Source organism: Drosophila simulans, chromosome 2L (genome assembly GCF_016746395.2).
Source record: "Drosophila simulans strain w501 chromosome 2L, Prin_Dsim_3.1, whole genome shotgun sequence".
NCBI classification, from domain to species: domain Eukaryota; kingdom Metazoa; phylum Arthropoda; class Insecta; order Diptera; family Drosophilidae; genus Drosophila; species Drosophila simulans.
Window position 1 is genome coordinate 21,070,451 of NC_052520.2, and position 129,979 is coordinate 21,200,429.

The 129,979-nt window shown below is 40.4% G+C and overlaps 53 protein-coding genes and 7 pseudogenes across 56 annotated transcripts; 31 read left to right on the plus strand and 29 right to left on the minus strand.

Annotated features, from left to right (window-relative positions):
* The first annotated feature begins 19,002 nt into the window (after positions 1–19,002).
* Positions 19,003–19,404, plus strand: LOC27208095 (histone H2A-beta, sperm). The gene has a single exon (XM_016183723.3). The coding sequence runs from the start codon at positions 19,006–19,008 to the stop codon at positions 19,402–19,404; it is 399 nt and encodes a 132-aa protein (XP_016025859.1). The 5' UTR covers positions 19,003–19,005.
* Positions 19,405–20,153: 749 nt separating this feature from the next.
* On the minus strand, positions 20,154–20,527 carry LOC123327104 (annotated as a pseudogene).
* Positions 20,528–25,917: 5,390 nt separating this feature from the next.
* On the plus strand, positions 25,918–26,798 carry LOC6740700 (histone H1). Its single transcript, XM_002077463.4, has one exon. The coding sequence runs from the start codon at positions 25,933–25,935 to the stop codon at positions 26,701–26,703; it is 771 nt and encodes a 256-aa protein (XP_002077499.4). The 5' UTR covers positions 25,918–25,932; the 3' UTR covers positions 26,704–26,798.
* A 293-nt stretch (positions 26,799–27,091) lies between these two features.
* Positions 27,092–27,563, minus strand: LOC120285276 (histone H2B). Its single transcript, XM_039296745.2, has one exon. The coding sequence runs from the start codon at positions 27,507–27,509 to the stop codon at positions 27,138–27,140; it is 372 nt and encodes a 123-aa protein (XP_039152679.1). The 5' UTR covers positions 27,510–27,563; the 3' UTR covers positions 27,092–27,137.
* A 90-nt stretch (positions 27,564–27,653) lies between these two features.
* On the plus strand, positions 27,654–28,171 carry LOC120285260 (histone H2A). Its single transcript, XM_039296686.2, has one exon. The coding sequence runs from the start codon at positions 27,736–27,738 to the stop codon at positions 28,108–28,110; it is 375 nt and encodes a 124-aa protein (XP_039152620.1). The 5' UTR covers positions 27,654–27,735; the 3' UTR covers positions 28,111–28,171.
* Positions 28,172–28,529: 358 nt separating this feature from the next.
* On the minus strand, positions 28,530–28,980 carry LOC120285286 (histone H4). The gene has a single exon (XM_039296777.2). It carries the CDS (start codon positions 28,888–28,890, stop codon positions 28,579–28,581), a length of 312 nt encoding a protein of 103 aa, XP_039152711.1. The 5' UTR covers positions 28,891–28,980; the 3' UTR covers positions 28,530–28,578.
* A 100-nt stretch (positions 28,981–29,080) lies between these two features.
* On the plus strand, positions 29,081–41,892 carry LOC120285010. Its single transcript, XM_039295138.2, has 5 exons — positions 29,081–29,580; positions 30,802–30,940; positions 31,040–31,216; positions 40,105–40,293; positions 41,359–41,892. The coding sequence occupies exons 1-5, from the start codon at positions 29,171–29,173 to the stop codon at positions 41,839–41,841; spliced, it is 1,398 nt and encodes a 465-aa protein (XP_039151072.1). The 5' UTR covers positions 29,081–29,170; the 3' UTR covers positions 41,842–41,892.
* LOC120285271 (histone H2B) lies at positions 39,359–39,845 on the minus strand. The gene has a single exon (XM_039296730.2). The coding sequence runs from the start codon at positions 39,774–39,776 to the stop codon at positions 39,405–39,407; it is 372 nt and encodes a 123-aa protein (XP_039152664.1). The 5' UTR covers positions 39,777–39,845; the 3' UTR covers positions 39,359–39,404.
* LOC120285262 (histone H2A) lies at positions 39,981–40,432 on the plus strand. The gene has a single exon (XM_039296696.2). It carries the CDS (start codon positions 39,997–39,999, stop codon positions 40,369–40,371), a length of 375 nt encoding a protein of 124 aa, XP_039152630.1. The 5' UTR covers positions 39,981–39,996; the 3' UTR covers positions 40,372–40,432.
* On the minus strand, positions 40,790–41,240 carry LOC120285281 (histone H4). Its single transcript, XM_039296764.2, has one exon. It carries the CDS (start codon positions 41,148–41,150, stop codon positions 40,839–40,841), a length of 312 nt encoding a protein of 103 aa, XP_039152698.1. The 5' UTR covers positions 41,151–41,240; the 3' UTR covers positions 40,790–40,838.
* A 1,240-nt stretch (positions 41,893–43,132) lies between the features above and the next one.
* On the plus strand, positions 43,133–44,062 carry LOC120285258 (annotated as a pseudogene).
* A 293-nt stretch (positions 44,063–44,355) lies between these two features.
* LOC120285268 (histone H2B) lies at positions 44,356–44,827 on the minus strand. Its single transcript, XM_039296727.2, has one exon. The coding sequence runs from the start codon at positions 44,771–44,773 to the stop codon at positions 44,402–44,404; it is 372 nt and encodes a 123-aa protein (XP_039152661.1). The 5' UTR covers positions 44,774–44,827; the 3' UTR covers positions 44,356–44,401.
* A 90-nt stretch (positions 44,828–44,917) lies between these two features.
* On the plus strand, positions 44,918–45,435 carry LOC120285261 (histone H2A). The gene has a single exon (XM_039296692.2). The coding sequence runs from the start codon at positions 45,000–45,002 to the stop codon at positions 45,372–45,374; it is 375 nt and encodes a 124-aa protein (XP_039152626.1). The 5' UTR covers positions 44,918–44,999; the 3' UTR covers positions 45,375–45,435.
* A 359-nt stretch (positions 45,436–45,794) lies between these two features.
* On the minus strand, positions 45,795–46,245 carry LOC120285285 (histone H4). The gene has a single exon (XM_039296772.2). It carries the CDS (start codon positions 46,153–46,155, stop codon positions 45,844–45,846), a length of 312 nt encoding a protein of 103 aa, XP_039152706.1. The 5' UTR covers positions 46,156–46,245; the 3' UTR covers positions 45,795–45,843.
* A 1,897-nt stretch (positions 46,246–48,142) lies between these two features.
* Positions 48,143–49,020, plus strand: LOC27206793 (histone H1-like). The gene has a single exon (XM_016182602.3). It carries the CDS (start codon positions 48,205–48,207, stop codon positions 48,874–48,876), a length of 672 nt encoding a protein of 223 aa, XP_016022768.3. The 5' UTR covers positions 48,143–48,204; the 3' UTR covers positions 48,877–49,020.
* A 308-nt stretch (positions 49,021–49,328) lies between these two features.
* Positions 49,329–49,815, minus strand: LOC120285275 (histone H2B). Its single transcript, XM_039296735.2, has one exon. The coding sequence runs from the start codon at positions 49,744–49,746 to the stop codon at positions 49,375–49,377; it is 372 nt and encodes a 123-aa protein (XP_039152669.1). The 5' UTR covers positions 49,747–49,815; the 3' UTR covers positions 49,329–49,374.
* A 74-nt stretch (positions 49,816–49,889) lies between these two features.
* Positions 49,890–50,407, plus strand: LOC120285263 (histone H2A). Its single transcript, XM_039296698.2, has one exon. The coding sequence runs from the start codon at positions 49,972–49,974 to the stop codon at positions 50,344–50,346; it is 375 nt and encodes a 124-aa protein (XP_039152632.1). The 5' UTR covers positions 49,890–49,971; the 3' UTR covers positions 50,347–50,407.
* A 725-nt stretch (positions 50,408–51,132) lies between these two features.
* On the minus strand, positions 51,133–51,581 carry LOC120285280 (histone H4-like). The gene has a single exon (XM_039296762.2). The coding sequence runs from the start codon at positions 51,489–51,491 to the stop codon at positions 51,171–51,173; it is 321 nt and encodes a 106-aa protein (XP_039152696.1). The 5' UTR covers positions 51,492–51,581; the 3' UTR covers positions 51,133–51,170.
* Positions 51,582–53,444: 1,863 nt separating this feature from the next.
* On the plus strand, positions 53,445–54,422 carry LOC120284220 (annotated as a pseudogene).
* Positions 54,423–54,897: 475 nt separating this feature from the next.
* LOC120285279 (histone H2B) lies at positions 54,898–55,315 on the minus strand. Its single transcript, XM_039296759.2, has one exon. The coding sequence runs from the start codon at positions 55,313–55,315 to the stop codon at positions 54,944–54,946; it is 372 nt and encodes a 123-aa protein (XP_039152693.1). The 3' UTR covers positions 54,898–54,943.
* Positions 55,316–56,818: 1,503 nt separating this feature from the next.
* Positions 56,819–57,253, plus strand: LOC120285266 (histone H2A). The gene has a single exon (XM_039296718.2). The coding sequence runs from the start codon at positions 56,819–56,821 to the stop codon at positions 57,191–57,193; it is 375 nt and encodes a 124-aa protein (XP_039152652.1). The 3' UTR covers positions 57,194–57,253.
* Positions 57,254–57,611: 358 nt separating this feature from the next.
* On the minus strand, positions 57,612–58,061 carry LOC120285287 (histone H4). The gene has a single exon (XM_039296788.2). It carries the CDS (start codon positions 57,969–57,971, stop codon positions 57,660–57,662), a length of 312 nt encoding a protein of 103 aa, XP_039152722.1. The 5' UTR covers positions 57,972–58,061; the 3' UTR covers positions 57,612–57,659.
* A 101-nt stretch (positions 58,062–58,162) lies between these two features.
* On the plus strand, positions 58,163–66,641 carry LOC120285012 (histone H3-like centromeric protein CSE4). The gene is made up of 2 exons (XM_039295148.2): positions 58,163–58,659; positions 66,108–66,641. Exons 1-2 carry the CDS (start codon positions 58,252–58,254, stop codon positions 66,588–66,590), a joined length of 891 nt encoding a protein of 296 aa, XP_039151082.1. The 5' UTR covers positions 58,163–58,251; the 3' UTR covers positions 66,591–66,641.
* LOC120285288 lies at positions 65,539–65,976 on the minus strand (annotated as a pseudogene).
* A 1,287-nt stretch (positions 66,642–67,928) lies between the features above and the next one.
* LOC120285256 (histone H1-like) lies at positions 67,929–68,823 on the plus strand. The gene has a single exon (XM_039296666.2). The coding sequence runs from the start codon at positions 67,958–67,960 to the stop codon at positions 68,726–68,728; it is 771 nt and encodes a 256-aa protein (XP_039152600.1). The 5' UTR covers positions 67,929–67,957; the 3' UTR covers positions 68,729–68,823.
* A 293-nt stretch (positions 68,824–69,116) lies between these two features.
* On the minus strand, positions 69,117–69,587 carry LOC120285278 (annotated as a pseudogene). Its single transcript, XR_005544532.2, has one exon. The product of XR_005544532.2 is annotated as a histone H2B-like (transcript).
* A 90-nt stretch (positions 69,588–69,677) lies between these two features.
* On the plus strand, positions 69,678–70,195 carry LOC120285265 (histone H2A). The gene has a single exon (XM_039296716.2). It carries the CDS (start codon positions 69,760–69,762, stop codon positions 70,132–70,134), a length of 375 nt encoding a protein of 124 aa, XP_039152650.1. The 5' UTR covers positions 69,678–69,759; the 3' UTR covers positions 70,135–70,195.
* A 359-nt stretch (positions 70,196–70,554) lies between these two features.
* Positions 70,555–71,005, minus strand: LOC120285282 (histone H4). Its single transcript, XM_039296765.2, has one exon. It carries the CDS (start codon positions 70,913–70,915, stop codon positions 70,604–70,606), a length of 312 nt encoding a protein of 103 aa, XP_039152699.1. The 5' UTR covers positions 70,916–71,005; the 3' UTR covers positions 70,555–70,603.
* A 1,903-nt stretch (positions 71,006–72,908) lies between these two features.
* Positions 72,909–73,836, plus strand: LOC120285257 (histone H1-like). The gene has a single exon (XM_039296674.2). The coding sequence runs from the start codon at positions 72,971–72,973 to the stop codon at positions 73,739–73,741; it is 771 nt and encodes a 256-aa protein (XP_039152608.1). The 5' UTR covers positions 72,909–72,970; the 3' UTR covers positions 73,742–73,836.
* Positions 73,837–74,129: 293 nt separating this feature from the next.
* LOC120285267 (histone H2B) lies at positions 74,130–74,601 on the minus strand. Its single transcript, XM_039296722.2, has one exon. The coding sequence runs from the start codon at positions 74,545–74,547 to the stop codon at positions 74,176–74,178; it is 372 nt and encodes a 123-aa protein (XP_039152656.1). The 5' UTR covers positions 74,548–74,601; the 3' UTR covers positions 74,130–74,175.
* A 90-nt stretch (positions 74,602–74,691) lies between these two features.
* LOC120285264 (histone H2A) lies at positions 74,692–75,209 on the plus strand. The gene has a single exon (XM_039296706.2). The coding sequence runs from the start codon at positions 74,774–74,776 to the stop codon at positions 75,146–75,148; it is 375 nt and encodes a 124-aa protein (XP_039152640.1). The 5' UTR covers positions 74,692–74,773; the 3' UTR covers positions 75,149–75,209.
* Positions 75,210–75,568: 359 nt separating this feature from the next.
* On the minus strand, positions 75,569–76,019 carry LOC120285283 (histone H4). Its single transcript, XM_039296770.2, has one exon. The coding sequence runs from the start codon at positions 75,927–75,929 to the stop codon at positions 75,618–75,620; it is 312 nt and encodes a 103-aa protein (XP_039152704.1). The 5' UTR covers positions 75,930–76,019; the 3' UTR covers positions 75,569–75,617.
* A 1,904-nt stretch (positions 76,020–77,923) lies between these two features.
* On the plus strand, positions 77,924–78,851 carry LOC120285792 (histone H1-like). The gene has a single exon (XM_039298407.2). It carries the CDS (start codon positions 77,986–77,988, stop codon positions 78,754–78,756), a length of 771 nt encoding a protein of 256 aa, XP_039154341.1. The 5' UTR covers positions 77,924–77,985; the 3' UTR covers positions 78,757–78,851.
* Positions 78,852–79,144: 293 nt separating this feature from the next.
* LOC120285805 (histone H2B) lies at positions 79,145–79,616 on the minus strand. Its single transcript, XM_039298421.2, has one exon. It carries the CDS (start codon positions 79,560–79,562, stop codon positions 79,191–79,193), a length of 372 nt encoding a protein of 123 aa, XP_039154355.1. The 5' UTR covers positions 79,563–79,616; the 3' UTR covers positions 79,145–79,190.
* Positions 79,617–79,706: 90 nt separating this feature from the next.
* Positions 79,707–80,224, plus strand: LOC120285799 (histone H2A). The gene has a single exon (XM_039298415.2). It carries the CDS (start codon positions 79,789–79,791, stop codon positions 80,161–80,163), a length of 375 nt encoding a protein of 124 aa, XP_039154349.1. The 5' UTR covers positions 79,707–79,788; the 3' UTR covers positions 80,164–80,224.
* A 358-nt stretch (positions 80,225–80,582) lies between these two features.
* LOC120285811 (histone H4) lies at positions 80,583–81,021 on the minus strand. Its single transcript, XM_039298426.2, has one exon. It carries the CDS (start codon positions 80,941–80,943, stop codon positions 80,632–80,634), a length of 312 nt encoding a protein of 103 aa, XP_039154360.1. The 5' UTR covers positions 80,944–81,021; the 3' UTR covers positions 80,583–80,631.
* A 1,943-nt stretch (positions 81,022–82,964) lies between these two features.
* LOC120285791 (histone H1-like) lies at positions 82,965–83,867 on the plus strand. Its single transcript, XM_039298406.2, has one exon. The coding sequence runs from the start codon at positions 83,002–83,004 to the stop codon at positions 83,770–83,772; it is 771 nt and encodes a 256-aa protein (XP_039154340.1). The 5' UTR covers positions 82,965–83,001; the 3' UTR covers positions 83,773–83,867.
* Positions 83,868–84,160: 293 nt separating this feature from the next.
* On the minus strand, positions 84,161–84,632 carry LOC120285806 (histone H2B). Its single transcript, XM_039298422.2, has one exon. The coding sequence runs from the start codon at positions 84,576–84,578 to the stop codon at positions 84,207–84,209; it is 372 nt and encodes a 123-aa protein (XP_039154356.1). The 5' UTR covers positions 84,579–84,632; the 3' UTR covers positions 84,161–84,206.
* A 90-nt stretch (positions 84,633–84,722) lies between these two features.
* LOC120285800 (histone H2A) lies at positions 84,723–85,240 on the plus strand. The gene has a single exon (XM_039298416.2). It carries the CDS (start codon positions 84,805–84,807, stop codon positions 85,177–85,179), a length of 375 nt encoding a protein of 124 aa, XP_039154350.1. The 5' UTR covers positions 84,723–84,804; the 3' UTR covers positions 85,180–85,240.
* A 359-nt stretch (positions 85,241–85,599) lies between these two features.
* LOC6740547 (histone H4) lies at positions 85,600–85,983 on the minus strand. Its single transcript, XM_039298428.2, has one exon. It carries the CDS (start codon positions 85,958–85,960, stop codon positions 85,649–85,651), a length of 312 nt encoding a protein of 103 aa, XP_039154362.1. The 5' UTR covers positions 85,961–85,983; the 3' UTR covers positions 85,600–85,648.
* A 1,972-nt stretch (positions 85,984–87,955) lies between these two features.
* Positions 87,956–88,883, plus strand: LOC120285793 (histone H1-like). Its single transcript, XM_039298408.2, has one exon. It carries the CDS (start codon positions 88,018–88,020, stop codon positions 88,786–88,788), a length of 771 nt encoding a protein of 256 aa, XP_039154342.2. The 5' UTR covers positions 87,956–88,017; the 3' UTR covers positions 88,789–88,883.
* A 293-nt stretch (positions 88,884–89,176) lies between these two features.
* On the minus strand, positions 89,177–89,647 carry LOC120285809 (annotated as a pseudogene). Its single transcript, XR_005545073.2, has one exon. The product of XR_005545073.2 is annotated as a histone H2B-like (transcript).
* Positions 89,648–89,737: 90 nt separating this feature from the next.
* On the plus strand, positions 89,738–90,255 carry LOC120285801 (histone H2A). Its single transcript, XM_039298417.2, has one exon. It carries the CDS (start codon positions 89,820–89,822, stop codon positions 90,192–90,194), a length of 375 nt encoding a protein of 124 aa, XP_039154351.1. The 5' UTR covers positions 89,738–89,819; the 3' UTR covers positions 90,195–90,255.
* Positions 90,256–90,614: 359 nt separating this feature from the next.
* LOC120285813 (histone H4) lies at positions 90,615–90,998 on the minus strand. The gene has a single exon (XM_039298429.2). The coding sequence runs from the start codon at positions 90,973–90,975 to the stop codon at positions 90,664–90,666; it is 312 nt and encodes a 103-aa protein (XP_039154363.1). The 5' UTR covers positions 90,976–90,998; the 3' UTR covers positions 90,615–90,663.
* Positions 90,999–92,968: 1,970 nt separating this feature from the next.
* Positions 92,969–93,897, plus strand: LOC120285794 (histone H1-like). The gene has a single exon (XM_039298409.2). The coding sequence runs from the start codon at positions 93,032–93,034 to the stop codon at positions 93,800–93,802; it is 771 nt and encodes a 256-aa protein (XP_039154343.1). The 5' UTR covers positions 92,969–93,031; the 3' UTR covers positions 93,803–93,897.
* Positions 93,898–94,184: 287 nt separating this feature from the next.
* Positions 94,185–94,656, minus strand: LOC120285807 (histone H2B). The gene has a single exon (XM_039298423.2). It carries the CDS (start codon positions 94,600–94,602, stop codon positions 94,231–94,233), a length of 372 nt encoding a protein of 123 aa, XP_039154357.1. The 5' UTR covers positions 94,603–94,656; the 3' UTR covers positions 94,185–94,230.
* A 90-nt stretch (positions 94,657–94,746) lies between these two features.
* LOC120285803 (histone H2A) lies at positions 94,747–95,264 on the plus strand. The gene has a single exon (XM_039298419.2). The coding sequence runs from the start codon at positions 94,829–94,831 to the stop codon at positions 95,201–95,203; it is 375 nt and encodes a 124-aa protein (XP_039154353.1). The 5' UTR covers positions 94,747–94,828; the 3' UTR covers positions 95,204–95,264.
* Positions 95,265–95,623: 359 nt separating this feature from the next.
* On the minus strand, positions 95,624–96,065 carry LOC120285812 (histone H4). The gene has a single exon (XM_039298427.2). It carries the CDS (start codon positions 95,982–95,984, stop codon positions 95,673–95,675), a length of 312 nt encoding a protein of 103 aa, XP_039154361.1. The 5' UTR covers positions 95,985–96,065; the 3' UTR covers positions 95,624–95,672.
* Positions 96,066–98,005: 1,940 nt separating this feature from the next.
* On the plus strand, positions 98,006–98,908 carry LOC120285796 (histone H1-like). The gene has a single exon (XM_039298411.2). The coding sequence runs from the start codon at positions 98,043–98,045 to the stop codon at positions 98,811–98,813; it is 771 nt and encodes a 256-aa protein (XP_039154345.1). The 5' UTR covers positions 98,006–98,042; the 3' UTR covers positions 98,814–98,908.
* A 293-nt stretch (positions 98,909–99,201) lies between these two features.
* LOC120285804 (histone H2B) lies at positions 99,202–99,673 on the minus strand. The gene has a single exon (XM_039298420.2). The coding sequence runs from the start codon at positions 99,617–99,619 to the stop codon at positions 99,248–99,250; it is 372 nt and encodes a 123-aa protein (XP_039154354.1). The 5' UTR covers positions 99,620–99,673; the 3' UTR covers positions 99,202–99,247.
* Positions 99,674–99,763: 90 nt separating this feature from the next.
* LOC120285802 (histone H2A) lies at positions 99,764–100,281 on the plus strand. The gene has a single exon (XM_039298418.2). It carries the CDS (start codon positions 99,846–99,848, stop codon positions 100,218–100,220), a length of 375 nt encoding a protein of 124 aa, XP_039154352.1. The 5' UTR covers positions 99,764–99,845; the 3' UTR covers positions 100,221–100,281.
* Positions 100,282–100,640: 359 nt separating this feature from the next.
* LOC27207587 lies at positions 100,641–106,011 on the minus strand. The gene is made up of 3 exons (XM_039295162.2): positions 105,677–106,011; positions 104,283–104,618; positions 100,641–101,002 (listed from the first exon to the last, which is right to left on the minus strand). The coding sequence occupies exons 1-3, from the start codon at positions 105,985–105,987 to the stop codon at positions 100,690–100,692; spliced, it is 960 nt and encodes a 319-aa protein (XP_039151096.1). The 5' UTR covers positions 105,988–106,011; the 3' UTR covers positions 100,641–100,689.
* On the plus strand, positions 101,228–106,805 carry LOC120285797 (histone H3). 2 transcript variants are annotated; one of them, XM_039298413.2, is made up of 2 exons: positions 101,228–101,696; positions 106,731–106,805. In XM_039298413.2, the coding sequence occupies exon 1, from the start codon at positions 101,282–101,284 to the stop codon at positions 101,690–101,692; it is 411 nt and encodes a 136-aa protein (XP_039154347.1). In that variant the 5' UTR covers positions 101,228–101,281; the 3' UTR covers positions 101,693–101,696; positions 106,731–106,805. The 2 variants fall into 2 exon arrangements, with proteins under 2 accessions (XP_039154347.1, XP_044779422.1); XM_044923487.1 differs by lacking the exon at positions 106,731–106,805 and adding an exon at positions 101,745–101,819 and having other exon boundaries at positions 101,229–101,696.
* LOC120285795 (histone H1-like) lies at positions 102,997–103,924 on the plus strand. The gene has a single exon (XM_039298410.2). The coding sequence runs from the start codon at positions 103,059–103,061 to the stop codon at positions 103,827–103,829; it is 771 nt and encodes a 256-aa protein (XP_039154344.2). The 5' UTR covers positions 102,997–103,058; the 3' UTR covers positions 103,830–103,924.
* On the minus strand, positions 104,218–104,708 carry LOC120285808 (histone H2B). Its single transcript, XM_039298424.2, has one exon. The coding sequence runs from the start codon at positions 104,633–104,635 to the stop codon at positions 104,264–104,266; it is 372 nt and encodes a 123-aa protein (XP_039154358.1). The 5' UTR covers positions 104,636–104,708; the 3' UTR covers positions 104,218–104,263.
* LOC120285810 lies at positions 104,776–105,268 on the plus strand (annotated as a pseudogene).
* On the plus strand, positions 106,179–106,739 carry LOC120285798 (histone H3-like). The gene has a single exon (XM_039298414.2). It carries the CDS (start codon positions 106,268–106,270, stop codon positions 106,667–106,669), a length of 402 nt encoding a protein of 133 aa, XP_039154348.1. The 5' UTR covers positions 106,179–106,267; the 3' UTR covers positions 106,670–106,739.
* Positions 106,806–108,005: 1,200 nt separating the features above from the next.
* LOC6733079 (histone H1) lies at positions 108,006–108,629 on the plus strand. Its single transcript, XM_002080120.4, has one exon. The coding sequence runs from the start codon at positions 108,045–108,047 to the stop codon at positions 108,612–108,614; it is 570 nt and encodes a 189-aa protein (XP_002080156.4). The 5' UTR covers positions 108,006–108,044; the 3' UTR covers positions 108,615–108,629.
* Positions 108,630–108,779: 150 nt separating this feature from the next.
* On the minus strand, positions 108,780–109,593 carry LOC123327107. Its single transcript, XM_044922578.1, has 2 exons — positions 108,902–109,593; positions 108,780–108,846 (listed from the first exon to the last, which is right to left on the minus strand). The coding sequence occupies exons 1-2, from the start codon at positions 109,591–109,593 to the stop codon at positions 108,780–108,782; spliced, it is 759 nt and encodes a 252-aa protein (XP_044778513.1).
* A 2,325-nt stretch (positions 109,594–111,918) lies between these two features.
* LOC123327108 lies at positions 111,919–113,273 on the minus strand. The gene is made up of 2 exons (XM_044922579.1): positions 112,679–113,273; positions 111,919–111,938 (listed from the first exon to the last, which is right to left on the minus strand). Exons 1-2 carry the CDS (start codon positions 113,271–113,273, stop codon positions 111,919–111,921), a joined length of 615 nt encoding a protein of 204 aa, XP_044778514.1.
* Between the last annotated feature and the right edge of the window lie 16,706 nt (positions 113,274–129,979).

Sequence of the window (129,979 nt, forward strand, 5' to 3'; positions counted from 1 at the left end):
ATTAGTCTTCTACCCGCCCTAGGGAAAATGTTGGAAAGGGTAATACTAGAACGCATCCTAAAAATTCCAAGCGTGAGCCAAGCTATTCCAAAGTGGCAGTTCGGTTTCCGAAAAAGTCATGGCACTCCAGAACAGCTACACCGAGTGACAAACGTTGCTTTGGAGGGAATGGAGGACAAAATGTATACAACAGCTGCATTCATGGATATACAACAAGCCTTTGATAGAGTTTGGAATGATGGTCTTTTAAGTAAGCTTAAGACCATTTTGACGCCACAGCTATTTTTTCTTATCAAAAGCTTTCTATCGAACAGATAGTTCAGTGTGGTTGTCGATGGCGACAAATCGTCTACGCGTACAATCTCAGCAGGCGTACCCCAAGGCAGTGTTTTAGGCCCGACTCTTTAATCGCTGTATACTTCTGATATGCCGGATTTCTGGTGCTGTACATAAGTTGAAGACGAAAACGTTCTTATTGCAACCTACGCGGATGACACCGCAGTAATGGTCAGGAGTACAAGCATAAGTTATGCAACCAGGGGCCTACAGGAATATGTGACAGCCTTCGAGAAGTGGGCAACGGAATGAACCCAAACAGACAGACAGAGACGGAGCTTTCTCCAGTTTAGCTTTGAAGCGATGGCTTGAAGAAGAAGAAGTCGAATTACAGCTCAAGACAGCAAAAAACGGGGTAGCAGTCGTCGAAAGATTACACAAAACAATAAATGAAAAAACACGTATAATCAATTCATCTGATGTTGAAGAAGTAAAATTAAGCAAAATAGAAACAATCCTCTACACATACAACCATAAAATTAAACATGACACTACTGGACAGACACCTGCTCAAATTTTCTTATACGCTGGGCATCCAATATTAGACACTCAAAAAATTAAAGAGAAGAAAATAGACAAAATAAATGAAGACAGACAGGAATTTAATATTGACACAAATTACAGAAAAGGTCCACTACAGAAAGGCAAATTAGAAAACCCATTTAAACCAACCAAAAATGTAGAACAGACAGACCCTGACCATTACAAAATCACTATTAGAAATAGAGTTACGCACTACTACAAAACACAATTCAAAAAACAAAAGAAAAATAATAAACTCTCAATTTCACAGGGGAGTCTGTGAAAAGGTTCATGTCTAACAATAAGCACCTGACAAAGTGGATAAAGTGAAATTAGTTTTCGAGGTAATAAACTTATGGACAAGTCCAGAATGCTGGCACATATCGCAAATAGTGACCCCCCAAGTCACTAACAGTGAAATAATAGTGAAAATAAAACATTATACAAAGTTATACAAAGTAAAAGTTAAATAAATTACAAAGTTAAGTTACTCGAACTGGGGCTCCGCTGCCCAGCTGCCACGCAATCGCACAAACAGCTGTTTGCGAGCTTAAAGCTTTTCTATCCCAGGGTTCAAGTTTTGGCTAGAACCCTGGTGATTTGGTGCACACTTCTGTATGAACTCTTTAAATGAAACCGCTGCGGCTGATGAATCATTGGATACGCAGTATCTCTCGAGCCCCCAATGTGCTGCCCCGCAGCGCTTTCAAAAAATAAAGCGAAAGTCTTGTGTTTCTCCGGAGACTGAAAGGAAAAAATCCAAATCAAGCATCGGCAAACAAGGGAAAAACCCTTCGTCTACAGAACCTAGATATGGCGGCAACTCAAACCGATTTGGTTTACTTGCGCATCTCACAGCCGCCAAACAAGTAGGCAATGAAATTGGCGATCTGTATGACCAGCCCAGTACCAGTCATCAAGCTGCTATTGCTGCCGCTAAGCGGGATGCAGCCTCCGCTGGTACAACTAGCTCAGTTAAAAAGGCGCAGTCCAAACCACCTCCTATAGTAATGGAGGGAGTGGACGACGTATGCCTGATGATGCAGAGCATCGAAAGTATAGTGGACCTAGAAAAGGTTGAGGCTAGGGCGTCAATGAGCGGTGTCCTAAGGCTTTACGCGGCTTACGCTAATACATTTCGCACCATAGTGAACTGGCTCGAGATCGAAGAGTATGAGTTCCACTGCTACCAGCTTAAAGAGAACAGGCCTTACAGGGTATGCGTGAAAGGCCTGCACCACAGTACGCTACATCACCAAATCAAGGATGAGCTGGAAAAAAACGGGCACAAGGTTCTCGATATACATACACCGCTAAGGCGAAACGAACCAGGTACCTCAAAAGCGTCGCCAGTCAACATGTTCTTCCTAAACATTGCTGCTGCGACAAACAATAAGGAGATCCTGGCGGTAAATGCACTATGTCGTATGAGAGTACTTATTGAGCCTTTCCGCAAGCGTAACGCTATTGTCCAGTGCCATCGTTGTCAGCAGTTTGGCCACACAGCCAAATACTGCCGTAAGGCCCACATTTGTGTGAAATGTGCCGGCGAACACCCAGCCAAGGAGTGTACTAGGCCACGCATCGAGATGTGCACTTGCCACCACTGTGGCTGTCAGCATCCTGCAAACTTTAAAGGTTGCAGTAAGCTACAAGCCTTCCTGCAGCGATCCAGACCCAGAAGTGGAGTGGCTGGAAGAACAGAGGTAAGCGAGCGACCAACTTCACGGGGCTTAGCTGGAGGTAAGGAGATCCCCTCTTCTCGAGGCGGAATATCTAATGCAGATGTGGCTAGAGGGTCCGTTCACCACAAGCAACCACTAAGCCTGACGCACCAACAACAGAAGCAACAGCAACAGCCCAATGATGGAAGTCCCAGTCGTCAAAGGAGCCGCAGCCGCACAAGGGCGTCTAGGGGTACACTTCAGCGCTCGACGGATGCTAGCAGCAGCATTGAAGCCATCCTGCAGACGCTAAATGAAAACATTAATTCTTTGCGCTCGATTCAAGAGAAGCAGGTGGAATTAATGATGATGATGATGAAGCAACAGCAACAACAGTCACAGCAGCAGCTATTCGGCTTTGTAGCTTACATTGCCAATGATCCGAGTGGTGGCAACGCCAAAGGCGGGGCAGCTATCTTAATCAAATCTAGCCTTGCCCACTTCCCGCTAACACCAATAGCCACTGCCAAGGTGCAACTTGCGCCGGCGGTTATTGAAACGGGACTTGGTCCTATAAGCTTTGGAGCGGTCTACTGCCCACCGAGATTTGCATGGACTACGGACGAGTTTAAGGACATTTTGGAAGAGTTCCAGACGAAGTTCATTGTTGCAGGCTATTGGAACGCGTCCCACCGGCTCTGGGGTGCGGGAGCAACCAAAGAGGCATTGCAATAGCGAATCTCGTCCTAAATTCGGAGGTGGAGCAACAGGAGGACCAACCAAGATACCCGTACGGCAGTAGAGGCTCACCAGGGTACATCGATTTTTCACTGACAAAGGGTGTGCTGGGCATCCACGCTAACATAAGTGCGGTGGTTGAGCTTAGCTCTGACCACCTGCCTCTGGTAATTACGCTGGATGCGGGGGCAATATCCTACCCTAAGATGGAGCGGCTTATCACCAGGCGTACTAACCTGGAGGTATTCCGATCGCAACTGGAGTCCACACTGCCCCTCAACACTGCCTTAAACTCTGGACATGACGTTGATGATGCCATCGAACTGCTCACCAACAATATCAAGTCAGGAGCTAGATTGGCAACTCGCAGAATATCTCGGCAGCCCGCGGCAGATCGAATCCCAATACCCAGGGAGATCCTGCTGCTTATAGCTTAGAAGAGGCGCTTACGCACTAGGTGGATGAGGTCTCGTCACCCGTTGGACAAGACGGAATGGAATCGAGCGCTGAGTAGGCTCCGATGCGCGTTGGTGCTGCACAAAGCCGCATGGTTCGACGAAAGGCTTGCCAATACTGGAGTCGAAAGCGAAGCGACGCATTCGCTGTGGAAGGCCACGCGCGCAATCAAAAGGCGTTGCACGAGGAAGGCGCCTCTAGTCGATAGCAACGGGACATGGTGTCGGACCGACTTGGGACAAGCGGAGGTATTCGCTGCGCACCTCGCCGAGCGATTTCAACCATTCAAGCTTGCCAGTCAGGACCAGCTGAACCAAGCGCTTCAAATGGATCTGCCAATCACGCCGTTTGAACCCTGCGAGGTAGCCGAAGTCATTGCGCGCCAGAGCAACAACAAAGCACCAGGACATGACGTCATCTGCAACGCCACATTGAAGGCCCTGCCCAGACAAGCGATCCTCTACATAACGTTGGTTTTCAACGCTATTGTGAGGTTGCAATACTTCCCTTATCAGTGGAAGCTCGGGATAATCTCCATGATCCACAAACCTGGCAAGCCGGAAAGGGAGCCCGCCTCCTACCGGCCGATCAGTCTCCTCCCTTCAATTTCGAAGAGAGACTGATTGCTGCCCGGATTGTAAGGATTATGGAAGCCCAGGGGATTACCACTGAGCACCAGTTCGGTTTTCGTGCTGGCCACTGTACTGTCGAGCAGCTCCATCGAGTCGTTGAGCAAATTCTGCCTGCCTACGACAGTAAGGAATATTGTAACAGCCTCTTCTTGGACATTCGAGAAGCGTTTGATCGAGTGTGGCACATTGGACTTCAACTGAAAATCAATTGGGTTGCTAAAATCGTACCTGGAAGGAAGGAGGTTCGCTGTGCGCTTTCATTCAGCAATTTCCACCGAGCACAACGTGGTAGCTGGTGTGCCACAAGGTAGTGTCCTCGGCCCCCTGCTCTACTGCCTGTATAGACACGACATGCCGCAGCCGGATGTAAGCCTTTACGGGAAATCTATGTTGGCCACATTTGCCGATGACGTGTGCGTCATCTTTGGAGTACCTTGGAGTGCTTCTAAATCGCAGACTCACATTTTCCAAGCATGTGACCGACATCAGAACGCGCCTACGTGCCAAGGTGGCAAAGCACTACTGGCTACTTTGTTCGCGCAGTAAATTGTCGCTATCGCAACAAGCTGACAATTTACAAACAGATCTTAGCACCAAACTGGAGGTATGGGTGCCAAATCTGGGGCTTGGTATGCGACAGCCAAATCAAAAGGATCCAGGCTATTCAAAATAAGGTAGCAAGACTTATCACCGGCTGCGAGTGGTTTGTTCGAAACACCACCCTGCACAGAGACCTGAAACTAGCAACGGTATTTGACGAAATAAACCAGCACTCGAGCTGATACCATGACAGGCTGGAGCGCCACATAAATCGGCTGGCCAGCGCTCTAAACAGATCTCGCCCACCAAGGAGGATCAATAGAAGGCAACCGAGGGATCTTACCCGATCTCCTTTGACAAGGGTCAGCAGAAGCTGACGCTTATCTTAAATCCTATTTGTTATATGTGATTGTTATGTAATTGTAGTAAAATTACTGTAAATTTGAAAAAGCTAACTATAGTTAGCCGGCGAGCCCAAATGGGCTGAATTAATAGATAAGAAGGACACAAAGGGGCTTCAAGACTTCCCCGTATGCCTTAATAAATAAATTATTAAAAAAAAAAATTTCATAGGCACCTGGTACCCGATAACACTATTGTTTATACTGATCACAGCTGTTCATGGACAACAAATTCAAATTAATAATATTGACACCAACCACGTATATCTTCTTTTTTCTGATAAGCCAGTCCAGATACCATCCTCCTTTGAACATCATTCCTTAAAGATCAATTTAACTGAAAGAGACATCGTGGTTGACTATTTTGAGCAAAGACTACGAACCGATTACCATGCACCCCAGATCAAATTTTTATACAATAAAATAAAAAGAGAACTAGCCGGAATAACCCTGAAACATAGAAACAAACGGGGTCTTATTAACATTGTGGGTTCAGGTTTTAAATACCTATTTGGAACACTAGATGCAAATGATCGAGTCGAAGTACAGGAAAAACTTGAAATCAACGCCCATAACTCAGTAAAATTACATGAACTTAACGACGCCATACGATTGATAAATGACGGAATGCGAAAGATACAGAATTATGAAAATAACCACACCATCATTGACAGTCTTTTGTTCGAACTAATGCAGTTTACGGAATACGTAGAAGATTTGGAAATGGCTATGCAGATTTCCGGACTTCGACTGTTTAACCCCAAATTACTAAACTACTACAAACTTGAAAATGTGAACAGCCAAAACATTTTAAACATTAAAACATCCACTTGGATTAACTACAATGATAACCAAGTATTAATCATATCCCACATACCCATTTACCTTTCACTAATAAACACAATTAAAATAATCCCTTACCCAGACTCCAACGGCTATCAGCTAAATTACACAGACACACAATCATATTCTGAAAAACAAAATAAAGTTTATAATACCGAAAATAAAGAAGTAAAAAATGAATGTGTCACCAATATTATTAAACACTTAAATCCAATTTGTAATTTTAAGCCAAGCCAAGTTTTCCTAACGCCTGACTGGATAAAGACTTCTTAATCCCGATTTACTCTTCACGATTTTTATTAGTCCACCATATAAGATTCAGTACTGCACTTATTTTCCTTATTAATTTTAGGGTATAGCTGAGGTAGAAAAAACACACGCCAATTCCAACGAGCTTAGCGCAGAGTATCGCCATAAGTGCACGACGTCTACATGCAAAATACCAAGTGGCATCCTGAAATCCTTTCAGGCGATGTTGAACGCTAAAAAAATAATAAAAGGCATTTAATAAAGAATGGGGCCCAACGTGGGGCCCGATCTTGTTTATCGGCGGATATAGACAAAAGTCCCCCGAAATTTGCTCTTGAATATCAGCCAAAGAAATTAATGTTAGTTTTTTAGTAAAATAAAGATTCCTTACGCAACGTCTTAGAAAGGAAAGCGAATTTCGCCTATGGAGTAATCGAATTAAAATCAAACTTATACATTTGAACGACCTAGGAGGAAGTTTTACCGAAATAGGAACACGCTGTGTAAAGAAGGAATATACATATGCTGAACGTGTCAGTAGGATATTGGATTTACTTTCCTGGAATCGTAGAGATGTTCGGTATTTCACGGACTACCTAACCAGAAAGAACCAACCAGCTACAGACCTAGTGGGATATGTCCAGTGCGGAAATTCGTGAAGCAATGGAAACAGCAATCTCTAGGGTTATTTGGAGATTGACCGGCTGCCGAAACCGCAAAGTTAGTTTTCAATTAGTCCAATTAGCAAATCACATACCAGTCAGAGAAAAGAATTAACCATTAAACGTGTTGTTGTAACGGTGGCGATCCAGATATAAACTATTATCTAATTATAAACCTAGTAGAATCAGCCCTCAGTGGAGAGGCTACGTTTTGTAATATCTGTAATGAACCTATGAATGCATCAGGCGTTCAAACCGTCGCTCCTTGCTCTCACAAATTTCACAGTCGTTGCATTGTGGAACCCCTTCAAGATAGTAATCTATGTCCAACGTGCAGAACTCAGTGTGAGCTGCAAGCACCAAAATCACCAAGAAATAACGTACAATCTGAAATAAGAGCAGCAGAACAATTAAGTAACACCGATGATCAGCAATTCGTCAAACCAACTGGGTCTAGGCCGAAGAGGGGCCGCGGAAGTGGACAGGTTTGGTAACCAGATCTCAAAGAATAGAGGGTTTAACCCAGCCAGAACATAACCTTTCTAGTAGTACAAACTCAAACTTAAACGTTTCAAGTCACAGAGAGGATATCGCTTGCGCAGAACGTGCTGAAATGCAGATTTGGCAGCGTCAGCTAATGCAAGACTTGACCTCTGCAATTCGAAGGCAGTTTGCTTCAATACAGTTAGAAATGAACTCAGGATCCAATGTTGAAAATAATAATGAATCGATCCCAACGAACAGACCGCCAAACATAATCCTGAGTTGGCGAATTAAATTCGACGGCGGATTGATGGCCTTCAGACCGAAGAATTCCTTTACCGTGTGTTCAAAGACACTAGAATAACAAGATGCGTAACGCCATACGATTTTTTGGCACGCGATTTTTTGTCGTGGCTCTAGAGGTGGCTCCAGGCTCTCTCGAATTTTTGTTCGAGAGAGAAAGAGCGGAGAGCGCTACAGCAAACAGCTCTTTTCTACGCTTACAGTGATAGCAGACAACTGTATGTGTGCACACGTATGCTCATGCATTGTATACATCACAAAATAAATTTCGAAAATGACTTTATATTAGAATACTTGTCATTAGGGTATTCAGCTTGCGACGTGAGAAAAATTAATAAGGCAGTGATTGTTGAGTGCTTGTTTCCGCACTTCATGCCTCCAGATATGACTTTTGCAATAAACAGTTTTCATATTTTTATTTATTTTATTAATTTTTATTTTCTACTACGTATTATTTTTATGAAATATTTATTTCTCAATGTAATGTCTTCTTTTTGGAAAATTTATGTTTCTATTTGTAAATGGTGGAGTAAAACGCGAGGCGATTTAGTTAAAGTTTAATAACTGTTTTATTTGACATAAGCGTGACATCGTTGTGAGTCGTTTGGAAATTAACACAAGAAGAAGGAAGTTTCCAGAAAAACAAAAAGAACTTATTCAGATCTGTGTGACCAACCTTCAATATATAGTATATATATTCAGTATATATATTGTTGCCAAATTAACATACATAATTTTTTAGTATTTCAATACTCCTTCTCAACAACATATTCAGAAACAATTCATTTCAGTTATACATTTTAAGTGCTTGTTTTTCTGTAGGTTTTTTGTTACAATATCTGATAACATGTCGTTTGTACATATATATCTTACATCAATTTACTTTTTGGAATAAAGTTCCCTAACATAGTGGTACTTTATGTCGATATGCTTACTTCTATTATGCAATACTTGATTCTTAGCTAAACATAAAGCACTCTGATTATCGCAAAAAATTAATATTGAGTGATCTATCAAAAAACCCATTTCCTTCAGAAACTTTTTTATAAATACTGCTTTCTTGCTGCAATGGACAATGCAACATATTCGGCCTCCGTGCTGGATAATGCCACCAGACTTTGCTTCTTGGACTCCCAGGGTATTGGACCAGCTGCGTTTATGAAGACATATCCACTGTAGGATTTACGATCCGATGTGTCATTTGCCCAATCTGCCATAAATCGGTTTACCTGTTGCGTGATAATGAAGCTTTAAGTTTGAGGTGCCCTTCAAATACCTTAGTATACGCTTGGCAGCGACTTCATGCTCCTTATGTGGGTTCACATTTCTTTGAGCCAGTTTTGCAACTGAATGTGTTATATCTGGCCTGGTTGTAATTGCCAAATACATTAGTGATCCTATAAGTGACTGGTAGTCCTTTTCGTTAATAGGCTTGCAGTTAGGTTAAGTACACTTAACTTGGAAATTTGCCTCCAAAGGCGTTGCTACCGATTTGCAATCTAACACGCCCCAGGTGTGTAGCATACTCTCGATATATGTCTTGTGACCTATGGATATGACTCCCAGTTTCACCTTCTCGCTCAACTTCGATGCCCAAGAAATGATTAGGCTGTCCGCTATCTACTACTTTAAACTCTTTGGCAATTGACTCTTTTTATACCAATCAAATCATCTTTACATGAGCTTGCAATAAGAAGATCGTCGACATATACTGCAATTATATTAATATTGTCCTTCTCATTGCGTGTGTACACACACGTCTCGCTGGCACAGGGAACAAAATGCAGTTTTTGCAAGACTTCATTGAGCTTGCCGTTCCACTCTCTACCGCTCTGTTTTAGTCCGTAAAGTGGCTTCTTTAATCTCAAAACTTTTCCATAATGTTTATTATCAAATCCATCGGGTTGCTTCATATAGACTTCTTCGCTCAATTCGCTATTTAAGTAAGCTGTCGATACATCCATCTGATGTAGAAATAAGTTATGCTCAACAGCCAGAGATATAATAAGTCTTACCGACGAATATCTGACAACTGGTGAAAACGTTTCAAAAAAGTCGTTACCATATTGTTGTGCACATCCTTTAGCCACCAACCTCGATTTAAATCGCATCACATTGCCATCCTTATCTCCTTTTATGCCAAAAACCAACTTACTACCGATGGCTTTCTTACCTTCTGGTAAGTCCTGTAGCTCCCATGTCTGATTAGCTGATTAGGGCGTCAATCTCTTTCTGAATTGATGCTATCCACTCTTGACTCATTTCAGACTGCGTCGCTTCAGCAAACGTAACAGGTACCTTGACATCTTGAACCTTCATCATGTTCAACAAGTTGTATTGTTTTCGTGGACGCCCGGGCTTTCCAGTTTTTATCTTCTTAGGACGACCAGGACCATGAATTTCCCGTTCTTCGGTATCATCGCTCTTCGCACTCTCGTAAACATCAGAACTATCGGCTTCATTAATCTCGCTGTCAATTTGCTCTTCCTCGAGCACCTCAGCATCTTCTTTGTTGTTGTCCACTGCCAAAATCTGCGAACAATCAACTCCAATTTCGTCAATAAGTGCCGTCTCGTTCTCGCTGTTTCCATTCTTCGGATACCCTATAGTTTCCTCTAGAAAAACGACGTCTCTACTTTCGATTACCTGGTTCGATCCAATGCGCATTAATCTGTAGGCCTTCGCTATTGTTGAATACCCTATCATCATGCATTCAATGCCTTTTGGCTTGAACTTTCCTGCATGTTTCTTATTCAATGCAATCGCTTTGCATCCAAAGATTTTTAAATGCGATATCGAAGGCTTTTTACCTGTCCACAGTTCGAATGGTGTTTGACTCTTCAACGGCCTTGTCTCCGATCTGTTGCATAGATATGCTGCAGTCCTAACTGCCTCTCCCCACAGGGACTCATTCACTCCTGATTATATAATCATGCTCCACATCGATTTCGTTAAAACGTCATTTTTATTTACACTTGCAGACATAGTAAACGACTTCTCTTTTGCAGATGTTTCTATTTCATCATTTTTGTCTTTCACTTTGCACTGCGCAATAAAGTGACCCTCGCGACCACATCGAAAGCATTTTTTATTCTTCTTTGCATCACTGTTCTTTTGTGCCGATCTATTTTTCTTGTCTCCCTTTCCACTGGGACGCGACACAAACGCTTGCTGCACACAAAGTTCCGTTTCGTCCGAACTCACTCTTTGTCTCTCTCCCTCTTCTATAATTTTTATTTTTAAATCAGAGAGAGTCGGTAACTGTTCGAGCGTTTCGATCGCTACCACGAAATTTTCGAATTTCTTACCGAGTCCCGACAGCATCAAAATAGTAAGAATATCTTCAGAAATGTCCATATAAATTGCTTTCAGTTTTTCGACGATATCCACAAAATCATTTATGTAATTTTGTACGCACGCACTTTCCGACAAACTCAACCGGAGTATTTTCCTGAACAAGGTAATTTTCCTGGCGGGTCCACGAGGCTTGTACACAGCTGCAAGCTTGTCCCAAGCTTCTTTAGAACTAGCGCAGTTTTTAATCAAATTAATTTCTGAAGCCTTCACGCACAGCAATATTGTTGCTAGTGCTTTTTCGTCTAGTTCGTCGAATTGGGCTCCTTGCTCAGCTGTATCACCCTCCTGCTTCACGCGTCTTCCGCACACCAACGACCACATACCCGAGTGCACCAATACACTCTTCATTTGCACCGACCATACTGCGTAATTTTCGCCGTCCAATTTGTCGATCGCACACAGCCCTTGTCCGCTCATGTTTATAAAAAATGTTCAAGCTAATTATATACAATAATTATTTTCCTCTTGATCACACACAATTATTAAAGTCTTTACTACTCCTGGGCCCATAACCTATTTGTAAATGGTGGAGTAAAACGAGAGGCGATTTAGTTAAAGTTTAATAACTGTTTTATTTGACATAAGCGTGACATCGTTGTGAGTCGTTTGGAAGTTAACACAAGAAGAAGGAAGTTTCCAGAAAAACAAAAACTTTCAGTATACAGTTGTTGCCAAATTAACATACATAATATTTTATTAATTCAATAGTTTCAAATTACAGTAGTTATAATAATTTCCTTTGCATATGCTTTAATTATTTAGTATACTTATTAAGTCATTTGACTAGAAAGACTAGCGCGGGTACGGAACTCCATATCCGAAGAATCCTTGGTGCAGTTACTTATCAGACATGCGAAAACGTCACTTAGATTCGAATTAATGCATTTAGGGATCGATACTTTTTCTCGACTTCGGGAAGAATTGCGCACGCATGAACAGTTTTGTAAGCAAGTCAAAGTTCAACCAATGAAAAGCACTTTTGTCCCTAGGCCATTTATATCCCAATTGGATGAAGAAAGCGAGGAACAAGAAGTTGCCGCATTACAGCAAAAGTTCTTAAAATGCTGGAATTGCGTGAGCCAACATCCAACTGTCGCATGCAAAACATTAGATGTACAAGAAAATATAGAAACTGGGTCAAAACACTCGAAAGAGAACGCGGTTGCACACGAAACATATCAGAATAGGCTAAGTCGGTATAAAGGGGCTAGGAAGCGAATATTCGGAGATGTAAATTGTTACGTAAACCTTACGAGCCAGAAGGTTTTGGAAAAGAGTTCGCGACAGTCGTAAGCGATTAATATCGGCTATATTTCTTCACAGGGACAGCCGACTATATACCAATATTGTAATTGATAAATAGTCATATATCGCGTTATTAGATTCAGGCGCTTCAGTAAGTTGCATAGGAGGCAACGCAGCAAAGACGTCAATTACGTAACTGTTCGGGACACATAAGAACCGCGAATAATTCAGAATGTTCGGTAAAAGGGAGATTAATCGTAGGTATTACAAATCGCAATTAGAAAAACTCCGTAGAGTTCTTTATCATTCCTGATCTAAAGCAGGATGTGTATTTAGGTATTGATTTCTGGAAAAAGTTCGGCTTACTCAGCAAAATTACTGACAGTGTCGGTTCAGTTTCAGAGTTAGACGTAGGACGCGAAGAGTCTAACATTACGGCCAAGAACCACGAACTATCTACCGATCAACAGGATAGGCTCAGCCAAGTCATAAGCAAACTTCCATCATACGAGAAAGAAGGCTTAGGGCGTACGCATATTATGGAGCACATCATAGATATAGGCAGTCACCGACCAGTCAAGCAGAGGCACTGTCCGGTGTCACCAGCAAAAGAAAGGAAAAGACAAGGTTATGTTTGCATTGCCTCACGTGGATGTCATTCTTAGCAGACTGCCCCCTGCGCGATTCATTACCGGCTTACACATTAAGCATGCCTTCTGGAAGATACCTCTCCAGGAGAAATCTCGCCAATGCACAGCTTTCACCATACCGAATCGACCCTTATACCAGTATAAAGTAATGCCGTTTGGGCTATGCAATGCAGCTCAAACGCTCTGCAGATTAATGGACCCAGTCATACCGCCATATTAAGAACAAGAGTATTAGTCTATCTAGACGATCTACTGATCGCCTCGGATGATTTCGAATCAGATATAGAACTGATCGAGGAAATGGCAGAATATTTTCGTAAGGCTAATTTGACAATTAATATCGCGAAGTCCAAGTTTTGTATGAAAGAGATAAGATATTTAGATTTCATTATCGGGGAAGGGCAGCTGAAAGCTGATCCAGACAAGATCTCAGCAATTACGGACTTTGTAATCCCTATTACTGCCAAGCAACTCCGGAGATTTTTAGGTCTCGCGGGATGGTATAGGCGATTTGTTCAGAATTATGCCTCTGTCGCCGAGCGTTAAAAGCCGTTCGTTTAAATGGAACGAAGAAACGGATCGAGCATTTACCCAGTTAAAGGATAGGTTAACGTCTTCGCCTGTCTTGTGCACAGGCGTTTATTATTCTTTGTGATGCCAGTCTGCAGCGTGTTGGCGAAAACAGATGAAGAAGGAACCGAGCTTCCCATAGCATATATGTCCGAAAAACTCTCGAAACCGCAGCGTAAGTATTCGGTAACCGAATTGGAGTGCCTAGCCGTGATCAGAGGAATAACAAGTTCATAAACAATAAACAAGTTTAAGGGCAAGAGTTTGCAGTAGTAACAGACCACGCTTCGTTGCAGTGGCTGATGAAACAGAAAGATTTGTCTGGGAGATTAGCTAGGTGGTCCATCCGATTACAAGGGTTTTCTTTCGAAATTAAACACCGGAAAGGGACACAATACGTAGTGGCGGACACACTTTCAAGGCGAGACGAAATCGTAGTCAACGAAATCCAAGATGGTGGTCCTATGATTGATTTGTCGTCAAATGAATTTAAATAATTGAAATATTTGGATTTGATCAAGAGAATACAGGAAAACCAATTAAAATTGCCTACAGGTATCCAATGGATATGTTTACAAGCGTGTTGACGACAAGAAAGCAGAAGGTAAACGTTTGGATAGTGCATCATGGAAACTCTGGGTGCCTTCGACTCTTAGAGATACCGTTCTACAGCGAGTACATTATCCAGTTGACTCAGCTCATCTAGGAATGGGACGGATGGCACAGAAACTTAAAAAGTACTTTTTTGGCCGGGTATGATCACACGAATCCGTTCGTATATATCTAGATGTACTACTTGTAAATCCACTAAAGGTGATAACGTAACCCTTAGGCCACCCATGGGTAGACCAATGACGTCGGACAGACCGTTTCAAAACCTGGACTTATAATGGACTTATTAGGACCATATCCTAGGTCTAAGGAGGGGAACATCGGGTTATTAATCATTGTCGACCACCTTTCAAAGTTTCATCTTGTACAGCCATTAAAGAAATTTACGTCTGACAAAATCCTAGATTTCCTAGTTAAGGACGTATTTGATACCATCGGCGTGCCCGAGGTGATCTTAACAGACAATGGTTCACAGTTTAAGCCGGCTCAGTTTAAGGCTTTTCTGACTCGTTTCGGCGTTACACATATCTCCTCAGGCTAACGCTAGCGAACGGCTTAATAGGTCGGTGTTGGCAGCAGTGCGCGCATATGTAGGACAAAATCACACGACTTGGGATTAAGCGAAATAATCGGATCCTTGAGTGCTAAATTTCACCGTAGTACAGGATTCTCACCTTATTACCTTTGCTTCGGTCAGAATATGAATTTAAACAGAAGAAATTATGAACTACTTCTCAAGCTCGACACCCTTACAGACTATGTAGACTTAAAATATCCGGATATTTTACAGTTAGCTCGACAAATCGCTAAAACTAAGATTGCCACGACGCACGAGACTAACGCTCAGCGATACAATTTGCGAAGTCGAAGCGTACAGCTGAATGTAGGTGACACGGTATTTGCCCGAAAGTTTGCTCAGAGCAATGCAGCAAGGGCGTCGACAGGTTGGCAGCTGAACCCCCTGAGCAGCTGAGTTTGTGCGCGTTGACTGGAAAAGTGCCGGTAACAGCTTCATCCAACTACATATTTCCACCGCGCCCAGCAAGCCTTTAAGTGTTGTACAAAGTTTGCAAATCAAGTCAATTGTGACAAGATTTCTGGAAATAAAAACATTTTGTTGTATAAGCCCAGCACATACAAGCATAAGAACATTTTTTGGTAAGTATGTATATAATAATAAATCAACAAACGTGTAAAAGCATTGAAATAAGGCAGCCACGATTATAATAAGTAAATGGTTAATGCCGTGGGTATGAGTCAATGTTTGTGTTTTGGCGCCTATAAAATTTTACTATAGTGGAGTTGAGTTTACAAAGTTCTTAAATATTTTATTGGTTGGCTTTTCAGCAACAAACTATGTGATGAAAGAGGAGAAAGTAACAACAATGGCGATGACGAAAAAGTGAAAAACGAAAAGCTGTCTGTGCCTGCTCCCGACTTAGGTGTTAGTATATATAAAGGTCCTGCGGCCACATCGACCGAAATGGCAAGATAATGCTTATCGGAAGATTTAGCCCAGGATGATTGCAATGAAAACGATATTGGCCGATATGTTGGACGCTCATCGCTCTTATCCTATGAAAAAAAGGCCGAACTGCTCAAAAAATGCTGGACACCGCCCAAGACGTATGATTTTTCCATGGACGCGAAGAATTTAAAAAGAAAATTCAACTGTGCGTAGCTAGAAGCGTATTCGCCATGGTAGGTATATTCACGTTGCCAAAAAGGTGCCTTTTGCAAATATTGCGCTTTATTTCCGCCAAATCCAACTTCATTTCACGAAGTATTAGGTTCTTTTGTCATCAAGCAAGTTCAAAGATTTCCACGAACATAGCGAAAAACATATGGAAACCCACATTCATAAGACGGCACAAGAAGCTGCTAGATTATTTCTAGAGAATGTTCCTGTGGCCACACAAATAAATGAATACTCCCAAAATGTTATTCAGAAAAATAGAAAGATAATAACATCTATTATTTCCTGTATTGTGTTTTGCGGATCCCACGACGGCGTTGCGGGGCAAGCACTACGGTGAAGGAATTGTAGAGGACTTATACAAGAATGGAATGGACGCTGGAGACAATGTTTTAAAAAAGCATATGGAGCATTGAAAAGGAAATGCAAGATATCGATCAGTTGAAATTCATAATGAAATCATCAGCCTTTGTGGTGAAGTCCTAAAAAACAGATTATACAATTAGTTCAAAAGCTATATATTTTCATTGTTCGTCGCAAAAACTAAATTTAGTCATCAACGACCTTAATGCACTGCCAGATATTCGAAACGCCATTGGAACAACGAAAAACATTATTACATTTTCCGCGAGTCTGTTCTGAGGAGGAAGATAATTCCCAATATATCCAAGCTTTGTGAAACGAGATGGAGTGAAAAATACAAAGCTATTGAACGTTTTAAGGAAAATTCCGGCGATATAATGGAAGCATTGCAAGGGTTGTCACGTGATGGCAATGCTGCTACCCGAAATAATGCCTTCTTGCTTTATAGCGCTGCTTCCAGAGTAACATTTATTATGTGTCTCACGATAATTGAGAAATACTCGGCGATGCTGGAGCCGGTAGTCAACGTGCTTCAATCAACGACTTTGGATGCGGTCAAGGCCTCTCAGCACATTAAACGCATAATACAACTGTTAAGAAGCCATCGAGATGATCCTGATAGTATAACGGATGAAGTATTAAGAGATGCAACAGTCGTTGCAGAGACAATTGGGTTGGAGGAGGATATGACATCACTTCCTCGTATATTTGGCAAGCAATGTCACAGAAATAACCATCCAGCTGAAAATAGCTCACAGTATTGGAGGAGCTCATTTATTATTCCTTACTTGGACTCAATTATTAGCTCACTCGATAATCGGTTTTCCGATGAAAATAATGTATCAACTTTTTGTTCTATTTACATCCGTCAAAAATGCAAATAATGTCAACAGACTCACTTATAACAAGTTGCGAAATAATTTCGCAGTTTTACGATTTACCCAGCCTTAAAAATGAAATTGAGATTTGGCAACAAATGTGGCGCTGTAAGGAAACCAATGTATCTGAGATGACTGTTCTGGATACGATTCAGCACGCAAATGAATTTTATCCCATATTCAATAAGCTCTGAAGATTTTAATCGATTTACCTTGTACAACTTGTTCAGTTGAGCGATCATTTAGCAGCTTAAGACGTATAAAGACTTGGCTGCGAAGTACAATGGTAGAAAGTCGTCTTAATTGCCTGGCTTTGATAAGTGTTCACCGGCGACTAATTATGGACGACTTGAATGAATTCAATAACAAAGTTTTAAAAGAATTTAGTAAAAACCCAGAAAGTTATGTTTTTCTTAAGCTTTGTTTCATTAAAAATAAAAACTGTAGTTTAAAAAAACTTGAAAAAACTTAAAAAAAAAACTTTGTTTTGTATTTACCCTTCACTCAAAAAGTGAATATTTAGTTATGAGGCGTCGCAGACCCGATGTTGCTTATACTTATTGGCACAGATGCCAAATATACCATAAAGCTGTTATATTCGAAAATATCTTAACCAAATTATGTCTCATGAAATCGGGTTATCCAACCGCTATATAGACAACGAAACTTGTCTAAAAAGGAGGAAGGGTATCCGCTCGGGGTAGTCGAGGACTACTTTCCCACATTTTTAAAATTATAATTCTACTAATTCTAATTCACTTATCCTAATGTGGGCCCAAACGCGTTCACATTTATACCAAAGACACTAGAATAACAAGATGCGTAACGGCCATACAAATTTTTGGCACGCGATGTTTTGGCCGTGGCTCTAGAGGTGGCTCCAGGCTCTCTCGAGTTTTTGGTCGAGAGCGAAAGAGCGGAGAGCGCTACAGCAAACAGCTCTTTTCTATGCATACAGTGATAGCATACAACTGTATCTGTGCACACATATGCTCATGTATTGTAAATTTGACAAAATATGCCCTTCACCTTAGAAGTTCGTTGACTTTAAATCTATATTATTTTTTATCAATTGGCACCATGCGAAAAATTCTTGTTTTGCATTGCCTTAACGTTATTAATATTTAAATAAAGCTTAGAAATAGTAATATCCGAATCTATGTACATCACAAAATGAATTTTGAAAATGACTTTATATTAGAATACTTGTCATTAGGGTATTGAGCTTGCGGCGTGAGAAAAATTAATAAGGCAATGATTGTTGAGTGCTTGTGTCCGCACTTCGTGCCTCCAGATATGACTTTAGCAATAAACAGTTTTCATATTTTTATTATTATTTTATTATTTTAAATTATATTATATATATTATTATATTATTTATATAATAAATTTTTAATTATTATTATTTATTTTAATAATTTTTATTTTCTACTACGTATTATTATTTTTTATGAAATAATATTTTATTATTTAATAAAATTATTATTTTTTAATGAAATTAAAAATTAATTATTTTATTTATGAAATATTTATTTCTCCATGTAATGTCTTCTTTTTGGAAAATTTATGTTTCGAATTACAGTAGTTATAATAATTTCCTTTGTATTTGCTTTAATTATTTAGTATACTTATTAAGTATATTATTATTAAGTATATAAGTTATTCTAGTGTCTTTGTTTATACTTTATTCAATTCAGGTCTATGTCACACACCCCTAACTGAACGCGCTGGCAAACGGAAAAGTATAAATATTCTGTGCATTCAGCATTCGTGTTCCGTGTGTAAAGTAAAATAAACAAAACAAAATGTCTGGTCGTGGAAAGGGTGGCAAAGTAAAGGGAAAGGCAAAGTCCCGCTCAAAGCGTGCCGGTCTTCTATTCCCTGTGGGCCGCATTCACCGTCTGCTCCGGAAGGGCAACTACGCCGAGCGCATTAGTGCTGGTGCTCCTGTTTACCTAGCTGCCGTAATGGAATATCTAGCCGCTGAGGTTCTCAAGCTGGCTGGCAATGCTGCTCGTGACAACAAGAAGACTAGAATTATTCCGCGTCATCTGCAACTGGCCATCCGCAACGACGAGGAGTTAAACAAGCTGCTCTCTGGCGTCACAATTGCCCAAGGTCGTCAATTAAACCGTCCTTTTCAGGACGACCAAATTATTACCAAAGAATTGAACAAAATTTTAACTACGCAATTTGTTGTATAATAGTAATTCATAAAAAATATTTCAAACTATTAACCTAAAGATTGTTATGTAGTACGGTTTTTGTACATTTTCTATTATATGCGGTGAAAACTACAATTTGTTTTTTTAATACTCGTACACCACGATGTGATGCTTTAAACGCGGTGTCTGAAACCAGTATAATCTTCACAAATCCATGCTAGCAATACACATTGGTATACCTGAAAGAGTTCGAACGACGGACATTTATTACACGCGTTACTCGTAGTTAAAGGGTATACTAGATTTGTTGAAAAGTATTTAACAGGCAGAACGAAGCGTTTCCGACTATATATAAAGTTAAGTAAAGTTCTGCCACGCCCACACTCTTCAAAATGTGTGGATTTTTTTCACATTTTCAATATTCTTGCAAATTTCTTTAGATTTGCAGAAAAAAACACGCCCACTCTAACGCATTAAAACCGCCCAAAACAATTTTTTGTAGACTTGTAAATTTTTATCGTTATGCCAAAAAACTTTATGCACGCCCACTCTAACGCCCTAAAACCGCCCAAATCAAATTTCTATCGATTTGCCAAAATACTGTTTGCCACGCCCACTCTAACGCCGTAAAGCCGCCAAGCCTGTCACGCCCACACTTTTGAACAATTAAATTTTCTCTGATTTTATTCCCCAATAAAAATTATGAAATTTTGAGTTTGCATTCACACTAGCTGAGTAACGATTTTCTGATAGTCATGGAACTCGACTAAAGAATTCTCTATTGTTTTTAGTTCAATGTTATTGAGAACTACATATTTTTGGGAGTCTCAACCAAAATGAAATACTTTTTGAAAATCTTCCTTCTTTTAAAAACTGAATGGTGGTCCTGAAAAGGGCCGATTGCTTAATAGGGGTACAAGGATTTACACTTTTTTTAACCGTCACATTCGTAGAGGTTAGAGTGTACCCAACATCCATGGCTGTGACAGTCTTCCTCTTGGCGTGTTCGGTGTAGGTGACGGCACGAATTACGTTCTCCAAGAAAACCTTCAGAACGCCACGCGTTTCCTCGTATATGAGTCCATATATGCGCTTCACACCGCCTCCCATGACGCTTGGGGCCACCCTTTCCCAAGCCTTTGCCTTCTTTAGCACGACCAGTAATTTTTCACTGTTTTAGACTATTATTTATTTATTTATTTATTATGATAGATAGAATAGTTTACAAAACTAGACTAACTTAGATAGTATAGCATTAGCTACGGGGCTTACAGCTATATTTATTTACAATTATTAAAGTTATTATATCTTAATTTAGTTAATACTAATTGGTAACTAATTGCTGGCTTGTTATGTACAATTGCCTGTTTTGTTTTTAGATTTTGTGGTATAATTTAGAAAAGTATGAGTTTTTGTATGTTATCTGGATTGGGTTTGCTAAGAAGGTCTAGAGGGTTGGTGTTGTTAAATATATCTTGTTTGGCTTGTAGGAGGGATGGGCATGAGTTTAATATGTGGCTTATAGAAATATCACCTTGGCAAAACGGACAAGTTGGTATTGAACTGGGATTTAGGTAGTGTTGGTGGGTTATGTTTGTGTGTCCTAGTCGAAGTCGTATTATTTTTATTTGGTCGAGTCTGGTTCAATTTGGGTGAGATTGTTTAAGGTAATCGCATGTGTGTGAGGTGTTTGTGTTAATAGATTGGTACCATGGACTGCAGTTTATTATGTGTTCTTTCTGTTTTGTCGCAAGGTCGGCTTTAAGGTGTTTTTTTATATCTGTGGTATTTATGTTTGGGGTGAGGATAAGTGGCATACTGCTTGCTGATTTTGCAGCTTGATCGGCTAGTTCATTTCCTTTTATTCCTGAATGCCCAGGAATCCAAATTATTTTAATTTTAGGTGCGTGTTGCGTTATTAGCGATCGTATTCTGCTTGGGTAAAAGTTGTTATTATTTGTGTTTTGAATTGAATCTATTGCTGATAGGGAGTCGGAACATATAATAAATTTGCCTCTTCGGTTTTTAGTAAGTTCTATTGCTTCTAGGATGGCGATTGTTTCGGAGGTGAGGACGGATGAATATGGGGGCAGTATGCCGTATTTCAGACGTCTGTCTCCGTTGTAATGGCGAATGATATTGTGTAATTATTTTTGAACCGTCCAGTGAATATGAAATTATGTGTTTAAGGTTATTCTTTGTGTGTTCGCTATAATTTCTGTATTGATCTGGAGATGTTTGTTCTTTCTTGTGGATTCTGAGTGATGTGTCTATTATCTTGGGGAGGGTCCATGATGGCCTGTGTTTATGGAGTTTTATTGGTTTGTAGGGTAGATTAAGTTCTAGGCTATGCTTGAATGTTCGGTCTATTGTTTATGTTTTTTTCTTATTAGTTTTTTTAGGCTTTAAGAACTTCTGTATTGGTGTTTTTTTGGAGAAGATTAGGTTTTGGGATGGTTTGGCTATTTGAAGGTCTCGTTTCATTTCTAAGGGGGAGTACTCGATTCGTAAAGTAAGTTATTTATTGGGGTAGAGCGATAGGCGCCGAGCTAGACGGATAGCGGAGTTAAATGGTGTTTTTATTTTGTTTTAAAATGCTTTTGGAGCATGGCCGTACAGAAACAAACCATACTCTAGTTTGGCTATAATTGTTGCTTTTGCGACATTAAGTAGTGTTGCAATTAAATTTAAGACTAGATAGGCATTTTATTATATTTAGCTTGTTGTGTAGTTTGGGTAGAAGTAGGTTTATGTGTGTGTGTGTTCCATTTGTATTTGTTGTTTAAGGTCATTCCTAGAATTTTTAAGGAAGTAACGCTAGGAATTTGGATGTTGTTGCAGCTTATCTTGCATGTGCAGTGGTGTTTTCTGCATATGTGGAGGTTTTGGCATTTGGATAGGGATAGCGATGCCCTTGAGTAGGAGCACCAATTTTCTATATCGTCGAATAGATTGTCTAAGTTGAAGTTTGTATTTGTGTTTTTGTTGAAATTTATTATAAGGAAGAAGTCGTCGGCGTATGCATTGAATTTAATTTCTTTATGTAGGGATATGATGTTGGATAATTATTGAAGCTATGAGGATAGTATCACGGATATGGGTGAACCTTGGGGGATTCCGTTGAATAGGGGTAATGGGTTTGATGTATGCGGACCGACGCGGACAGTTATTTTTCTGTTACTCATGAAGTTTTTAATGTATTTTATTATTTTGGGGCCCGTTTTCCATTCCTGCAATTGCTGGATTATGGAGTGCACACCTACTCGATCGAAGGCTCTTGAAAAATCAAGAGTGACGAGGGAGATGTGCATTTTTGACTTCGTTCTGAGATAGTCTACATAGAGTAGACAGTCCGAAGTCGATTTGCCTTTTTTGAATCCTAATTGTTTGTCGTTAATTAGATTGTTATATGTCACTAGCCACCAGAGTCTTTTCGCTATTATTTTATCAAGTGTCTTTGCTATACAGCAGTTGAGAGAGATGGGTCGGTATGAAGAAGTTTTAGTTTTGTCGGTGTTTGGCTTGGGGATTCGGATGATTAGGCTTGTTTTGTAGGCTTGAGGTATGTGGCTATTGAATAGATAAGGTGAGGATAAGTGGCATACTGCTTGCTGATTTTGCAGCTTGATCGGCTGAGGCTTGAGGTATGTGGCTATTGAATATTTCATTAAATAGTTTCGTTATTCTGTTTTTTGTTGTGTGGGAGCTATTTTTGATCATTTGATAAGAGATTCTATTTACTCCTGGAGCACATCCTTTTAATGTTTGTAGTGCTGAGCTAAGTTCTAGATAAGTTATGTTCTCTTCTATGGTTTGGCTATTGAAGAGGGGGTGTAGAGATGTAGGTTATTTCTATATTTATTGTTCCGGAACTCCTCTGAAAAGTTCCAGTCGCCGGAGAGGTCAGAAAAGTGTTGTGCGAATATGTTAGCAATTTCGTTGCTAGCCAATGTAGTCTCATTGTTTACTGGGTTTGTGATGGCATGAATTTGTTTTGCTGGGTTAAGTCCGCAGAAGCGTCTTATATTGGCCCATATTTTGGGTGAGGGAGTAGTGGGATGGATGGTTGAGGTGAAAGAGCTGGAAGCTTCTTTTTTCCTCTTTTTTAGTTCGTATCTAAATATTGCGTTTTTGCGTCTATAGTCTAGAATGTTGTCAACAGTAATAGTGCGGTTTAATTTTTTCCAGGCAAGTTGTTTTTCTTTTCGTAATTGGTCGAGGTGTTTATTCCACCATGGAACCCTGTATGGATGTGTGTTAGGTGAGGTTTGTGGGATGGAGAGGTTTGCGCTATAAAGAATAATTCTATTGATTAGAGCGGCTTCTTTGTTTACGTTGTGGGAGGTGGGGTATGTTGGTTTGGTGGGTAAGTGCGTTGAACTGCTCCCAGTTGACTTCTTTGAGTTTAAAAAAGGGTCTGTTGAATTTTTGTGGATTGGTTGTTGGGAATAGTCTTGTGATAATAGGGAAATGGTCGCTACCGTGAAGATCGTTTAGTATTTTCCACTTGGCGTGGGGGGCTAGGATTGGAGAGCAGAGTGTGAGGTCTATGTGTGTGTATGTATTGTGTGTTGAAAAGTGTGTGGGAGATTTGTCGTTTAACAGGATAAGGTGCTTGTTGTCAATGAATTTTTGAGTTATTTTTCCTCGTTTATTTGTTGTTGGGGAGCCCCAGGATGGGTGCCATCCATTAAAATCTCCCGTAACTAGAGAGGGTGTTTGTTGTATGTTAAATGTGTGATGGAGTGTCTGGTTAGTTATGATTTTGGTCGGAGAAATGTATGTGGAAAATATGTTTAATTTAAGTTTAGATTCTATATTTATGGCTATTGCTTCTATATCGATTTTTATGTTGAGGACAGTGTGTTTGTTGTATTGACTTATGCACTAGTAGTGCTACGCCCCCAAATCTGTTGGTGGCATGTTTGTTAATAGCTTGTAGTTTATTGGGGTTGGAATGTTATTAGTGTATTGTATATGGGTTTCTTGGAGGGAAATTATGTGAGGGGAGTATTTTTTGATTAGAATAAGGAGTTGGCTGTAGTTGTTTAGATATCCTTTTAAATTCCATTGGATTATAGTTAGTGACATTTGTGAGAAAATTAAAGCTTATAACTTACTTAAAGGTAGTGTTAACGGTTTAGGTTTTGTGTAGAGTTTAAGGTTCTATATGGATTCGCTGTCGCTGTTGTTAGTGTGCTTGTTTTTGTTTAGAGCTTTGGCCTTTAGTTTCGATGCTTTAAGGTTTATGGATAGATTATTGGGCTAATCTTTCGGGAAGATTTTTATTTTTAGGTCTTCTGTGAGTTGTGATGAGTATGCCGTAGGGCTGTGTTGGTGGTCAAGTTCTGGATTGTTTCGGCAATTTAAGCAGTTCTTTTCGTTTGTGCATTTTTCTCCCTCGTTTGTGTGTTTTGTTTCTGAGCAATTGATGCAAGTTTCTACACTTTTGCATATGGGTGTTGGATGACCGAAGCGGAGGCATTTTTTGCATCGAAGTGGGATATAGTCTCGTACTCGGACTGTTTCGTAACCGATTCGTACTACCTCGGGGAGCTTATGCGATTCAAAGGTTATAATTATAATGTCTGAGTTAGAGTTGGGGTTTTGCCGTTTCATTATTTTTTTTTAACTTCAGTTACTTTTTGTGGTTTTAGTTCTTGTAGAATTGTGTCTTCGTCGATGTGTCTAAGGTCGTTACAGTAAATAACTCCCTTAGAGAAGTTTAATGTTTTATGTTCACTTGCTGTTACATCCACATCTGCAATTTTTGTAAATTTTAGGAGTTTTCTGGCTTGTAATTCGTTTTTGGTTTTTATTAGCATGTTGCCGTCTCTTGTACGTTTGCATCCCTCAACTTCTCCTCCACAGGCAAAGTCCACCGATTTTTTTATGATGAATGGTGAAGTTCATTCGAAAGAGTTGTTGTCATTTCTTTTAATAATTATAATTAAGTTTAATAATTCATTAATAATTCAAGAAAATTTTATTTATTATATTAATATTATATTATTTAAGAAAGTATTTGTATTTTTAACCATAGAAAATTATTTCTGAAGGCTGCCGTAAAGGAAACTTTTTCTGTTGGTTAATGTGAACTTAAATTAACTAATATAGTATCTTAATTAATAATATACGCTTCTTTCAGAAGTCTTTCTAAGGGATGAACGTTGCAATTTCAATAAACATTAGGAATTAGTAAAATATTTGCAATATTTCTTATTTTAATTGATGTTTTGTTATAAATTGGTCCAGTTAAAAATGTAAATATAAAACTTCAATCAACATTTGAAAGTCTTAAAACCATATTACATCCTTTTAAAAATGCAAAGTGACGAAATAATTATTTAAAAGTGTAGAACAATTAAAACCTTATTTTTATTAATGATTTTAAATACTAAAAAATTAAAAAAAGTTTATACTTCAAGCCAACTTCGACATAGTAAACGACTGATGTCAGTAGCATTGTTAAAGTGCTCTCCTCCTCGATTCTCATAAGAGCAAAGGAGGTTGGTAGGAAGCGCGCGGGCCGTTTTTAACAGAAAAAAAGTGTTCTCAGTGAATTAAATGTCTGATTCTGCAGTTGCAACGTCCGCTTCCCCAGTGGCTGCCACGCCAGCGACAGTTGAGAAGAAAGTGGTCCAAAAAAAGGCATCTGGATCCGCTGGCACAAAGGCTAAGAAAGCCACTGCGACGCCGTCACATCCGCCAACTCAGCAAATGGTGGACGCTTCTATTAAAAATTTAAAGGAACGTGGCGGTTCATCACTTCTTGCAATAAAAAAATATATCACTGCCACCTATAAATGCGACGCCCAAAAGTTAGCGCCATTCATCAAGAAGTACCTAAAATCGGCCGTTGTCAATGGAAAGCTTATCCAAACAAAGGGAAAAGGTGCATCTGGATCTTTCAAACTGTCGGCCTCCGCCAAGAAGGACAAGGATCCGAAGGCAAAGTCGAAGGTTTTGTCTGCAGAGAAAAAAGTTCAAAGCAAGAAGGTAGCCTCTAAGAAGATTGGTGTCTCCTCCAAAAAAACTGCCGCTGGGGCTGCTGACAAAAAGCCCAAAGCTAAGAAGGGTGTGGCTACCAAAAAGACTGCCGAAAATAAGAAAACTGAGAAGGCAAAAGCCAAGGATGCCAAGAAAACTGGAATCGTAAAGTCGAAGAACGCCGCAACAAAGGCGAAAGTGACTGCATCGAAGCCAAAGGCTGTAGTAGCGAAAGCCCCAAAGGCAAAGCCAGCGGTGTCTGCAAGACCCAAAAAGACGGTGAAGAAAGCATCGGTTTCTGCTACCGCCAAGAAGCCGAAAGCAAAGACTACGGCTGCCAAAAAGTAAATTGTGAAAAAGTACAGTATTTGGTACATGTTCGCAATCAAAAATTTAGATTTATGATTTATAGATCTGAAATTTGTTTATACAAGTCCTTTTCAGGGCTACAACGTTCTTTTGCAAGAGAAAAAAACTTTAATTTAAATAGTATTTGTGTATTAAAATGTTCTACTTATTTATTAGCTGACGTTCGCAGCAACAATAAAACGCTTCATGTCTTGCGTTATTGAATTATATTGCATATTGGCCGCATTCAGTTTTCGTTTCCGATATTTATTTGAACAGTATCACTCACTCACTTGCGGGTAGATACGTTTTATTGGTAAATTAATTTTCGATGATTGGTGATTGGTATATTGAAAAATGCATTTCTTTGGTATAAACCATTGTGGCCCTGAAAAGGGCCGTTTTGGATTGTTGTCCGCATTCGCAGGAGCCAATTATTTGGAGCTGGTGTACTTGGTAACAGCCTTGGTTCCCTCACTGACAGCATGCTTGGCCAACTCTCCAGGCAGAAGCAGGCGAACAGCCGTTTGGATTTCCCGACTGGTGATGGTCGAGCGCTTGTTGTAGTGAGCTAGACGAGACGCTTCGGCAGCAATTCGCTCGAAAATATCATTTACAAAGCTGTTCATTATGCTCATCGCCTTCGACGAAATTCCGGTGTCAGGATGGACCTGCTTGAGAACCTTGTAAATGTAGATGGCATAGCTCTCCTTCCTCTTGCGCTTCTTTTTCTTGTCGGTCTTGGTGATGTTCTTCTGAGCCTTGCCAGCCTTCTTGGCTGCCTTTCCACTAGTTTTCGGAGGCATTGTTCACGTTACTTATATTTTCACAAACACAATTCACTTATCGTGATGTGGGCCCGAACGCGTTCACCTTTATACTTTTTTTCGAGCAGTCAATTCAGGTCTAAGTCACCCACCCCTAACTGAACGCGCCGGCAAACGGAAAAGTATAAATATTCCGCTGTCGGGGTTCGACGAGCATTCGTGTTCCGTGTGTAAAGTGAACTAAGTGAAATAAACGCAAAGCAAAATGTCTGGACGTGGAAAAGGTGGCAAAGTGAAGGGAAAGGCAAAGTCCCGCTCGAACCGTGCCGGTCTTCAATTCCCTGTGGGCCGTATTCACCGTCTGCTGCGAAAGGGCAACTACGCCGAGCGTGTTGGTGCAGGCGCTCCAGTTTACCTAGCTGCCGTAATGGAATATCTGGCCGCTGAGGTTCTCGAGTTGGCTGGCAATGCTGCTCGTGACAACAAGAAGACTAGAATTATTCCGCGTCATCTGCAACTGGCCATCCGAAACGACGAGGAGTTAAACAAGCTGCTCTCCGGCGTCACAATTGCACAAGGTGGCGTGTTGCCTAATATACAGGCTGTTCTGTTGCCCAAGAAGACCGAGAAGAAGGCCTAAACGTTTCAAAGGCTAAGCTAAAAACCTACTTGTACATAAAATCGTCAAACCGTCCTTTTCAGGACGACCAAATTATTACCAAAGAATTGAAAAAAATTTTACACTTGGAATTTTTTTGTAAATAGTAAATCATAAAAAAAACTACTTAAAGATTGACATGTAGTACAGTTTTTCTTCTATATGCGGTATAAACTACAATTTGCTTCTTTAAATACTCCCACACCACGATGTGATGCTTTACACGCGGTGTCTAAAACCACTTCAGTCTGTTCAAGGCCATGTTAGAAATACACATTCCGTCTGAAAGAGTACGAACGACCGACATTTATTTTAGTTACGATCTACATATTTCTTAAGTCCCAACCAATAAAATTAAATACTTTTTGAAAATCTTCCTCCTTTTAAAAACTAAATAGTGGTCCTGAAAAGGACCGATTGCTTAATAGGGGTACAGAATTTACAGTTTTTTTAACCGCCAAATCCGTAGAGGGTGCGGCCTTGCCTCTTCAGAGCGTAGACAACATCCATGGCTGTAACTGTCTTCCTCTTGGCGTGTTCGGTGTAGGTGACGGCATCACGAATTACGTTCTCCAAGAAAACCTTCAGAACGCCACGCGTTTCCTCGTATATGAGTCCAGATATGCGCTTCACACCGCCTCGACGAGCCAAACGGCGGATAGCAGGCTTCGTGATACCTTGGATGTTATCACGCAGCACTTTGCGATGACGCTTGGCGCCACCCTTTCCCAAGCCTTTGCCTCCTTTACCACGACCAGTCATTTTTCACTGTTTTATACTATTATACACACACAGCACGAAAGTCACTAAAGAACTAAATTCAACGTTTCGGCGTGCCCCTATTTATAGGTAAAACGACAAAAACCCGAGAGAGTACGAACGATATGTTCGTTTCGTTCTTCGGTCGTCAAATGAAATGGCCTCTGTTTTTCTCTCTCTCTTTCACCATCCGCGATTGCTATATAAGTAGGTAGCAAATGCTCTGATCGTTTATTGTGTTTTTAAACGTGAAGTAGTGAACGTGAAATTTTGTGAAACCCAAATGGCTCGAACCAAGCAAACTGCACGCAAATCGACTGGTGGAAAAGCACCACGCAAACAACTGGCTACAAAGGCCGCTCGCAAGAGTGCTCCAGCCACTGGAGGTGTGAAGAAGCCCCATCGCTATCGCCCTGGAACAGTGGCCTTGCGTGAAATCCGTCGCTACCAAAAGAGCACCGAGCTTCTAATCCGCAAGCTGCCTTTCCAGCGTCTGGTGCGTGAAATCGCTCAGGACTTTAAGACGGACTTGCGATTCCAGAGCTCGGCGGTTATGGCTCTGCAGGAAGCTAGCGAAGCCTACCTAGTTGGTCTCTTCGAAGATACCAACTTGTGTGCCATTCATGCCAAGCGTGTCACCATTATGCCCAAAGACATCCAGTTAGCGCGACGCATTCGCGGCGAGCGTGCTTAAGCTGACAGGGCATCAACTTGCAGTGTAGTACTCTATAATCGGTCCTTTTCAGGACCACAAACTAGATTCAATGAGATAAAATTTTCTGTTGCGACTATTTATAAAATAAAAACAAATAAGAACAAAATTCATATTCTATTATTATTATATTAATATCTTCAATCATACGTAAAAATAGTAATTCTGCCAGAGAAAGAATCAAAATAATCTTATTTTTATTATTAAATTAAAGAAGAGGTTATTACAATAATAAATATTTTTTATTTGTTCTTGGTGCTAACGTCCAGTAAAACTAGCAGTGCCAGTGTCGTGGCAAGGGACGCTGAACTTTAAACACCTAAAAAAAATCTAAATTCCGCGAAAGACAGTTTGGAAATAATGAAATTACATTGATGAGAGCAATATTTATAAAATAACAGAAAATAATAAAATAAAATGAGCTGTTTTATATTTTTTTCTATGTGTTAATTTAAGTTGTAAATATTATTGAAGAGGTCGTACGGGACTATTGACACTGTCCCTTCAAACGTCTGTAAAAAAAAAAGTTATCTAAAATTCAGCATGGAAATTGGCTAATTTGGTTGGGGAATTTAATATCTATTACATAACAAAGGATAATAAAAAAATTGTTGCTTCTTATTTTTCATTTGATTTATTTATTTGACTACATCGAGGCTAATGCATATATGGCGAGGAAATCGATTGATTTCCGAACAAATTATTTGAAAATATGCATGAAAGGTCTGATCTAATTAAGCAAACACATTAATAATTCAAGAAAATTTTATTTATTATATTAATATTATATTATTTAAGAAAGTATTTGTATTTTTAACAATAGAAAATTATTTCTGAATGCTGCCGTAAAGGAAACTTATAAATTGGTCCAGTTAAAAATGTAAATATAAAACTTCAATCAACATTTGAAAGTCTTAAAACCCATATTACATCCTTTTAAAAATGCAAAGTGACGAAATAATTATTTAAAAGTGTAGAACAATTAAAACCTTATTTTTATTAATGATTTTAAATACTAAAAAATTAAAAAAAAGTTTATACTTCAAGCCAACTTCGACATAGTAAACGACTGATGTCAGTAGCATTGTTAAAGTGCTCTCCTCCTCGATTCTCATAAGAGCAAAGGAGGTTGGTAGGAAGCGCGCGGGCCGTTTTTAACAGAAAAAAAGTGTTCTCAGTGAATTAAATGTCTGATTCTGCAGTTGCAACGTCCGCTTCCCAGTGGCTGCCACGCCAGCGACAGTTGAGAAGAAAGTGGTCCAAAAAAAGGCATCTGGATCCGCTGGCACAAAGGCTAAGAAAGCCACTGCGACGCCGTCACATCCGCCAACTCAGCAAATGGTGGACGCTTCTATTAAAATTTAAAAGGAACGTGGCGGTTCATCACTTCTTGCAATAAAAAATATATCACTGCCACCTATAAATGCGACGGCCCAAAAGTTAGCGCCATTCATCAAGAAGTACCTAAAATCGGCCGTTGTCAATGGAAAGCTTATCCAAACAAAGGGAAAAGGTGCATCTGGATCTTTCAAACTGTCGGCCTCCGCCAAGAAGGACAAGGATCCGAAGGCAAAGTCGAAGGTTTTGTCTGCAGAGAAAAAAGTTCAAAGCAAGAAGGTAGCCTCTAAAGAAGATTGGTGTCTCCTCCAAAAAAACTGCGCTGGGGCTGCTGACAAAAGCCCAAAGCTAAGAAGGGTATGGCTACCAAAAGACTGCCGAAATAAGAAAACTGAGAGGCAAAAGCCAAGGATGCCAAGAAAACTGGAATCGTAAAGTCGAGAACGCCGCAACAAAGGCGAAAGTGACTGCATCGAAGCCAAAGGCTGTTGTAGCGAAAGCCCCAAAGGCAAAGCCAGCGGTGTCTGCAAGACCCAAAAAGACGGTTGTAGTATGTGCCTATGCAATATTAAGCAATGATGCAATGATCACCCACTCGAAGGCCACAAAGTATAAGAGCATTGCCCGCTCGAAGGCAAAAAGGTATAAGTGCATGGTCAGCATTCACACGCCGACCAAATACATATTACATACGTACATACATATCTCGCTCTCCCGATAAGCTCAGATATAAGCTCAGATAAGCTCCGCCGCTGGCGTACCCGGCAGCGCAGCTACGCTAATTAGCCTAAGTCCAAATATATTGAATACTGTAAGATCAGACACTCTGTAGACCTTGAGCTGGCACAACCATATCTGCCTACTCTAAAAGAAAAGAAGAAAATCAAAGAAATAAAAAGTCAGCCCGACGGCTGCACTCAACTAGAAGGCAAACACGTGTTCTCAATTGGGCCACCTCATTACATGGCGACCGTGACAGTCGTCCAACGCTGGACGAATTGACCCAAGTTAGTGTCAAGACAAAAGGAATACTGGACTGGAAGAGGACACACAAGGAATAATTAAATGGAACCTCCAAAATTAAGGAAGAATTGACCAAAGCTGGAATACTGGACTGGAAGAAGACACACACAAGGAATAATTAAATGGAATTCCCAAAACTAAGGAAGAATCTGAGTGAGTAGAGTTCTATTGAGTATGGGAAAACACCGTGGCGGTTTGAAAACTAAGCTGAATAAACGTATAGCCCACGTAAGGTGGCTAATATACGGTCAGCAAACGCCACCGGCTTGGTCGACAGCTCTAAAGCTACAAGCAGAGCTAGACCACTTGCAGCAATATCAGCAAATTAAGGACCATAAACTCGAGAAAACTCACTCAGATAACATTAAAAAATATACCCGAAATTAATGAATTCCAAAACACCAGGCATGTCCAGCACCAGACCAGCATTAACAAAGCCAAAGAAGTCCTGCCCCCCTGGCTGCGAAGGAATCTGGAGTCCCCACTGCCTGGGGACTTGTGACACCATCGACGTCTTCAGCGGCGAAGAAAATAGACAGCAGCGAGGGAGTGTCAGCGTGCCACCCCGGCGACGCCCAGCTGACACCCAACAAATAGACAGCAGCGAGGGAGTGTCAGCGTGCCACCCCCGGCGACCCCAGCTGACACCTGATGAGCATCATCAACAGCAGAATATATAATAAAATATATATAAATATATAGTAAATTAAATATATAGATAAGGAAAATTGTAAGAAATATTGTAAAACGGAGGCATATACTATTATGCCCTGTTAACCCAATATGGCTCGTGAAGCATAGCTAGAATCAGGCAGGCAACAATGTAAAATACAATTTTTTTTTACTCTTGCGAACATTGAAAGATTTATAAATGGATAATTCCAAACATAAATGTCTATAGAGACAAATGAAATAAGTAAAACTGAAAATAAAAGTATATACAAAGAAATTTTCTATTCTATTCTCCAAAATATAAATTAGTATACCCAAAATAGGTCTAATAGACACTAAAACTGTGGACTCTACAGCCAATGTAATAAATAAAGTAGAAGTCCAAAATGCAGACTTGTTCTGGATAACCATAATACTAATTGTAATTGCATTAATTATGGTATCCAATGCATTAATAAAAATATACAACTGCATAACAAGTGTCTTAAGAAACGATACCGTAGCACTGCTAACGGTATAGATAATATTTAAGGAAGATCTTTAATAAAGTCAATTATGAATGAAAAAACGAGAAAATTATATGAGAAAATAATAAATAAAAAAAAAATATAAAACGTAATATTGAATTTATCTAGATTAGAACTAAAAAAAAAATATACAAATGCATAAATTTGAAGTTATGAGTATACCACAGCATGGACTGGGAAAAGCTTGTTGATCAGATAAAGATCAAAATGAAAATTTCAGAAATCCTATAAGTGCTTAACGCTAAACAGATCAATACAAGCTGTAACAATTAATAAGAATGCCCAAGTCTTGGTAAATAGTTATAATGAAATCAGAGAGTTGATCCAACAAAATAGAAGAATTTGGAACGCAAACAGTGTGCTAAGGCTTTGGAACTACTGGTGGCATTAAGAGAAAATTAATATTTATAAAAAATAAATTCAGTCTCCAGATAGAAATTCCAACCATAGTAAACACCCCACTAAGAATAAATTTGAATGAAGACAGCAATAACTCTGACGAGGAAGATAGGACTATAGTCAAGGAAGACATTAAAGAGGAAGATCTTCACGATCTAACTATACCAGCAAAATTAATGCAGAAGAACGACGATAAAACAAATAACGCAGCCGCTCCGAAAATAACTTAACATGGCAGAAGAAGCAGCTGCCATTAGGTCTTACATTAGGGAAGTCGCTGCACAGTGCCAGAATTTGATGGGCAAAAGATCCATTTACAAAGATTCATTAAGGCAATCAAATTGGTAGACCTAGCTAAGGGACCATTTGAAGACATTGCAGTTGAGGTCATTAAGTCAAAAATGGTTGGCACAATTTTGAACTCAGTTGACAATGAAACGACAATTCCAGCAATTATAAACAAATTGCAGAAAGTAGTTGTCGGTGAGACATCCAGTAATGTCAAAGCAAAGCTAGCAACAGTTCAGCAGGAGGTAAAACTGCAACGCAATTTACCGCTGAGTTGATAGCCTGAGAAAACTTTTAGAAGCTTCCTATATCGATGAGGGTATACCTCTAGAACATGCCACTGGTCTAAGCACCAGAGAGGCAATTGAAACCATGATACATCGTGCTGAGCACGAAAGTATCAAAACAGTACTGGAAGCAGGGACTTGCACCACTATGGATGCAGCGATAAGCGCATACATAAGAACGAGTACAAGAGTTACCGGTGACATCAATAAAGTGATGTACTTTAGAGGTAACAGACCCAACAGAGGATACGGAAATGCCAATAGAGGTAGTAACCGCGGTAGAGGCTTTAATAACAATAGTATTAGAGGCAACTACCATAACGGTTTCCAAAATAACGGTTACCAAAATAACGGTTACAGAATAACGTTATCAAAAACCGCTATAATGGAAATAATAACCGTTATAATGGTATAACGAGCCGTTATAATGGAAACAGAGGCCGTAACAACAGTCAGAATAACTACAACAGAAACAATGCCAATGTACGAGTAATCCAAGAACAGGGAAACTCGCAACAGCCTTTAGGTACTCAGTAGAAGAAGATCGTAGAGTATACACCATCAATTATAATCGCAACATATTTTCTACATTCATTCATGCCAAAACAGGCGTAAAACTAGTTTTTCTACTTGATACAGGTGCAGATATCTCTATTCTCAAAGAGAACTCTGACACATTTTCTAATATTCAAATAACCAATAAAATAAACATTCAAGGCATAAGCCAACAGAAAATTCAGTCTCGAGGACAGACTTTTATTGAGATACAGACAGGTAAATACATTATCCCACACGATTTTCATTTAGTAGATAAAAACTTTCCAATACCGTGTGATGGAATAATCGGAATAGATTTCATAAAAAAATATAATTGCCAAATCGATTTAAACCAAGAAGAAGATTGGTTTATAATTAGACCAAACAATTTGAAATTTCCAATATATATTCCCATAGCATACAGCTCTGGTATTAACACAACGTTATTACCAGCAAGATCCCAAGTTGTCCGAAGATTAATAGTATCATCAAAAGATGATAACATTTTAATTCCAAACCAGGAAATTCAAACTGGTATTTATGATGCAAACACAATCGCAACATCAAGTAATACATTTGTCCGAATTTTAAATACAACCGATTCCGACCAATTAGTCAATATGGACACTCTAAAATAAGAGCCACTTTCGAACTACAATGTAGTTCAGGCAAATAGTGAACACAGAAATAAAACTGTCTTAATCTCAATTAAGGAAAATTTCCCCGAATTGTTTAAATCACAATTAGAAATATATGCAGCGAATATATAGATATATTTGCATTAGAATCAGAACCTATAACAGTTAATAATTTTTATAAACAACAGTTGAGATTAAAAGATGATGAGCCAGTATACACGAAAAATTATAGAAGTCCTCATAGTCAAGTGGAAGAAATACAAGCCCAAGTTCAGAATTAATAAAAAGATAAAATAGTTGAACCATCAGTTTCACAGTACAATAGCCCTTTGCTATTAGTATCCAAAAAGTCAAGCCCGAATTCTGATAAAAAGAAATGGAGATTAGTAATAGACTATCGCCAAATTAATAAGAAACTTTTAGCTGACAAATTTCCACTACCGAGAATAGATGATATTTTGGACCAACTTGGTCGAGCAAAATATTTCTCCTGCCTTGATTTATTGTCAGGTTTTCATCAAATCGAATTGGATGAAGGCTCGAGAGATATAACATCTTTCTCAACCAGCAATGGCTCATATCGTTTCACGCGATTGCCATTTGGCTTAAAAATAGCGCCTAATCCATTCCAAAGAATGATGACTATAGCATTCTCCGGAATAGAACCGTCTCAAGCATTCCTTTATATGGATGACTTAATAGTCATAGGTTGTTCCGAAAAACATATGCTTAAAAACCTCACTGAAGTTTTTGGTAAATGCAGGGAATACAACCTAAAGTTACATCCTGAAAAATGTTCATTTTTTCATGCATGAAGTCACATTTTTGGGACACAATGCACAGACAAAGGAATTTTGCCGGATGACAAAAAATATGATGTCATTCCAGAACTACCCAGTTCCACATGATGCGGACAGCGCTAGACGTTTTGTAGCATTTTTGCAATTACTACAGACGTTTTATCAAAATTTCGCCGACTATTCGCGGCACATAACAAGATTATGTAAAAAGAATGTTCCATTCGAGTGGACAGATGAATGTCAAAAAGCATTCATACATTAAAATCTCAGCTAATTAACCCACACTCTTGCAGTACCCAGACTTCAGCAAAGAATTTTGCATAACAACAGATGCAAGCAAGCAAGCGTGTGGCGCAGTTTTAACTCAAAACCATAATGGCCACCAACCCCAGTTGCTTATGCATCCAGAGCTTTTACGAAAGGTGAAAGCAATAAGAGTACAACAGAACAAGAGTTAGCAGCAATTCATTGGGCAATAATACATTTCAGACCATACATTTACGGAAAACATTTCACTGTGAAAACAGACCATAGACCATTGACATATTTATTCTCGATGGTGAACCCCAGCTCTAAATTACCTAGAATAAGGCTTGAACTAGAGGAATATAATTTTACAGTAGAGTATCTAAAGGGCAAGGACAATCATGTAGCAGATGCGTTATCAAGAATAACCATCAAAGAGCTAAAAGATATAACTGGAAATATATTAAAAGTCACTACAAGATATCAAAGTAGGCAAAAAATCCTGCGCAGGAAAAGAACAATTGGATTTGCAAAAGCAAACCAAAGAATAGCTTCAGAGCCCAACGTATACGAAGTCATAGCAAATGACGAGGTACGAAAAGTAGTGACATTGCAATTGAATGACACGATATGTTTATTTAAACATGGAAAGAAAATCATTGCAAGATATGATGTTGGTGATCTTTATACTAATGGAATTCTTGATTTAGATCAATTTCTCCAAAGGCTTGAATTGCAAGCCGGTATATATGATATCAGCCAAATCAAATGGCACCGTGGAGAAAATCTTTGAACACGTTTCAATAGATAAATTTAAAAATATGGGCAATAAAATATTAAAGAATTTAAAAGTAGCGCTACTTATCCCGGTGACCCAAATAAATAATGAAAAAGTAAAAGAAGCTATATTGTCTACATTACATGACGATCCAATACAAGGAGGGCATACAGGCATTACAAAACCTTGGCCAAGGTCAAAAGACATTATTACTGGAAAAATATGGTAAATACATAAAAGAGTACGTAAGAAAAATGTCAAAAATGCCAAAAAGCAAAAACAACAAAGCACACAAAGACTCCAATGACTATAACTGAAACACCAGAACATGCTTTCGATGAGTTGTTGTGGACACAATTGGTCCACTACCCAAGTCAGAAATGGTAACGAGTACGCAGTCACTCTCATATGTGATTTAACCAAGTACTTAGTTGCCATACCAATAGCAAATAAAAGCGCAAAAACAGTCGCAAAAGCTATATTTGAATCTTTTATTCTAAAGTACGGTCCAATGAAGACGTTCATAACGGACATGGGAACAGAGTACAAGAATTCAATAATTACTGACCTGTGTAAATATTTGAAAATAAAAAATATAACATCAACAGCTCATCACCACCATACAGTTGGAGTAGTAGAAAGAAGTCATAGAATTTTAAACGAGTATATACGATCCTACATATCGACTGATAAAACCGATTGGGACGTATGGCTTCAATATTTCGTATACTGCTTCAACACGACCCCATCTATGGTACATAATTATTGTCCATATGAATTAGTTTTCGGTAGAACAAGTAATTTACCAAAACATTTTAATAAACTACATAGCATAGAACCAATATATAACATAGATGATTACGCTAAGGAGAGTAAATATAGGTTAGAGGTAGCATATGCTCGAGCAAGAAAACTTCTTGAAGCACACAAAGAAAAAAATAAAGAAAATTATGACTTAAAAGTAAAAGACATAGAATTAGAAGTAGGAGATAAAGTTTTACTAAGAAATGAGGTAGGTCATAAATTAGACTTTAAATATACGGGGCCCTATAAGATAGAAAGCATAGGAGATAATAACAATATTACGCTACTTACTAATAAAAAAAAAACAAATAGTTCATAAAGATAGATTAAAGAAATTTCATTCATGATTGAATTTAAACTTATATTTTCCTTAATCATTTATACAAATTTTCCATACACTACGTATAATTTTATCTTTGCATTACAAAATCAACTATTGTTGTTCAAACAAAAACACAAACAAAATAAAAATAAAAATAAAATAATTTGCATTTAATAATCAAAATAACTTCACTAGGTTACGTTATTTTTCAAAAGGAGGGAGATGTAGTATGTGCCTATGCAATATTAAGCAATGATGCAATGATCACCCACTCGAAGGCCACAAAGTATAAGAGCATTGCCCGCTCGAAGGCAAAAAGGTATAAGTGCATGGTCAGCATTCACACGCCGACCAAATACATATTACATACGTACATACATATCTCGCTCTCCCGATAAGCTCAGATATAAGCTCAGATAAGCTCCGCCGCTGGCGTACCCGGCAGCGCAGCTACGCTAATTAGCCTAAGTCCAAATATATTGAATACTGTAAGATCAGACACTCTGTAGACCTTGAGCTGGCAGAACCATTTCTGCCTACTCTAAAAGAAAAGAAGAAAATCAAAGAAATAAAAAGTCAGCCCGACGGCTGCACTCAACTAGAAGGCAAACACGTGTTCTCAATTGGGCCACCTCATTACACGGTGAAGAAAGCATCGGTTTCTGCTACCGCCAAGAAGCCGAAAGCGAAGACTACGGCTGCCAAAAAGTAAATTGTGAAAAAGTACAGTATTTGGTACATGTTCGCAATCAAAACTTTAGATTTATGATTTATAGATCTGAAATTTGTTTATACAAGTCCTTTTCAGGGCTACAACGTTCTGTTGCAAGAGAAAAAAACTTTAATTTAAATAGTATTTGTGTATTAAAATGTTCTACTTATTTGTTAGCTGACGTTCGCAGCAACAATAAAACGCTTCATGTCTTGCGTTATTGAATTATATTGCATATTGGCCGCATTCAGTTTTCGTTTCCGATATTTATTTGAACAGTATCACTCACTCACTTGCGGGTAGATACGTTTTATTGGTAAATTAATTTTCGATGATTGGTGATTGGTATATTGAAAAATGCATTTCTTTGGTATAAACCATTGTGGCCCTGAAAAGGGCCGTTTTGGATTGTTGTCCGCATTCGCAGGAGCCAATTATTTGGAGCTGGTGTACTTGGTAACAGCCTTGGTTCCCTCACTGACAGCATGCTTGGCCAACTCTCCAGGCAGAAGCAGGCGAACAGCCGTTTGGATTTCCCGACTGGTGATGGTCGAGCGCTTGTTGTAGTGAGCTAGACGAGACGCTTCGGCAGCAATTCGCTCGAAAATATCATTTACAAAGCTGTTCATTATGCTCATCGCCTTCGACGAAATTCCGGTGTCAGGATGGACCTGCTTGAGAACCTTGTAAATGTAGATGGCATAGCTCTCCTTCCTCTTGCGCTTCTTTTTCTTGTCGGTCTTGGTGATGTTCTTCTGAGCCTTGCCAGCCTTCTTGGCTGCCTTTCCACTAGTTTTCGGAGGCATTGTTCACGTTACTTATATTTTCACAAACACAATTCACTTATCGTGATGTGGGCCCGAACGCGTTCACGTTTATTCTTTTTTTCGAGCAGTCAATTCAGGTCTAAGTCACCCACCCCTAACTGAACGCGCCGGCAAACGGAAAAGTATAAATATTTCGCTGTCGGGGTTCGACGAGCATTCGTGTTCCGTGTGTAAAGAAGTGAAATAAACGCAAAGCAAAATGTCTGGACGTGGAAAAGGTGGCAAAGTGAAGGGAAAGGCAAAGTCCCGCTCGAACCGTGCCGGTCTTCAATTCCCTGTGGGCCGTATTCACCGTCTGCTGCGAAAGGGCAACTACGCCGAGCGTGTTGGTGCAGGCGCTCCAGTTTACCTAGCTGCCGTAATGGAATATCTGGCCGCTGAAGTTCTCGAGTTGGCTGGCAATGCTGCTCGTGACAACAAGAAGACTAGAATTATTCCGCGTCATCTGCAACTGGCCATCCGAAACGACGAGGAGTTAAACAAGCTGCTCTCCGGGGTCACAATTGCACAAGGTGGCGTGTTGCCTAATATACAGGCTGTTCTGTTGCCCAAGAAGACCGAGAAGAAGGCCTAAACGTTTCAAAGGCTAAGCTAAAAACCTACTTGTACATAAAATCGTCAAACCGTCCTTTTCAGGACGACCAAATTATTACCAAAGAATTGAAAAAAATTTTACACTTGGAATTTTTTTGTAAATAGTAAATCATAAAAAACTACTTAAAGATTGACATGTAGTACAGTTTTTCTTCTATATGCGGTATACACTACAATTTGCTTCTTTAAATACTCCCACACCACGATGTGATGCTTTACACGCGGTGTCTAAAACCACTTCAGTCTGTTCAAGGCCATGTTAGAAATACACATTCCGTCTGAAAGAGTACGAACGACCGACATTTATTTTTAGTTACGATCTACATATTTCTTAAGTCCCAACCAATAAAATTAAATACTTTTTGAAAATATTCCTCTTTTTAAAAACTAAATAGTGGTCCTGAAAAGGACCGATTGCTTAATAGGGGTACAGAATTTACAGTTTTTTTAACCGCCAAATCCGTAGAGGGTGCGGCCTTGCCTCTTCAGAGCGTAGACAACATCCATGGCTGTAACTGTCTTCCTCTTGGCGTGTTCGGTGTAGGTGACGGCATCACGAATTACGTTCTCCAAGAAAACCTTCAGAACGCCACGCGTTTCCTCGTATATGAGTCCAGATATGCGCTTCACACCGCCTCGACGAGCCAAACGGCGGATAGCAGGCTTCGTGATACCTTGGATGTTATCACGCAGCACTTTGCGATGACGCTTGGCGCCACCCTTTCCCAAGCCTTTGCCTCCTTTACCACGACCAGTCATTTTTCACTGTTTTATACTATTATACACACACAGCACGAAAGTCACTAAAGAACTAAATTCAACGTTTCGGCGTGCCCCTATTTATAGGTAAAACGACAAAAACCCGAGAGAGTACGAACGATATGTTCGTTTCGTTCTTCGGTCGTCAAATGAAATGGCCTCTGTTTTTCTCTCTCTCTTTCACCATCCGCGATTGCTATATAAGTAGGTAGCAAATGCTCTGATCGTTTATTGTGTTTTAAAACGTGAAGTAGTGAACGTGAAATTTTGTGAAACCCAAATGGCTCGAACCAAGCAAACTGCACGCAAATCGACTGGTGGAAAAGCACCACGCAAACAACTGGCTACAAAGGCCGCTCGCAAGAGTGCTCCAGCCACTGGAGGTGTGAAGAAGCCCCATCGCTATCGCCCTGGAACAGTGGCCTTGCGTGAAATCCGTCGCTACCAAAAGAGCACCGAGCTTCTAATCCGCAAGCTGCCTTTCCAGCGTCTGGTGCGTGAAATCGCTCAGGACTTTAAGACGGACTTGCGATTCCAGAGCTCGGCGGTTATGGCTCTGCAGGAAGCTAGCGAAGCCTACCTAGTTGGTCTCTTCGAAGATACCAACTTGTGTGCCATTCATGCCAAGCGTGTCACCATTATGCCCAAAGACATCCAGTTAGCGCGACGCATTCGCGGCGAGCGTGCTTAAGCTGACAGGGCATCAACTTGCAGTGTAGTACTCTATAATCGGTCCTTTTCAGGACCACAAACTAGATTCAATGAGATAAAATTTTCTGTTGCGACTATTTATAAAATAAAAACAAATAAGAACAAAATTCATATTCTATTATTATTATATTAATATCTTCAATCATACGTAAAAATAGTAATTCTGCCAGAGAAAGAATCAAAATAATCTTATTTTTATTATTAAATTAAAGAAGAGGTTATTACAATAATAAATATTTTTTATTTGTTCTTGGTGCTAACGTCCAGTAAAACTAGCAGTGCCAGTGTCGTGGCAAGGGACGCTGAACTTTAAACACCTAAAAAAAATCTAAATTCCGCGAAAGACAGTTTGGAAATAATGAAATTACATTGATGAGAGCAATATTTATAAAATAACAGAAAATAATAAAATAAAATGAGCTGTTTTATATTTTTTTCTATGTGTTAACTTAAGTTGGAAATATTATTGAAGAGGTCGTACGGGACATTGACACTGCCCTTCAAACGTCTGTAAAAAATAAAGTTATCTAAAATTCAGCATGGAAATTGGCTAATTTGGTTGGGGAATTTAATATCTATTACATAACAAAGGATAATAAAAAAATTGTTGCTTCTTATTTTTCATTTGATTTATTTATTTGACTACATCGAGGCTAATGCATATATGGCGAGGAAATCGATTGATTTCCGAACAAATTATTTGAAAATATGCATGAAAGGTCTGATCTAATTAAGCAAACACATTAATAATTCAAGAAAATTTTATTTATTATATTAATATTATATTATTTAAGAAAGTATTTTTAACAATAGAAAATTATTTCTGAATGCTGCCGTAAAGGAAACTGTTTCTGTAGGTTAATGTGAACTTAAATTATCTAATATAGTATCTTAATTAATAATATACGCTTCTTTCAGAAGTCTTTCTAAGGGATGAACGTTGCAATTTCAATAAACATTAGGAATTAGTAAAATATTTGCAATATTTCTTATTTTAATTGATGTTTTGTTATAAATTGGTCCAGTTAAAAATGTAAATATAAAACTTCAATCAACATTTGAAAGTCTCAAAATCCATATTACATCCTTTTAAAAATGCAAAGTGACGAAATAATTATTTAAAAGTGTAGAACAATTAAAACCTTATTTTTATTAATGATTTTAAATACTAAAAAATTAAAAAAAGTTTATACTTCAAGCCAACTTCGACATAGTAAACGACTGATGTCAGTAGCATTGTTAAAGTGCTCTCCTCCTCGATTCTCATAAGAGCAAAGGAGGTTGGTAGGCAGCGGGCCGTTTTTAACAGAAAAAAAGTGTTCTCAGTGAATAAAATGTCTGATTCTGCAGTTGCAACGCCCGCTTCCCCAGTGGCTGCCACGCCAGCGACAGTTGAGAAAAAAGTGGTCCAAAAAAAGGCATCTGGATCCGCTGGCACAAAGGCTAAGAAAGCCACTGCGACGCCGTCACATCCGCCAACTCAGCAAATGGTGGACGCTTCTATTAAAAATTTAAAGGAACGTGGCGGTTCATCACTTCTTGCAATAAAAAAATATATCACTGCCACCTATAAATTGCGACGCCCAAAAGTTAGCGCCATTCATCAAGAAGTACCTAAAATCGGCCGTGGTCAATGGAAAGCTTATCCAAACAAAGGGAAAAGGTGCATCTGGATCTTTCAAACTGTCGGCCTCCGCCAAGAAGGACAAAGATCCGAAGGCAAAGTCGAAGGTTTTGTCTGCAGAGAAAAAAGTTCAAAGCAAGAAGGTAGCCTCTAAGAAGATTGGTGTCTCCTCAAAAAAAACCGCCGCTGGGGCTGCTGACAAAAAGCCCAAAGCTAAGAAGGGTGTGGCTACCAAAAAGACTGCCGAAAATAAGAAAACTGAGAAGGCAAAAGCCAAGGATGCCAAGAAAACTGGAATCGTAAAGTCGAAGAACGCCGCAACAAAGGCGAAAGTGACTGCATCGAAGCCAAAGGCTGTAGTAGCGAAAGCCCCAAAGGCAAAGCCAGCGGTGTCTGCAAGACCCAAAAAGACGGTGAAGAAAGCATCGGTTTCTGCTACCGCCAAGAAGCCGAAAGCAAAGACTACGGCTGCCAAAAAGTAAATTGTGAAAAAGTACAGTATTTGGTACATGTTCGCAATCAAAAATTTAGATTTATGATTTATAGATCTGAAATTTGTTTATACAAGTCCTTTTCAGGGCTACAACGTTCTTTTGCAAGAGAAAAAAACTTTAATTTAAATAGTATTTGTGTATTAAAATGTTCTACTTATTTATTAGCTGACGTTCGCAGCAACAATAAAACGCTTCATGTCTTGCGTTATTGAATTATATTGCATATTGGCCGCATTCAGTTTTCGTTTCCGATATTTATTTGAACAGTATCACTCACTCACTTGCGGGTAGATACGTTTTATTGGTAAATTAATTTTCGATGATTGGTGATTGGTATATTGAAAAATGCATTTCTTTGGTATAAACCATTGTGGCCCTGAAAAGGGCCGTTTTGGATTGTTGTCCGCATTCGCAGGAGCCAATTATTTGGAGCTGGTGTACTTGGTAACAGCCTTGGTTCCCTCACTGACAGCATGCTTGGCCAACTCTCCAGGCAGAAGCAGGCGAACAGCCGTTTGGATTTCCCGACTGGTGATGGTCGAGCGCTTGTTGTAGTGAGCTAGACGAGACGCTTCGGCAGCAATTCGCTCGAAAATATCATTTACAAAGCTGTTCATTATGCTCATCGCCTTCGACGAAATTCCGGTGTCAGGATGGACCTGCTTGAGAACCTTGTAAATGTAGATGGCATAGCTCTCCTTCCTCTTGCGCTTCTTTTTCTTGTCGGTCTTGGTGATGTTCTTCTGAGCCTTGCCAGCCTTCTTGGCTGCCTTTCCACTAGTTTTCGGAGGCATTGTTCACGTTACTTATATTTTCACAAACACAATTCACTTATCGTGATGTGGGCCCGAACGCGTTCACCTTTATACTTTTTTTCGAGCAGTCAATTCAGGTCTAAGTCACCCACCCCTAACTGAACGCGCCGGCAAACGGAAAAGTATAAATATTCCGCTGTCGGGGTTCGACGAGCATTCGTGTTCCGTGTGTAAAGTGAACTAAGTGAAATAAACGCAAAGCAAAATGTCTGGACGTGGAAAAGGTGGCAAAGTGAAGGGAAAGGCAAAGTCCCGCTCGAACCGTGCCGGTCTTCAATTCCCTGTGGGCCGTATTCACCGTCTGCTGCGAAAGGGCAACTACGCCGAGCGTGTTGGTGCAGGCGCTCCAGTTTACCTAGCTGCCGTAATGGAATATCTGGCCGCTGAGGTTCTCGAGTTGGCTGGCAATGCTGCTCGTGACAACAAGAAGACTAGAATTATTCCGCGTCATCTGCAACTGGCCATCCGAAACGACGAGGAGTTAAACAAGCTGCTCTCCGGCGTCACAATTGCACAAGGTGGCGTGTTGCCTAATATACAGGCTGTTCTGTTGCCCAAGAAGACCGAGAAGAAGGCCTAAACGTTTCAAAGGCTAAGCTAAAAACCTACTTGTACATAAAATCGTCAAACCGTCCTTTTCAGGACGACCAAATTATTACCAAAGAATTGAAAAAAATTTTACACTTGGAATTTTTTTGTAAATAGTAAATCATAAAAAAAACTACTTAAAGATTGACATGTAGTACAGTTTTTCTTCTATATGCGGTATAAACTACAATTTGCTTCTTTAAATACTCCCACACCACGATGTGATGCTTTACACGCGGTGTCTAAAACCACTTCAGTCTGTTCAAGGCCATGTTAGAAATACACATTCCGTCTGAAAGAGTACGAACGACCGACATTTATTTTTAGTTACGATCTACATATTTCTTAAGTCCCAACCAATAAAATTAAATACTTTTTGAAAATCTTCCTCCTTTTAAAAACTAAATAGTGGTCCTGAAAAGGACCGATTGCTTAATAGGGGTACAGAATTTACAGTTTTTTTAACCGCCAAATCCGTAGAGGGTGCGGCCTTGCCTCTTCAGAGCGTAGACAACATCCATGGCTGTAACTGTCTTCCTCTTGGCGTGTTCGGTGTAGGTGACGGCATCACGAATTACGTTCTCCAAGAAAACCTTCAGAACGCCACGCGTTTCCTCGTATATGAGTCCAGATATGCGCTTCACACCGCCTCGACGAGCCAAACGGCGGATAGCAGGCTTCGTGATACCTTGGATGTTATCACGCAGCACTTTGCGATGACGCTTGGCGCCACCCTTTCCCAAGCCTTTGCCTCCTTTACCACGACCAGTCATTTTTCACTGTTTTATACTATTATACACACACAGCACGAAAGTCACTAAAGAACTAAATTCAACGTTTCGGCGTGCCCCTATTTATAGGTAAAACGACAAAAACCCGAGAGAGTACGAACGATATGTTCGTTTCGTTCTTCGGTCGTCAAATGAAATGGCCTCTGTTTTTCTCTCTCTCTTTCACCATCCGCGATTGCTATATAAGTAGGTAGCAAATGCTCTGATCGTTTATTGTGTTTTTAAACGTGAAGTAGTGAACGTGAAATTTTGTGAAACCCAAATGGCTCGAACCAAGCAAACTGCACGCAAATCGACTGGTGGAAAAGCACCACGCAAACAACTGGCTACAAAGGCCGCTCGCAAGAGTGCTCCAGCCACTGGAGGTGTGAAGAAGCCCCATCGCTATCGCCCTGGAACAGTGGCCTTGCGTGAAATCCGTCGCTACCAAAAGAGCACCGAGCTTCTAATCCGCAAGCTGCCTTTCCAGCGTCTGGTGCGTGAAATCGCTCAGGACTTTAAGACGGACTTGCGATTCCAGAGCTCGGCGGTTATGGCTCTGCAGGAAGCTAGCGAAGCCTACCTAGTTGGTCTCTTCGAAGATACCAACTTGTGTGCCATTCATGCCAAGCGTGTCACCATTATGCCCAAAGACATCCAGTTAGCGCGACGCATTCGCGGCGAGCGTGCTTAAGCTGACAGGGCATCAACTTGCAGTGTAGTACTCTATAATCGGTCCTTTTCAGGACCACAAACTAGATTCAATGAGATAAAATTTTCTGTTGCGACTATTTATAAAATAAAAACAAATAAGAACAAAATTCATATTCTATTATTATTATATTAATATCTTCAATCATACGTAAAAATAGTAATTCTGCCAGAGAAAGAATCAAAATAATCTTATTTTTATTATTAAATTAAAGAAGAGGTTATTACAATAATAAATATTTTTTATTTGTTCTTGGTGCTAACGTCCAGTAAAACTAGCAGTGCCAGTGTCGTGGCAAGGGACGCTGAACTTTAAACACCTAAAAAAAATCTAAATTCCGCGAAAGACAGTTTGGAAATAATGAAATTACATTGATGAGAGCAATATTTATAAAATAACAGAAAATAATAAAATAAAATGAGCTGTTTTATATTTTTTTCTATGTGTTAATTTAAGTTGTAAATATTATTGAAGAGGTCGTACGGGACTATTGACACTGTCCCTTCAAACGTCTGTAAAAAATAAAAGTTATCTAAAATTCAGCATGGAAATTGGCTAATTTGGTTGGGGAATTTAATATCTATTACATAACAAAGGATAATAAAAAAATTGTTGCTTCTTATTTTTCATTTGATTTATTTATTTGACTACATCGAGGCTAATGCATATATGGCGAGGAAATCGATTGATTTCCGAACAAATTATTTGAAAATATGCATGAAAGGTCTGATCTAATTAAGCAAACACATTAATAATTCAAGAAAATTTTATTTATATTATATATTAATATTAAAGTATTTGTATTTTTAACAATAGAAAATTATTTCTGAATGCTGCCGTAAAGGAAACTGTTTCTGTAGGTTAATGTGAACTTAAATTATCTAATATAGTATCTTAATTAATAATATACGCTTCTTTCAGAAGTCTTTCTAAGGGATGAACGTTGCAATTTCAATAAACATTAGGAATTAGTAAAATATTTGCAATATTTCTTATTTTAATTGATGTTTTGTTATAAATTGGTCCAGTTAAAAATGTAAATATAAAACTTCAATCACATTTGAAAGTCTCAAAATCCATATTACATCCTTTTAAAAATGCAAAGTGACGAAATAATTATTTAAAAGTGTAGAACAATTAAAACCTTATTTTTATTAATGATTTTAAATACTAAAAAATTAAAAAAAGTTTATACTTCAAGCCAACTTCGACATAGTAAACGACTGATGTCAGTAGCATTGTTAAAGTGCTCTCCTCCTCGATTCTCATAAGAGCAAAGGAGGTTGGTAGGCAGCGCGCGGGCCGTTTTTAACAGAAAAAAAGTGTTCTCAGTGAATAAAATGTCTGATTCTGCAGTTGCAACGCCCGCTTCCCCAGTGGCTGCCACGCCAGCGACAGTTGAGAAAAAAGTGGTCCAAAAAAAGGCATCTGGATCCGCTGGCACAAAGGCTAAGAAAGCCACTGCGACGCCGTCACATCCGCCAACTCAGCAAATGGTGGACGCTTCTATTAAAAATTTAAAGGAACGTGGCGGTTCATCACTTCTTGCAATAAAAAAATATATCACTGCCACCTATAAATGTGACGCCCAAAAGTTAGCGCCATTCATCAAGAAGTACCTAAAATCGGCCGTGGTCAATGGAAAGCTTATCCAAACAAAGGGAAAAGGTGCATCTGGATCTTTCAAACTGTCGGCCTCCGCCAAGAAGGACAAAGATCCGAAGGCAAAGTCGAAGGTTTTGTCTGCAGAGAAAAAAGTTCAAAGCAAGAAGGTAGCCTCTAAGAAGATTGGTGTCTCCTCAAAAAAAACCGCCGCTGGGGCTGCTGACAAAAAGCCCAAAGCTAAGAAGGGTGTGGCTACCAAAAAGACTGCCGAAAATAAGAAAACTGGAATCGTAAAGTCGAAGAACGCCGCAACAAAGGCGAAAGTGACTGCATCGAAGCCAAAGGCTGTAGTAGCGAAAGCCCAAAGGCAAAGCCAGCGGTGTCTGCAAGACCCAAAAAGACGGTGAAGAAAGCATCGGTTTCTGCTACCGCCAAGAAGCCGAAAGCAAAGACTACGGCTGCCAAAAAGTAAATTGTGAAAAAGTACAGTATTTGGTACATGTTCGCAATCAAAAATTTAGATTTATGATTTATAGATCTGAAATTTGTTTTACAAGTCCTTTTCAGGGCTACAACGTTCTTTTGCAAGAGAAAAAAACTTTAATTTAAATAGTATTTGTGTATTAAAATGTTCTACTTATTTATTAGCTGACGTTCGCAGCAACAATAAAACGCTTCATGTCTTGCGTTATTGAATTATATTGCATATTGGCCGCATTCAGTTTTCGTTTCCGATATTTATTTGAACAGTATCACTCACTCACTTGCGGGTAGATACGTTTTATTGGTAAATTAATTTTCGATGATTGGTGATTGGTATATTGAAAAATGCATTTCTTTGGTATAAACCATTGTGGCCCTGAAAAGGGCCGTTTTGGATTGTTGTCCGCATTCGCAGGAGCCAATTATTTGGAGCTGGTGTACTTGGTAACAGCCTTGGTTCCCTCACTGACAGCATGCTTGGCCAACTCTCCAGGCAGAAGCAGGCGAACAGCCGTTTGGATTTCCCGACTGGTGATGGTCGAGCGCTTGTTGTAGTGAGCTAGACGAGACGCTTCGGCAGCAATTCGCTCGAAAATATCATTTACAAAGCTGTTCATTATGCTCATCGCCTTCGACGAAATTCCGGTGTCAGGATGGACCTGCTTGAGAACCTTGTAAATGTAGATGGCATAGCTCTCCTTCCTCTTGCGCTTCTTTTTCTTGTCGGTCTTGGTGATGTTCTTCTGAGCCTTGCCAGCCTTCTTGGCTGCCTTTCCACTAGTTTTCGGAGGCATTGTTCACGTTACTTATATTTTCACAAACACAATTCACTTATCGTGATGTGGGCCCGAACGCGTTCACCTTTATACTTTTTTTCGAGCAGTCAATTCAGGTCTAAGTCACCCACCCTAACTGAACGCGCCGGCAAACGGAAAAGTATAAATATTCCGCTGTCGGGGTTCGACGAGCATTCGTGTTCCGTGTGTAAAGTGAACTAAGTGAAATAAACGCAAAGCAAAATGTCTGGACGTGGAAAAGGTGGCAAAGTGAAGGGAAAGGCAAAGTCCCGCTCGAACCGTGCCGGTCTTCAATTCCCTGTGGGCCGTATTCACCGTCTGCTGCGAAAGGGCAACTACGCCGAGCGTGTTGGTGCAGGCGCTCCAGTTTACCTAGCTGCCGTAATGGAATATCTGGCCGCTGAGGTTCTCGAGTTGGCTGGCAATGCTGCTCGTGACAACAAGAAGACTAGAATTATTCCGCGTCATCTGCAACTGGCCATCCGAAACGACGAGGAGTTAAACAAGCTGCTCTCCGGCGTCACAATTGCACAAGGTGGCGTGTTGCCTAATATACAGGCTGTTCTGTTGCCCAAGAAGACCGAGAAGAAGGCCTAAACGTTTCAAAGGCTAAGCTAAAAACCTACTTGTACATAAAATCGTCAAACCGTCCTTTTCAGGACGACCAAATTATTACCAATGTTTAGCTATTGAGCTTTTTCAATAGCTGTTGCGAATAATAAAACCGAAGAAAGTTTGCTTTTATAACGACAGTTTTTATTTTGCGAATAGTTATTATTTTACGAGAGCGATAATCGAATGCGTAAGTTTAGTCTTTTCCGAAACACGAAGAATTGGCAACTAGCGGGCAGGCAGCCGAAATGCAGCGCCCAAGCTTAACGTAGGTGGCTAACAACAACAAACAAGGAATGAGCGCCGTACAGATAAATGCGTGCGAGAGCAGCGGTTTGCACTATGGGCATCGCAACTGCTACCACTGATTAATTTGACTTATAATATTAAAGAATATGATTAGTCTACTGCACAGTTTTGGCGGCTGCATGACCCAACAACCAAAGAATTGAAAAAATTTTACACTTGGAAAATAGTAAATCATAAAAAAAACTACTTAAAGATTGACATGTAGTACAGTTTTTCTTCTATATGCGGTATAAACTACAATTTGCTTCTTTAAATACTCCCACACCACGATGTGATGCTTTACACGCGGTGTCTAAAACCAGTTCAGTCTGTTCAAGGCCATGTTAGAAATACACATTCCGTCTGAAAGAGTACGAACGACCGACATTTATTTTTAGTTACGATCTACATATTTCTTAAGTCCCAACCAATAAAATTAAATACTTTTTGAAAATATTCCTCCTTTTAAAAACTAAATAGTGGTCCTGAAAAGGACCGATTGCTTAATAGGGGTACAGAATTTACAGTTTTTTAACGCCAAATCCGTAGAGGGTGCGGCCTTGCCTCTTCAGAGCGTAGACAACATCCATGGCTGTAACTGTCTTCCTCTTGGCGTGTTCGGTGTAGGTGACGGCATCACGAATTACGTTCTCCAAGAAAACCTTCAGAACGCCACGCGTTTCCTCGTATATGAGTCCAGATATGCGCTTCACACCGCCTCGACGAGCCAAACGGCGGATAGCAGGCTTCGTGATACCTTGGATGTTATCACGCAGCACTTTGCGATGACGCTTGGCGCCACCCTTTCCCAAGCCTTTGCCTCCTTTACCACGACCAGTCATTTTTCACTGTTTTATACTATTATACACACACAGCACGAAAGTCACTAAAGAACTAAATTCAACGTTTCGGCGTGCCCCTATTTATAGGTAAAACGACAAAAACCCGAGAGAGTACGAACGATATGTTCGTTTCGTTCTTCGGTCGTCAAATGAAATGGCCTCTGTTTTTCTCTCTCTCTTTCACCATCCGCGATTGCTATATAAGTAGGTAGCAAATGCTCTGATCGTTTATTGTGTTTTTAAACGTGAAGTAGTGAACGTGAAATTTTGTGAAACCCAAATGGCTCGAACCAAGCAAACTGCACGCAAATCGACTGGTGGAAAAGCACCACGCAAACAACTGGCTACAAAGGCCGCTCGCAAGAGTGCTCCAGCCACTGGAGGTGTGAAGAAGCCCCATCGCTATCGCCCTGGAACAGTGGCCTTGCGTGAAATCCGTCGCTACCAAAAGAGCACCGAGCTTCTAATCCGCAAGATGCCTTTCCAGCGTCTGGTGCGTGAAATCGCTCAGGACTTTAAGACGGACTTGCGATTCCAGAGCTCGGCGGTTATGGCTCTGCAGGAAGCTAGCGAAGCCTACCTAGTTGGTCTCTTCGAAGATACCAACTTGTGTGCCATTCATGCCAAGCGTGTCACCATTATGCCCAAAGACATCCAGTTAGCGCGACGCATTCGCGGCGAGCGTGCTTAAGCTGACAGGGCATCAACTTGCAGTGTAGTACTCTATAATCGGTCCTTTTCAGGACCACAAACTAGATTCAATGAGATAAAATTTTCTGTTGCGACTATTTATAATAAAATAAAAACAAATAAGAACAAAATTCATATTCTATTATTATTATATTAATATCTTCAATCATACGTAAAAATAGTAATTCTGCCAGAGAAAGAATCAAAATAATCTTATTTTTATTATTAAATTAAAGAAGAGGTTATTACAATAATAAATATTTTTTATTTGTTCTTGGTGCTAACGTCCAGTAAAACTAGCAGTGCCATGTCGTGGCAAGGGACGCTGAACTTTAAACACCTAAAAAAAATCTAAATTCCGCGAAAGACAGTTTGGAAATAATGAAATTACATTGATGAGAGCAATATTTAAAAATAACAGAAAATAATAAAATAAAATGAGCTGTTTTATATTTTTTTCTATGTGTAACTTAAGTTGGAAATATTATTGAAGAGGTCGTACGGGACAATTGACACTGTCCCTTCAAACGTCTGTAAAAAATAAAAGTTATCTAAAATTCAGCATGGAAATTGGTTAATTTGGTTGGGGAATTTAATATCTATTACATAACAAAGGATAATAAAAAAATTGTTGCTTCTTATTTTTCATTTGATTTATTTATTTGACTACATCGAGGCTAATGCATATATGGCGAGGAAATCGATTGATTTCCGAACAAATTATTTGAAAATATGCATGAAAGGTCTGATCTAATTAAGCAAACACATTAATAATTCAAGAAAAATTTTATTTATTATATCAATATTATATTATTTAAGAGAAGTATTTGTATTTTTAACAATAGAAAATTATTTCTGAATGCTGCCGTAAAGGAAACTGTTTCTGTTAGGTTAATGTGAACTTAAATAAATTATCTAATATAGTATCTTAATTAATAATATACGCTTCTTTCAGAAGTCTTTTTTCTAAATGAACGTTGCAATTTCAATAACATTAGGAATTATTAAATATTTGCAATTATTCTTATTTTAATTGATGTTTTGTTATAAATTGGTCCAGTTAAAAATGTAAATATAAAACTTCAATCAACATAATTTGAAAGTCTCAAAATCCATATTACATCCTTTTAAAAATGCAAAGTGACGAAATAATTATTTAAAAGTATAGAACAATTAAAACCTTATTTTTATTAATGATTTTAAATACTAAAAAATTAAAAAAAGTTTTATACTTCAAGCCAACTTCGACATAGTAAACGACTGATGTCAGTAGCATTGTTAAAGTGCTCTCCTCCCGATTCTCATAAGAGCAAAGGAGCGTTGGTACAGCGCGCGGGCCCTTTTTTAACAGAAAAAAAGTGTTCTCAGTGAATAAAAGTCTGATTTTGCAAGTTGCAACGCCCGCTTCCCAGTGGCTGCCACGCCAGCGACAGTTGAAGAAAAAAGTGGTCAAAAAAAGGCATCTGGATCCGCTGGCACAAAGGCTAAGAAAGCCACTGCGACGCCGTCACATCGCCAACTCAGCAATGGTGGACGTTCTATTAAAAATTAAAGGAACGTGGCGGTTCATCACTCTTGCAATAAAAAAATATATCATGCCACCTATAAATGCGACGCCCAAAAGTTAGCGCCATTCATCAAGAAGTACCTAAAATCGGCCGTGGTCAATGGAAAGCTTATCCAAACAAAGGGAAAAGGTGCATCTGGATCTTTTCAAACTGTCGGCCTCCGCCAAGAAGGACAAAGATCGAAGGCAAAGTCGAAGGTTTTGTCTAACCAGAAAAAAAAGTTCAAAGCAAAAGAAGGTAGCCTCTCTAAAGAAGATTGGTGTCTCCTCAAAAAAAACCGCCGCTGGGGCTGCTGACAAAAAGCCCAAAGCTAAGAAGGGTGTGGCTACCAAAAAGACTGCCGAAAATAAGAAAACTGAGAAGGCAAAAGCCAAGGATGCCAAGAAACTGGAATCGTAAAGTCGAAGAACGCCGCAACAAAGGCGAAAGTGACTGCATCGAAGCCAAAGGCTGTAGTAGCGAAAGCCCCAAAGGCAAAACCAGCGGTGTCTGCAAGACCCAAAAAGACGGTGAAGAAAGCATCGGTTTCTGCTACCGCCAAGAAGCCGAAAGCAAAGACTACGGCTGCCAAAAAGTAAATTGTGAAAAAGTACAGTATTTGGTACATGTTCGCAATCAAAAATTTAGATTTATGATTTATAGATCTGAAATTTGTTTATACAAGTCCTTTTCAGGGCTACAACGTTCTTTTGCAAGAGAAAAAACTTTAATTTAAATAGTATTTGTGTATTAAAATGTTCTACTTATTTATTAGCTGACGTTCGCAGCAACAATAAAACGCTTCATGTCTTGCGTTATTGAATTATATTGCATATTGGCCGCATTCAGTTTTCGTTTCCGATATTTATTTGAACAGTATCACTCACTCACTTGCGGGTAGATACGTTTTATTGGTAAATTAATTTTCGATGATTGGTATATTGAAAAATGCATTTCTTTGGTATAAACCATTGTGGCCCTGAAAAGGGCCGTTTTGGATTGTTGTCCGCATTCGCAGGAGCCAATTATTTGGAGCTGGTGTACTTGGTAACAGCCTTGGTTCCCTCACTGACAGCATGCTTGGCCAACTCTCCAGGCAGAAGCAGGCGAACAGCCGTTTGGATTGGTATATTGAAAAATGCATTTCTTTGGTATAAACCATTGTGGCCCTGAAAAGGGCCGTTTTGGATTGTTGTCCGCATTCGCAGGAGCCAATTATTTGGAGCTGGTGTACTTGGTAACAGCCTTGGTTCCCTCACTGACAGCATGCTTGGCCAACTCTCCAGGCAGAAGCAGGCGAACAGCCGTTTGGATTTCCCGACTGGTGATGGTCGAGCGCTTGTTGTAGTGAGCTAGACGAGACGCTTCGGCAGCAATTCGCTCGAAAATATCATTTACAAAGCTGTTCATTATGCTCATCGCCTTCGACGAAATTCCGGTGTCAGGATGGACCTGCTTGAGAACCTTGTAAATGTAGATGGCATAGCTCTCCTTCCTCTTGCGCTTCTTTTTCTTGTCGGTCTTGGTGATGTTCTTCTGAGCCTTGCCAGCCTTCTTGGCTGCCTTTCCACTAGTTTTCGGAGGCATTGTTCACGTGGTGTACAAGTATGAAATGTCGTTTTTTTTAAATCAAAAAACACGTTAAATTTTGTGGAAAAAGAAAAAATCTTTTATTCAAAGTATTTGCCGTCGCTAGCTACACATTTTTCCCATCTCTCGGGCAATTTGTGGATTCCACGCCAGTAGAACTCATCGTCTTTTGCGGCGAACCATTCATCGAGCCATTTTTTCACACTTTCGTAAGAATCGAAGCGCTGCTCAGCGAGTGCGTGTCCCATCGAAGCGAATAGGTGGTAATCGGATGGGGCCAGGTCTGGTGAGTAAGCCGCATGCGGAAGCACTTCCCAATTGAGTGTTTCCAACGTGTCGCGAAACGCTCTTGCCGTATGTGATGGAGCGTTGTCATGGAGAAAAATGACCTTGTGTTGTCTTTTTTGATATTCCGGTCGTTTTCTCTGAAGCGCACGGTTCAAATTGATCAATTGTTGTTGGTAGCGTGCCGTATTCACCGTTTCGCCGGGTTTCAAGAGCTCATAGTAAATGACACCGCTCTGATCCCACCAAACACAGAGCATCGTCTTCTTGCCAAAGCGATTCGGTCGAGCAGTCGATGTGGCCGGTTGTCCAGGATCAACGTATGACTTTTTACGTTTAGGATTAACAAAAAAGATCCATTTTTCATCGCCAGTAACGATACGATGCAAAAACGACTTCCTTTTGTATCGTGAAAGCAAAATTTCGCATGTGTTTTTGCGCCTCTCCATCTGCCTCTCGTTCAACTCATGTGGCACCCATCTACCGACCTTCTGAATCTTTCCCATCTCTCGCAAGCGATTGGAAACTGCTTGTTGACTTACTTCCAACTGCTCTGCGAGTTGTTTTTGCGTTTGAGCACCGTCTTCATCCAATAATGCTTGCAGTTCGGCGTCTTCGTACCTTTTTGGTGGTTTTCCGTGCTCTTTGTCGTCGACGTCAAAATCACCACTTTTGAAGCGTTGAAACCACCGTTCACACGTTTTCACAGTTGGTACTTGTTCGCCAAAGGCTTCAACAAGCATTCGGTGCGATTCCGCAGCTGTTTTCTTCAAATGAAAACAGAAAATTAATACTGTCCGCGTTTGCTCTTTATTCGGCACGAAACTCGACATGTTGACTGCACTGAGAGTAAACAATTATGACGCTCAATTTGCGCAAAACTATGGTGGTTCGACAGTCAAGGTTGACACTTCACACGGTCAAAGTTTTATGACAATCGATAAATATTTACGTTTGCGAGACATCTATATGTTCGAACCGACATTCCATACTTGTACACCTTATATTTTCACAAACGCAATTCACTTATCGTGATGTGGGCCCGAACGCGTTCACCTTTATACTTTTTTTCGAGCAGTCAATTCAGGTCTAAGTCACCCACCCCTAACTGAACGCGCCGGCAAACGGAAAAGTATAAATATTCCGCTGTCGGGGTTCGACGATCATTCGTGTTCCGTGTGTAAAGTGAACTAAGTGAAATAAACGCAAAGCAAAATGTCTGGACGTGGAAAAGGTGGCAAAGTGAAGGGAAAGGCAAAGTCCCGCTCGAACCGTGCCGGTCTTCAATTCCCTGTGGGCCGTATTCACCGTCTGCTGCGAAAGGGCAACTACGCCGAGCGTGTTGGTGCAGGCGCTCCAGTTTACCTAGCTGCCGTAATGGAATATCTGGCCGCTGAGGTTCTCGAGTTGGCTGGCAATGCTGCTCGTGACAACAAGAAGACTAGAATTATTCCGCGTCATCTGCAACTGGCCATCCGAAACGACGAGGAGTTAAACAAGCTGCTCTCCGGCGTCACAATTGCACAAGGTGGCGTGTTGCCTAATATACAGGCTGTTCTGTTGCCCAAGAAGACCGAGAAGAAGGCCTAAACGTTTCAAAGGCTAAGCTAAAACCTACTTGTACATAAAATCGTCAAACCGTCCTTTTCAGGACGACCAAATTATTACCAAGATTTAAAAAAATTTTACACTTGGAATTTTTTTTGTAAATAGTAAATCATAAAAAAAACTACTTAAAGATTGACATGTAGTACAGTTTTTCTTCTATATGCGGTATAAACTACAATTTGCTTCTTTAAATACTCCCACACCACGATGTGATGCTTTACACGCGGTGTCTAAAACCACTTCAGTCTGTTCAAGGCCATGTTAGAAATACACATTCCGTCTGAAAGAGTACGAACGACCGACATTTATTTTTAGTTACGATCTACATATTTCTTAAGTCCCAACCAATAAAATTAAATACTTTTTGAAAATATTCCTCCTTTTAAAAACTAAATAGTGGTCCTGAAAAGGACCGATTGCTTAATAGGGGTACAGAATTTACAGTTTTTTAACCGCCAAATCCGTAGAGGGTGCGGCCTTGCCTCTTCAGAGCGTAGACAACATCCATGGCTGTAACTGTCTTCCTCTTGGCGTGTTCGGTGTAGGTGACGGCATCACGAATTACGTTCTCCAAGAAAACCTTCAGAACGCCACGCGTTTCCTCGTATATGAGTCCAGATATGCGCTTCACACCGCCTCGACGAGCCAAACGGCGGATAGCAGGCTTCGTGATACCTTGGATGTTATCACGCAGCACTTTGCGATGACGCTTGGCGCCACCCTTTCCCAAGCCTTTGCCTCCTTTACCACGACCAGTCATTTTTCACTGTTTTATACTATTATACACACACAGCACGAAAGTCACTAAAGAACTAAATTCAACGTTTCGGCGTGCCCCTATTTATAGGTAAAACGACAAAAACCCGAGAGAGTACGAACGATATGTTCGTTTCGTTCTTCGGTCGTCAAATGAAATGGCCTCTGTTTTTCTCTCTCTCTTTCACCATCCGCGATTGCTATATAAGTAGGTAGCAAATGCTCTGATCGTTTATTGTGTTTTTAAACGTGAAGTAGTGAACGTGAAATTTTGTGAAACCCAAATGGCTCGAACCAAGCAAACTGCACGCAAATCGACTGGTGGAAAAGCACCACGCAAACAACTGGCTACAAAGGCCGCTCGCAAGAGTGCTCCAGCCACTGGAGGTGTGAAGAAGCCCCATCGCTATCGCCCTGGAACAGTGGCCTTGCGTGAAATCCGTCGCTACCAAAAGAGCACCGAGCTTCTAATCCGCAAGATGCCTTTCCAGCGTCTGGTGCGTGAAATCGCTCAGGACTTTAAGACGGACTTGCGATTCCAGAGCTCGGCGGTTATGGCTCTGCAGGAAGCTAGCGAAGCCTACCTAGTTGGTCTCTTCGAAGATACCAACTTGTGTGCCATTCATGCCAAGCGTGTCACCATTATGCCCAAAGACATCCAGTTAGCGCGACGCATTCGCGGCGAGCGTGCTTAAGCTGACAGGGCATCAACTTGCAGTGTAGTACTCTATAATCGGTCCTTTTCAGGACCACAAACTAGATTCAATGAGATAAAATTTTCTGTTGCGACTATTTATAAAATAAAAACAAATAAGAACAAAATTCATATTCTATTATTATTATATTAATATCTTCAATCATACGTAAAAATAGTAATTCTGCCAGAGAAAGAATCAAAATAATCTTATTTTTATTATTAAATTAAAGAAGAGGTTATTACAATAATAAATATTTTTTATTTGTTCTTGGTGCTAACGTCCAGTAAAACTAGCAGTGCCAGTGTCGTGGCAAGGGACGCTGAACTTTAAACACCTAAAAAAAATCTAAATTCCGCGAAAGACAGTTTGGAAATAATGAAATTACATTGATGAGAGCAATATTTATAAATAACAGAAAATAATAAAATAAATGAGCTGTTTTATATTTTTTTCTATGTGTTAATTTAAGTTGTAAATATTATTGAAGAGGTCGTACGGGACTATTGACACTGTCCCTTCAAACGTCTGTAAAAATAAAAGTTATCTAAAATTCAGCATGGAAATTGGCTAATTTGGTTGGGGAATTTAATATCTATTACATAACAAAGGATAATAAAAAAATTGTTGCTTCTTATTTTTCATTTGATTTATTTATTTGACTACATCGAGGCTAATGCATATATGGCGAGGAAATCGATTGATTTCCGAACAAATTATTTGAAAATATGCATGAAAGGTCTGATCTAATTAAGCAAACACATTAATAATTCAAGAAAATTTTATTTATTATATTAATATTATATTATTTAAGAAAGTATTTGTATTTTTAACAATAGAAAATTATTTCTGAATGCTGCCGTAAAGGAAACTGTTTCTGTAGGTTAATGTGAACTTAAATTATCTAATATAGTATCTTTATTTATTATTTATTTATTATGATAGATAGAATAGTTTACAAAACTAGACTAACTTAGATAGTATAGCATTAGCTACGGGGCTTACAGCTAATTTATTTACAATGTTTATTTACAATCTTAATTTAGTTAATATCTAATTGGTAACTAATTGCTGGCTTGTTATGTAAAATCCTGTTTTGTTTTAGATTTTGTGGTATAATTTAAGTTTCTTTGAGGAAAAGTATGAGTTTTTGTATGTTATCTGGATTGGGTTTGCTAAGAAGGTCTAGAGGGTTGGTGTTGTTAAATATATCTAGCTTGGTTTGTAGGAGGGATGGGCATGAGTTTAATATGTGGTTTAAAGAAATATCACCTTGGCAAAACGGACAAGTTGATTGGATTGGGATTTAGATAGTGTTGGTGGTTATGGTTGTGTGTCCTAGTCGATCGTATATTTTATTTGGTCGAGTCTGGTCCAATTTGGGTGGATTGTTTAAGGTAATCGCATGTGTGTGAGGTGTTCGTGTTAATAGATTGGTACCATGGACTGCAGTTTATTATGTGTTCTTTCTGTTTGTCCAAGGTCGGCTTTAAGGTGTTTTTTTATATCTTGGTATTTATGTTTGGGTGAGGATAAGTGGCATACTGCTTGTGATTTGCAGCTTGATCGGCTAGTTCATTTCCTTTTATTCCTGAATGGCCAGGAATCCCATTATTTAAATTTTAGGTGCGTGTTGCGTATTAGCGATCGTATCTGCTTGGGTAAAAGCTGTTATTATTTGTGTTTGAAATGAATCTACTGCGGATAGGGATCGGAACAATAATAAATTTGCCTCTTCCGGTTTTTAGTAAGTCTATTGCTTCTTAGGATGGCGATTGTTTCGGAGGTGAGGACGGATGAATATGGGGCAGTATGCCGTATTTCAAGACGTCTGTCTCCGTTGTAATGGCGAATGATATTGTGTAATTAATTTTTGAATCCGTCAGTGAATATGAAATTATGTGTTTGGGTATTCTTTGGTGTTCGTATAATTTCTGTATTGGTCGGAGATGTTTGTTCTTTCTTATGGATTCTAAGTGACGTGTCTATTAGATTGGGGAGGGTCCATGGTGGTCTGTTTTTATGGAGTTTTATGGTTTGTAGGTAGATTAAGTTCAGGCTAAGCTAATTGTTCGGTCTATTGTGATGTTTTTTTCTTATTAGCTTTTTTAAAGGCTTCAAGAACTTATGTATTGGTGTGTTTTTGGAGAAGATTAGGTTTGGATAGTTTGGACTATTTGAAGTCTCGTTTCATTTCTAAGGGGGGAGTATTCGATTCGTAAAGTAAGTATTTATTGGGGTAGAGCGATAGGCGCCGAAGCTAGACGGATAGCGGAGTTAAACGGTGTTTTTATTTTGTTTAGAATGCTTTTGGAGCATGGCCGTACGAAACAAACCATACTCTAGTTTGGTATAATTGTTGCTTTTGCGACATTAAGTAGTGTATGCGTGTTGCAATTAATTTAAGACTAGATAGGCATTTTATTAATATTAGTTGTTGTGTAGTGGGTAGAAGTAGTTTTATGTGTGTTTCCATTGTATTTGTTGTTTAAGTCATTCTAGGAATTTTTAAGGACGTAACGCTAGAATTTGGATGTTGTTGAGCTTATCTTGATGTGCAGTGACGTTTCTGCCATATTGGAGGTGTTGACATTGGATAGGGAAAGCGATGCCCTGAGTAGAGCACCAATTTTTTCTATATCGTCGAATAGATTGTCTAAGTTGAAATTTGTATTGTGTTTTTGTTGAAATTTATTATAAGGAAGAAGTCGTCGGCATATGCGTTGAATTTAATTTCTTTATGTAGGGATATGATGTTGGATAATTTGTTGAATGCTATGAGGAAAAGTATTACGGATATGGGTGAACCTTGGGGGATTCCGTTGAATAGGGGTAACGGGCTTGATGTATGCGGACCGACGCGGACAGTTATTTTTCTGTTGCTCATGAAGTTTTTAATGTATTTATTATTTGGGACCCGTTTTCCATTCCTGCAATTGCTGGATTAATGGATGCACACCTACCGATCGAAGGCTCTTGAAAAATCAAGAGTGACGAGGGAGGTGTGCATTTTTGACTTCGTTATGAGATAGTCTACATAGAGTAGACAGTCCGAAGTCGATTTGCCTTTTTGAATCCGAATTGTTTGTCGTTAATTAGGTTGTTATATGTCACTAGCCACCAGAGTCTTTTCGCAATTATTTTATCAAGTATCTTAGCTATACAGCAGTTGAGGGAGATGGGTCGGTATGAGGAAGTTTCGTTTTATCGGTGTTTGGCTTAAGGATTGGTATGATTAGGCTTGTTTTGTAGGCTGAGGTATGTGGCTATTGAATATTTCATTAAATAGTTTCGTTATTCGGTTTTTGTTGTTGGGAGCTATTTTTGATCATTTGATACGAGATTCTATTTAGTCCTGGAGCACATCCTTTTAATGTTTGTAGTGCTGAGCTAATTCTAGATACGTTATGTTCTCTTCTATGGTTTGGGTATTGGAGAGGGGTGTAGAGATGTAGGTTGTTTCTATATTTATTGTTCCGGAACTCCTCTGGAAAAGTTCAGTCGCCGGAGAGGTAGAGAAATGTTGTGCGAATATGTTAGCATTTCGTTGCTAGCCAATGTAGTCTCATTATTTACTGGTTTGTGATGGCATGAATTTGTTTTGTGGGTTAGTCCGCAGAAGCGTCTATATTGGCCCATATTTTGGATGAGGAGTAGTGGGATGGATGGTGAGGTGAAAGAGCTGAAGCTTCTTTTTTCCCTTTTTTAGTTCGTATCTAAATATTGCGTTTTTGGCGTCTATATCTAGAATGTTGTCAACAGTAATTGTGCGGTTTAATTTTTTCCAGGCAAGTTGTTTTCTTTACGTAATTGGTCGAGTGTTTGTTCCACCATGGAACCCTGTATGGATGTGTGTTAGGTGAGGTTTGTGGGATGGAGAGGTTTGCGCTATAAAGGATGATTCTGTTGATTAGAGCGGCTTCTTTGTTTACGTTGTGGGAGGTGGGGTATTTCTTGTTGGTTTGGTGGGTAAGAGCGTTGAACTGTTCCCAGTTGGCTTCTTTGAGTTTAAAAAAGGGTCTGTAGAATTTTTGTGGATTGGTTGTTGGGAATAGTGTTGTGATAATAGGGAAATGGTCGCTACCGTGAAGATCGTTTAGTATTTCCACTTGGCGTGGGGGGCTAGGATTGGAGAGCAGAGTTGTGAGGTCTATGTGTGTGTATGTGTTGTGTGTTGAAAAGTGTGTGGGAGATTTGTCGTTTAACAGGATAAGGTGCATGTTGTCAATGATCTATGAGTTATTTTTCCTCGTTTATTTGTTGTTGGGGAGCCCCAGGATGGGTGCCATCCATTAAAATCTCCCGTAATTAGAGAGGGTGTTTGTTGTATGTTAAATGTGTTATGGAGTGTCTGGTTAGTTAGTTTTTGTCGGAGAAATGTATGTGGAAAATATGTTTAATTTAAGTTTAGATTCTATATTATGGCTATTGCTTCTATATCGATTGTTATGTTGAGGACAGTGTGTTGTATTGACTTATGCACTAGTAGTGCTACGCCCCCAAATCTGTTGGTGGCAATATTTGTTAATAGTTTGTAGTTTATTGGGGTTGGGATGTTATTAGTGTATTGTATATGGGTTTCTTGGAGGGAAAATTATGTGAGGTGAGTATTTTTGATTAAATAAGGAGATGGCTGTAGTTGTTTAGATATCCTTTTAATTCCATTGGATTATAGTTAGTGACATTTGAGAGAAAATTAAAGCTTATAACTTACTTAAAGGTAGTGTTAACGGTTAGGGGTTTTGTGTAGAGTTTAGGGTTCTATATGGATTCGCTGTCGCTGTTGTTTAGTGTGTTTGTTTTTGTGGGCTTTGGCCTTTAGTTTAGATGCTTTAAGGTTTATGGATAGGTTATTGGACTTATCTTTCGGGAAGATTTTTATTTTTAGGTCTTCTGTGAGTTGTGATGAGTATGCCGTAGATGGTTTTCTGGTAGGTGTGTAGTCGGTATCCATGTCTTCTAGTTTGTCGTAGCTGTGGTGGTGGTGGTGTTGTGTGGTTGGTTGGATAGCAAGGTTGTTTTGGCTGGTTCAGTTGTTGGTGTCTTAGATGAAGTGTTTTGTGCTGCTGATTTGGGTGTGTGGTGCGGATTTTGGTGTTGTGATTGGGTTGTGTTTGTGTGAATATTAGGTGATGGAGTGTTTGTTGTCCTCTGGGTTGTGCCGTTTGTAAGTGTTTTGGCGTAGGTGTTTTTCGTTTGGAAGCCGTGACGTTCGAAATATATGTGTTGGGCCGTTTTATGGTCAATTTTTGTGTGGTTTTAATTGCTGTTAATTCCTGGTTTTTTTATGAACGTAGGGCATTTGCGGTCAATTGGGCTGTGTTGATGGTCAAGTTCTGGGTTATTTCGGCAATTTAAGCAGTTTTTTTCGTTTGTGCATTTTTCTCCGTCGGTTGTGTGTTTTGTTTCAGAGCAATTGATGCAAGTTTCTACACTTTTGCATATGGGTGTTGGATGACCGAAGCGGAGGCATTTTTTGCATCGAAGTGGGAGTGGGATATAGTCTCGTACTCGGACTGTTTCGTACCCGGATTCGTACTATCTCGGGGAGCTTATGCGATTCAAAGGTAATAATTATAAGTCCAGTTTCAACTAATGTGATGTTGTTGGTGTCGGAGTTAGAGTTTGGGGTTTTGCCCGTTTCCATTATTTTTTTAACTTCAGATACTTTTTGTGGTTTTAGTTCTTGTAGAATTGTGTCTTCGTCGATGTGTCTAAGGTCGTTACAGTAATAAACTCCCTTAGAGAAGTTTAATGTTTTTGTTCACTTGCTGTTACATCCACATCTGCAATTTTTGTTAGTTTTAGGAGTTTTCTGGCTTGTAATTCATTTTTGGTTTTTATTAGCAGGTTGCCGGTCTCTTGTACGTTTGCATCCCTCAACTTCCCTCCACAGGCAAAGTCCACCGATTTTTTTATGATGAATGGTGAAGTTCTTTCGAAAGAGTTGTTGTATTCTTTTAATAATTATAAATTTAGGTTCGCCTAATTGGGATTGGTATGTTTTTGAAGTGATTTTTGTAAATGTTGGTGGGTCTGTCATGATTGTTGGTTAAGGGCTTGAGCCCGGATTAGCGGTATTGTTGTTTTTGTTGTTAAGTTTTTTATTTTCTCTTTGTGGTTGATATTTGTTTATCAAGATTTTGCTGATAAGAGTTTTGGGCTTACGCGAAGCGAGGCTTTAGACTGAGTGGCACGACTTATCTCTTCGGAGGTTGAAGTGGTAATGCCGTAATGGCTGCCGTAATGGAATATCTGGCCGCTGAGGTTCTCGAGTTGGCTGGCAATGCTGCTCGTGACAACAAGAAGACTAGAATTATTCCGCGTCATCTGCAACTGGCCATCCGAAACGACGAGGAGTTAAACAAGCTGCTCTCCGGCGTCACAATTGCACAAGGTGGCGTGTTGCCTAATATACAGGCTGTTCTGTTGCCCAAGAAGACCGAGAAGAAGGCCTAAACGTTTCAAAGGCTAAGCTAAAAACCTACTTGTACATAAAATCGTCAAACCGTCCTTTTCAGGACGACCAAATTATTACCAAAGAATTTAAAAAATTTTACACTTGGAATTTTTTGTAAATAGTAAATCATAAAAAAAACTACTTAAAGATTGACATGTAGTACAGTTTTTCTCTATATGCGGTATAAACTACAATTTGCTTCTTTAAATACTCCCACACCACGATGTGATGCTTTACACGCGGTGTCTAAAACCACTTCAGTCTGTTCAAGGCCATGTTAGAAATACACATTCCGTCTGAAAGAGTACGAACGACCGACATTTATTTTTAGTTACGATCTACATATTTCTTAAGTCCCAACCAATAAAATTAAATACTTTTTGAAAATCTTCCTCCTTTTAAAAACTAAATAGTGGTCCTGAAAAGGACCGATTGCTTAATAGGGGTACAGAATTTACAGTTTTTTTTAACCGCCAAATCCGTAGAGGGTGCGGCCTTGCCTCTTCAGAGCGTAGACAACATCCATGGCTGTAACTGTCTTCCTCTTGGCGTGTTCGGTGTAGGTGACGGCATCACGAATTACGTTCTCCAAGAAAACCTTCAGACGCCACGCGTTTCCTCGTATATGAGTCCAGATATGCGCTTCACACCGCCTCGACGAGCCAAACGGCGGATAGCAGGCTTCGTGATACCTTGGATGTTATCACGCAGCACTTTGCGATGACGCTTGGCGCCACCCTTTCCCAAGCCTTTGCCTCCTTTACCACGACCAGTCATTTTTCACTGTTTTATACTATTATACACACACAGCACGAAAGTCACTAAAGAACTAAATTCAACGTTTCGGCGTGCCCCTATTTATAGGTAAAACGACAAAAACCCGAGAGAGTACGAACGATATGTTCGTTTCGTTCTTCGGTCGTCAAATGAAATGGCCTCTGTTTTTCTCTCTCTCTTTCACCATCCGCGATTGCTATATAAGTAGGTAGCAAATGCTCTGATCGTTTATTGTGTTTTTAAACGTGAAGTAGTGAACGTGAAATTTTGTGAAACCCAAATGGCTCGAACCAAGCAAACTGCACGCAAATCGACTGGTGGAAAAGCACCACGCAAACAACTGGCTACAAAGGCCGCTCGCAAGAGTGCTCCAGCCACTGGAGGTGTGAAGAAGCCCCATCGCTATCGCCCTGGAACAGTGGCCTTGCGTGAAATCCGTCGCTACCAAAAGAGCACCGAGCTTCTAATCCGCAAGATGCCTTTCCAGCGTCTGGTGCGTGAAATCGCTCAGGACTTTAAGACGGACTTGCGATTCCAGAGCTCGGCGGTTATGGCTCTGCAGGAAGCTAGCGAAGCCTACCTAGTTGGTCTCTTCGAAGATACCAACTTGTGTGCCATTCATGCCAAGCGTGTCACCATTATGCCCAAAGACATCCAGTTAGCGCGACGCATTCGCGGCGAGCGTGCTTAAGCTGACAGGGCATCAACTTGCAGTGTAGTACTCTATAATCGGTCCTTTTCAGGACCACAAACTAGATTCAATGAGATAAAATTTTCTGTTGCGACTATTTATAAAATAAAAACAAATAAGAACAAAATTCATATTCTATTATTATTATATTAATATCTTCAATCATACGTAAAAATAGTAATTCTGCCAGAGAAAGAATCAAAATAATCTTATTTTTATTATTAAATTAAAGAAGAGGTTATTACAATAATAAATATTTTTTATTTGTTCTTGGTGCTAACGTCCAGTAAAACTAGCAGTGCCAGTGTCGTGGCAAGGGACGCTGAACTTTAAACACCTAAAAAAAATCTAAATTCCGCGAAAGACAGTTTGGAAATAATGAAATTACATTGATGAGAGCAATATTTATAAAATAACAGAAAATAATAAAATAAAATGAGCTGTTTTATATTTTTTTCTATGTGTTAATTTAAGTTGTAAATATTATTGAAGAGGTCGTACGGGACTATTGACACTGTCCCTTCAAACGTCTGTAAAAAATAAAAGTTATCTAAAATTCAGCATGGAAATTGGCTAATTTGGTTGGGGAATTTAATATCTATTACATAACAAAGGATAATAAAAAAATTGTTGCTTCTTATTTTTCATTTGATTTATTTATTTGACTACATCGAGGCTAATGCATATATGGCGAGGAAATCGATTGATTTCCGAACAAATTATTTGAAAATATGCATGAAAGGTCTGATCTAATTAAGCAAACACATTAATAATTCAAGAAAATTTTATTTATTATATTAATATTATATTATTTAAGAAAGTATTTGTATTTTTAACAATAGAAAATTATTTCTGAATGCTGCCGTAAAGAAACTGTTTCTGTAGGTTAATGTGAACTTAAATTATCTAATATAGTATCTTAATTAATAATATACGCTTCTTTCAGAAGTCTTTCTAAGGGATGAACGTTGCAATTTCAATAAACATTAGGAATTAGTAAAATATTTGCAATATTTCTTATTTTAATTGATGTTTTGTTATAAATTGGTCCAGTTAAAAATGTAAATATAAAACTTCAATCAACATTTGAAAGTCTCAAAATCCATATTACATCCTTTTAAAAATGCAAAGTGACGAAATAATTATTTAAAAGTGTAGAACAATTAAAACCTTATTTTTATTAATGATTTTAAATACTAAAAAATTAAAAAAAGTTTATACTTCAAGCCAACTTCGACATAGTAAACGACTGATGTCAGTAGCATTGTTAAAGTGCTCTCCTCCTCGATTCTCATAAGAGCAAAGGAGGTTGGTAGGCAGCGCGCGGGCCGTTTTTAACAGAAAAAAAGTGTTCTCAGGTGAATAAAATGTCTGATTCTGCAGTTGCAACGCCCGCTTCCCCAGTGGCTGCCACGCCAGCGACAGTTGAGAAAAAAGTGGTCCAAAAAAAGGCATCTGGATCCGCTGGCACAAAGGCTAAGAAAGCCACTGCGACGCCGTCACATCCGCCAACTCAGCAAATGGTGGACGCTTCTATTAAAAATTTAAAGGAACGTGGCGGTTCATCACTTCTTGCAATAAAAAAATATATCACTGCCACCTATAAATGTGACGCCCAAAAGTTAGCGCCATTCATCAAGAAGTACCTAAAATCGGCCGTGGTCAATGGAAAGCTTATCCAAACAAAGGGAAAAGGTGCATCTGGATCTTTCAAACTGTCGGCCTCCGCCAAGAAGGACAAAGATCCGAAGGCAAAGTCGAAGGTTTTGTCTGCAGAGAAAAAAGTTCAAAGCAAGAAGGTAGCCTCTAAGAAGATTGGTGTCTCCTCCAAAAAAACCGCCGCTGGGGCTGCTGACAAAAAGCCCAAAGCTAAGAAGGGTGTGGCTACCAAAAAGACTGCCGAAAATAAGAAAACTGAGAAGGCAAAAGCCAAGGATGCCAAGAAAACTGGAATCGTAAAGTCGAAGAACGCCGCAACAAAGGCGAAAGTGACTGCATCGAAGCCAAAGGCTGTAGTAGCGAAAGCCCCAAAGGCAAAGCCAGCGGTGTCTGCAAGACCCAAAAAGACGGTGAAGAAAGCATCGGTTTCTGCTACCGCCAAGAAGCCGAAAGCAAAGACTACGGCTGCCAAAAAGTAAATTGTGAAAAAGTACAGTATTTGGTACATGTTCGCAATCAAAAATTTAGATTTATGATTTATAGATCTGAAATTTGTTTATACAAGTCCTTTTCAGGGCTACAACGTTCTTTTGCAAGAGAAAAAAACTTTAATTTAAATAGTATTTGTGTATTAAAATGTTCTACTTATTTATTAGCTGACGTTCGCAGCAACAATAAAACGCTTCATGTCTTGCGTTATTGAATTATATTGCATATTGGCCGCATTCAGTTTTCGTTTCCGATATTTATTTGAACAGTATCACTCACTCACTTGCGGGTAGATACGTTTTATTGGTAAATTAATTTTCGATGATTGGTGATTGGTATATTGAAAAATGCATTTCTTTGGTATAAACCATTGTGGCCCTGAAAAGGGCCGTTTTGGATTGTTGTCCGCATTCGCAGGAGCCAATTATTTGGAGCTGGTGTACTTGGTAACGCCTTGGTTCCCTCACTGACAGCATGCTTGGCCAACTCTCCAGGCAGAAGCAGGCGAACAGCCGTTTGGATTTCCCGACTGGTGATGGTCGAGCGCTTGTTGTAGTGAGCTAGACGAGACGCTTCGGCAGCAATTCGCTCGAAAATATCATTTACAAAGCTGTTCATTATGCTCATCGCCTTCGACGAAATTCCGGTGTCAGGATGGACCTGCTTGAGAACCTTGTAAATGTAGATGGCATAGCTCTCCTTCCTCTTGCGCTTCTTTTTCTTGTCGGTCTTGGTGATGTTCTTCTGAGCCTTGCCAGCCTTCTTGGCTGCCTTTCCACTAGTTTTCGGAGGCATTGTTCACGTTACTTATATTTTCACAAACACAATTCACTTATCGTGATGTGGGCCCGAACGCGTTCACCTTTATACTTTTTTTCGAGCAGTCAATTCAGGTCTAAGTCACCCACCCCTAACTGAACGCGCCGGCAAACGGAAAAGTATAAATATTCCGCTGTCGGGGTTCGACGAGCATTCGTGTTCCGTGTGTAAAGTGAACTAAGTGAAATAAACGCAAAGCAAAATGTCTGGACGTGGAAAAGGTGGCAAAGTGAAGGGAAAGGCAAAGTCCCGCTCGAACCGTGCCGGTCTTCAATTCCCTGTGGGCCGTATTCACCGTCTGCTGCGAAAGGGCAACTACGCCGAGCGTGTTGGTGCAGGCGCTCCAGTTTACCTAGCTGCCGTAATGGAATATCTGGCCGCTGAGGTTCTCGAGTTGGCTGGCAATGCTGCTCGTGACAACAAGAAGACTAGAATTATTCCGCGTCATCTGCAACTGGCCATCCGAAACGACGAGGAGTTAAACAAGCTGCTCTCCGGCGTCACAATTGCACAAGGTGGCGTGTTGCCTAATATACAGGCTGTTCTGTTGCCCAAGAAGACCGAGAAGAAGGCCTAAACGTTTCAAAGGCTAAGCTAAAAACCTACTTGTACATAAAATCGTCAAACCGTCCTTTTCAGGACGACCAAATTATTACCAAAGAATTGAAAAAAATTTTACACTTGGAATTTTTTTGTAAATAGTAAATCATAAAAAAAACTACTTAAAGATTGACATGTAGTACAGTTTTTCTTCTATATGCGGTATAAACTACAATTTGCTTCTTTAAATACTCCCACACCACGATGTGATGCTTTACACGCGGTGTCTAAAACCACTTCAGTCTGTTCAAGGCCATGTTAGAAATACACATTCCGTCTGAAAGAGTACGAACGACCGACATTTATTTTTAGTTACGATCTACATATTTCTTAAGTCCCAACCAATAAAATTAAATACTTTTTGAAAATCTTCCTCCTTTTAAAAACTAAATAGTGGTCCTGAAAAGGACCGATTGCTTAATAGGGGTACAGAATTTACAGTTTTTTTAACCGCCAAATCCGTAGAGGGTGCGGCCTTGCCTCTTCAGAGCGTAGACAACATCCATGGCTGTAACTGTCTTCCTCTTGGCGTGTTCGGTGTAGGTGACGGCATCACGAATTACGTTCTCCAAGAAAACCTTCAGAACGCCACGCGTTTCCTCGTATATGAGTCCAGATATGCGCTTCACACCGCCTCGACGAGCCAAACGGCGGATAGCAGGCTTCGTGATACCTTGGATGTTATCACGCAGCACTTTGCGATGACGCTTGGCGCCACCCTTTCCCAAGCCTTTGCCTCCTTTACCACGACCAGTCATTTTTCACTGTTTTATACTATTATACACACACAGCACGAAAGTCACTAAAGAACTAAATTCAACGTTTCGGCGTGCCCCTATTTATAGGTAAAACGACAAAAACCCGAGAGAGTACGAACGATATGTTCGTTTCGTTCTTCGGTCGTCAAATGAAATGGCCTCTGTTTTTCTCTCTCTCTTTCACCATCCGCGATTGCTATATAAGTAGGTAGCAAATGCTCTGATCGTTTATTGTGTTTTTAAACGTGAAGTAGTGAACGTGAAATTTTGTGAAACCCAAATGGCTCGAACCAAGCAAACTGCACGCAAATCGACTGGTGGAAAAGCACCACGCAAACAACTGGCTACAAAGGCCGCTCGCAAGAGTGCTCCAGCCACTGGAGGTGTGAAGAAGCCCCATCGCTATCGCCCTGGAACAGTGGCCTTGCGTGAAATCCGTCGCTACCAAAAGAGCACCGAGCTTCTAATCCGCAAGCTGCCTTTCCAGCGTCTGGTGCGTGAAATCGCTCAGGACTTTAAGACGGACTTGCGATTCCAGAGCTCGGCGGTTATGGCTCTGCAGGAAGCTAGCGAAGCCTACCTAGTTGGTCTCTTCGAAGATACCAACTTGTGTGCCATTCATGCCAAGCGTGTCACCATTATGCCCAAAGACATCCAGTTAGCGCGACGCATTCGCGGCGAGCGTGCTTAAGCTGACAGGGCATCAACTTGCAGTGTAGTACTCTATAATCGGTCCTTTTCAGGACCACAAACTAGATTCAATGAGATAAAATTTTCTGTTGCGACTATTTATAAAATAAAAACAAATAAGAACAAAATTCATATTCTATTATTATTATATTAATATCTTCAATCATACGTAAAAATAGTAATTCTGCCAGAGAAAGAATCAAAATAATCTTATTTTTATTATTAAATTAAAGAAGAGGTTATTACAATAATAAATATTTTTTATTTGTTCTTGGTGCTAACGTCCAGTAAAACTAGCAGTGCCAGTGTCGTGGCAAGGGACGCTGAACTTTAAACACCTAAAAAAATCTAAATTCCGCGAAAGACAGTTTGGAAATAATGAAATTACATTGATGAGAGCAATATTTATAAAATAACAGAAAATAATAAAATAAAATGAGCTGTTTTATATTTTTTTCTATGTGTTAATTTAAGTTGTAAATATTATTGAAGAGGTCGTACGGGACTATTGACACTGTCCCTTCAAACGTCTGTAAAAAATAAAAGTTATCTAAAATTCAGCATGGAAATTGGCTAATTTGGTTGGGGAATTTAATATCTATTACATAACAAAGGATAATAAAAAAATTGTTGCTTCTTATTTTTCATTTGATTTATTTATTTGACTACATCGAGGCTAATGCATATATGGCGAGGAAATCGATTGATTTCCGAACAAATTATTTGAAAATATGCATGAAAGGTCTGATCTAATTAAGCAAACACATTAATAATTCAAGAAAATTTTATTTATTATATTAATATTATATTATTTAAGAAAGTATTTGTATTTTTAACAATAGAAAATTATTTCTGAATGCTGCCGTAAAGAAACTGTTTCTGTAGGTTAATGTGAACTTAAATTATCTAATATAGTATCTTAATTAATAATATACGCTTCTTTCAGAAGTCTTTCTAAGGGATGAACGTTGCAATTTCAATAAACATTAGGAATTAGTAAAATATTTGCAATATTTCTTATTTTAATTGATGTTTTGTTATAAATTGGTCCAGTTAAAAATGTAAATATAAAACTTCAATCACATTTGAAAGTCTCAAAATCCATATTACATCCTTTTAAAAATGCAAAGTGACGAAATAATTATTTAAAAGTGTAGAACAATTAAAACCTTATTTTTATTAATGATTTTAAATACTAAAAAATTAAAAAAAGTTTATACTTCAAGCCAACTTCGACATAGTAAACGACTGATGTCAGTAGCATTGTTAAAGTGCTCTCCTCCTCGATTCTCATAAGAGCAAAGGAGGTTGGTAGGCAGCGCGCGGGCCGTTTTTAACAGAAAAAAAGTGTTCTCAGTGAATAAAATGTCTGATTCTGCAGTTGCAACGCCCGCTTCCCCAGTGGCTGCCACGCCAGCGACAGTTGAGAAAAAAGTGGTCCAAAAAAAGGCATCTGGATCCGCTGGCACAAAGGCTAAGAAAGCCACTGCGACGCCGTCACATCCGCCAACTCAGCAAATGGTGGACGCTTCTATTAAAAATTTAAAGGAACGTGGCGGTTCATCACTTCTTGCAATAAAAAAATATATCACTGCCACCTATAAATGTGACGCCCAAAAGTTAGCGCCATTCATCAAGAAGTACCTAAAATCGGCCGTGGTCAATGGAAAGCTTATCCAAACAAAGGGAAAAGGTGCATCTGGATCTTTCAAACTGTCGGCCTCCGCCAAGAAGGACAAAGATCCGAAGGCAAAGTCGAAGGTTTTGTCTGCAGAGAAAAAAGTTCAAAGCAAGAAGGTAGCCTCTAAGAAGATTGGTGTCTCCTCCAAAAAAACCGCCGCTGGGGCTGCTGACAAAAAGCCCAAAGCTAAGAAGGGTGTGGCTACCAAAAAGACTGCCGAAAATAAGAAAACTGAGAAGGCAAAAGCCAAGGATGCCAAGAAAACTGGAATCGTAAAGTCGAAGAACGCCGCAACAAAGGCGAAAGTGACTGCATCGAAGCCAAAGGCTGTAGTAGCGAAAGCCCCAAAGGCAAAGCCAGCGGTGTCTGCAAGACCCAAAAAGACGGTGAAGAAAGCATCGGTTTCTGCTACCGCCAAGAAGCCGAAAGCAAAGACTACGGCTGCCAAAAAGTAAATTGTGAAAAAGTACAGTATTTGGTACATGTTCGCAATCAAAAATTTAGATTTATGATTTATAGATCTGAAATTTGTTTATACAAGTCCTTTTCAGGGCTACAACGTTCTTTTGCAAGAGAAAAAAACTTTAATTTAAATAGTATTTGTGTATTAAAATGTTCTACTTATTTATTAGCTGACGTTCGCAGCAACAATAAAACGCTTCATGTCTTGCGTTATTGAATTATATTGCATATTGGCCGCATTCAGTTTTCGTTTCCGATATTTATTTGAACAGTATCACTCACTCACTTGCGGGTAGATACGTTTTATTGGTAAATTAATTTTCGATGATTGGTGATTGGTATATTGAAAAATGCATTTCTTTGGTATAAACCATTGTGGCCCTGAAAAGGGCCGTTTTGGATTGTTGTCCGCATTCGCAGGAGCCAATTATTTGGAGCTGGTGTACTTGGTAACAGCCTTGGTTCCCTCACTGACAGCATGCTTGGCCAACTCTCCAGGCAGAAGCAGGCGAACAGCCGTTTGGATTTCCCGACTGGTGATGGTCGAGCGCTTGTTGTAGTGAGCTAGACGAGACGCTTCGGCAGCAATTCGCTCGAAAATATCATTTACAAAGCTGTTCATTATGCTCATCGCCTTCGACGAAATTCCGGTGTCAGGATGGACCTGCTTGAGAACCTTGTAAATGTAGATGGCATAGCTCTCCTTCCTCTTGCGCTTCTTTTTCTTGTCGGTCTTGGTGATGTTCTTCTGAGCCTTGCCAGCCTTCTTGGCTGCCTTTCCACTAGTTTTCGGAGGCATTGTTCACGTTACTTATATTTTCACAAACACAATTCACTTATCGTGATGTGGGCCCGAACGCGTTCACCTTTATACTTTTTTTCGAGCAGTCAATTCAGGTCTAAGTCACCCACCCCTAACTGAACGCGCCGGCAAACGGAAAAGTATAAATATTCCGCTGTCGGGGTTCGACGAGCATTCGTGTTCCGTGTGTAAAGTGAACTAAGTGAAATAAACGCAAAGCAAAATGTCTGGACGTGGAAAAGGTGGCAAAGTGAAGGGAAAGGCAAAGTCCCGCTCGAACCGTGCCGGTCTTCAATTCCCTGTGGGCCGTATTCACCGTCTGCTGCGAAAGGGCAACTACGCCGAGCGTGTTGGTGCAGGCGCTCCAGTTTACCTAGCTGCCGTAATGGAATATCTGGCCGCTGAGGTTCTCGAGTTGGCTGGCAATGCTGCTCGTGACAACAAGAAGACTAGAATTATTCCGCGTCATCTGCAACTGGCCATCCGAAACGACGAGGAGTTAAACAAGCTGCTCTCCGGCGTCACAATTGCACAAGGTGGCGTGTTGCCTAATATACAGGCTGTTCTGTTGCCCAAGAAGACCGAGAAGAAGGCCTAAACGTTTCAAAGGCTAAGCTAAAAACCTACTTGTACATAAAATCGTCAAACCGTCCTTTTCAGGACGACCAAATTATTACCAAAGAATTGAAAAAAATTTTACACTTGGAATTTTTTTGTAAATAGTAAATCATAAAAAAAACTACTTAAAGATTGACATGTAGTACAGTTTTTCTTCTATATGCGGTATAAACTACAATTTGCTTCTTTAAATACTCCCACACCACGATGTGATGCTTTACACGCGGTGTCTAAAACCACTTCAGTCTGTTCAAGGCCATGTTAGAAATACACATTCCGTCTGAAAGAGTACGAACGACCGACATTTATTTTTAGTTACGATCTACATATTTCTTAAGTCCCAACCAATAAAATTAAATACTTTTTGAAAATCTTCCTCCTTTTAAAAACTAAATAGTGGTCCTGAAAAGGACCGATTGCTTAATAGGGGTACAGAATTTACAGTTTTTTTAACCGCCAAATCCGTAGAGGGTGCGGCCTTGCCTCTTCAGAGCGTAGACAACATCCATGGCTGTAACTGTCTTCCTCTTGGCGTGTTCGGTGTAGGTGACGGCATCACGAATTACGTTCTCCAAGAAAACCTTCAGAACGCCACGCGTTTCCTCGTATATGAGTCCAGATATGCGCTTCACACCGCCTCGACGAGCCAAACGGCGGATAGCAGGCTTCGTGATACCTTGGATGTTATCACGCAGCACTTTGCGATGACGCTTGGCGCCACCCTTTCCCAAGCCTTTGCCTCCTTTACCACGACCAGTCATTTTTCACTGTTTTATACTATTATACACACACAGCACGAAAGTCACTAAAGAACTAAATTCAACGTTTCGGCGTGCCCCTATTTATAGGTAAAACGACAAAAACCCGAGAGAGTACGAACGATATGTTCGTTTCGTTCTTCGGTCGTCAAATGAAATGGCCTCTGTTTTTCTCTCTCTCTTTCACCATCCGCGATTGCTATATAAGTAGGTAGCAAATGCTCTGATCGTTTATTGTGTTTTTAAACGTGAAGTAGTGAACGTGAAATTTTGTGAAACCCAAATGGCTCGAACCAAGCAAACTGCACGCAAATCGACTGGTGGAAAAGCACCACGCAAACAACTGGCTACAAAGGCCGCTCGCAAGAGTGCTCCAGCCACTGGAGGTGTGAAGAAGCCCCATCGCTATCGCCCTGGAACAGTGGCCTTGCGTGAAATCCGTCGCTACCAAAAGAGCACCGAGCTTCTAATCCGCAAGCTGCCTTTCCAGCGTCTGGTGCGTGAAATCGCTCAGGACTTTAAGACGGACTTGCGATTCCAGAGCTCGGCGGTTATGGCTCTGCAGGAAGCTAGCGAAGCCTACCTAGTTGGTCTCTTCGAAGATACCAACTTGTGTGCCATTCATGCCAAGCGTGTCACCATTATGCCCAAAGACATCCAGTTAGCGCGACGCATTCGCGGCGAGCGTGCTTAAGCTGACAGGGCATCAACTTGCAGTGTAGTACTCTATAATCGGTCCTTTTCAGGACCACAAACTAGATTCAATGAGATAAAATTTTCTGTTGCGACTATTTATAAAATAAAAACAAATAAGAACAAAATTCATATTCTATTATTATTATATTAATATCTTCAATCATACGTAAAAATAGTAATTCTGCCAGAGAAAGAATCAAAATAATCTTATTTTTATTATTAAATTAAAGAAGAGGTTATTACAATAATAAATATTTTTTATTTGTTCTTGGTGCTAACGTCCAGTAAAACTAGCAGTGCCAGTGTCGTGGCAAGGGACGCTGAACTTTAAACACCTAAAAAAAATCTAAATTCCGCGAAAGACAGTTTGGAAATAATGAAATTACATTGATGAGAGCAATATTTATAAAATAACAGAAAATAATAAAATAAAATGAGCTGTTTTATATTTTTTCTATGTGTTAATTTAAGTTGTAAATATTATTGAAGAGGTCGTACGGGACTATTGACACTGTCCCTTCAAACGTCTGTAAAAAATAAAAGTTATCTAAAATTCAGCATGGAAATTGGCTAATTTGGTTGGGGAATTTAATATCTATTACATAACAAAGGATAATAAAAAAATTGTTGCTTCTTATTTTTCATTTGATTTATTTATTTGACTACATCGAGGCTAATGCATATATGGCGAGGAAATCGATTGATTTCCGAACAAATTATTTGAAAATATGCATGAAAGGTCTGATCTAATTAAGCAAACACATTAATAATTCAAGAAAATTTTATTTATTATATTAATATTATATTATTTAAGAAAGTATTTGTATTTTTAACAATAGAAAATTATTTCTGAATGCTGCCGTAAAGGAAACTGTTTCTGTAGGTTAATGTGAACTTAAATTATCTAATATAGTATCTTAATTAATAATATACGCTTCTTTCAGAAGTCTTTCTAAGGGATGAACGTTGCAATTTCAATAAACATTAGGAATTAGTAAAATATTTGCAATATTTCTTATTTTAATTGATGTTTTGTTATAAATTGGTCCAGTTAAAAATGTAAATATAAAACTTCAATCACATTTGAAAGTCTCAAAATCCATATTACATCCTTTTAAAAATGCAAAGTGACGAAATAATTATTTAAAAGTGTAGAACAATTAAAACCTTATTTTTATTAATGATTTTAAATACTAAAAAATTAAAAAAAGTTTATACTTCAAGCCAACTTCGACATAGTAAACGACTGATGTCAGTAGCATTGTTAAAGTGCTCTCCTCCTCGATTCTCATAAGAGCAAAGGAGGTTGGTAGGCAGCGCGCGGGCCGTTTTTAACAGAAAAAAAGTGTTCTCAGTGAATAAAATGTCTGATTCTGCAGTTGCAACGCCCGCTTCCCCAGTGGCTGCCACGCCAGCGACAGTTGAGAAAAAAGTGGTCCAAAAAAAGGCATCTGGATCCGCTGGCACAAAGGCTAAGAAAGCCACTGCGACGCCGTCACATCCGCCAACTCAGCAAATGGTGGACGCTTCTATTAAAAATTTAAAGGAACGTGGCGGTTCATCACTTCTTGCAATAAAAAAATATATCACTGCCACCTATAAATGCGACGCCCAAAAGTTAGCGCCATTCATCAAGAAGTACCTAAAATCGGCCGTGGTCAATGGAAAGCTTATCCAAACAAAGGGAAAAGGTGCATCTGGATCTTTCAAACTGTCGGCCTCCGCCAAGAAGGACAAAGATCCGAAGGCAAAGTCGAAGGTTTTGTCTGCAGAGAAAAAAGTTCAAAGCAAGAAGGTAGCCTCTAAGAAGATTGGTGTCTCCTCCAAAAAAACCGCCGCTGGGGCTGCTGACAAAAAGCCCAAAGCTAAGAAGGGTGTGGCTACCAAAAAGACTGCCGAAAATAAGAAAACTGAGAAGGCAAAAGCCAAGGATGCCAAGAAAACTGGAATCGTAAAGTCGAAGAACGCCGCAACAAAGGCGAAAGTGACTGCATCGAAGCCAAAGGCTGTAGTAGCGAAAGCCCCAAAGGCAAAGCCAGCGGTGTCTGCAAGACCCAAAAAGACGGTGAAGAAAGCATCGGTTTCTGCTACCGCCAAGAAGCCGAAAGCGAAGACTACGGCTGCCAAAAAGTAAATTGTGAAAAAGTACAGTATTTGGTACATGTTCGCAATCAAAAATTTAGATTTATGATTTATAGATCTGAAATTTGTTTATACAAGTCCTTTTCAGGGCTACAACGTTCTTTTGCAAGAGAAAAAAACTTTAATTTAAATAGTATTTGTGTATTAAAATGTTCTACTTATTTATTAGCTGACGTTCGCAGCAACAATAAAACGCTTCATGTCTTGCGTTATTGAATTATATTGCATATTGGCCGCATTCAGTTTTCGTTTCCGATATTTATTTGAACAGTATCACTCACTCACTTGCGGGTAGATACGTTTTATTGGTAAATTAATTTTCGATGATTGGTGATTGGTATATTGAAAAATGCATTTCTTTGGTATAAACCATTGTGGCCCTGAAAAGGGCCGTTTTGGATTGTTGTCCGCATTCGCAGGAGCCAATTATTTGGAGCTGGTGTACTTGGTAACAGCCTTGGTTCCCTCACTGACAGCATGCTTGGCCAACTCTCCAGGCAGAAGCAGGCGAACAGCCGTTTGGATTTCCCGACTGGTGATGGTCGAGCGCTTGTTGTAGTGAGCTAGACGAGACGCTTCGGCAGCAATTCGCTCGAAAATATCATTTACAAAGCTGTTCATTATGCTCATCGCCTTCGACGAAATTCCGGTGTCAGGATGGACCTGCTTGAGAACCTTGTAAATGTAGATGGCATAGCTCTCCTTCCTCTTGCGCTTCTTTTTCTTGTCGGTCTTGGTGATGTTCTTCTGAGCCTTGCCAGCCTTCTTGGCTGCCTTTCCACTAGTTTTCGGAGGCATTGTTCACGTTACTTATATTTTCACAAACACAATTCACTTATCGTGATGTGGGCCCGAACGCGTTCACCTTTATACTTTTTTTCGAGCAGTCAATTCAGGTCTAAGTCACCCACCCCTAACTGAACGCGCCGGCAAACGGAAAAGTATAAATATTCCGCTGTCGGGGTTCGACGAGCATTCGTGTTCCGTGTGTAAAGTGAACTAAGTGAAATAAACGCAAAGCAAAATGTCTGGACGTGGAAAAGGTGGCAAAGTGAAGGGAAAGGCAAAGTCCCGCTCGAACCGTGCCGGTCTTCAATTCCCTGTGGGCCGTATTCACCGTCTGCTGCGAAAGGGCAACTACGCCGAGCGTGTTGGTGCAGGCGCTCCAGTTTACCTAGCTGCCGTAATGGAATATCTGGCCGCTGAGGTTCTCGAGTTGGCTGGCAATGCTGCTCGTGACAACAAGAAGACTAGAATTATTCCGCGTCATCTGCAACTGGCCATCCGAAACGACGAGGAGTTAAACAAGCTGCTCTCCGGCGTCACAATTGCACAAGGTGGCGTGTTGCCTAATATACAGGCTGTTCTGTTGCCCAAGAAGACCGAGAAGAAGGCCTAAACGTTTCAAAGGCTAAGCTAAAAACCTACTTGTACATAAAATCGTCAAACCGTCCTTTTCAGGACGACCAAATTATTACCAAAGAATTGAAAAAAATTTTACACTTGGAATTTTTTGTAAATAGTAAATCATAAAAAAAACTACTTAAAGATTGACATGTAGTACAGTTTTTCTTCTATATGCGGTATAAACTACAATTTGCTTCTTTAAATACTCCCACACCACGATGTGATGCTTTACACGCGGTGTCTAAAACCACTTCAGTCTGTTCAAGGCCATGTTAGAAATACACATTCCGTCTGAAAGAGTACGAACGACCGACATTTATTTTTAGTTACGATCTACATATTTCTTAAGTCCCAACCAATAAAATTAAATACTTTTTGAAAATCTTCCTCCTTTTAAAAACTAAATAGTGGTCCTGAAAAGGACCGATTGCTTAATAGGGGTACAGAATTTACAGTTTTTTTAACCGCCAAATCCGTAGAGGGTGCGGCCTTGCCTCTTCAGAGCGTAGACAACATCCATGGCTGTAACTGTCTTCCTCTTGGCGTGTTCGGTGTAGGTGACGGCATCACGAATTACGTTCTCCAAGAAAACCTTCAGAACGCCACGCGTTTCCTCGTATATGAGTCCAGATATGCGCTTCACACCGCCTCGACGAGCCAAACGGCGGATAGCAGGCTTCGTGATACCTTGGATGTTATCACGCAGCACTTTGCGATGACGCTTGGCGCCACCCTTTCCCAAGCCTTTGCCTCCTTTACCACGACCAGTCATTTTTCAATGTTTTATACTATTATACACACACAGCACGAAAGTCACTAAAGAACGAAATTCAACGTTTCGGCGTGCCCCTATTTATAGGTAAAACGACAAAAACCCGAGAGAGTACGAACGATATGTTCGTTTCGTTCCTCGGTCGTCAAATGAAATGGCCTCTGTTTTTCTCTCTCTCTTTCACCATCCGCGATTGCTATATAAGTAGGTAGCAAATGCTCTGATCGTTTATTGTGTTTTTAAACGTGAAGTAGTGAACGTGAAATTTTGTGAAACCCAAATGGCTCGTACCAAGCAAACTGCACGCAAATCGACTGGTGGAAAAGCACCACGCAAACAACTGGCTACAAAGGCCGTTCGCAAGAGTGCTCCAGCCACTGGAGGTGTGAAGAAGCCCCATCGCTATCGCCCTGGAACAGTGGCCTTGCGTGAAATCCGTCGCTACCAAAAGAGCACCGAGCTTCTAATCCGCAAGCTGCCTTTCCAGCGTCTGGTGCGTGAAATCGCTCAGGACTTTAAGACGGACTTGCGATTCCAGAGCTCGGCGGTTATGGCTCTGCAGGAAGCTAGCGAAGCCTACCTAGTTGGTCTCTTCGAAGATACCAACTTGTGTGCCATTCATGCCAAGCGTGTCACCATTATGCCCAAAGACATCCAGTTAGCGCGACGCATTCGCGGCGAGCGTGCTTAAGCTGACAGGGCATCAACTTGCAGTGTAGTACTCTATAATCGGTCCTTTTCAGGACCACAAACTAGATTCAATGAGATAAAATTTTCTGTTGCGACTATTTATAAAATAAAAACAAATAAGAACAAAATTCATATTCTATTATTATTATATTAATATCTTCAATCATACGTAAAAATAGTAATTCTGCCAGAGAAAGAATCAAAATAATCTTATTTTTATTATTAAATTAAAGAAGAGGTTATTACAATAATAAATATTTTTTATTTGTTCTTGGTGCTAACGTCCAGTAAAACTAGCAGTGCCAGTGTCGTGGCAAGGGACGCTGAACTTTAAACACCTAAAAAAAATCTAAATTCCGCGAAAGACAGTTTGGAAATAATGAAATTACATTGATGAGAGCAATATTTATAAAATAACAGAAAATAATAAAATAAAATGAGCTGTTTTATATTTTTTTCTATGTGTTAATTTAAGTTGTAAATATTATTGAAGAGGTCGTACGGGACTATTGACACTGTCCCTTCAAACGTCTGTAAAAAATAAAAGTTATCTAAAATTCAGCATGGAAATTGGCTAATTTGGTTGGGGAATTTAATATCTATTACATAACAAAGGATAATAAAAAAATTGTTGCTTCTTATTTTTCATTTGATTTATTTATTTGACTACATCGAGGCTAATGCATATATGGCGAGGAAATCGATTGATTTCCGAACAAATTATTTGAAAATATGCATGAAAGGTCTGATCTAATTAAGCAAACACATTAATAATTCAAGAAAATTTTATTTATTATATTAATATTATATTATTTAAGAAAGTATTTGTATTTTTAACAATAGAAAATTATTTCTGAATGCTGCCGTAAAGGAAACTGTTTCTGTAGGTTAATGTGAACTTAAATTATCTAATATAGTATCTTAATTAATAATATACGCTTCTTTCAGAAGTCTTTCTAAGGGATGAACGTTGCAATTTCAATAAACATTAGGAATTAGTAAAATATTTGCAATATTTCTTATTTTAATTGATGTTTTGTTATAAATTGGTCCAGTTAAAAATGTAAATATAAAACTTCAATCGACATTTGAAAGTCTCAAAATCCATATTACATCCTTTTAAAAATGCAAAGTGACGAAATAATTATTTAAAAGTGTAGAACAATTAAAACCTTATTTTTATTAATGATTTTAAATACTAAAAAATTAAAAAAAGTTTATACTTCAAGCCAACTTCGACATAGTAAACGACTGATGTCAGTAGCATTGTTAAAGTGCTCTCCTCCTCGATTCTCATAAGAGCAAAGGAGGTTGGTAGGCAGCGCGCGGGCCGTTTTTAACAGAAAAAAAGTGTTCTCAGTGAATAAAATGTCTGATTCTGCAGTTGCAACGTCCGCTTCCCCAGTGGCTGCCACGCCAGCGACAGTTAAGAAGAAAGTGGTCCAAAAAAAGGCATCTGGATCCGCTGGCACAAAGGCTAAGAAAGCCACGGCGACGCCGTCACATCCGCCAACTCAGCAAATGGTGGACGCTTCTATTAAAAATTTAAAGGAACGTGGCGGTTCATCACTTCTTGCAATAAAAAAATATATCACTGCCACCTATAAATGCGACGCCCAAAAGTTATCGCCATTCGTCCAGAAGTACCTAAAATCGGCCGTGGTCAATGGAAAGTTTATCCAAACAAAGGGAAAAGGTGCATCTGGATCTTTCAAACTGTCGGCCTCCGCCAAGAAGGACAAAGATCCGAAGGCAAAGTCGAAGGTTTTGTCTGCAGAGAAAAAAGTTCAAAGCAAGAAGGTAGCCTCTAAGAAGATTGGTGTCTCCTCCAAAAAAACCGCCGCTGGGGCTGCTGACAAAAAGCCCAAAGCTAAGAAGGGTGTGGCTACCAAAAAGACTGCCGAAAATAAGAAAACTGAGAAGGCAAAAGCCAAGGATGCCAAGAAAACTGGAATCGTAAAGTCGAAGAACGCCGCAACAAAGGCGAAAGTGACTGCATCGAAGCCAAAGGCTGTAGTAGCGAAAGCCCCAAAGGCAAAGCCAGCGGTGTCTGCAAGACCCAAAAAGACGGTGAAGAAAGCATCGGTTTCTGCTACCGCCAAGAAGCCGAAAGCAAAGACTACGGCTGCCAAAAAGTAAATTGTGAAAAAGTACAGTATTTGGTACATGTTCGCAATCAAAAATTTAGATTTATGATTTATAGATCTGAAATTTGTTTATACAAGTCCTTTTCAGGGCTACAACGTTCTTTTGCAAGAGAAAAAAACTTTAATTTAAATAGTATTTGTGTATTAAAATGTTCTACTTATTTATTAGCTGACGTTCGCAGCAACAATAAAACGCTTCATGTCTTGCGTTATTGAATTATATTGCATATTGGCCGCATTCAGTTTTCGTTTCCGATATTTATTTGAACAGTATCACTCACTCACTTGCGGGTAGATACGTTTTATTGGTAAATTAATTTTCGATGATTGGTGATTGGTATATTGAAAAATGCATTTCTTTGGTATAAACCATTGTGGCCCTGAAAAGGGCCGTTTTGGATTGTTGTCCGCATTCGCAGGAGCCAATTATTTGGAGCTGGTGTACTTGGTAACAGCCTTGGTTCCCTCACTGACAGCATGCTTGGCCAACTCTCCAGGCAGAAGCAGGCGAACAGCCGTTTGGATTTCCCGACTGGTGATGGTCGAGCGCTTGTTGTAGTGAGCTAGACGAGACGCTTCGGCAGCAATTCGCTCGAAAATATCATTTACAAAGCTGTTCATTATGCTCATCGCCTTCGACGAAATTCCGGTGTCAGGATGGACCTGCTTGAGAACCTTGTAAATGTAGATGGCATAGCTCTCCTTCCTCTTGCGCTTCTTTTTCTTGTCGGTCTTGGTGATGTTCTTCTGAGCCTTGCCAGCCTTCTTGGCTGCCTTTCCACTAGTTTTCGGAGGCATTGTTCACGTTACTTATATTTTCACAAACACAATTCACTTATCGTGATGTGGGCCCGAACGCGTTCACCTTTATACTTTTTTTCGAGCAGTCAATTCAGGTCTAAGTCACCCACCCCTAACTGAACGCGCCGGCAAACGGAAAAGTATAAATATTCCGCTGTCGGGGTTCGACGAGCATTCGTGTTCCGTGTGTAAAGTGAACTAAGTGAAATAAACGCAAAGCAAAATGTCTGGACGTGGAAAAGGTGGCAAAGTGAAGGGAAAGGCAAAGTCCCGCTCGAACCGTGCCGGTCTTCAATTCCCTGTGGGCCGTATTCACCGTCTGCTGCGAAAGGGCAACTACGCCGAGCGTGTTGGTGCAGGCGCTCCAGTTTACCTAGCTGCCGTAATGGAATATCTGGCCGCTGAGGTTCTCGAGTTGGCTGGCAATGCTGCTCGTGACAACAAGAAGACTAGAATTATTCCGCGTCATCTGCAACTGGCCATCCGAAACGACGAGGAGTTAAACAAGCTGCTCTCCGGCGTCACAATTGCACAAGGTGGCGTGTTGCCTAATATACAGGCTGTTCTGTTGCCCAAGAAGACCGAGAAGAAGGCCTAAACGTTTCAAAGGCTAAGCTAAAAACCTACTTGTACATAAAATCGTCAAACCGTCCTTTTCAGGACGACCAAATTATTACCAAAGAATTGAAAAAAATTTTACACTTGGAATTTTTTTGTAAATAGTAAATCATAAAAAAAACTACTTAAAGATTGACATGTAGTACAGTTTTTCTTCTATATGCGGTATAAACTACAATTTGCTTCTTTAAATACTCCCACACCACGATGTGATGCTTTACACGCGGTGTCTAAAACCACTTCAGTCTGTTCAAGGCCATGTTAGAAATACACATTCCGTCTGAAAGAGTACGAACGACCGACATTTATTTTTAGTTACGATCTACATATTTCTTAAGTCCCAACCAATAAAATTAAATACTTTTTGAAAATCTTCCTCCTTTTAAAAACTAAATAGTGGTCCTGAAAAGGACCGATTGCTTAATAGGGGTACAGAATTTACAGTTTTTTTAACCGCCAAATCCGTAGAGGGTGCGGCCTTGCCTCTTCAGAGCGTAGACAACATCCATGGCTGTAACTGTCTTCCTCTTGGCGTGTTCGGTGTAGGTGACGGCATCACGAATTACGTTCTCCAAGAAAACCTTCAGAACGCCACGCGTTTCCTCGTATATGAGTCCAGATATGCGCTTCACACCGCCTCGACGAGCCAAACGGCGGATAGCAGGCTTCGTGATACCTTGGATGTTATCACGCAGCACTTTGCGATGACGCTTGGCGCCACCCTTTCCCAAGCCTTTGCCTCCTTTACCACGACCAGTCATTTTTCATTGTTTTATACTATTATACACGCACAGCACGAAAGTCACTAAATAACTAATTTCAACGTTTCGGCGTGCCCCTATTTATAGGTAAAACGACAAAAACCCGAGAGAGTACGAACGATATGTTCGTTTCGTTCTTCGGTCGTCAAATGAAATGGCCTCTGTTTTTCTCTCTCTCTTTCACCATCCGCGATTGCTATATAAGTAGGTAGCAAATGCTCTGATCGTTTATTGTGTTTTTAAACGTGAAGTAGTGAACGTGAAATTTTGTGAAACCCAAATGGCTCGAACCAAGCAAACTGCACGCAAATCGACTGGTGGAAAAGCACCACGCAAACAACTGGCTACAAAGGCCGTTCGCAAGAGTGCTCCAGCCACTGGAGGTGTGAAGAAGCCCCATCGCTATCGCCCTGGAACAGTGGCCTTGCGTGAAATCCGTCGCTACCAAAAGAGCACCGAGCTTCTAATCCGCAAGATGCCTTTCCAGCGTCTGGTGCGTGAAATCGCTCAGGACTTTAAGACGGACTTGCGATTCCAGAGCTCGGCGGTTATGGCTCTGCAGGAAGCTAGCGAAGCCTACCTAGTTGGTCTCTTCGAAGATACCAACTTGTGTGCCATTCATGCCAAGCGTGTCACCATTATGCCCAAAGACATCCAGTTAGCGCGACGCATTCGCGGCGAGCGTGCTTAAGCTGACAGGGCATCAACTTGCAGTGTAGTACTCTATAATCGGTCCTTTTCAGGACCACAAACTAGATTCAATGAGATAAAATTTTCTGTTGCGACTATTTATAAAATAAAAACAAATAAGAACAAAATTCATATTCTATTATTATTATATTAATATCTTCAATCATACGTAAAAATAGTAATTCTGCCAGAGAAAGAATCAAAATAATCTTATTTTTATTATTAAATTAAAGAAGAGGTTATTACAATAATAAATATTTTTTATTTGTTCTTGGTGCTAACGTCCAGTAAAACTAGCAGTGCCAGTGTCGTGGCAAGGGACGCTGAACTTTAAACACCTAAAAAAAATCTAAATTCCGCGAAAGACAGTTTGGAAATAATGAAATTACATTGATGAGAGCAATATTTATAAAATAACAGAAAATAATAAAATAAAATGAGCTGTTTTATATTTTTTTCTATGTGTTAATTTAAGTTGTAAATATTATTGAAGAGGTCGTACGGGACTATTGACACTGTCCCTTCAAACGTCTGTAAAAAATAAAAGTTATCTAAAATTCAGCATGGAAATTGGCTAATTTGGTTGGGGAATTTAATATCTATTACATAACAAAGGATAATAAAAAAATTGTTGCTTCTTATTTTTCATTTGATTTATTTATTTGACTACATCGAGGCTAATGCATATATGGCGAGGAAATCGATTGATTTCCGAACAAATTATTTGAAAATATGCATGAAAGGTCTGATCTAATTAAGCAAACACATTAATAATTCAAGAAAATTTTATTTATTATATTAATATTATATTATTTAAGAAAGTATTTGTATTTTTAACAATAGAAAATTATTTCTGAATGCTGCCGTAAAGGAAACTGTTTCTGTAGGTTAATGTGAACTTAAATTATCTAATATAGTATCTTAATTAATAATATACGCTTCTTTCAGAAGTCTTTCTAAGGGATGAACGTTGCAATTTCAATAAACATTAGGAATTAGTAAAATATTTGCAATATTTCTTATTTTAATTGATGTTTTGTTATAAATTGGTCCAGTTAAAAATGTAAATATAAAACTTCAATCACATTTGAAAGTCTCAAAATCCATATTACATCCTTTTAAAAATGCAAAGTGACGAAATAATTATTTAAAAGTGTAGAACAATTAAAACCTTATTTTTATTAATGATTTTAAATACTAAAAAATTAAAAAAAGTTTATACTTCAAGCCAACTTCGACATAGTAAACGACTGATGTCAGTAGCATTGTTAAAGTGCTCTCCTCCTCGATTCTCATAAGAGCAAAGGAGGTTGGTAGGCAGCGCGCGGGCCGTTTTTAACAGAAAAAAAGTGTTCTCAGTGAATAAAATGTCTGATTCTGCAGTTGCAACGCCCGCTTCCCCAGTGGCTGCCACGCCAGCGACAGTTGAGAAAAAAGTGGTCCAAAAAAAGGCATCTGGATCCGCTGGCACAAAGGCTAAGAAAGCCACTGCGACGCCGTCACATCCGCCAACTCAGCAAATGGTGGACGCTTCTATTAAAAATTTAAAGGAACGTGGCGGTTCATCACTTCTTGCAATAAAAAAATATATCACTGCCACCTATAAATGCGACGCCCAAAAGTTATCGCCATTCATCCAGAAGTACCTAAAATCGGCCGTGGTCAATGGAAAGTTTATCCAAACAAAGGGAAAAGGTGCATCTGGATCTTTCAAACTGTCGGCCTCCGCCAAGAAGGACAAGGATCCGAAGGCAAAGTCGAAGGTTTTGTCTGCAGAGAAAAAAGTTCAAAGCAAGAAGGTAGCCTCTAAGAAGATTGGTGTCTCCTCCAAAAAAACCGCCGCTGGGGCTGCTGACAAAAAGCCCAAAGCTAAGAAGGGTGTGGCTACCAAAAAGACTGCCGAAAATAAGAAAACTGAGAAGGCAAAAGCCAAGGATGCCAAGAAAACTGGAATCGTAAAGTCGAAGAACGCCGCAACAAAGGCGAAAGTGACTGCATCGAAGCCAAAGGCTGTAGTAGCGAAAGCCCCAAAGGCAAAGCCAGCGGTGTCTGCAAGACCCAAAAAGACGGTGAAGAAAGCATCGGTTTCTGCTACCGCCAAGAAGCCGAAAGCGAAGACTACGGCTGCCAAAAAGTAAATTGTGAAAAAGTACAGTATTTGGTACATGTTCGCAATCAAAAATTTAGATTTATGATTTATAGATCTGAAATTTGTTTATACAAGTCCTTTTCAGGGCTACAACGTTCTTTTGCAAGAGAAAAAAACTTTAATTTAAATAGTATTTGTGTATTAAAATGTTCTACTTATTTATTAGCTGACGTTCGCAGCAACAATAAAACGCTTCATGTCTTGCGTTATTGAATTATATTGCATATTGGCCGCATTCAGTTTTCGTTTCCGATATTTATTTGAACAGTATCACTCACTCACTTGCGGGTAGATACGTTTTATTGGTAAATTAATTTTCGATGATTGGTGATTGGTATATTGAAAAATGCATTTCTTTGGTATAAACCATTGTGGCCCTGAAAAGGGCCGTTTTGGATTGTTGTCCGCATTCGCAGGAGCCAATTATTTGGAGCTGGTGTACTTGGTAACGCCTTGGTTCCCTCACTGACAGCATGCTTGGCCAACTCTCCAGGCAGAAGCAGGCGAACAGCCGTTTGGATTTCCCGACTGGTGATGGTCGAGCGCTTGTTGTAGTGAGCTAGACGAGACGCTTCGGCAGCAATTCGCTCGAAAATATCATTTACAAAGCTGTTCATTATGCTCATCGCCTTCGACGAAATTCCGGTGTCAGGATGGACCTGCTTGAGAACCTTGTAAATGTAGATGGCATAGCTCTCCTTCCTCTTGCGCTTCTTTTTCTTGTCGGTCTTGGTGATGTTCTTCTGAGCCTTGCCAGCCTTCTTGGCTGCCTTTCCACTAGTTTTCGGAGGCATTGTTCACGTTACTTATATTTTCACAAACACAATTCACTTATCGTGATGTGGGCCCGAACGCGTTCACCTTTATACTTTTTTTCGAGCAGTCAATTCAGGTCTAAGTCACCCACCCCTAACTGAACGCGCCGGCAAACGGAAAAGTATAAATATTCCGCTGTCGGGGTTCGACGAGCATTCGTGTTCCGTGTGTAAAGTGAACTAAGTGAAATAAACGCAAAGCAAAATGTCTGGACGTGGAAAAGGTGGCAAAGTGAAGGGAAAGGCAAAGTCCCGCTCGAACCGTGCCGGTCTTCAATTCCCTGTGGGCCGTATTCACCGTCTGCTGCGAAAGGGCAACTACGCCGAGCGTGTTGGTGCAGGCGCTCCAGTTTACCTAGCTGCCGTAATGGAATATCTGGCCGCTGAGGTTCTCGAGTTGGCTGGCAATGCTGCTCGTGACAACAAGAAGACTAGAATTATTCCGCGTCATCTGCAACTGGCCATCCGAAACGACGAGGAGTTAAACAAGCTGCTCTCCGGCGTCACAATTGCACAAGGTGGCGTGTTGCCTAATATACAGGCTGTTCTGTTGCCCAAGAAGACCGAGAAGAAGGCCTAAACGTTTCAAAGGCTAAGCTAAAAACCTACTTGTACATAAAATCGTCAAACCGTCCTTTTCAGGACGACCAAATTATTACCAAAGAATTGAAAAAAATTTTACACTTGGAATTTTTTTGTAAATAGTAAATCATAAAAAAAACTACTTAAAGATTGACATGTAGTACAGTTTTTCTTCTATATGCGGTATAAACTACAATTTGCTTCTTTAAATACTCCCACACCACGATGTGATGCTTTACACGCGGTGTCTAAAACCACTTCAGTCTGTTCAAGGCCATGTTAGAAATACACATTCCGTCTGAAAGAGTACGAACGACCGACATTTATTTTTAGTTACGATCTACATATTTCTTAAGTCCCAACCAATAAAATTAAATACTTTTTGAAAATCTTCCTCCTTTTAAAAACTAAATAGTGGTCCTGAAAAGGACCGATTGCTTAATAGGGGTACAGAATTTACAGTTTTTTTAACCGCCAAATCCGTAGAGGGTGCGGCCTTGCCTCTTCAGAGCGTAGACAACATCCATGGCTGTAACTGTCTTCCTCTTGGCGTGTTCGGTGTAGGTGACGGCATCACGAATTACGTTCTCCAAGAAAACCTTCAGAACGCCACGCGTTTCCTCGTATATGAGTCCAGATATGCGCTTCACACCGCCTCGACGAGCCAAACGGCGGATAGCAGGCTTCGTGATACCTTGGATGTTATCACGCAGCACTTTGCGATGACGCTTGGCGCCACCCTTTCCCAAGCCTTTGCCTCCTTTACCACGACCAGTCATTTTTCATTGTTTTATACTATTATACACGCACAGCACGAAAGTCACTAAATAACTAATTTCAACGTTTCGGCGTGCCCCTATTTATAGGTAAAACGACAAAAACCCGAGAGAGTACGAACGATATGTTCGTTTCGTTCTTCGGTCGTCAAATGAAATGGCCTCTGTTTTTCTCTCTCTCTTTCACCATCCGCGATTGCTATATAAGTAGGTAGCAAATGCTCTGATCGTTTATTGTGTTTTTAAACGTGAAGTAGTGAACGTGAAATTTTGTGAAACCCAAATGGCTCGTACCAAGCAAACTGCACGCAAATCGACTGGTGGAAAAGCACCACGCAAACAACTGGCTACAAAGGCCGTTCGCAAGAGTGCTCCAGCCACTGGAGGTGTGAAGAAGCCCCATCGCTATCGCCCTGGAACAGTGGCCTTGCGTGAAATCCGTCGCTACCAAAAGAGCACCGAGCTTCTAATCCGCAAGCTGCCTTTCCAGCGTCTGGTGCGTGAAATCGCTCAGGACTTTAAGACGGACTTGCGATTCCAGAGCTCGGCGGTTATGGCTCTGCAGGAAGCTAGCGAAGCCTACCTAGTTGGTCTCTTCGAAGATACCAACTTGTGTGCCATTCATGCCAAGCGTGTCACCATTATGCCCAAAGACATCCAGTTAGCGCGACGCATTCGCGGCGAGCGTGCTTAAGCTGACAGGGCATCAACTTGCAGTGTAGTACTCTATAATCGGTCCTTTTCAGGACCACAAACTAGATTCAATGAGATAAAATTTTCTGTTGCGACTATTTATAAAATAAAAACAAATAAGAACAAAATTCATATTCTATTATTATTATATTAATATCTTCAATCATACGTAAAAATAGTAATTCTGCCAGAGAAAGAATCAAAATAATCTTATTTTTATTATTAAATTAAAGAAGAGGTTATTACAATAATAAATATTTTTTATTTGTTCTTGGTGCTAACGTCCAGTAAAACTAGCAGTGCCAGTGTCGTGGCAAGGGACGCTGAACTTTAAACACCTAAAAAAAATCTAAATTCCGCGAAAGACAGTTTGGAAATAATGAAATTACATTGATGAGAGCAATATTTATAAAATAACAGAAAATAATAAAATAAAATGAGCTGTTTTATATTTTTTCTATGTGTTAATTTAAGTTGTAAATATTATTGAAGAGGTCGTACGGGACTATTGACACTGTCCCTTCAAACGTCTGTAAAAAATAAAAGTTATCTAAAATTCAGCATGGAAATTGGCTAATTTGGTTGGGGAATTTAATATCTATTACATAACAAAGGATAATAAAAAAATTGTTGCTTCTTATTTTTCATTTGATTTATTTATTTGACTACATCGAGGCTAATGCATATATGGCGAGGAAATCGATTGATTTCCGAACAAATTATTTGAAAATATGCATGAAAGGTCTGATCTAATTAAGCAAACACATTAATAATTCAAGAAAATTTTATTTATTATATTAATATTATATTATTTAAGAAAGTATTTGTATTTTTAACAATAGAAAATTATTTCTGAATGCTGCCGTAAAGGAAACTGTTTCTGTAGGTTAATGTGAACTTAAATTATCTAATATAGTATCTTAATTAATAATATACGCTTCTTTCAGAAGTCTTTCTAAGGGATGAACGTTGCAATTTCAATAAACATTAGGAATTAGTAAAATATTTGCAATATTTCTTATTTTAATTGATGTTTTGTTATAAATTGGTCCAGTTAAAAATGTAAATATAAAACTTCAATCACATTTGAAAGTCTCAAAATCCATATTACATCCTTTTAAAAATGCAAAGTGACGAAATAATTATTTAAAAGTGTAGAACAATTAAAACCTTATTTTTATTAATGATTTTAAATACTAAAAAATTAAAAAAAGTTTATACTTCAAGCCAACTTCGACATAGTAAACGACTGATGTCAGTAGCATTGTTAAAGTGCTCTCCTCCTCGATTCTCATAAGAGCAAAGGAGGTTGGTAGGCAGCGCGCGGGCCGTTTTTAACAGAAAAAAAGTGTTCTCAGTGAATAAAATGTCTGATTCTGCAGTTGCAACGCCCGCTTCCCCAGTGGCTGCTACGCCAGCGACAGTTGAGAAAAAAGTGGTCCAAAAAAAGGCATCTGGATCCGCTGGCACAAAGGCTAAGAAAGCCACTGCGACGCCGTCACATCCGCCAACTCAGCAAATGGTGGACGCTTCTATTAAAAATTTAAAGGAACGTGGCGGTTCATCACTTCTTGCAATAAAAAAATATATCACTGCCACCTATAAATGTGACGCCCAAAAGTTATCGCCATTCGTCCAGAAGTACCTAAAATCGGCCGTGGTCAATGGAAAGTTTATCCAAACAAAGGGAAAAGGTGCATCTGGATCTTTCAAACTGTCGGCCTCCGCCAAGAAGGACAAGGATCCGAAGGCAAAGTCGAAGGTTTTGTCTGCAGAGAAAAAAGTTCAAAGCAAGAAGGTAGCCTCTAAGAAGATTGGTGTCTCCTCCAAAAAAACCGCCGCTGGGGCTGCTGACAAAAAGCCCAAAGCTAAGAAGGGTGTGGCTACCAAAAAGACTGCCGAAAATAAGAAAACTGAGAAGGCAAAAGCCAAGGATGCCAAGAAAACTGGAATCGTAAAGTCGAAGAACGCCGCAACAAAGGCGAAAGTGACTACATCGAAGCCAAAGGCTGTAGTAGCGAAAGCCCCAAAGGCAAAGCCAGCGGTGTCTGCAAGACCCAAAAAGACGGTGAAGAAAGCATCGGTTTCTGCTACCGCCAAGAAGCCGAAAGCGAAGACTACGGCTGCCAAAAAGTAAATTGTGAAAAAGTACAGTATTTGGTACATGTTCGCAATCAAAAATTTAGATTTATGATTTATAGATCTGAAATTTGTTTATACAAGTCCTTTTCAGGGCTACAACGTTCTTTTGCAAGAGAAAAAAACTTTAATTTAAATAGTATTTGTGTATTAAAATGTTCTACTTATTTATTAGCTGACGTTCGCAGCAACAATAAAACGCTTCATGTCTTGCGTTATTGAATTATATTGCATATTGGCCGCATTCAGTTTTCGTTTCCGATATTTATTTGAACACTCACTCACTTGCGGGTAGATACGTTTTATTGGTAAATTAATTTTCGATGATTGGTGATTGGTATATTGAAAAATGCATTTCTTTGGTATAAACCATTGTGGCCCTGAAAAGGGCCGTTTTGGATTGTTGTCCGCATTCGCAGGAGCCAATTATTTGGAGCTGGTGTACTTGGTAACGGCCTTGGTTCCCTCACTGACAGCATGCTTGGCCAACTCTCCAGGCAGAAGCAGGCGAACAGCCGTTTGGATTTCCCGACTGGTGATGGTCGAGCGCTTGTTGTAGTGAGCTAGACGAGACGCTTCGGCAGCAATTCGCTCGAAAATATCATTTACAAAGCTGTTCATTATGCTCATCGCCTTCGACGAAATTCCGGTGTCAGGATGGACCTGCTTGAGAACCTTGTAAATGTAGATGGCATAGCTCTCCTTCCTCTTGCGCTTCTTTTTCTTGTCGGTCTTGGTGATGTTCTTCTGAGCCTTGCCAGCCTTCTTGGCTGCCTTTCCACTAGTTTTCGGAGGCATTGTTCACGTTACTTATATTTTCACAAACACAATTCACTTATCGTGATGTGGGCCCGAACGCGTTCACCTTTATACTTTTTTTCGAGCAGTCAATTCAGGTCTAAGTCACCCACCCCTAACTGAACGCGCCGGCAAACGGAAAAGTATAAATATTCCGCTGTCGGGGTTCGACGAGCATTCGTGTTCCGTGTGTAAAGTGAACTAAGTGAAATAAACGCAAAGCAAAATGTCTGGACGTGGAAAAGGTGGCAAAGTGAAGGGAAAGGCAAAGTCCCGCTCGAACCGTGCCGGTCTTCAATTCCCTGTGGGCCGTATTCACCGTCTGCTGCGAAAGGGCAACTACGCCGAGCGTGTTGGTGCAGGCGCTCCAGTTTACCTAGCTGCCGTAATGGAATATCTGGCCGCTGAGGTTCTCGAGTTGGCTGGCAATGCTGCTCGTGACAACAAGAAGACTAGAATTATTCCGCGTCATCTGCAACTGGCCATCCGAAACGACGAGGAGTTAAACAAGCTGCTCTCCGGCGTCACAATTGCACAAGGTGGCGTGTTGCCTAATATACAGGCTGTTCTGTTGCCCAAGAAGACCGAGAAGAAGGCCTAAACGTTTCAAAGGCTAAGCTAAAAACCTACTTGTACATAAAATCGTCAAACCGTCCTTTTCAGGACGACCAAATTATTACCAAAGAATTGAAAAAAATTTTACACTTGGGATTTTTTTGTAAATAGTAAATCATAAAAAAGACTACTTAAAGATTGATATGTAGTACAGTTTTTCTTCTATATGCGGTATAAACTACAATTTGCTTCTTTAAATACTCCCACACCACGATGTGATGCTTTACACGCGGTGTCTGAAACCACTTCAGTCTGTTCAAGGCCATGTTAGAAATACACATTCCGTCTGAAAGAGTACGAACGACCGACATTTATTTTTAGTTACGATCTACATATTTCTTAAGTCCCAACCAATAAAATTAAATACTTTTTGAAAATCTTCCTCCTTTTAAAAACTAAATAGTGGTCCTGAAAAGGACCGATTGCTTAATAGGGGTACAGAATTTACAGTTTTTTTAACCGCCAAATCCGTAGAGGGTGCGGCCTTGCCTCTTCAGAGCGTAGACAACATCCATGGCTGTAACTGTCTTCCTCTTGGCGTGTTCGGTGTAGGTGACGGCATCACGAATTACGTTCTCCAAGAAAACCTTCAGAACGCCACGCGTTTCCTCGTATATGAGTCCAGATATGCGCTTCACACCGCCTCGACGAGCCAAACGGCGGATAGCAGGCTTCGTGATACCTTGGATGTTATCACGCAGCACTTTGCGATGACGCTTGGCGCCACCCTTTCCCAAGCCTTTGCCTCCTTTACCACGACCAGTCATTTTTCAATGTTTTATACTATTATACACACACAGCACGAAAGTCACTAAAGAACGAAATTCAACGTTTCGGCGTGCCCCTATTTATAGGTAAAACGACAAAAACCCGAGAGAGTACGAACGATATGTTCGTTTCGTTCTTCGGTCGTCAAATGAAATGGCCTCTGTTTTTCTCTCTCTCTTTCACCATCCGCGATTGCTATATAAGTAGGTAGCAAATGCTCTGATCGTTTATTGTGTTTTTAAACGTGAAGTAGTGAACGTGAAATTTTGTGAAACCCAAATGGCTCGAACCAAGCAAACTGCACGCAAATCGACTGGTGGAAAAGCACCACGCAAACAACTGGCTACAAAGGCCGCTCGCAAGAGTGCTCCAGCCACTGGAGGTGTGAAGAAGCCCCATCGCTATCGCCCTGGAACAGTGGCCTTGCGTGAAATCCGTCGCTACCAAAAGAGCACCGAGCTTCTAATCCGGAAGCTGCCTTTCCAGCGTCTGGTGCGTGAAATCGCTCAGGACTTTAAGACGGACTTGCGATTCCAGAGCTCGGCGGTTATGGCTCTGCAGGAAGCTAGCGAAGCCTACCTAGTTGGTCTCTTCGAAGATACCAACTTGTGTGCCATTCATGCCAAGCGTGTCACCATTATGCCCAAAGACATCCAGTTAGCGCGACGCATTCGCGGCGAGCGTGCTTAAGCTGACAGGGCATCAACTTGCAGTGTAGTACTCTATAATCGGTCCTTTTCAGGACCACAAACTAGATTCAATGAGATAAAATTTTCTGTTGCGACTATTTATAAAATAAAAACAAATAAGAACAAAATTCATATTCTATTATTATTATATTAATATCTTCAATCATACGTAAAAATAGTAATTCTGCCAGAGAAAGAATCAAAATAATCTTATTTTTATTATTAAATTAAAGAAGAGGTTATTACAATAATAAATATTTTTTATTTGTTCTTGGTGCTAACGTCCAGTAAAACTAGCAGTGCCAGTGTCGTGGCAAGGGACGCTGAACTTTAAACACCTAAAAAAAATCTAAATTCCGCGAAAGACAGTTTGGAAATAATGAAATTACATTGATGAGAGCAATATTTATAAAATAACAGAAAATAATAAAATAAAATGAGCTGTTTTATATTTTTTTCTATGTGTTAATTTAAGTTGTAAATATTATTGAAGAGGTCGTACGGGACTATTGACACTGTCCCTTCAAACGTCTGTAAAAAATAAAAGTTATCTAAAATTCAGCATGGAAATTGGCTAATTTGGTTGGGGAATTTAATATCTATTACATAACAAAGGATAATAAAAAAATTGTTGCTTCTTATTTTTCATTTGATTTATTTATTTGACTACATCGAGGCTAATGCATATATGGCGAGGAAATCGATTGATTTCCGAACAAATTATTTGAAAATATGCATGAAAGGTCTGATCTAATTAAGCAAACACATTAATAATTCAAGAAAATTTTATTTATTATATTAATATTATATTATTTAAGAAAGTATTTGTATTTTTAACAATAGAAAATTATTTCTGAATGCTGCCGTAAAGGAAACTGTTTCTGTAGGTTAATGTGAACTTAAATTATCTAATATAGTATCTTAATTAATAATATACGCTTCTTTCAGAAGTCTTTCTAAGGGATGAACGTTGCAATTTCAATAAACATTAGGAATTAGTAAAATATTTGCAATATTTCTTATTTTAATTGATGTTTTGTTATAAATTGGTCCAGTTAAAAATGTAAATATAAAACTTCAATCGACATTTGAAAGTCTCAAAATCCATATTAAATCCTTTTAAAAATGCAAAGTGACGAAATAATTATTTAAAAGTGTAGAACAATTAAAACCTTATTTTTATTAATGATTTTAAATACTAAAAAATTAAAAAAAGTTTATACTTCAAGCCAACTTCGACATAGTAAACGACTGATGTCAGTAGCATTGTTAAAGTGCTCTCCTCCTCGATTCTCATAAGAGCAAAGGAGGTTGGTAGGCAGCGCGCGGGCCGTTTTTAAGAGAAAAAAAGTGTTCTCAGTGAATAAAATGTCTGATTCTGCAGTTGCAACGCCCGCTTCCCCAGTGGCTGCTACGCCAGCGACAGTTGAGAAAAAAGTGGTCCAAAAAAAGGCATCTGGATCCGCTGGCACAAAGGCTAAGAAAGCCACGGCGACGCCGTCACATCCGCCAACTCAGCAAATGGTGGACGCTTCTATTAAAAATTTAAAGGAACGTGGCGGTTCATCACTTCTTGCAATAAAAAAATATATCACTGCCACCTATAAATGCGACGCCCAAAAGTTAGCGCCATTCATCAAGAAGTACCTAAAATCGGCCGTGGTCAATGGAAAGCTTATCCAAACAAAGGGAAAAGGTGCATCTGGATCTTTCAAACTGTCGGCCTCCGCCAAGAAGGACAAGGATCCGAAGGCAAAGTCGAAGGTTTTGTCTGCAGAGAAAAAAGTTCAAAGCAAGAAGGTAGCCTCTAAGAAGATTGGTGTCTCCTCCAAAAAAACCGCCGCTGGGGCTGCTGACAAAAAGCCCAAAGCTAAGAAGGGTGTGGCTACCAAAAAGACTGCCGAAAATAAGAAAACTGAGAAGGCAAAAGCCAAGGATGCCAAGAAAACTGGAATCGTAAAGTCGAAGAACGCCGCAACAAAGGCGAAAGTGACTGCATCGAAGCCAAAGGCTGTAGTAGCGAAAGCCCCAAAGGCAAAGCCAGCGGTGTCTGCAAGACCCAAAAAGACGGTGAAGAAAGCATCGGTTTCTGCTACCGCCAAGAAGCCGAAAGCGAAGACTACGGCTGCCAAAAAGTAAATTGTGAAAAAGTACAGTATTTGGTACATGTTCGCAATCAAAACTTTAGATTTATGATTTATAGATCTGAAATTTGTTTATACAAGTCCTTTTCAGGGCTACAACGTTCTTTTGCAAGAGAAAAAAACTTTAATTTAAATAGTATTTGTGTATTAAAATGTTCTACTTATTTATTAGCTGACGTTCGCAGCAACAATAAAACGCTTCATGTCTTGCGTTATTGAATTATATTGCATATTGGCCGCATTCAGTTTTCGTTTTCGATATTTATTTGAACAGTATCACTCACTCACTTGCGGGTAGATACGTTTTATTGGTAAATTAATTTTCGATGATTGGTGATTGGTATATTGAAAAATGCATTTCTTTGGTATAAACCATTGTGGCCCTGAAAAGGGCCGTTTTGGATTGTTGTCCGCATTCGCAGGAGCCAATTATTTGGAGCTGGTGTACTTGGTAACGGCCTTGGTTCCCTCACTGACAGCATGCTTGGCCAACTCTCCAGGCAGAAGCAGGCGAACAGCCGTTTGGATTTCCCGACTGGTGATGGTCGAGCGCTTGTTGTAGTGAGCTAGACGAGACGCTTCGGCAGCAATTCGCTCGAAAATATCATTTACAAAGCTGTTCATTATGCTCATCGCCTTCGACGAAATTCCGGTGTCAGGATGGACCTGCTTGAGAACCTTGTAAATGTAGATGGCATAGCTCTCCTTCCTCTTGCGCTTCTTTTTCTTGTCGGTCTTGGTGATGTTCTTCTGAGCCTTGCCAGCCTTCTTGGCTGCCTTTCCACTAGTTTTCGGAGGCATTGTTCACGTTACTTATATTTTCACAAACACAATTCACTTATCGTGATGTGGGCCCGAACGCGTTCACCTTTATACTTTTTTTCGAGCAGTCAATTCAGGTCTAAGTCACCCACCCCTAACTGAACGCGCCGGCAAACGGAAAAGTATAAATATTCCGCTGTCGGGGTTCGACGAGCATTCGTGTTCCGTGTGTAAAGTGAACTAAGTGAAATAAACGCAAAGCAAAATGTCTGGACGTGGAAAAGGTGGCAAAGTGAAGGGAAAGGCAAAGTCCCGCTCGAACCGTGCCGGTCTTCAATTCCCTGTGGGCCGTATTCACCGTCTGCTGCGAAAGGGCAACTACGCCGAGCGTGTTGGTGCAGGCGCTCCAGTTTACCTAGCTGCCGTAATGGAATATCTGGCCGCTGAGGTTCTCGAGTTGGCTGGCAATGCTGCTCGTGACAACAAGAAGACTAGAATTATTCCGCGTCATCTGCAACTGGCCATCCGAAACGACGAGGAGTTAAACAAGCTGCTCTCCGGCGTCACAATTGCACAAGGTGGCGTGTTGCCTAATATACAGGCTGTTCTGTTGCCCAAGAAGACCGAGAAGAAGGCCTAAACGTTTCAAAGGCTAAGCTAAAAACCTACTTGTACATAAAATCGTCAAACCGTCCTTTTCAGGACGACCAAATTATTACCAAAGAATTGAAAAAAATTTTACACTTGGAATTTTTTTGTAAATAGTAAATCATAAAAAAAACTACTTAAAGATTGACATGTAGTACAGTTTTTCTTCTATATGCGGTATAAACTACAATTTGCTTCTTTAAATACTCCCACACCACGATGTGATGCTTTACACGCGGTGTCTGAAACCACTTCAGTCTGTTCAAGGCCATGTTAGAAATACACATTCCGTCTGAAAGAGTACAAACGACCGACATTTATTTTTAGTTACGATCTACATATTTCTTAAGTCCCAACCAATAAAATTAAATACTTTTTGAAAATCTTCCTCCTTTTAAAAACTAAATAGTGGTCCTGAAAAGGACCGATTGCTTAATAGGGGTACAGAATTTACAGTTTTTTTAACCGCCAAAACCGTAGAGGGTGCGGCCTTGCCTCTTCAGAGCGTAGACAACATCCATGGCTGTAACTGTCTTCCTCTTGGCGTGTTCGGTGTAGGTGACGGCATCACGAATTACGTTCTCCAAGAAAACCTTCAGAACGCCACGCGTTTCCTCGTATATGAGTCCAGATATGCGCTTCACACCGCCTCGACGAGCCAAACGGCGGATAGCAGGCTTCGTGATACCTTGGATGTTATCACGCAGCACTTTGCGATGACGCTTGGCGCCACCCTTTCCCAAGCCTTTGCCTCCTTTACCACGACCAGTCATTTTTCATTGTTTTATACTATTATACACGCACAGCACGAAAGTCACTAAATAACTAATTTCAACGTTTCGGCGTGCCCCTATTTATAGGTAAAACGACAAAAACCCGAGAGAGTACGAACGATATGTTCGTTTCGTTCCTCGGTCGTCAAATGAAATGGCCTCTGTTTTTCTCTCTCTCTTTCACCATCCGCGATTGCTATATAAGTAGGTAGCAAATGCTCTGATCGTTTATTGTGTTTTTAAACGTGAAGTAGTGAACGTGAAATTTTGTGAAACCCAAATGGCTCGTACCAAGCAAACTGCACGCAAATCGACTGGTGGAAAAGCACCACGCAAACAACTGGCTACAAAGGCCGCTCGCAAGAGTGCTCCAGCCACTGGAGGTGTGAAGAAGCCCCATCGCTATCGCCCTGGAACAGTGGCCTTGCGTGAAATCCGTCGCTACCAAAAGAGCACCGAGCTTCTAATCCGCAAGCTGCCTTTCCAGCGTCTGGTGCGTGAAATCGCTCAGGACTTTAAGACGGACTTGCGATTCCAGAGCTCGGCGGTTATGGCTCTGCAGGAAGCTAGCGAAGCCTACCTAGTTGGTCTCTTCGAAGATACCAACTTGTGTGCCATTCATGCCAAGCGTGTCACCATTATGCCCAAAGACATCCAGTTAGCGCGACGCATTCGCGGCGAGCGTGCTTAAGCTGACAGGGCATCAACTTGCAGTGTAGTACTCCATAATCGGTCCTTTTCAGGACCACAAACTAGATTCAATGAGATAAAATTTTCTGTTGCGACTATTTATAAAATAAAAACAAATAAGAACAAAATTCATATTCTATTATTATTATATTAATATCTTCAATCATACGTAAAAATAGTAATTCTGCCAGAGAAAGAATCAAAATAATCTTATTTTTATTATTAAATTAAAGAAGAGGTTATTACAATAATAAATTTTTTTATTTGTTCTTGGTGCTAACGTCCAGTAAAACTAGCAGTGCCAGTGTCGTGGCAAGGGACGCTGAACTTTAAACACCTAAAAAAAATCTAAATTCCGCGAAAGACAGTTTGGAAATAATGAAATTACATTGATGAGAGCAATATTTATAAAATAACAGAAAATAATAAAATAAAATGAGCTGTTTTATATTTTTTTCTATGTGTTAACTTAAGTTGGAAATATTATTGAAGAGGTCGTACGGGACAATTGACACTGTCCCTTCAAACGTCTGTAAAAAATAAAAGTTATCTAAAATTCAGCATGGAAATTGGTTAATTTGGTTGGGGAATTTAATATCTATTACATAACAAAGGATAATAAAAAAATTGTTGCTTCTTATTTTTTATTTGATTTATTTATTTGACTACATCGAGGCTAATGCATATATGGCGAGGAAATCGATTGATTTCCGAACAAATTATTTGAAAATATGCATGAATGGTCTGATCTAATTAAGCAAACATATTAATAATTCAAGAAAATTTTATTTATTATATTAATATTATATTATTTAAGAAAGTATTTGTATTTTTAACGATAGAAAATTATTTCTGAATGCTGCCGTAAAGGAAACTTTTTCTGTAGGTTAATGTGAACTTAAATTAACTAATATAGTATCTTAATTAATAATATACGCTTCTTTCAGAAGTCTTTCTAAGGGATGAACGTTGCAATTTCAATAAACATTAGGAATTAGTAAAATATTTGCAATATTTCTTATTTTACTTGATGTTTTGTTATAAATTGGTCCAGTTAAAAATGTAAATATAAAACTTAAATCAACATTTGAAAGTCTCAAAATCCATATTACATCCTTTTAAAAATGCAAAGTGACGAAATAATTATTTAAAAGTGTAGAACAATTAAAACCTTATTTTTATTAATGATTTTAAATACTAAAAAATTAAAAAAAGTTTATACTTCAAGCCAACTTCGACATAGTAAACGACTGATGTCAGTAGCATTGTTAAAGTGCTCTCCTCCTCGATTCTCATAAGAGCAAAGGAGGTTGGTAGGCAGCGCGCGGGCCGTTTTTAACAGAAAAAAAGTGTTCTCAGTGAATAAAATGTCTGATTCTGCAGTTGCAACGCCCGCTTCCCCAGTGGCTGCCACGCCAGCGACAGTTGAGAAGAAAGTGGTCCAAAAAAAGGCATCTGGATCCGCTGGCACAAAGGCTAAGAAAGCCACTGCGACGCCGTCACATCCGCCAACTCAGCAATTGGTGGACGCTTCTATTAAAAATTTAAAGGAACGTGGCGGTTCATCACTTCTTGCAATAAAAAAATATATCACTGCCACCTATAAATGCGACGCCCAAAAGTTAGCGCCATTCATCAAGAAGTACCTAAAATCGGCCGTGGTCAATGGAAAGCTTATCCAAACAAAGGGAAAAGGTGCATCTGGATCTTTCAAACTGTCGGCCTCCGCCAAGAAGGACAAAGATCCGAAGGCAAAGTCGAAGGTTTTGTCTGCAGAGAAAAAAGTTCAAAGCAAGAAGGTAGCCTCTAAGAAGATTGGTGTCTCCTCCAAAAAAACTGCCGCTGGGGCTGCTGACAAAAAGCCCAAAGCTAAGAAGGGTGTGGCTACCAAAAAGACTGCCGAAAATAAGAAAACTGAGAAGGCAAAAGCCAAGGATGCCAAGAAAACTGGAATCGTAAAGTCGAAGAACGCCGCAACAAAGGCGAAAGTGACTGCATCGAAGCCAAAGGCTGTTGTAGCGAAAGCCCCAAAGGCAAAGCCAGCGGTGTCTGCAAGACCCAAAAAGATGGTGAAGAAAGCATCGGTTTCTGCTACCGCCAAGAAGCCGAAAGCGAAGACTACGGCTGCCAAAAAGTAAATTGTGAAAAAGTACAGTATTTGGTACATGTTCGCAATCAAAACTTTAGATTTATGATTTATAGATCTGAAATTTGTTTATACAAGTCCTTTTCAGGGCTACAACGTTCTGTTGCAAGAGAAAAAAACTTTAATTTAAATAGTATTTGTGTATTAAAATGTTCTACTTATTTGTTAGCTGACGTTCGCAGCAACAATAAAACGCTTCATGTCTTGCGTTATTGAATTATATTGCATATTGGCCGCATTCAGTTTTCGTTTTCGATATTTATTTGAACAGTATCACTCACTCACTTGCGGGTAGATACGTTTTATTGGTAAATTAATTTTCGATGATTGGTGATTGGTATATTGAAAAATGCATTTCTTTGGTATAAACCATTGTGGCCCTGAAAAGGGCCGTTTTGGATTGTTGTCCGCATTCGCAGGAGCCAATTATTTGGAGCTGGTGTACTTGGTAACGGCCTTGGTTCCCTCACTGACAGCATGCTTGGCCAACTCTCCAGGCAGAAGCAGGCGAACAGCCGTTTGGATTTCCCGACTGGTGATGGTCGAGCGCTTGTTGTAGTGAGCTAGACGAGACGCTTCGGCAGCAATTCGCTCGAAAATATCATTTACAAAGCTGTTCATTATGCTCATCGCCTTCGACGAAATTCCGGTGTCAGGATGGACCTGCTTGAGAACCTTGTAAATGTAGATGGCATAGCTCTCCTTCCTCTTGCGCTTCTTTTTCTTGTCGGTCTTGGTGATGTTCTTCTGAGCCTTGCCAGCCTTCTTGGCTGCCTTTCCACTAGTTTTCGGAGGCATTGTTCACGTTACTTATATTTTCACAAACACAATTCACTTATCGTGATGTGGGCCCGAACGCGTTCACCTTTATACTTTTTTTCGAGCAGTCAATTCAGGTCTAAGTCACCCACCCCTAACTGAACGCGCCGGCAAACGGAAAAGTATAAATATTCCGCTGTCGGGGTTCGACGCGCATTCGTGTTCCGTGTGTAAAGTGAACTAAGTGAAATAAACGCAAAGCAAAATGTCTGGACGTGGAAAAGGTGGCAAAGTGAAGGGAAAGGCAAAGTCCCGCTCGAACCGTGCCGGTCTTCAATTCCCTGTGGGCCGTATTCACCGTCTGCAGTGACGGCGCTCCAGTTTACCTAGCTGCCGTAATGGAATATCTGGCCGCTGAGGTTCTCGAGTTGGCTGGCAATGCTGCTCGTGACAACAAGAAGACTAGAATTATTCCGCGTCATCTGCAACTGGCCATCCGAAACGACGAGGAGTTAAACAAGCTGCTCTCCGGCGTCACAATTGCACAAGGTGGCGTGTTGCCTAATATACAGGCTGTTCTGTTGCCCAAGAAGACCGAGAAGAAGGCCTAAACGTTTCAAAGGCTAAGCTAAAAACCTACTTGTACATAAAATCGTCAAACCGTCCTTTTCAGGACGACCAAATTATTACCAAAGAATTGAAAAAAATTTTACACTTGGGATTTTTTTGTAAATAGTAAATCATAAAAAAGACTACTTAAAGATTGATATGTAGTACAGTTTTTCTTCTATATGCGGTATAAACTACAATTTGCTTCTTTAAATACTCCCACACCACGATGTGATGCTTTACACGCGGTGTCTGAAACCACTTCAGTCTGTTCAAGGCCATGTTAGAAATACACATTCCGTCTGAAAGAGTACAAACGACCGACATTTATTTTTAGTTACGATCTACATATTTCTTAAGTCCCAACCAATAAAATTAAATACTTTTTGAAAATCTTCCTCCTTTTAAAAACTAAATAGTGGTCCTGAAAAGGACCGATTGCTTAATAGGGGTACAGAATTTACAGTTTTTTAACCGCCAAATCCGTAGAGGGTGCGGCCTTGCCTCTTCAGAGCGTAGACAACATCCATGGCTGTAACTGTCTTCCTCTTGGCGTGTTCGGTGTAGGTGACGGCATCACGAATTACGTTCTCCAAGAAAACCTTCAGAACGCCACGCGTTTCCTCGTATATGAGTCCAGATATGCGCTTCACACCGCCTCGACGAGCCAAACGGCGGATAGCAGGCTTCGTGATACCTTGGATGTTATCACGCAGCACTTTGCGATGACGCTTGGCGCCACCCTTTCCCAAGCCTTTGCCTCCTTTACCACGACCAGTCATTTTTCATTGTTTTATACTATTATACACGCACAGCACGAAAGTCACTAAATAACTAATTTCAACGTTTCGGCGTGCCCCTATTTATAGGTAAAACGACAAAAACCCGAGAGAGTACGAACGATATGTTCGTTTCGTTCCTCGGTCGTCAAATGAAATGGCCTCTGTTTTTCTCTCTCTCTTTCACCATCCGCGATTGCTATATAAGTAGGTAGCAAATGCTCTGATCGTTTATTGTGTTTTTAAACGTGAAGTAGTGAACGTGAAATTTTGTGAAACCCAAATGGCTCGTACCAAGCAAACTGCACGCAAATCGACTGGTGGAAAAGCACCACGCAAACAACTGGCTACAAAGGCCGTTCGCAAGAGTGCTCCAGCCACTGGAGGTGTGAAGAAGCCCCATCGCTATCGCCCTGGAACAGTGGCCTTGCGTGAAATCCGTCGCTACCAAAAGAGCACCGAGCTTCTAATCCGGAAGCTGCCTTTCCAGCGTCTGGTGCGTGAAATCGCTCAGGACTTTAAGACGGACTTGCGATTCCAGAGCTCGGCGGTTATGGCTCTGCAGGAAGCTAGCGAAGCCTACCTAGTTGGTCTCTTCGAAGATACCAACTTGTGTGCCATTCATACCAAGCGTGTCACCATTATGCCCAAAGACATCCAGTTAGCGCGACGCATTCGCGGTTAGCGTGCTTAAGCTGACAGGGCATCAACTTGCAGTGTAGTACTCCATAATCGGTCCTTTTCAGGACCACAAACTAGATTCAATGAGATAAAATTTTCTGTTGCGACTATTTATAAAATAAAAACAAATAAGAACAAAATTCATATTCTATTATTATTATATTAATATCTTCAATCATGCGTAAAAATAGTAATTCTGCCAGAGAAAGATCAAAATAATCTTATTTTTATTATTAAATTAAAGAAGAGGTCATTACAATAATAAATATTTTTTATTTGTTCTTGGTGCTAACGTCCAGTAAAACTAGCAGTGCCAGTGTCGTGGCAAGGGACGCTGAACTTTAAACACCTAAAAAAAATCTAAATTCCGCGAAAGACAGTTTGGAAATAATGAAATTACATTGATGAGAGCAATATTTATAAAATAACAGAAAATAATAAAATAAAAAGGGCTGTTTTATATTTTTTTCTATGTGTTAACTTAAGTTGGAAATATTATTGAAGAGGTCGTACGGGACAATTGACACTGTCCCTTCAAACGTCTGTAAAAAATAAAAGTTATCTAAAATTCAGCATGGAAATTGGTTAATTTGGTTGGGGAATTTAATATCTATTACATAACAAAGGATAATAAAAAAATTGTTGCTTCTTATTTTTTATTTGATTTATTTATTTGACTACATCGAGGCTAATGCATATATGGCGAGAAAATCGATTGATTTCCGAACAAATTATTTGAAAATATGCATGAAAGGTCTGATCTAATTAAGCAAACACATTAATAATTCAAGAAAATTTTATTTATTATATTAATATTATATTACTTAAGAAAGTATTTGTATTTTTAACGATAGAAAATTATTTCTGAATGCTGCCGTAAAGGAAACTGTTTCTGTAGGTTAATGTGAACTTAAATTATCTAATATAGTATCTTAATTAATAATATACGCTTCTTTCAGAAGTCTTTCTAAGGGATGAACGTTGCAATTTCAATAAACATTAGGAATTAGTAAAATATTTGCAATATTTCTTATTTTAATTGATCTTTTGTTATAAATTGGTCCAGTTAAAAATGTAAATATAAAACTTCAATCAACATTTGAAAGTCTCAAAATCCATATTACATCCTTTTAAAAATGCAAAGTGACGAAATAATTATTTAAAAGTGTAGAACAATTAAAACCTTATTTTTATTAATGATTTTAAATACTAAAAAATTAACAAAAGTTTATACTTCAAGCCAACTTCGACATAGTAAACGACTGATGTCAGTAGCATTGTTAAAGTGCTCTCCTCCTCGATTCTCATAAGAGCAAAGGAGGTTGGTAGGCAGCGCGCGGGCCGTTTTTAAGAGAAAAAAAGTGTTCTCAGTGAATAAAATGTCTGATTCTGCAGTTGCAACGTCCGCTTCCCCAGTGGCTGCCACGCCAGCGACAGTTAAGAAGAAAGTGGTCCAAAAAAAGGCATCTGGATCCGCTGGCACAAAGGCTAAGAAAGCCACGGCGACGCCGTCACATCCGCCAACTCAGCAAATGGTGGACGCTTCTATTAAAAATTTAAAGGAACGTGGCGGTTCATCACTTCTTGCAATAAAAAAATATATCACTGCCACCTATAAATGCGACGCCCAAAAGTTATCGCCATTCGTCCAGAAGTACCTAAAATCGGCCGTGGTCAATGGAAAGTTTATCCAAACAAAGGGAAAAGGTGCATCTGGATCTTTCAAACTGTCGGCCTCCGCCAAGAAGGACAAGGATCCGAAGGCAAAGTCGAAGGTTTTGTCTGCAGAGAAAAAAGTTCAAAGCAAGAAGGTAGCCTCTAAGAAGATTGGTGTCTCCTCCAAAAAAACTGCCGTCAAGTACTCTTCCATCCATCGCGAGAGTCAAGCCGATTATAGTTTAGGCCCGTTATATCTGGCTCGTCAAACGACGAAGGCGGACCACCATTGAGAAAATGCGCCGGAGTGAGGACATCCAGATCGGCAGGGTTCTCTGAAATGGGAACTAAAGGTCTGGAGTTAACAACTGCCGAGATGTGGCAAACCAGCGTCCTCAGCTCGTCGAAGGTCAGAACCGCCGTACCCACAGCGCGGTAGAAATGATGTTTGGCCGTTTTCACCGCTGCTTCCCAAAGTCCACCGAAATGGGGCGACCGTGGAGGGATGAGCCGCCAGTCAATCGTCTCCGAAAGGCAAAAATTTTGAACGGAGCCTTGATGCTCGCTGCTGAGAAATAACCTTCGAAGTTCCAGAAGTTCATTTTTGGCGACGACAAAGTTGGTGGCGTTGTCTGACCAAATTTGCTTCGGCTTCCGCCGGGTGCATATGAACCTCTTGAGTCCGCACAGAAACGCAACTGTCGAGAGATTCTTGATCAGCTCCAGGTGCACTGCCTTGGTTGCAAAACATTTAAATACGCAGACGTAGCATTTAACCGCGGGCTTGTTGCGACTATCCGACTTGTGAAAGAAGGGTCCACAGAAGTCTATACCAGTCACCTCAAAAGCGTGAGATCCTTCCAAGCGCTCCTTGGGAAGGTCCGCCATTATGTGCTCTATCAGCCGCGGCTTACTCCGAAAACATCTGATGCACCTGTTCACGGCCTTGGTAAACGTCTTCCTGCCCCCAATAGGCCAATATTGGGATCGAATTGCACCCAGAAGAGCCCGAGGTCCGGCATGAAGATTGCTTTCATGGTAATGCGAGATAATTGCTAGAGTCACCGGATGGGACCTTGGAAGGATTTTCGGGTGGCGGCCATCAAAGTCCAATGACGGATTTCGGAGGCGACCGCCTACTCTAAGAAGTCCAAATTGATCCAGGAACGGCAAGAGCGAGGATATGGAACTAGACGAGGAAACTCTTCCCAGCGTTTTCAGGGACTGCAGGTCCTCCCATAACTGCGCGAGCGGCACCAACCGCAGCATCATATGAGTACCCTCTTGAATGTGTGCGACGGTGAGCCCAGGATGACGAATTCCATAGCAAAATTTGTAAATGTATGCAAACACTCGTTGCAGTGAGGGGTAAGAATTTGCAAATTTGGAGCAAGCAATTACATCCACGTACGGCAACTTTACGATGAACACACTTCGACGAAGCTCAAGCACCGATTTGTCAGGACAAACAGCTGTTGGACAATCTCTTTCAGGCTCCGTAAGATAGGCGGGTCCATGCGCCCAGAGTGACGATTCGCTAAGCTCAGACGGCAGGGATCCTCTGTATAAGATGTCAGCCGGATTTAACGCTGTTGGAACATAACCAAGCCAAGCCGTGCCATCTGTCAGCTCCTGAATGGCAGCAACCCTATTGGCCACAAATATGTTTTCCTTGCTGGCTGAAGAAGGAACGCGTGAAGCTATTACGGCGCTACCGCAAGGGCGCGCACAGCCTCCAGACACAACCCAGCCCAGACGAGTTTTTTGAAGCAGGGGCAGTCCTGGCAAAAACTTTATCTGACCTACGCACAGCAGCTCATAAAACAGGCTAGCTCCTATTAACAGGTCAACACACTGAGCTTTATGAAATTCCGGGTCGGCGAGCTGCAGGTTTTCTGGAATCTTCCAGACCCCAATGTCCACATTAGAGCTTGGCTGGCGATCCGTGATATTGGGAGCGATAACTGCTGTTATGCTCGTTGAGAAGTCCGAAGTGACAGACCGAATCGCAATTCCTACCGAGAATCCATCAGTCGCGAAATTGGAATCCCCGATTCCAGTGACGGAGCCGGACGACCTCGACCTCTTAAGTTGCAGTTGATTTGCAAACCAAGAGGTGACCAAGTGCAGTTGAGAGCCAGAATCTAACAAGGCCCTGCAGGGAACGAACAGTCCAGACCGATTCTGCACTAAAACGGTTGCAGTGGCTAGCAGCACAAGGTCACTTCCGAGATCCTGGGCAATTAGAGTAGAAGAAGTTGAAAGCGGGGCAGAAGGCTCAGTGTGGGAGCTTGAACGCACCGGAACATGTGGCTGCGAGGAAGGCGGACCATCTAGATGGAGCAGCGTATGATGCCTGATTCCACAGGTGCGGCAGCGGCTCGAGCTGCATTGCCGTACCTGATGACCTGCCTTTAGGCAATTTAGGCAAAGTGCTAGTCTCTTTGCCTCGCGCAGACGATCTACTGGAGCTAAGTCTCTAAACTGCGGGCAATAATATATGGCATGCTCTGCACTATGGCAAAGCATGCAACCAAGAGAATGTTGGGTGGTAGCAACTAGCGTCGAGCGATTTCTGCCCACCTGAACGCCTGGCGCATAGGTTGCCATGGCGCAATCCACGGCCTCCAAAGTCCTACATCGCTGTTCCAGGAATGCAGCCATCGATTCCCACGACGGAATAAGGTTGGCAAAGACCGGATCCTCCAAGCGCTCCTCCCACTTAGCTTGGCTCGCCGCATCCAGCTTTTGCAGCAGCACTTGAACTATGATGCAGCCAGCGATTTGCTCAGTGGTGCCCAAACCCTTCAACGCACGAATGTGAGCGTTAAATTTGTCCGACAATTCCCGAAACGATGCCACTGAACCATTCCATCCCTCAAACATGACCGCAGATGTTGAAATTTCTCAATGTTGGAGAGGTCCGGATGGCTGTCGATTATGCTCGTGAACACGGAGTAAAAATCCGCCCAGTTTGCGTAGCCTCTGCCTTCCGCAAGCGTTGAGTGCGGCGCGAAATGCACATTGCGTTTGGCTATTTCCGCGCGCACACTAGCCTTGAATTCAACGATGAATTCATCGAAAGACTCGCTCATTTCACTGCCAATTTCGTCGAAGTCCAATTCCTCCAGTTCTGTATGCAGAACATTGAAGGCACTTTGCAGCTCATCAATCTGCTCCAGCTTCACCGTAAGAGTGGGTTCGTCGTATCCGCTTAGCATCTCATTAGACAGTGACGTTTGTAGCCTCTGCAACCTGCTGAACAGCGCATTGGCTTTGCGCTTTAAAAAGGTCACCCAGTTTTTGTCACCTTCAACGGGCAAAGCAGCAAATCGCCTTTAATTCGGTTCAGCGGGAAGATGAGCACAAAATAAATGCCGAAAATGCAAGCGGAGTCAATGCACGTAACGATATATGTAGCAATGTATGTATATATGCAATGCTAGCTCGCTTAAACACAGCCACTATCACCGAAATCACCACTCACTTGTCCAACCGATTGCGATTTAATGTATTTATATTTATTTATAAACGGGATAAGTGCATTAATTAATGCATGCAAATTAACACTATCACGTCGGGGTCACCAATGTTTACCTATTGAGCTTTTTCAATAGCTGTTGCGAATAATAAAAAGCCGAAGAAAGTTTGTTTATTTTACGACACTGTTTATTTTGCGAATTGTTTACGGCAGCTAGGGCCGACAAAGAGCTATATCGAAGTTTAGTCTTTTCCGAAACACGAAGAAGTGGCAATTGGCGGGACAGACAGCAGAAATGCAGCGCCCAAGCTTAACGTAGGTAGATAACAAAAAGAACAAGGAATGAGCACCGTACAGATAAATGCGTGCGAGAACAGCGGTTTGCACTATGGGCATCGCAACTGCTACCACTGACTAATTCGGTTTACAATATTAAAGAGTATGAAATTAGTCTACTGCACCGTTTTGGCGGCTGCATGACCCAACATCCTCCCCCCGTTGGAAGCTTGGCTTCCAACAGAGTCCTCAAGGGGAAGCAGACACAGCTTGTTCACTGCCCGCCCTATTACTCCAGAAGCGGTCCTCAATTCTGAAACTCGAGCGATGCCGTCTCTGCCAGGAATGAACTGCATGACTCTCGCTAAAGGCCATCTCATTGGGGGTAGATTCCCGTCCTTAACAAGAACGACGTTGTCCACGGCTACGCCAGGCTTTGGGGTGCGCCACTTGGAGCGCTGATGGAGCAACGTCAAGTACTCTTCCTTCCATCGCGACCAAGATATTTGCTGAAGAAAGGAGATGCGCTGCCAAGAGTCAAGAGCCGATTGTAGTTTAGGCCCGTTATATCTGGCTCGTCAAACGACGAAGGCGGACCACCATTGAGAAAATGCGTGAAGACGTCCAGATCGGCAGGGTTCTCTGAAATGGGAACTAAAGGTCTGGAGTTAACAACTGCCGAGATGTGGCACACCAGCGTCCTCAGCTCGTCGAAGGTCAGAACCGCCGTACCCACAGCGCGGTAGAAATGATGTTTGGCCGTTTTTACCGCTGCTTCCCAAAGTCCACCGAAATGGGGCGACCGTGGAGGGATGAGCCGCCAGTCAATCGTCTCCGAAAGGCAAAAATTTTGAACGGAGCCTTGATGCTCGCTGCTGAGAAATAACCTTCGAAGTTCCAGAAGTTCATTTTTGGCGACGACAAAGTTGGTGGCGTTGTCTGACCAAATTTGCTTCGGCTTCCGCCGGGTGCATATGAACCTCTTGAGTCCGCACAGAAACGCAACTGTCGAGAGATCCTTGATCAGCTCCAGGTGCACTGCCTTGGTTGCAAAGCATATAAATACGCAGACGTAGCAATTAACCGCGGGCTTGTTGCGACTATCCGACTTGTGAAAGAAGGGTCCACAGAAGTCTATACCAGTCACCTCAAAAGCGTGAGATCCTTCCAAGCGCTCCTTGGGAAGGTCCGCCATTATGTGCTCTATCAGCCGCGGCTTACTCCGAAAACATCTGATGCACCTGTTCACGGCCTTGGTAACCGTCTTCCTCCCCCCAATAGACCAATATTGGGATTGAATTGCACCCAGAAGAGCCCGAGATCCGGCATGAAGATTGCTTTCATGGTAATGCGAGATAATTGCTAGAGTCACCGGATGGGACCTTGGAAGGATTTTCGGGTGGCGGCCATCAAAGTCCAATGACGGATTTCGGAGGCGACCGCCTACTCTAAGAAGTCCAAATTGATCCAGGAACGGCAAGAGCGAGGATATGGAACTAGACGAGGAAACTCTTCCCAGCGTTTTCAGGGACTGCAGGTCCTCCCATAACTGCGCGAGCGGCACCAACCGCAGCATCATATGAGTACCCTCTTGAATGTGTGCGACGGTGAGCCCAGGATGACGAATTCCATAGCAAAATTTGTAAATGTATGCAAACACTCGTTGCAGTGAGGGGTAAGAATTTGCAAATTTGGAGCAAGCAATTACATCCACGTACGGCGACTTTACGATGAACACACTTCGACGAAGCTCAAGCACCGATTTGTCAGGACAAACAGCTGTTGGACAATCTCTTTCAGGCTCCGTAAGATAGGCGGGTCCATGCGCCCAGAGTGACGATTCGCTAAGCTCAGACGGCAGGGATCCTCTGTATAAGATGTCAGCCGGATTTAACGCTGTTGGAACATAACCAAGCCAAGCCGTGCCATCTGTCAGCTCCTGAATGGCAGCAACCCTATTGGCCACAAATATGTTTTCCTTGCTGGCTGAAGAAGGAACGCGTGAAGCTATTACGGCGCTACCGCAAGGGCGCGCACAGCCTCCAGACACAACCCAGCCCAGACGAGTTTTTTGAAGCAGGGGCAGTCCTGGCAAAAACTTTATCTGACCTACGCACAGCAGCTCATAAAACAGGCTAGCTCCTATTAACAGGTCAACACACTGAGCTTTATGAAATTCCGGGTCGGCGAGCTGCAGGTTTTCTGGAATCTTCCAGTCCCCAATGTCCACATTAGAGCTTGGCTGGCGATCCGTGATATTGGGAGCGATAACTGCTGTTATGCTCGTTGAGAAGTCCGAAGTGACAGACCGAATCGCAATTCCTACCGAGAATCCATCAGTCGCGAAATTGGAATCCCCGATTCCAGTGACGGAGCCGGACGACCTCGACCTCTTAAGTTGCAGTTGATTTGCAAACCAAGAGGTGACCAAGTGCAGTTGAGAGCCAGAATCTAACAAGGCCCTGCAGGGAACGAACAGTCCAGACCGATTCTGCACTAAAACGGTTGCAGTGGCTAGCAGCACAAGGTCACTTCCGAGATCCTGGGCAATTAGAGTAGAAGAAGTTGAAAGCGGGGCAGAAGGCTCAGTGTGGGAGCTTGAACGCACCGGAACATGTGGCTGCGAGGAAGGCGGACCATCTAGATGGAGCAGCGTATGATGCCTGATTCCACAGGTGCGGCAGCGGCTCGAGCTGCATTGCCGTAGCTGATGACCTGCCTTTAGGCAATTTAGGCAAAGTGCTAGTCTCTTTGCCTCGCGCAGACGATCTACTGGAGCTAAGTCTCTAAACTGCGGGCAATAATATATGGCATGCTCTGCACTATGGCAAAGCATGCAACCAAGAGAATGTTGGGTGGTAGCAACTAGCGTCGAGCGATTTCTGCCCACCTGAACGCCTGGCGCATAGGTTGCCATGGCGCAATCCACGGCCTCCAAAGTCCTACATCGCTGTTCCAGGAATGCAGCCATCGATTCCCACGACGGAATAAGGTTGGCAAAGACCGGATCCTCCAAGCGCTCCTCCCACTTAGCTTGGCTCGCCGCATCCAGCTTGTGCAGCAGCACTTGAACTATTGTAATAATTGTAATGCATTTTTGTGTTCTTTATATTACTTTTATTGAAATAGAGATTCAGTATGATATCAGTAAAATTGTAACTTCTGTTAAGACTCATTAATATTCAATTAGGACATGTTGAAGGCTCTTTGACGACTCTTTTACGACTGCCTTGTACTTGGTCTTGAAGAGTCCAAGCTAGCCAAATGCAATCCGTCTGCGCCGGCAGAGAGGCCGTCGGCAGAGACGTTGCTTTGCTCTTATGTACTTAACTTTGGCAGCGAGAGCGCCGCTGTCTAAGAGAGTCATGTGCACATAAAGATCGAGCAGTCGCGCATGCTAATTATGCCGACTCTGCACTTCTGGTCTGAATAGCATTCTTGTGTGGTCAGATTGCTGAGCACTCAAGATATGCCTGGGAACTGAAAAGTCTTACATAAACATTGTTGCAAAAGTGCTGCAATGTGATTGTTCCCAATGTTCTGATTTGATACAGTGCTTATTCGATATGTGTGCACATTACATCTCCCTCCTTTTGGAAAATAACGTAATTTTATGAAGTTATTTTATAATTAAAAATTTTATATATATATATATATTTTTTTTTTTTTTTTTTTTTTTTTTTTTAAGGAAGTAATTTTAATGTTAAGGAAATTTAAGGAACATTCTGTACAAACATACGTGTTCTTGGGGTTTTTTTTTTTTTTTGTTTTTTTTTTTTTTTTCAAATTTTTAGTTTATAATCGTTCAACCATCAAAGATGATAAAAGAAAAATGTTTTCTTACATTCAATGCACTTATGTGGGGTTAACTCTTTTCTCTATATATATATTTTTTTTTTTTTTGCTGGTGGCCACCATATTATTTATTTTTTTTTTTTTTTTTTTTTTTTTTTTTAAGAACTAAACAATTTTAACCTATCCTTATGTACCGTTTGTGGTTTTTTCTTATCATTTGATATTACTATATTATCCCTTTCTTCAATCTTTACTACCGTATATGGTCCAGTATATTTGAAATCTAATTTATGTCCGGTTTCGTTTTTTAATAACACCTTATCTCCTATTGATATACTTATATCGTTTAATTTTAAGTCATATAATTCTTTATTCTTTTTCTTCTGTTCTTCGAGCATAATTCTTGCTCTGTTATATGCTTCTTCTAGCCTATATTTACTTTCTTTAGCATAGTCTTCTATATTATAAATGGGTTCTATTCTATCCGTGCTATTAAAATGCTTTGGTAAATTGCATGTTTTACCAAAAATCAACTCATATGGACAATAATTATGTGCCATAGAGGGTGTAGTATTAAAACAAAATTCGAAATATTTTATCCATACGTCCCAGTCAGTTTTATCAACCGATATGTATGACCGGATGTATTCGTTAAAAGTTCTATGACTTCTTTCCACTGTTCCTACCGTCTGATGATGGTGTGCTGAAGAAGTTATATTTTCTACTTTCAGGTATTTGCATAAGTCTTTGATAATTGAATTTCTGTATTCAGTTCCCATGTCCGAAATGAACGTCTTCATTGGACCGAACTTTAGTACAAAAGATTCAAATATTGCTTTCGCTACTGTATTTGCGCTTTTATTTGCGATTGGAATGGTTACCAAATATTTTGTCAGGTCGCATATAAGTGTAACAGCATATTCATTACCGTTTTCTGACTTTGGTAGTGGACCTATCGTATCCACTATGACTCTGTCAAATGCGCTTATTGGTGTCTCTGTAATTGATAAAGGAGTTTTTGTGTGTTTCATAATTTTAGCTTTTTGGCATTTTGGACATTTCCGTATGTACTCTGTTATTTCCCGAGTCATACCTTTCCAAAAGTAATGTCTTTTAATCCTGGCCAGGGTTTTTGTAATGCCTGCGTGTCCTCCTTGTGTTGGATCGTCGTGGTGTGTAGACAGGATTGCTTCTTTTTCTTTCTTTGTATTCACTAAGGTCACCGGGTTGAGTAGCGCTACTCTTAATAGTTTTAATGTTTTATTGCCCATTTTCTTAAATGTATCTATTGAAATGTTATCAAAGATATTTTCCCACGGTGCCATTTTAAGTTGATTGATATTATGCATACCGGCCTGCTTTTCAAGCCTGTGGAAAAATTGACCTAAGTCGAGAGTTCCATTAATATACAAATCTTCAACGTTGTATCTTGCAGTAATTTTTTTTCCATGTTTAAAAAAACATATCATATTATTTACATGCAATGTCACTACTTTGCGTACTTCGTCATTATTAATGACTCCGTATACTTTGGGCTTAGAAGCTTCTTGAGTAGTTTGCTTAGGCAATTCTACTTTATCATTTTTATTTCCTTTTCCTGCGCAGGATTCCTGTCTACTTTGATTTCTTGTAGTGACTTTAAGTACTTGTTTGGATATATTTTTTAGTTGGTCGATGGTTATTCTGGATAACGCATCTGCTACGTAATTGTCTTTTCCCTTAAGATATTCCACAGTAAATTCATATTCTTCTAAATCAAGCCTCATTCTGGTCAGTTTTGAGCTTGGATTAACCATCGAGAACAAGTATGTTAACGGTCTGTGATCTGTTTTGACGGTGAAGTGTCTACCATATATATATGGTTTGAAATGATTTATCGCCCAATGTATTGCTGACAACTCTTGCTCTGTTGTTGACTTGTTGCTCTCACCCTTAGTGAAGCTACGGGATGCATAAGCTACTGGCAAATGGATACCATTATAGTTCTGGGTCAATACCGCTCCGCATGCCTCTTTGCTTGCATCAGTTATAATACAGAACTCTTTGCTAAAGTCGGGGTATTTCAGCAAAGTTGGATTCATTAGTTGTTTTTTCAGGTGTTCGAAGGCATGCTGGCAATCAGCTGTCCATTCGAACTTTACATTTTTCTTACATAATCTTGTTATGTGACGGGAATAATCTGCAAAATTTTGTATAAAACGTCTATAATAGTTACAAAATGCTACGAATCTTCTGGCACTGTCTGCGTCAGTAGGAACTGGATATCTCTGTATAGCATCATATTTAGTATCGTCAGGCAATATGCCTTTATCAGTACATTTGTGTCCAAGAAAAGTGACTTCACTCATGAAAAATGAGCACTTATCTGGATGCAGTTTGAGGTTGTTTTTCCTGCATAGTTCAAAAACATTTGTAAGATTCTTGGTCATGTGTTTTTCAGAACAGCCTATGACAATTAAGTCATCCATGTACAGAAATGCTTGAGATGGTTCCAGACCTGTAAATGCCATTGTCATCATTCGTTGAAAGGAATTTGGAGCTATTTTTAATCCGTATGGTAGTCGCGTGAAGCGATAAGAGCCACTGCTCGTAGAAAAGGATGTTATATTTCGAGAATCTTCTTCTAACTCTATTTGATGGAATCCCGACATAAGATCCAGGCACGAGAAATATTTTGCTCGGCCTAATTGATCAAGTATGTCATCTATTCTTGGCAAGGGGAACTTGTCAGCTAACAACTTTTTATTTATTTGGCGATAGTCTATCACTAAACGCCATTTTTTTTCTTTTGAATCCGGTAAGGATTTCTTTGGAACTAGCAATAATGGGCTATTGTATTCAGATACAGCTGGTTCTACTATCTTGTCTTCTATTAATTTAGTTACCTGTCTCGATATTTCGGCTTGTTGTGAATGGGGTGTTCTATAGTTCTTAATATAGCTTGGTTCATCATCTCTCAATCTTATCTTTTGTTTGTAAAATTTATTTGTAGTGATTGGCTCTGTCTCCAATCCAAAAATATCAGTATATTGTGAACACAGTTCAGTCAACATTTTCTTATGTGCAGATGGAAAGTTTTTCTTTAATCTGCTTAAAATTGATTCGGCTCTTATGGAGTCGTTTAGGTCTGCTATTTTGTAGTTAGTTAATGGTTCAAAATTGATTTTGTTTACATTTAAAATTTTATTGCTGTTAGTTGTGTTTAGTATTCGGATGTACGTGTTTTTTGAATCTGATATCGAATTTCCGACAAATACACCATCTTCTATTTCCTGATTGGGTATTAGAATTTGGTTATCCACCGAACTTACGGTAATTTGCCTGATAACCTCACAACGAGATGGTATGGTTATCTCAGTGTTATCGATATTATGAAAAATTGGTATTTGTATCGCTTGTTTAATATTGTTTGGTCTTAGAATGAAAAAATCACTTTCTGTAGTAAAATCTAATTGGCAATTGAATGTTTTTATGAAGTCGATTCCAACTATTCCGTCACCAGGGATCGGAAAATTGTCGTCCACAACATGAAAATTGTGCGGTACTATATAGTTACCGGTTCTCATCTCGAGAAGTGTTAAACCTATTGAATTTATTGAACCCTTTCCAATTCCTGTAATTTGTGTTATATTATTATGATCAAGATTCAAAAGTTCATCTGAGTTTTCTTTAATGACTGATATATCGGCGCCTGTGTCTACTAGAAATGTAAGTATCTTATTTGTGTGTTCATTTTTTACTTTAATGAAAATATTTAGATTAAGATTGATGGTATGAACCTTTTGTTTTACTGTTCTTGATGCCCTAAGGGAGCCTGCTGGTTTTCCGACGTGCCTTGTGCATGTCTGACATTACCATTTTGGCTATAACTTGAGAAATTGCGGTTTTGGTTGTTATAGTTACCACCGCCTCTGTTCTGGTAGTTATATTCTCTATATCCTCCTCGTCCTCTGCCATTGCTATTGTTATAATTATTAAAGTTGTTGTATTGGCCGGTGTTCTGGTTATAATTATTTCTATTATTACCACCTCGACCATTTCCTCGTCCTCGGTAGTTACCTCTGGTGTAACTTCCTTGTCCTCTCTTGTAAAACAAAACGGAACTTGCACTTCCTGTCATCTCAGTGCTGCAATGGATGTATTTACTTATTGCTTCGTCCATTGTCTTAAATGTTCCTGCCTCTAGGATTGTTTTCAGTTTTCCATGATCGCAATTCTTTGTCATTGTATTGATTGCTTCCTTTGTGCTAAATTTGATAGCATGTTCTGGTTGCAATCCTTCATCTATATATGAAGATTCAAGAGACTTGCGTAGGTTTTCAATTTCATTTGTAAATTGTGTGGCTGTTTTACCTTTTTGGTAAACATTTGCCATTTTTGCTCTTACTACGTCCGTTGTTTCTCCTACGACCACTTCTTCTAATTTCCTGATTATGGCATCAATTGTAACTTCATTCTGTACTCTATAGAGTGTTGTTCCGATTATTTTTGATTTAATCACTTCAATGGCAATAGCTTCATGTGGTCCCTTAGTCAGGTTAACCAACTTGATTGCCGTGATAAATCTACGCAAATTGATCTTTTTACCGTCAAATTCCGGAATCGCCGTTGAAATGTCTTTTATGTATGCCCTCTGGGCAGCTGCTTCGTCCACCATGATGACAGATTTTGTTTCTGTTTCTTCTATGTCTGACTCAGCCAATTCTTCCTCCGTCAATTCAGCTAGTGTTAGTATAGCTGGAATTGTTAAGTTGTTTAAATCTTCGTCTTCTATTTCTGTTTCTGTTTGTTCGTCCGATTCTATTTTTATTGGCGAATTTAAAATGGTTGGTATTGATATATCCAAACCAAGTTTCAATTTTACAGATAACAAGTTCGATCTAAGTTTTATGAGAACTTTCGATACCTGAGACCAATGATCTGGATTTAGTCTTTCCTTGTTATCATACACTAGTGTTCGTGCTTCGTTGAAGGAATTTACCAGAATATTTGCATGTTTCTTTATTGTCGGTCCTAAAATAGGTCTATTTTGTGACAAACATTTATGAGATTTTTCAAATTCGTTTCTTATTCTTGTTATGTTTTTACATAACTCGTTCCATTCCATACTATTTTATATATTCCTACTTGTTAGTATATATTTATATACTCATTCTTTAAAATATATTTTTTTTTTTTTTTAAACCCTGTCTAGATTATTCGCCCTACTCATATAATTTTTTTTTAATTTTTTTTTGTGTTTTATGTACAACGTCAGAAGGAACTGGGCCACACTTGTAATTGTCAAAATTAGGAGTAAAACCCACAGTGCTTGAATATCTTCTGTGTGATCTACAATTTTGACGTTGTTCACGACATTAGCCGTGTTGTCTTTGGTCTGACTATCGTCAGATCCGAACCAACCCATAGTTGTTAATTGAACGATTATTATTATTTATTTTTATTTATTAAATTTTGATTAAAAATTGTATATTGCTATAATTTCTTCCTACACGTATGTCTGTCCAAGAAAAAGTTAGTTAGAGGGCATGTGTACGGTTTACAATGTTTTGCTCTATATAATTCAATACCGTACACATGTTTTTAGTAAAAGCCTAACAGAGATTAGTATTTTTCAAGCAGCGTTTTCACGCATCGGCTTGAGGTATGTATTTTTAATATTAAGGCAGATTGGGGCATTGGTATTAAATACAGCCTCAACTGCGTTATTGCGCACCACTGCACAGTTTGGCTTCAATCGCTTCCAGATTTTTGGCTTGGTTAGTTTTCTCTTCCTCCGTAGTTGCCGTCTTTATTAGGTCCTTTATTAATCTCCGTTGTTGAAGAAGCTTGATCCTTTTGCCGCTTCTTTTCTTCTTTATTTTTGGTTTCGGCTGTCTTCTTGCCCTATACTCAGCTATTGTGAGTGGGCGTGGTCCATCGTTTGGACACACCTCTAGTGCCTCTTGTAGAGTAGGTGCGTCCCTTTGCTCGATAGGAGCAGAGTCCTCCAGTTTGCGGCTTCTGTTGTCGTCTGGGTTTGATCAATTGTCACAATTTTATTTTTTTTTAATGGTCACTGTTCGCATTTTAACTTTTATATATTTCTTTTTATTATTGTTTTACAGGCTTAAGTGACCATGTCACGGTCGCCATGTAATAATTGTAATGCATTTTTGTGTTCTTTATATTACTTTTATTGAAATAGAGATTCAGTATGATATCAGTAAAATTGTAACTTCTGTTAAGACTCATTAATATTCAATTAGGACATGTTGAAGGCTCTTTGACGACTCTTTTACGACTGCCTTGTACTTGGTCTTGAAGAGTCCAAGCTAGCCAAATGCAATCCGTCTGCGCCGGCAGAGAGGCCGTCGGCAGAGACGTTGCTTTGCTCTTATGTACTTAACTTTGGCAGCGAGAGCGCCGCTGTCTAAGAGAGTCATGTGCACATAAAGATCGAGCAGTCGCGCATGCTAATTATGCCGACTCTGCACTTCTGGTCTGAATAGCATTCTTGTGTGGTCAGATTGCTGAGCACTCAAGATATGCCTGGGAACTGAAAAGTCTTACATAAACATTGTTGCAAAAGTGCTGCAATGTGATTGTTCCCAATGTTCTGATTTGATACAGTGCTTATTCGATATGTGTGCACATTACACTATGATGCAGCCAGCGATTTGCTCAGTGGTGCCCAAACCCTTCAACGCACGAATGTGAGCGTTAAATTTGTCCGACAATTCCCGAAACGATGCCACTGAACCATTCCATCCCTCAAACATGACCGCAGATGTTGAAATTTCTCAATGTTGGAGAGGTCCGGATGGCTGTCGATTATGCTCGTGAACACGGAGTAAAAATCCGCCCAGTTTGCGTAGCCTCTGCCAAACGTTGGCAGCTGCACAGGCGGCAACGGCATCGGCCTCGGCCGCGGCTGCGTTTGAGGACCACTACACTGGTGGGGCACAACACCTTCCGCAAGCGTTGAGTGCGGCGCGAAATGCACATTGCGTTTGGCTATTTCCGCGCGCACACTAGCCTTGAATTCAACGATGAATTCATCGAAAGACTCGCTCATTTCACTGCCAATTTCGTCGAAGTCCAATTCCTCCAGTTCTGTATGCAGAACATTGAAGGCACTTTGCAGCTCATCAATCTGCTCCAGCTTCACCGTAAGAGTGGGTTCGTCGTATCCGCTTAGCATCTCATTAGACAGTGACGTTTGTAGCCTCTGCAACCTGCTGAACAGCGCATTGGCTTTGCGCTTTAAAAAGGTCACCCAGTTTTTGTCACCTTCAACGGGCAAAGCAGCAAATCGCCTTTAATTCGGTTCAGCGGGAAGATGAGCACAAAATAAATGCCGAAAATGCAAGCGGAGTCAATGCACGTAACGATATATGTAGCAATGTATGTATATATGCAATGCTAGCTCGCTTAAACACAGCCACTATCACCGAAATCACCACTCACTTGTCCAACCGATTGCGATTTAATGTATTTATATTTATTTATAAACGGGATAAGTGCATTAATTAATGCATGCAAATTAACACTATCACGTCGGGGTCACCAATGTTTACCTATTGAGCTTTTTCAATAGCTGTTGCGAATAATAAAAAGCCGAAGAAAGTTTGTTTATTTTACGACACTGTTTATTTTGCGAATTGTTTACGGCAGCTAGGGCCGACAAAGAGCTATATCGAAGTTTAGTCTTTTCCGAAACACGAAGAAGTGGCAATTGGCGGGACAGACAGCAGAAATGCAGCGCCCAAGCTTAACGTAGGTAGATAACAAAAAGAACAAGGAATGAGCACCGTACAGATAAATGCGTGCGAGAACAGCGGTTTGCACTATGGGCATCGCAACTGCTACCACTGACTAATTCGGTTTACAATATTAAAGAGTATGAAATTAGTCTACTGCACCGTTTTGGCGGCTGCATGACCCAACATCCTCCCCCCGTTGGAAGCTTGGCTTCCAACAGAGTCCTCAAGGGGAAGCAGACACAGCTTGTTCACTGCCCGCCCTATTACTCCAGAAGCGGTCCTCAATTCTGAAACTCGAGCGATGCCGTCTCTGCCAGGAATGAACTGCATGACTCTCGCTAAAGGCCATCTCATTGGGGGTATTCCCGTCCTTAACAAGAACGACGTTGTACACGGCTACGCCAGGCTTTGGGGTGCGCCACTTGGAGCGCTGATGGAGCAACGTCAAGTACTCTTCCTTCCATCGCGACCAAGATATTTGCTGAAGAAAGGAGATGCGCTGCCAAGAGTCAAGAGCCGATTGTAGTTTAGGCCCGTTATATCTGGCTCGTCAAACGACGAAGGCGGACCACCATTGAGAAAATGCGTGAAGACGTCCAGATCGGCAGGGTTCTCTGAAATGGGAACTAAAGGTCTGGAGTTAACAACTGCCGAGATGTGGCACACCAGCGTCCTCAGCTCGTCGAAGGTCAGAACCGCCGTACCCACAGCGCGGTAGAAATGATGTTTGGCCGTTTTTACCGCTGCTTCCCAAAGTCCACCGAAATGGGGCGACCGTGGAGGGATGAGCCGCCAGTCAATCGTCTCCGAAAGGCAAAAATTTTGAACGGAGCCTTGATGCTCGCTGCTGAGAAATAACCTTCTATGTTCCAGAAGTTCAATTTTGGCGACGACAAAGTTGGTGGCGTTGTCTGACCAAATTTGCTTCGGCTTCCGCCGGGTGCATATGAACCTCTTGAGTCCGCACAGAAACGCAACTGTTGAGAGATCCTTGATCAGCTCCAGGTGCACTGCCTTGGTTGCAAAGCATATAAATACGCAGACGTAGCAATTAACCGCGGGCTTGTTGCGACTATCCGACTTGTGAAAGAAGGGTCCACAGAAGTCTATACCAGTCACCTCAAAAGCGTGAGATCCTTCCAAGCGCTCCTTGGGAAGGTCCGCCATTATGTGCTCTATCAGCCGCGGCTTACTCCGAAAACATCTGATGCACCTGTTCACGGCCTTGGTAACCGTCTTCCTCCCCCCAATAGACCAATATTGGGATCGAATTGCACCCAGAAGAGCCCGAGATCCGGCATGAAGATTGCTTTCATGGTAATGCGAGATAATTGCTAGAGTCACCGGATGGGACCTTGGAAGGATTTTCGGGTGGCGGCCATCAAAGTCCAATGACGAATTCCGGAGGCGACCGCCCACTCTAAGAAGTCCAAATTGATCCAGGAACGGCGAGAGCGATGATATGGGACTAGACGAGGAAACTCTTCCCAGCGTTTTTAGGGACTGCAGGTCCTCCCATAACTGCGCGAGCTGCACCAACCGCAGCATCATATGAGTACCCTCTTGAATGTGTGCGACGGTGAGCCCAGGATGACGAATTCCATTACAAAATTTGTAAATGTATGCAAATACTCGTTGCAGTGAGGGGTAAGAATTTGCGAATTTGGAGCTAGCAATTACATCCACGTACGGCGACTTTACGATGAACACACTTCGACGAAGCTCAAGCACCGATTTGTCAGGACAAACAGCTGTTGGCCAATCTCTTTCAGGCTCCGTAAGATAGGCGGGTCCCTGCGACCAGAGTGACGATTCGCTAAGCTCAGACGGCAGGGATCCTCTGGATAAGATGTCAGAGACTTTTCACGCAAATTCAGGTGGTACCAAACGAAGTCCTACCATATGATGTCCTCGTGGGCAGAGATATCATCTGCCACGATCAGGAAATGCTGGTAGCCGAAGATTCAGGATCAACGTTGACAGCAGCGGAGCAGGTCGGGTTTAATGTTAACACGGACATTGACCCCGACCACCAGGAACAGGTGAGCGATCTATTAAAGAGCTATAAAGAGTGTTTTGCCGAAGATTTGTCAAATATTGGCAGGTGCAAAACGACGAAGATGGATATAGAGGTATCCACTACGAAAGCCATCTTGGGGCGGCGATATCAAGTGCCGTTTGCCCAAAGGGAGATGATGACTACGATAATAGGTGACTTACTGAAGTACGGGATAATTGAAAGGAGCAAGTCAACGCATGCAGCATCAGCAATATTGGTGCCAAAGGCAAATGGAGAACGGAGGCTATGCGTGGACTATCAGGCTCTCAACGCAGTCACTATAAAGAAGCGATATCCGATGCCGATTGTAGAGGAGCAATTGGCAAAGCTATCCGGAAATGTATACTTCACGACGCTGGATATGACATCCGGTTATTACCAGGTTCCGATGGACGAGAAAAGCAAAAATTTGACGGCATTTATGGCACCAGATGGACTGTACGAATTTAATGTCATGCCCTTTGGTCTGGTGAACGCACCGATGGTCTTCCAAGAAAACATTACTGAGATCATACGAGAGCTGAAACACCAACGGAATATTATCAATTATGTGGACGAAGTCATAATTGCATCCAAGATGGTCGAAGAAGGACTCATTATATTAAAGGAATTCCTGGATGCTGTTAAGTTGGCGGGCTCAACGCTGCGCCCATCCAAATGCGCTCTTATGAAAACGAAGGTGACCTTTTTGGGTCATGTGATCACGGGCAACAGGATTCAACCAGGCAATGAGAAGACTGACTGCATCAATGAATATCAAAGGCCATGTAACGAAACAGAAGTACGCAGTTCCTGGGATTCCAGGATTCTTCAGAAAATTTGTCAAGTAGTACAGTATGATTGCGTATCCATTGAGCAAATTATTGAAAAAGGATGTGGACTTTATATGGGGAGAAGATCAGGAACAGGCATCAACGACTAAAAGATGCTTTAACATCGAAGCCGGTGTTGACTTTATACGACCCCACAAAATATCATGAAATACACACTGATGCTAGTAAGCTGGGAATAGCAGGAATTATGTTTCAAAGAGAAGAAGACGGAACGAAGCCTGTATTTTATTACAGCCGGCTATGCAGCGACGCAGAAAGCAGATACTCAAGCTATGCTCTAGAAATATTGGCAATTACGGAGACACTGGTTAGATTCCGGATATATTTACTAGGATCTCCATTTCTGGTGGTGACAGATTGCAACGCGGTGGCGACGCTGAAGGAATCAACAGAGCTACAACCACCAATAGCAAGATGGTGGCTCAAACTACAAGAGTTTAATTTCACATGCAAACATCGACCAGGAGCGGACATGCCACACGTGGATGGCATGAGCAGACAACCAGTGCTGCCACACGGAGAAACTTAGCACACAGTAGCAGACAATGTATTAGCGATTGTGCCTGCCGACGAAGATAGGGTGTACGCAATGCAAAGGCAAGACCCAATACTGGCGCAGATATTTGAAGTATTTAGGACTAAGGAGAAGAGTTCACAATGGAGCCAAGTAAAAGCAGACTACGTTGTTGAAGCGAGCAGACTTCTACGCAAAACGGCCAACGGCAACAAATTAGTTGTACCCCAAGCAATCCGCTGGCGTATAACAAAAGCAAACCACGATGACATAGGACATTACGGCACGGATAAGACAATTCAACGGATTCAACGGAACTTTTGGTTCCCACGCATGAGGAGATATGTGAAGTCGTACATATCTTCCTGCCCAGAGTGCTGCATTATCAAAGTAAAAGGAGGCAAACCTGAAGGGTCACTGCACGTATACGACACGTTACCTATACCATTCCGTACAATAAATATGGATCACATAGGCCCATTCCCAAAGAGCAAAAGTGGAAATCTTCACATTTTGGTTATTGTATGCGCGTTCACCAAATACACATTTTTGGCAGCAACACGAACGACGAAGACAACACCAGTAATTAAAGCACTTCAGCAGTTGTTTGCAGTATTTGGTCAGCCGAGTCGCATAATTTCTGATCGCGGAACAGCCTTTACGTCGAAGAAATTTGAAAATTTTACAAAAGACCAGGGTAATCAACATATCAAAACGGCAGTCAGAACACCCAGAGCTAACGGGCAAGCTGAAAGAATGAATAAAACTTTATTAAATGCTCTAAAGACCAGCACAGAAAAGACTAAAGAATGGGACCAGCAGTTATTCAAGATACAGTGGGGCATTAATTCACACATAAATGCCACCACTAAATTTTCTCCAAACGATTTAGTCTTCAACTTTAACCCAAGAGACGCGACGAACAACCGTCTAATACAGGCACTATCAGACGATTCCATTTCAGAATCGGATATTGAAATGAAAAGACAGCAAGCAGCAGCAAATATTACAAACGAGCAGAAGAAATGGAAAATTAGGTTCGACGCAAAACACGCACAACCAACAAAATACGAAGTTAACGATTTAGTCGTCACCATCTTCGTACCATCGGCTACAGGAGAGTCACATAAATTGGATGCTGTAAAAAGCAAGAAACAACGAGAACGGTTAAAAAAAGGTAGACATACGAAGCCACAAAGGGTACAGGTATAAAAGGAAAATAGAGAGAGCAACGTAGACGGACTGAGCGACAAACTTTGCGGGAGAGCGATTCAGAACGGCAACGAGTGCAGACGTGCAAAAGTAAAGGCTCTCGAAAATGCGTGTAAAGTTAAGGGATTTAAAGATTGGGGATTTGGACGTGATCTTGATCATCCGCCTTTATTCGAGCAAGAAAAGTGAAGCCAACTTGCTAAGTGAGCTAAACACGTCTTCAAACGACCTGACTTTAGGGCAACTGTTCTTTGGTATATCAAAGGTGAGAAGCCAACTATTTTCTACACTTAAGAACATCGAGCACAATAACATCGTTTTAGATGCCAAAAAGGTCATCTACAACGAGGTTTGTCCCAATGCTTTTATGACTGGTCTGAAGGAACCTCTCAAGAATTTCGTCAGGCTAAACTCCCCTTCTACACTCAGGCGAACAATGCCAAATGGAGCAGACCTTATATAGGGCATAGCACAACCGACCCAACAGAACGGAGCAGAGACCCAATGAATCAGATAATAGGAACCACAGAAATAATAATAACAATAATAACCGCGGCGGACGAAACGACCGTTGGTGACCGTACTCTAACTCTAACCAGAAAAGACCGTACATCCCAATCCGTTAATAACAACAACCAAGCCAATACATCAAACTAATACATCAAAGTAATATAAAGGAGAACCCTCAACCCAACCCAAGCCACGGGTGGTTCTCCTCTTTAATTTTCCGAGTCAAAGGCACGAAGTGTGGACACAAGCACTCAACAATCACTGCCTTATTAATTTTTCTCACGTCGCAAGCTGAATACCCTAATGACAAGTATTCTAATATAAAGTCATTTTCGAAATTTATTTTGTGATGTACATAGATTCGGCTATTTCTATTTGTAAGTTTTATTTAAATAATAATAACGTTACGGCAATGCAAAACATTTTTCGCATGGTGCCAATTGATAAAAAATAATTTAGATTTAATGTCAACGAACTTCTAAGGTGAAGGGCATATTTTGTCAAATTTACAATGCATGAGCATACGTGTGCACACATACAGTTGTCTCCTATCACTGTATGCGTAGAAACGAGCTGTTTGCTGTAGCGCTCTCCGCTCTTTCTCTCTCGAACAAAAACTCGAGAGAGCCTGTCTCATCCTGTGCCCCACAGCGACTACAATGCTGCATGTGTGGTTGCGCACCCACGTCTGGGGAACCGATGAAAGGGGTGAGCTCTTGAGTATCGTCAAGCTAGCCCGCTTCTCGCTTTCCTACAAAGTGTTGCTGCGACTCATGTACATATGTTCAATCAAAATAAATAAAACAATGCATCGTTAAGCCGAAATATACTTATACTTTGTTCGTTTTCGTTTTATAATTCTGTATATCAACAATTATTAATATCAAAAACATTGCAGAGCCTGAAACAATAGGTCAAGGTCACAAAAAAAAAAAATAATAATATATAAACACGTAAAATTAGAAAATAAGGTACACCATATATATATATATATATATATATATATATATCCACGCATAGAATTAAATACACACATAAAATCTAAAAACCTCACAGTTCCTTAAGAAAGAAAATTTGTTCATTATTTTCCAATCTCATTTGATATATTCAGTAACTTCAAACTTAATGTCAAAGAAATTAGTTTACAAACCTTAGGAAGACTACACGCTTAGTTGTTGGGGCTCCGCCAAACTCTAGTAAACTCCCACACCCTATTAGACGTTCTGACCCTCT

Coding starts and splice junctions, on each gene's coding strand:
- LOC120285271 (XM_039296730.2), bottom strand. CDS start 39,776: ATGCCTCCGAAAACTAGTGGAAAGGCAGCCAAGAAGGCTGGCAAGGCT.
- LOC120285804 (XM_039298420.2), bottom strand. CDS start 99,619: ATGCCTCCGAAAACTAGTGGAAAGGCAGCCAAGAAGGCTGGCAAGGCT.
- LOC120285285 (XM_039296772.2), bottom strand. CDS start 46,155: ATGACTGGTCGTGGTAAAGGAGGCAAAGGCTTGGGAAAGGGTGGCGCC.
- LOC120285803 (XM_039298419.2), top strand. CDS start 94,829: ATGTCTGGACGTGGAAAAGGTGGCAAAGTGAAGGGAAAGGCAAAGTCC.
- LOC120285260 (XM_039296686.2), top strand. CDS start 27,736: ATGTCTGGACGTGGAAAAGGTGGCAAAGTGAAGGGAAAGGCAAAGTCC.
- LOC120285275 (XM_039296735.2), bottom strand. CDS start 49,746: ATGCCTCCGAAAACTAGTGGAAAGGCAGCCAAGAAGGCTGGCAAGGCT.
- LOC120285286 (XM_039296777.2), bottom strand. CDS start 28,890: ATGACTGGTCGTGGTAAAGGAGGCAAAGGCTTGGGAAAGGGTGGCGCC.
- LOC6733079 (XM_002080120.4), top strand. CDS start 108,045: ATGTCTGATTCTGCAGTTGCAACGTCCGCTTCCCCAGTGGCTGCCACG.
- LOC120285261 (XM_039296692.2), top strand. CDS start 45,000: ATGTCTGGACGTGGAAAAGGTGGCAAAGTGAAGGGAAAGGCAAAGTCC.
- LOC120285280 (XM_039296762.2), bottom strand. CDS start 51,491: ATGACTGGTCGTGGTAAAGGAGGCAAAGGCTTGGGAAAGGGTGGCGCC.
- LOC120285265 (XM_039296716.2), top strand. CDS start 69,760: ATGTCTGGACGTGGAAAAGGTGGCAAAGTGAAGGGAAAGGCAAAGTCC.
- LOC120285263 (XM_039296698.2), top strand. CDS start 49,972: ATGTCTGGACGTGGAAAAGGTGGCAAAGTGAAGGGAAAGGCAAAGTCC.
- LOC120285798 (XM_039298414.2), top strand. CDS start 106,268: ATGGCTCGTACCAAGCAAACTGCACGCAAATCGACTGGTGGAAAAGCA.
- LOC120285796 (XM_039298411.2), top strand. CDS start 98,043: ATGTCTGATTCTGCAGTTGCAACGCCCGCTTCCCCAGTGGCTGCTACG.
- LOC120285267 (XM_039296722.2), bottom strand. CDS start 74,547: ATGCCTCCGAAAACTAGTGGAAAGGCAGCCAAGAAGGCTGGCAAGGCT.
- LOC27206793 (XM_016182602.3), top strand. CDS start 48,205: ATGTCTGATTCTGCAGTTGCAACGCCCGCTTCCCCAGTGGCTGCCACG.
- LOC120285795 (XM_039298410.2), top strand. CDS start 103,059: ATGTCTGATTCTGCAGTTGCAACGCCCGCTTCCCCAGTGGCTGCCACG.
- LOC120285799 (XM_039298415.2), top strand. CDS start 79,789: ATGTCTGGACGTGGAAAAGGTGGCAAAGTGAAGGGAAAGGCAAAGTCC.
- LOC120285802 (XM_039298418.2), top strand. CDS start 99,846: ATGTCTGGACGTGGAAAAGGTGGCAAAGTGAAGGGAAAGGCAAAGTCC.
- LOC120285282 (XM_039296765.2), bottom strand. CDS start 70,915: ATGACTGGTCGTGGTAAAGGAGGCAAAGGCTTGGGAAAGGGTGGCGCC.
- LOC120285276 (XM_039296745.2), bottom strand. CDS start 27,509: ATGCCTCCGAAAACTAGTGGAAAGGCAGCCAAGAAGGCTGGCAAGGCT.
- LOC27207587 (XM_039295162.2), bottom strand. CDS start 105,987: ATGACTGGTCGTGGTAAAGGAGGCAAAGGCTTGGGAAAGGGTGGCGCC. Junction 104,619..105,676: donor CTCTACGGATTTGGCGGTTA/AAAAACTGTAAA, acceptor TCCGAAAACTAG/TGGAAAGGCAGCCAAGAAGG. Junction 101,003..104,282: donor GGAACCAAGGCCGTTACCAA/GTACACCAGCTC, acceptor AAAACAATGAAA/AATGACTGGTCGTGGTAAAG.
- LOC120285257 (XM_039296674.2), top strand. CDS start 72,971: ATGTCTGATTCTGCAGTTGCAACGCCCGCTTCCCCAGTGGCTGCCACG.
- LOC120285813 (XM_039298429.2), bottom strand. CDS start 90,975: ATGACTGGTCGTGGTAAAGGAGGCAAAGGCTTGGGAAAGGGTGGCGCC.
- LOC123327107 (XM_044922578.1), bottom strand. CDS start 109,593: ATGATGCTGCGGTTGGTGCCGCTCGCGCAGTTATGGGAGGACCTGCAG. Junction 108,847..108,901: donor GAACTTCTGGAACTTCGAAG/GTTATTTCTCAG, acceptor TGCCTTTCGGAG/ACGATTGACTGGCGGCTCAT.
- LOC120285797 (XM_039298413.2), top strand. CDS start 101,282: ATGGCTCGTACCAAGCAAACTGCACGCAAATCGACTGGTGGAAAAGCA.
- LOC120285266 (XM_039296718.2), top strand. CDS start 56,819: ATGTCTGGACGTGGAAAAGGTGGCAAAGTGAAGGGAAAGGCAAAGTCC.
- LOC120285268 (XM_039296727.2), bottom strand. CDS start 44,773: ATGCCTCCGAAAACTAGTGGAAAGGCAGCCAAGAAGGCTGGCAAGGCT.
- LOC120285811 (XM_039298426.2), bottom strand. CDS start 80,943: ATGACTGGTCGTGGTAAAGGAGGCAAAGGCTTGGGAAAGGGTGGCGCC.
- LOC120285279 (XM_039296759.2), bottom strand. CDS start 55,315: ATGCCTCCGAAAACTAGTGGAAAGGCAGCCAAGAAGGCTGGCAAGGCT.
- LOC6740547 (XM_039298428.2), bottom strand. CDS start 85,960: ATGACTGGTCGTGGTAAAGGAGGCAAAGGCTTGGGAAAGGGTGGCGCC.
- LOC6740700 (XM_002077463.4), top strand. CDS start 25,933: ATGTCTGATTCTGCAGTTGCAACGTCCGCTTCCCCAGTGGCTGCCACG.
- LOC120285794 (XM_039298409.2), top strand. CDS start 93,032: ATGTCTGATTCTGCAGTTGCAACGCCCGCTTCCCCAGTGGCTGCTACG.
- LOC120285807 (XM_039298423.2), bottom strand. CDS start 94,602: ATGCCTCCGAAAACTAGTGGAAAGGCAGCCAAGAAGGCTGGCAAGGCT.
- LOC120285805 (XM_039298421.2), bottom strand. CDS start 79,562: ATGCCTCCGAAAACTAGTGGAAAGGCAGCCAAGAAGGCTGGCAAGGCT.
- LOC120285808 (XM_039298424.2), bottom strand. CDS start 104,635: ATGCCTCCGAAAACTAGTGGAAAGGCAGCCAAGAAGGCTGGCAAGGCT.
- LOC120285806 (XM_039298422.2), bottom strand. CDS start 84,578: ATGCCTCCGAAAACTAGTGGAAAGGCAGCCAAGAAGGCTGGCAAGGCT.
- LOC120285287 (XM_039296788.2), bottom strand. CDS start 57,971: ATGACTGGTCGTGGTAAAGGAGGCAAAGGCTTGGGAAAGGGTGGCGCC.
- LOC120285812 (XM_039298427.2), bottom strand. CDS start 95,984: ATGACTGGTCGTGGTAAAGGAGGCAAAGGCTTGGGAAAGGGTGGCGCC.
- LOC120285264 (XM_039296706.2), top strand. CDS start 74,774: ATGTCTGGACGTGGAAAAGGTGGCAAAGTGAAGGGAAAGGCAAAGTCC.
- LOC120285012 (XM_039295148.2), top strand. CDS start 58,252: ATGGCTCGAACCAAGCAAACTGCACGCAAATCGACTGGTGGAAAAGCA. Junction 58,660..66,107: donor GCATTCGCGGCGAGCGTGCT/TAAGCTGACAGG, acceptor CTATATAAGTAG/GTAGCAAATGCTCTGATCGT.
- LOC120285283 (XM_039296770.2), bottom strand. CDS start 75,929: ATGACTGGTCGTGGTAAAGGAGGCAAAGGCTTGGGAAAGGGTGGCGCC.
- LOC123327108 (XM_044922579.1), bottom strand. CDS start 113,273: ATGGCGGACCTTCCCAAGGAGCGCTTGGAAGGATCTCACGCTTTTGAG. Junction 111,939..112,678: donor CTTCACGCATTTTCTCAATG/GTGGTCCGCCTT, acceptor TATTCGCAACAG/CTATTGAAAAAGCTCAATAG.
- LOC120285793 (XM_039298408.2), top strand. CDS start 88,018: ATGTCTGATTCTGCAGTTGCAACGCCCGCTTCCCCAGTGGCTGCCACG.
- LOC120285010 (XM_039295138.2), top strand. CDS start 29,171: ATGGCTCGAACCAAGCAAACTGCACGCAAATCGACTGGTGGAAAAGCA. Junction 31,217..40,104: donor AAAAAGTTCAAAGCAAGAAG/GTAGCCTCTAAA, acceptor CTGCTGCGAAAG/GGCAACTACGCCGAGCGTGT. Junction 40,294..41,358: donor TAAACAAGCTGCTCTCCGGG/GTCACAATTGCA, acceptor CTATATAAGTAG/GTAGCAAATGCTCTGATCGT.
- LOC27208095 (XM_016183723.3), top strand. CDS start 19,006: ATGTCTGGTCGTGGAAAGGGTGGCAAAGTAAAGGGAAAGGCAAAGTCC.
- LOC120285281 (XM_039296764.2), bottom strand. CDS start 41,150: ATGACTGGTCGTGGTAAAGGAGGCAAAGGCTTGGGAAAGGGTGGCGCC.
- LOC120285800 (XM_039298416.2), top strand. CDS start 84,805: ATGTCTGGACGTGGAAAAGGTGGCAAAGTGAAGGGAAAGGCAAAGTCC.
- LOC120285262 (XM_039296696.2), top strand. CDS start 39,997: ATGTCTGGACGTGGAAAAGGTGGCAAAGTGAAGGGAAAGGCAAAGTCC.
- LOC120285801 (XM_039298417.2), top strand. CDS start 89,820: ATGTCTGGACGTGGAAAAGGTGGCAAAGTGAAGGGAAAGGCAAAGTCC.
- LOC120285791 (XM_039298406.2), top strand. CDS start 83,002: ATGTCTGATTCTGCAGTTGCAACGTCCGCTTCCCCAGTGGCTGCCACG.
- LOC120285256 (XM_039296666.2), top strand. CDS start 67,958: ATGTCTGATTCTGCAGTTGCAACGCCCGCTTCCCCAGTGGCTGCCACG.
- LOC120285792 (XM_039298407.2), top strand. CDS start 77,986: ATGTCTGATTCTGCAGTTGCAACGCCCGCTTCCCCAGTGGCTGCCACG.